The sequence below is a fragment of the Diadema setosum genome, chromosome 4 (genome assembly GCF_964275005.1).
Source record: "Diadema setosum chromosome 4, eeDiaSeto1, whole genome shotgun sequence".
Lineage (NCBI taxonomy): Eukaryota > Metazoa > Echinodermata > Echinoidea > Diadematoida > Diadematidae > Diadema > Diadema setosum.
Genome location: NC_092688.1, coordinates 22,954,412 through 23,098,590, shown reverse-complemented (window position 1 = coordinate 23,098,590; position 144,179 = coordinate 22,954,412). Strand labels below are relative to the sequence as shown.

At 38.7% G+C, this 144,179-nt stretch overlaps 5 protein-coding genes across 6 annotated transcripts; 3 read left to right on the top strand and 2 right to left on the bottom strand.

Moving 5' to 3' along the window:
• Positions 1-28,915: 28,915 nt before the first annotated feature.
• Positions 28,916-30,274, bottom strand: LOC140227029 (virulence protein STM3117-like). The gene has a single exon (XM_072307461.1). It carries the CDS (start codon positions 30,024-30,026, stop codon positions 29,496-29,498), a length of 531 nt encoding a protein of 176 aa, XP_072163562.1. The 5' UTR covers positions 30,027-30,274; the 3' UTR covers positions 28,916-29,495.
• An 11,097-nt stretch (positions 30,275-41,371) lies between these two features.
• Positions 41,372-54,690, top strand: LOC140227959 (glutathione S-transferase theta-1-like). 2 transcript variants are annotated; one of them, XM_072308341.1, is made up of 5 exons: positions 41,372-41,519; positions 44,795-44,882; positions 45,876-46,026; positions 48,414-48,581; positions 51,680-54,690. In XM_072308341.1, the coding sequence occupies exons 1-5, from the start codon at positions 41,408-41,410 to the stop codon at positions 51,836-51,838; spliced, it is 678 nt and encodes a 225-aa protein (XP_072164442.1). In that variant the 5' UTR covers positions 41,372-41,407; the 3' UTR covers positions 51,839-54,690. The 2 variants fall into 2 exon arrangements, with proteins under 2 accessions (XP_072164442.1, XP_072164443.1); XM_072308342.1 differs by lacking the exon at positions 45,876-46,026 and adding an exon at positions 45,437-45,587.
• Positions 54,691-64,105: 9,415 nt separating this feature from the next.
• Positions 64,106-66,067, top strand: LOC140227716 (tigger transposable element-derived protein 6-like). The gene is given in 2 exon segments (XM_072308126.1): positions 64,106-64,786; positions 65,897-66,067. Coding segments are annotated over 2 exon segments (852 nt in total).
• An 8,992-nt stretch (positions 66,068-75,059) lies between these two features.
• Positions 75,060-94,227, bottom strand: LOC140227028 (serine/threonine-protein kinase Chk2-like). The gene is made up of 14 exons (XM_072307460.1): positions 94,199-94,227; positions 93,899-94,083; positions 92,058-92,188; positions 86,653-86,731; positions 85,985-86,050; positions 85,487-85,577; positions 84,744-84,852; positions 84,174-84,227; positions 83,032-83,096; positions 81,800-81,899; positions 80,437-80,475; positions 79,574-79,901; positions 78,393-78,556; positions 75,060-75,415 (listed from the first exon to the last, which is right to left on the bottom strand). Exons 1-14 carry the CDS (start codon positions 94,225-94,227, stop codon positions 75,233-75,235), a joined length of 1,623 nt encoding a protein of 540 aa, XP_072163561.1. The 3' UTR covers positions 75,060-75,232.
• Positions 94,228-110,214: 15,987 nt separating this feature from the next.
• Positions 110,215-119,661, top strand: LOC140227027 (protein GUCD1-like). Its single transcript, XM_072307459.1, has 9 exons — positions 110,215-110,328; positions 111,055-111,132; positions 111,851-111,950; positions 114,110-114,210; positions 114,636-114,741; positions 116,826-116,870; positions 117,681-117,756; positions 118,726-118,800; positions 119,257-119,661. The coding sequence occupies exons 1-9, from the start codon at positions 110,216-110,218 to the stop codon at positions 119,346-119,348; spliced, it is 786 nt and encodes a 261-aa protein (XP_072163560.1). The 5' UTR covers position 110,215; the 3' UTR covers positions 119,349-119,661.
• The last annotated feature ends 24,518 nt before the right edge of the window (positions 119,662-144,179 follow it).

Below are 144,179 nucleotides of genomic sequence, written 5' to 3'. Positions count from 1 at the left end.
CTTTGCCGATGATCACACAAGGAGGAAAACAGTTATCATGCATGGACAACCAATTGATTGGTACGGACAGTGTCATGCTGGTAACAACAGATGGAGACAAACCTTATCAGCATATCCATAATATTATTGTAGAACCAGAAATATTCGAAACATGAAACTTTCCCAAATTTGAGCTGAGTGCTTTTTTTTTTTTGGCAGCATGAAGACTTTTATAGGCAAAAGGTTTAACATGCATTTTACTTTTGCAAATCTTGCTCCAAGTACAATTGGTCAAAGTTTCATGCATGCAAGAATTTCTGGTTTTGAAGTATCCTACCACAGAACAGATCATTTACATCATGTGACTTGTAAACTGTCCCAAAAATACAGCGGTGACAGCTAGGAATTTCGAAATGTTTTCACCTGGCCATGACGGAGACTGCATCCTCTTCATTAAGAACCTATGGTGATGATCTACTTATTTCATTTTCTGCCCTTGCTGCAAATGTACAGCAATGCGGTACGATCATCCCCATTAGGAGAGGTGACGATTTACACCGGTCCGGGTGGAGGGGTGTCAAGTTATCGCCAGGGTCGGGTCGTGTGCCATCCCACCAGGGAGTTGGTCCTGGGCACAACTTCTTCACCTGACGGACCCAATTACGGGTCTCTCTTCAGATTTGGTGTCATCAGATTGGAGCGGAACATCCATCATTTGGCTGCCATAATTATCGGCATTAAAGACTCCAACATCCACTCTGTTTTTCTTTTTCCCTTTCCTTTACCTTCAATCCCTAGGAAATGAATAGAAGTTATTGAAGTTGAGTAAATTGGCACGCTAATTACAATGTCAGATGGGATTGACAGTGTATTCTGAGATTGGTGTTGAGAGTTGGTCATAGGAAGGCAAATGCCATTAGCAACCAAATTGGGTAACACACAAAGAAAAAGAAGAAGATACACACCGACTGGAGTTCTATGACTCAGAGTCAAACTCATTATTTCATGTTATTTCATCAAAATGACTCAATATAACCAGCTTTTTCTTAATCTGTACTGATTGTTTATTATATATGAATGAATGATGAAAATTGTGTAATTCCCATACAAACCTTTGACAAATACCCTGCATGTTTGTTTTGTTTTGTATTGTATTATATTGTAATATATTGTATTAGTTCAGTCGTTGTTTTGTTTCCTGTTTCCTGTTTCCATCATAATATATTGTTGATTCTGTAACGGTCTCTAATCTAAGTTCTATTTTGATATATATATATATATGTTTCATTCAAAACTGTGATTTTAAACTATATTGTAAAGGGAATCTCCATTTCCAAGCCCTGGGCTTTTGCGTGATTTCCTCCTTTGACTCACACATTTATGTAAATATTTTATATGTGATTTTATGAAATGAATAAATTGAATGGAATTGAATTGAAAATTGAATTGAAAAATGGGTGCAGTAAATATGCTGTACTCCTGAATTTCTTTATGTCTTTATAATCCAATCGGACGGAATTTTAATATAAGCAAAGACCAACAGAGATAGAAAGTATATAAATCTTAAAGGTTAAGTTTCTATCACTGACAATAAATAGATAAATACATACATGTATATACATAAATACATTTAAATAAATATATAAACGGTGAATTGCAAGTTTGTTTATTTGCTTCTTGTATTAACTATTAATTTATGTTTCAACCACAAATTTGAAGAGAGAGAAAGAGACTTTCCAAAAAAAAATTTGGTGGGGGGAGGGGGTGCAAAAACAAAACAAAAGTAAAACCAATGTTTTGTGGTAACAATATGAAGTTGAAAGGTAACAAAGTGGGATATAATGGTTATTTCAGCTGTCTCCACTGGTTAGCACTGTTTAAAGTCTGTGGAGCCCCACTAGAAACTTGAAAGTATTATAGCCAGTGCAATCATTCAGTTTGGATGATATCCGACCCTCCGTACACAAACTGACAGCTAGAGTCGTGGTGGACATTAGTGTGCGGTCATGCGTAAAACAGCATTTTGAGCTATTCTATTATCGCCTCGCAGTGTGCAAGCTGACCATCGAGAGATAGAGCTGTGGCACGTCAAAGGATCGGATTGGCATGCAGTCTCTCTGCCATCACATGCGCATGTATCAATTATGCAGCCAACCCCATTAGGTGCCATGTGCGCCCCACATTCACCACCAACAATCATTATATACATGCAATTGGGCAAGAGATATACATTCCCCATCAAAACGCTTTTGTCAACTGAAGAAAGAGAGAAGAATCGCTACAGGGGGAGAGAGTGAGTGAGGGAGAGGGAGAGAGGAGGAGGAGGAAGGGACATCAATGCACCCACCACCGATCCCATACCCCCTCGATTCTCTCTCAGCCAAAAGGCCACCGGCTGCGACGCACCATGCCGCACAATTTAATATGATATGCATTAAACATGCAGTCACTGGTCCATAGCTTTGCCATATGTCAGAGCTACGTGCCTGCAACTCTCAGCTAGGGATGCAAACACATCCCTGATACAACAAAAAAAAAAAATGCTACGGATGAGCACAAGTCTCAAAGCAAGTTTAAAAAAAAAAAAAAAAAAAACGGACGAAATTTTCATTGTCAAATCAATCATCATCACCTAACTATATATCAGTTATATTGATATGATAATTAGATTATCATGGAACAATGTGATATAGAATAACGTAAAATGAAACCAAAGTGCAAACAAAAATATGTGACCGTGCACCTCAAAACAAACAAAAAGTCGCACACACTGATTTTGCGTGAGGACTGAAAAGAAGTGAAATGGGTCAACCTAGCCGAACTTGAATTTTTCATATTTTCTGAAAGAGCAGGTCTTCTTTTACATTATGCTAAAATTTGGTATCATAAAACGGGCAGGAAAGTGTGTTTTTTAGCAGTTTATCTCGAACATTTTTGATAGAATAGTGTGATTAGGTGTGTCTTCAGAATCCTTTTTTCATTTCTGAAAAAACCTTGTCCACACTCTTCACTTTCAACTCTAATAATTTTTGAAAGGATAGAGCTACTGCTTTGAAAGTTGGCATGAATTATGAATAGAATGTGTTAATGAGGAATGCTTAATTTCAGTTTAATCTGATAATCCCTTCATTGTTGTTACTCCGGTGGTTTACTTCCTGTTTTTTGTCCCATTCATCGCACAACCAGCACGGTTTGGTAAAGATTAAGCGCTTGAATAGACACTGTACTTCAGAGCCTCTTTTCTCAGTTCACACTTTTCCTGAGGTTGTGCTTTCTTTCCAATATTTAGATAGGTTAGGAGAGTCCATTTGATTTGAATTATACATCATTTTAAAGCTTAGAGTCTGCTCTTTCAGAATATGGTCTTAACTAAAAATTCATGTCTGGCGACTTTTTGTTTGTTTTGAGGTGCACTGTCACATATAAGTTTTTCAGTTATGTGAACAAGAAAGTACCTTCAGTCGTACTTTTTATCTTGACAACTGTCTGAAAATGAGACAGTTTTTGTAAAAGATTTTTGCTTTGATATTTTACTAGTAAAGTGATTAGAAATCACCTGCTTCAGAGAAATGCAAAACATATGGAAGGAATATTTCATGAGCATTTAATCTTTCTGCTATGATTAGATCAGAATGTTTTCTACCTGTTCATGGAAAAGGGAGACAGCCCCGCCCTGGTCTGTTCACTCTCCATTCTGTCTTTTGTAGGAATACACACACATCCACTTGAAATATAGCAGAGTAAATACACCTTGGGTAAAATTGTATGTATCCAATTATATTTTTTTTTTCTCGAGCTCATATAAGTCTTCATGGTGCTTCATCAATCACACCAATCTATGGGAGCTAAATTTCATCCAAAAGTTCTTGAACAACACAAATAATGCATCTCCTATTTAATCAAATGTTAACAGTATGATCCATACCGGTACGCCTACTCCCAGACAGCTGAAATTATATTTAAAACTTGATGTTAAAGGGATGGTACAGTACTGGTGGAGATGAGAATTTGACTTTTAACTTTTTGCGAGATACAAAGAATACACAAGTGATGTGGTACAGAACATACCACTTTAAGAGGAATTCAAAATTCATTTGATGAAAATCGGGTTTGGAATGACTGAAACATCCAAAAACAAAGTAAAACAAAGCGATCGTGATAAAGTGTGGGTCCCACACTTTATAACAATTGCTCTGTTTTGGATATCCCAGCCATTTCAAAACCAATTTTCAGCAAATAAATGTTGAATTCCTCATAGAATAACATGCTCTTTCATATTTCATAAGAGGTTTCTCATTATCTCACCAAAAAAATTTTAGAAACTTGAAATTAGGTCTCAACCAAAACTGTACGGTCCCTTTAACCTATGAACATTGGACTGAGTGAAATAAATCTCTTCATTAACCCGCTGAGGACAGTTTGATTTTGCTACAACACGCATTTCCTATAGACACCTGCCCGAGTATACTCAGGACTCGTCCTCAACGGGTCAATTCCTGGGACTTACATCAGTCCCTCAGGCCATGGGTCACAAAATGCACTCTGCTTCTACCATCCTACCTGCCCATGCCCCTGGATGCAGCATCACCGTCACAGCTGTGTATCCTAGCAACAGCCCGCATCCCACCACTCCTCCATCAGGGCATCCTAGCAGGAGCAGTGATCCGGGTGATACCTCATCACACTGACATGCTCAAGACTGACCATAATCCTGGAGAAAACCAAAAAGACAAAATACAGAAACAAAATTTTAAAACCAAAAGATCAAAAACCTTTCTTAGGTGACTTCAGCGGAAAAAAAAAAAGAGACAAACTTTGATACAAATTCATTAAACTGTTATACTGATAATTGACCACATTTGCTTGCATGTTACAAATATATGCCATCTTTTCCATGAACATGTCTCTCTTGGCACTCCAACAGTTTTCCTTGCTAGCATTTTACTTATATTCACATCCTTCTTAAAAATCAGACTTCATTTCAAATGCTTCAAATCACTTCCAATGGATGTATTCATGTCATACCCACTTGACTAGATTCTACTGACATATTTGCATGGTCTATTCCAGTAGGTGGTATTTCGATGGACTGAGAAGTTTACTGTCAGATACTGCCAACAGTGAATGTCCATGGATGGAAGCAAGTACAGCAACACAAGGTCACATCTCATTCAGCTTTCACTTCTCAGCAGAAAAAAGTTTCTAGCTTTCAACAGGAAACTAATCACTTGCTCCAAAGGAATGACTGTCCCATGCTTCATCAGTCATAATTACATGTTATGTGATCATCTATGACACATAAACTTCAGTCACAGTCTGCACTATACACATAACATTAATTTGGGCATAAATTGACTTACTTTTACAAGAAGAGACACATGGACATTTAATTTTCATATTCTAAAATTGATTCTGAGATCATGTAATTTGTATCTTGATTGATATAATTAGAAATCAAAGTAATCATATGATATGAGGAACATTGCATGATAATTGGAATGATAATGAAGAAAAAAGAGAATACCATGGATGATTTCAAATTATCAAAGATGGCATACAAAACAAATTATAAATGTAAAATGATTAATATCTGATTTAAAGAGACGACCTAGGTTATCAAAGTGGATAGTATAGCCCTACATTATGCAACGTTGTTTGAATGTAAACCATATCAAACTTCAAAGGATACTTCACAATGTGTAATGAATCTATCAACTCAATTACAGAGCTATCAAGATAATCAGCATCCAGGAAGCCAGTGGGAAATTAGCAGGGAATCAAGACATTTTCTCTTTCCTCAACATAGGATAAGCAGGACATGTTTTCAGTGATGCAACTTTTTTTTTGCCATTAAAACCAATTATGATAATGGCAGTCTCAATGACCCCAATCATATCACCATTGATGTGCATGCCACATCTGTTTCAAAATTTTCCTCACTCTTTCACACAAGGGCTTAACATTCTGGATGCTGCAGTTTGAAGACAAAATAAAGAGCAAGTATGTTCATGTACAGACCTGCTTTAACTACACTCATTCGTATGTGTATCATTTGTCATGACAAGAAAAAAAAAAATGTCGCTAAAAACAGAAATGCATATACCTTACTTAACTTTACAATGAAAAAAAAAAAGAAAGTGATAATATTTTATGATCTCACCAGAAGAGACATAAAATCACAAGGGACCATCTTTTTTATGTACATTCATTCCGCATTTGTTTAGAAAGAAAACCAGCAACACAAAATAACCCACTGGAACTCGGTAAAGCTTAGACATTCATTCCACAATAGAAAGAAAACCAACCACACAAAATTACCCACCAAAACTTAATAAAGCTTAAGAACCTGTGGAAATACCATAGAGCTCATTGTAAATGTGCACAATTCTGTTCTTTCTTGACACAACTTCCTAGTTCAGATGTCAAAACCTAAACAACTTTAACAACAAAGACTTTAGTAAAATTTTTATGGGAGTTTGGAATGACAATGTCTAACTAGGGAGGTGAGAGGAAACCTCCCTGGTCTAACCCATTGACCTAGTGATTACACTTCTGTACTCACCTATAGTGACAACAAATAGAAACAAAAGGCAAAACTACACAAATAGTAGGAAGTTATCAGACACAGGCAAAACAAAAATAAATAAATTACACAGACAAAAATTCTGACTTTAAAGTGACACTATCACATGTGTGACTTCGATGTAAACAAAATCGAAGCCTACTACATTGTGAGAGACAGAAATGAATACATAAAACAAATAATGACCATTTCAGAGAGAGGCAAACAAAAGACATGGAAACAATGAAAAAGAGATAGCACAGACATCACTAAAAAAAAAAAAAAAAAAAAAGCTCTGAATTGGGTTGCTTGCACTTCTAAACCTATAAAGCTCCTTAATCGCCATCATCTGGTGACCTTCCCAGACTAAGTTGGCAAACATGATGCAACGTTGGCGCCGCCTCTGTGGCTTCAGCTTGTGCCGAAGAGAATGGAGCATACGTTTGCGAAAAAGGTCATGAAAAAAGCCTTGCAAATGCTGCCAGTTTTTTAAAAGGGTGTAGTTCAGCTCTCAAATGACATTTATTTGAATTGACTTGAATGAACAGAGCTAAACAAATAATTAAAACCACATATTTTTCTTAGAAATGGACAAAAACAAGAAACTTATGGAAATTTGAGGGATTTTTTTTTAGAGAGACAGAGGTATGTGACACAAGCCAAAGAAAGTAGACAAGGCTATTTACTAATGATATTTTCATCTTTCTTTGGTAGTCACAGAAAATTAATACAAAATCATTTTTATCAATGATTTAGAAACTATAAATTCCATCCACATCCAAACATGGAAAAGAAAGTCAAATTCAATTGAAATAAATTCATATTTTTTAATCTCATTTTCAGACCCATAATCAGATAGGCCCGGACTCCCCCTTTCAACTTCATGAAGATGAAAGAAAAGCCATTGTTCAAATGTTCAAATATTAAAACAATGAATGATGTTGCTCTTCTAAACAGTAATCGGGTAATGATGACACAGTTTAAGGGATGGTAAAGTTCAGGTTGAGATGGGGATTCAGGTTTCAAATTTTTGTGAGATAATTAAAAACCACTTATATGAATCATTAAAGAGCATATGATTCTAAGAGCAATTCGAAGTTTATTTGATGAAAATCCAATCTGAAATGGCCGAGATATCCAAAAACAAATAAAAGGCAAGTCCCACCTTTTATTGGGACAACATAATTTTAATTTGTAGGTTTGGACATCTCAGCCATTTCAAAAGGATTTTCATCAAATAAACTTTAAATTGCTCTTCTTTTTAGAATCATATGCTCTTTAATTCATACAAGTGGTTTCTATAGGAATCTCACAAAAAGTTAAAACCTAAATCCCAGTCTCAACCAGAAATATACCATCCCTTTAACATGTCTGGAGTGATAGAGAAGGGATCACGTTTTCTCTGATCTGAGTTCGGTTTCTCACTTCCAGACAGGACAAAATCAAAAGTAATCTCTTCCTGGGGTGAGCTCAGTGAGATCTCTGGCTGGTAATATCACATCCTCTGCAAGCTCAGAAACTCTTGGCTGCACTGTCAGCTTTTGTCTTGATGTGGATTAGCCATTTTTTGCTCGTCATTGCATCCCCCGGGGTCAAAGTTCACGTTGACGGATTTGACCTACTTCCTACTCCAGTAATCGACTGTTTGCTCAAAAACAAAACAAAACAGAGAAATATAATTTGTTTTAATTGCATTATTTACTATTTTTATAATTTGCTTTAATAGTCCTGATTTTGAGAAGTTGATTGCCTCAGTAAGAGTTCCTAATCATTCAAAGGGAATATACACATTTCCATATTTTTGTGTATTTCACAGAGACTGTTTTAAATCTTGTGCATATTTAGCCAGGTTTTGCATGCACCACTCGAGATGGACACATTTGCAGATCATGTTAAATCCCTCTTTTTCTCCTTTTTCTTCTCTTCTCTTCTCTCTTTCACCACATCTCTGAAAAACTCTAAGCATCATTGTCTTTTCAGGTAGATAGTCGATTATTCTATGAGAAAAACAAAAAAAAACAGTGTTATATTTACATCGGGATCCTTCAACTCTAGATGGCACTTGTAATCATTCATCTCAAATTGTCCGCAGGGTAAGTTGCATAGGGTACAAAAGTATTTTTGACCTTTCTTTCTTTGTTTTCTTTGCTCAGCATTCTTCATAATTTTGCAATCACCATGTAAGCATGATGTAATGACCACACAACTTACGCAAGAGTCATTTTTGTGATGCAGTGTGCCCCTTTATACATGAGAACACCTCCACCCCCTCCTGGCATGTCACATATGCCTTACACATGGAGCTACACTTTGAAATGCCGGAAGTTCAAATATAAGTAAAATACACAAGTTACTCAAGGGAAAGCTATGTACAGAATATCATCAATCTATTTAACCATGATGGAACTGTTCTTCTATTTGTCATTTCTAATAAAATTTTCTGACACTATGCCGAACGATTTTCTAGAGCAATGCCATATACGAGAACTAGACAGATTAAACTGCCCAGGACTACACAGCAGAAGCTATAGCAACCGCGTGGGATGAGTATGGGGATCAGTACATGACTTGGCCGATCCAGGCAGGAGGCGACCAATCAGAAGGAAGAAGAGACGCAGCAGAGAGAGGGATTAAAGCGATTGCAGATATTATATGGATATTGGGTCAGGGACAAGACTTAAATGGATTTGCTGGATACAGAGGGATGAAGATGATTGTGGGGGAAGGGTTCAAACAGTAGCTGCATTTCTCAACAATTTCAGTTGGCAATAGTCTGACAAGCAGATCTGTAGAAAAATGCAGGGTATACAGTTATCAGCCAAGCAACCCTACAGTGAACATACTGCTGTGAAAATCCTGGTGCAGCATGCTGTTAGAGGAAGGACTCATTCACAAATATTTTTTATGCCTCCGCCACGAAGTGGTGCCGGAGGCATTATGTTTTCGGGTTGTCCGTCCGTCCGTACGTACGTCCGTACGTACGTCCGTACGTCTGTACGTCCGTACGTCCGTACGTCCGTCCGCTTTCGTTTACGCGATAACTTGAGTAATATTTACTGGAATTTTACCAAACTTGGTCCAAGTATGAAGTATGATGGGGCAACGATTTGATAAGATTTTGGGTGAAATCGGCTAAAGGTCAAAGGTCAAAGGTCAAGGTCAAATCATGAAATTGTATCCCTTTACGCGATAACTCAAGACTGTATGGAGCAAATTTCACCAAACTTTGTTGGAGGATGATGTATGATGGGACAATTACTTAATTAGTTTTTCAGTGAAATCGGACAGAGGTCAAAGGTCAAAGATCAAGGTCAAATCCTAAAATTTATCTGTTTATGTGATAACTCAAAACTGGATGAAGCAGCTTTCACCAAACTTGGTCCAAGGATGATGTATGATGGGACAATTAGTTGAGTAGATTCTAGTGACATTGACAAGAGGTCAAAGGTCAAAAGGTCAAGGTCAAATGCTAAAAATGTTGCTATTTCCCCCATATCTATGCAATGCCCGCAGTTAATTTCTTGAAACTTAGTGTAGACATGTACTACTGCGTAAGGATTCTCAGAGAGAGTTTCATGTCATAAGGTCAAAGGTCAAAAGGTCAAAGGTTAGGTGAAAATGTTGCAATATCACTTTTCTCGCAAATGGTTCAATGTATCTTCATGGAACATGGTACATATGCATGTACTGACTGGCAGGGATTATCTAGGGAATTTAGGGGTCATGGGTCAATAGTCAGGGGTTCAAAGGTCAAGGTCAACTCCTCAAAATGTTACTACTGTATTTCCCTCATACATGTATACTAGTATATGCAATGATTGCATTATTAGTTTTAAAAGTGTTTAATATATGTACATGTATTACTTGATGGAGATTCTCTTGGAAATTTCCAGCTAGAAGGTCAAAGGTCAAAGGTTAAGGGTCAAAGGTCAGGTTTGAATGAAAAAAAATATATTTTGTACTGTAATTACACTCTTTCTTCATACCTTGAAAATTATACTCAATGCATAAACTTATAATAAGGTCGGTCAGAAGTCAAGTAAAAATTTTCAATTCCCTAAATATGTGTACCTGCACTCTTTAATAGACAATTATAGCAAACCCAGTTCGTGGAAAGTGAACATTCAAGATATTTCTGACAAACCTGTTATTTCGATATTTTGCCAGTTATGTGAAACTGTCATCACACATTGTCAAGACATTGTACTATACACCTATTGGGAGAATCATGCTTATGGCGGAGGCATCAGTCGCCGTAGCGACATTTCTAGTTTTTTTTTTTTTTTTGCTCAAAATGAATAAATACTTGACGTTGTTGTTGTTGTTGTTGTTGTTGTTGTTGTTGTTATGGAAAGTTTTCTCCACAAGAAAATATAGCAACTTGTATTATAATCATAGTTATCTTGGATCATTGCTGAAAAACATCTTAAATAAAACACTAAACATATTATATGATCATACCATGGAGCTACTAACAGAGCTCCATGATCATACTAACATTATAAGTCATTGTAACATTAGAGGATATCTCTTTGTGAATGTCTTTCAAAATCTCAAAATAAAAATCTGGCCAATGTTATTGTAATGGATATTGATTTTTAAACCATCAGTACCCACAGTTGTGTGATGTGATGGCATTTTCTGAGTTTTGTTTCATTTCCTTGATTGCTAAAATCTTTCTGTAATGCCCCCCCCCCCCCATTGCCATACCAAACAACATAGTCAAGAGATAGATAGATGCTGAAGTGTATAGAAGGTGATGAATAGGTACAAAAACTAACAAGTTAATGAAAATACATCATGTTAAATTGAATATTACGCATGATCACATATAAAGAGCTTTACTGCAAGTGTCATCATCTGAAGAGGTTCAGTCAGTATCTGTTTGACACTCCAAACAGTGCTGTGTAATGGAGGGCCTCCACAGGAGGTATCACAACACAGAGGATGACAGGGTTTAATTGAGGAAGCAGATCGACCTACACTCTGGATGCTTGAGGCTCCAACCGAGAAGGAAGTGGCCTCTCTTTAACAGCATGATGAGCACACACCACTTAGTAGCCCCACCCGCTTTTATCTCAACCATTGCAACTTGCATTAATTAAGAGCAATGGTGGATGAGCTTGAGCATGTCGCATAATACTGTAGTTTGTACTTAAACCATTGACAAATTGTTTGTGTAATAAATTGTCAAGATGCAGCTTTTCGATATAGGTGCATAATTCCAAATCTCACAAGATCACATTAATGCACAGAAAAAGAAAAACAAGAACACACACACACATTACAGAGTATTAACAACAATACGAGAAATCAGCTGGGATATCAGTAATTATTTTGCAACTGAATGAGCTGCAAGATTTTTAATAATGTACATTTATTTTATGTAGCAACATTTCCTGGGACATCTTCCTAGACAAACTTTGCTTATGAAGATGATCCCTTGCTTCTAATTATTGTCTTAAAACTGTACTGTGTTTCCTCTAGCTCTCAGGTTTCAATCAATATGGAATTGCTTCACATCTTGATTTTATTTTCTAGTAAATATATAATATATAGTGTGTATTGATTTTGCATTTTATACAATTATATCGACACTTTCATGAATTTGTTACATTGTATTGATGATAGACTGCAGAAATAAACTTAACAGAATGTGGCGACATCAAGAAGTAAACATTCATTTATCTATTTTCCTTTAATTCTATTATCACATACAGCTATATTCACTATTCACTGCACCTTTAAAATTCCTTTGCAGCCTGCGGAGTTCAAACAAACTTTGTTGTAACTTACCAATTGCACTAATATGTCCTCGCTCATGTGAAACGATCACACTAAATTGAACACAAAAGAAGCTAATTGCCCATAAAAAGCAAACCAGACATGGCAGCAGCAGCAACCGTTACACTGTCCCGTTGTTAACTGCAAAAAAGTATCAGTACAGCGATTTAATAGCAAACTATTACAGTCCACCAGAACTAAATTAAAAGCCTTGATGTCCGTGGTCCGGTGGTGCTGCATTTTAAGTGATGTGGTATCATCTCTAATTACAGCGGTCTGGGCTGCATTACACAGACATGATTGAAGCCAAAGATGCTCCGATGATCACTACTACATGATTGAGATAATAAAGGTCACAGTTAATGAGTCTCAAATAAAGTGACTTTTACATTACACCTTGTCCTTTAATTAGAATGTCTTTCAAAAAGGAATCTGATGAAATGAAGGGGAAGGCTTTTCAAATTTTAAGGTTGTTCCATCTCTGCATAACTTGGGAACAACAAAAAAAGTTGTTTTATGTGTTGACAAGGAACATAATCTCCGCCATTAAAAGTACACCACATCAATTTGTTAAACGAGAAGTCCTTCATCAAAAATGCGTCACATATAGGACATACATCTAAACACTAATCAAAGACACTACCACATACAACCACTGAAAAATCCCTCCTAGAGAAAAGCCATGTTAGAGACCCTCTCCATAGCAGCCACCTGTCAATAGCGGCAATGTTTTCATCTCCCTTGGGTGGGTGCTATAGACATCAGGTTTGACAGTATTTACAACCTGAACTGCGTCATTCTTGCAACAAACCATGTCTTCCACGCAGTCACAGTACCGCTCGGACCAACTGAAGGCGTACTGTTGACGCCAGCACACCATCCGGCTCTATGCTACCAATCCTCTCCGTCACACTTGCAGGAGGCTAATTACAGACAAACTCATTCCACTGGGGCAGAGAAAATTTCACCCCTTCCTCGATCTTTTCACCACCTTCCTTGATTACCACAGTCCTGGGTCTACAACCATAGATGCTTGACTATGGCTCCTCAACGAGCAAGGGAGACAACACAAACACCCTACTTCAATACCTCCATGTAAATCTGATTTGAGCAAAAGTCAAATTTTTACCCCAGCACACACACCTTTATGACCTTGTTAAGCTGCTTAAAAGTACTTTTTACACTGAATATCTCTGTAATGGACACATAAATTAGGCAACTTGGAATGAAATTATAACTTGGTTGATACACAATAAATCATAGTCATAGATTGTAGCTCTGACTCCATGTGTCAAGTAGGCTTTGATCTCAAAGAGAAATGGGTTGCATTGGCTTTTAAAAAGATGACCATGGTACTCCCTTTTATACCACACGCAAAGTTTTGGGCAGTTAGGCTATTATAGTGACAAAGTTTGACGCATTTAGAAGCATGTTTTCAGAAATGTGATTACAAGAGTTTTTAGGCAAAGAGTAAAATTCCAACATTTCTGCTTCAAAACTATCAGTCCAAAAATCTTTTGTAAAGTTAGACAAGTATATGTACAACATATGAACAACATGTGAACGTCATTTTTAAAACACTTACGATGCAACATAACAATAAGTGTACAGCCCTGCTCCATCCAATTATTGTTATTAATATCTTAGCCAGCATGCAAACAAAAACCATGATCTATGCAGCAGTTTCCGCTCATCTCTTTCTCTGCAATATCTCAATTTTTGAATTACTGATCCTGGCCGAAGTCGAGACCGCAGGACCTGACAGCAGAACAATGGTCACGTTAACCTCAAAATTTTTACCACTGAGAGGGGGGAGGAAGGGACAAAGAGCTTTGAGTTGTAACCAGCTACTGGATGAGCAGGTGTGTTGACAAACCATCAATGATCCCTAACCAAAATGTTTTCTTGTTTGTAGAAAAAGGTCATCTCCGGATCCCTACCATGCATGTCAATGACACAAGGAGAAATTTGGATGGCTTACCGGTAGATTACCTGGTTAGAAATGCATTCTGGTTAATTCAAATTTGGGCATTTCTAATCACACTTTTTCAGTAGAATATCAGATAGGTTAATACGTCTGCAATTGGAATTCCCTTCTCATTTTTAAGAATCTTGCTACATAACATATTCACACTCGAACTAAAATTCCTGAACAGCCACTTTTGATCTGCTATTTCTCTAACAGACACACCTACACTTTGAAACATCTCTATTTCTAGTTATGAGGATACTATATAACTTTGGCATGTTCAGATTATGGAAAGACTGAACATTGGAACATATTTGATGTGAAAATTGTCTTGATAACAGCGCATGAAGACTGGTACAAATTACATAACGGCCATACAAGAAACTGGATGGTTTATAACACCTTACGACTTGCTTCAATCTGAAGCGATTTTTCTTGGCGAAACCAGAGCGCAGAAAGACCAGCAGGTATTCCAGCCCATGTTTGAATAGCTGCAACATGTGAACGTCATTTCAAAACACACTTAAGATGTATGCAAAACATTTTTACTATGTTCAATAAATGTACTCATTACAATAATGGTAAATCCTATAAAACAGCTAACTTTGAGATAAATGTATGGTTCAATGTACTGTCATCACTATGTTCTATTATTCAAAACAGCAGTGAAGGTTATGAAACAATACAAATTCTTTTTTTTTAAAGAAAAACGTACAAAAACATTGAAAAAATAAAGTGAGATGAATACAGTGATACACTGTATGTGAGGGGACGAGAGGACTGAAAACATCTTGCACGATTCATCATAATATGGCAATCTTGAAACAGTGAACCAAGAGAGGATAGAGACAGAACGAGAAAAAAAAAAGAGAGAGAATCTCAGTGGAAGAGATGATCAATCAATTCTCATTAGCAGCACAAGATGGCCATTGGAGGTAGCCAAGCACGAAATGGACTGAGAATGGGTGTATAGAAAAAGGACTGTGCCATCATTGAATTTCTGCCTCTTTGGACCAACAGGTGCACCAATACCTCCGTAAAAGCACGCGACCAATCTCAATCAAAGTGTCGGAATGCGCCCTTCTACTTGCGAGAGGGAAACCAAAAAAAAAAAAGAAAGAAAAGAAACCGATGGCTACCAGAATAAAAGGATGGCGGGAAATCCAGAGAGGACAAAAGGAGGCCTAGATACAAGATTTGAGCGGTATAGAAATAGTGGAGAGTTTTTAAGGCTTTGAACTCGTGTGAGCTGCACTGTGTATTAATATGGCAACAATGGGCACGTGTCTGGGGCTAAATCAAATGTTTGTTATTGATTACGTTGTACGCTTGCACAGGATTCTGGAACCGAGTTCCAGTTGGCACAAATTTATCAAAACTGCATTGAAATACACTTTTATGTGTGTGTAAATCTTTGAAAATGTGAATAAGGGCATTTTTTCAAAGAGAGATTTAGAAATCTGGGTATCTTCTACTGGGAATCTTTATCATATAATTTCACCCCAGTATATTACTGGCGCCTGGACAAGGTTGTTCAAAAGCATTTTCCTTGCTTCCAAGCACTATTCAACATGCATGAATCGCAACAATCACATGGGACACCATCATCTATTTGGCACTTTTCTGTTCCAAATTGAAAGAAACAGATCAGTCTATCTCACAATCCAAATTCAGTCAAATCATTCCCACTTACAGTGCAATCATTCAAATGATTCTGAGTAGGAACCAAAGTTCACCATTTGTGCAAACTACCACTTTACAACCACCAGTAGTGTGTGCGAGTGTGCACCCAGCCACCCACCTGCACTCTTGTGATTTTTCACTCCAATAATTCAATGAGAACTAGATTCAGCCCTTTCAGTGTCTTTGGCATTGACCGCGCCATCACGGATTGATTGAATAATAATGGAAACAAAACATGAGGAGAAGTGTGGTGGAGTTGAAAGCACATGTTTTGCTGCGTTCTTTTCTTTTTGTCTGGTGTTGTTTTCTCAAAATAATGCACATTGCTAAAAGAGTCAATAGACTGCATACAACACTCATTTCACCATCATCCATATACTCAATATCACACAGCATTATCATGACATCATTTGTTCCAAGTGGACTGAAAGAACGTTAGGACAATGTTCTGCTGTTGACAGCTTTCATACCATCACACTATATTTGATTGCAACCATGTAGTTGACAGTATGATGACACAGCCCCTACTGCACCCGGGTGCTGTTCGTTATTTCGAAGGTTCGTTAATCCGAAACACGCAAATTCCCTATACCTAGAGGTTCGTTGATCCGGAAATGAAAAAGGGTTCGTTAATCCGAACATTTGTGGCGTTATTCCGAAGATTTGTTCATCCGAAAATGAAATTCGGAAAAACGAACCTTCGGAATAAGGAATCTTCGGACTGAAGAGCCTTCGGAATAACGAACCTTTGGAATAACGAGCTGTAACCACTGCACCCTACTACAGTTTTTCATTCTTACTACCATCGTAACCAAAGTCATAATGTTGTGACACTAAAAAAAAAAAAATACGTAAATATATATCAATATCATAAATACTTACTCAAACCTGTGCAGAAAAAAAAAAAACAATATAAAAGGTTGATCAATTTTTCTATTTAATTTGAGATATTCGAGACTAAATCCGCTGGATTTTAAAAACAAAATAATAAAAATATATGTGATAATTTTAGAAATACATTTATTGCTACATGATGAGTGCAGTATTATCATTGAAAATGTTTTCTCTATTCGAAGATAACCTTACTGTAAAAGAAAATAACTTGCTTGTGTATGTCAGTTTTTGCACTCAAACTCTTCGTATTCAGATATCTAGTTTGTGATGTGTAGTCTCAATTCATATTATCAGAAAACAGGGTTATAAAGAAAAAAAAATCAATAGCTGGAACAATTTTTCCAAAATAAATCATGTTTAGAGTCAAAACTAGAATGGTTGAAGAACCGTCAAAGTTCTGGCAACCCTTTCCATTTTCACTGAGTGTGTATATCATTGCTGCTCATTCTGGCATTCAAACTGATGTGCATCACACAACAAACCCATCTTCAGACACTCAATATCACAAGCTGCCTCTGTGATAATTCATTCACTCCCCATCTTACACTGTGGGTGTCAGGTTCAGCTACTTTTATGTTTCCCCACAATAACAATTTTGACTCACCTACCCAAGAGGCTTATAACTCAATCAAAACACTCAAACCATGTTCTACTATCTCCCCCTTGACAAGCATCAGATGAGAAAGGGAGGGGAAAAAAAGAGCCCAAATTCTGCTATCTCAGAGGGCACGACAATTACATCAGTTTACAGAGAGGTGATTGTCACTGTGTCTTAATGTGATAGGACATTGAATACTCTTCAATTTCAGCATTTACCAAGCAAAGTTTGAAAAAGACTTTCACCCGACAGCATCTTTCACGCCGAAAAGCGTTATATAAAAGCACCAGTTTACAAACTATCCCCTCAAGGAACGGAGTATGGAAATTGGCAAACAAACGATCGATGCAGTCCTAGAAGTGGCCAAGTTTTCGTTGGCCAACAGCTGTCACTATACATGAGCAATGGTCATTGTTGGCTTGCCTGTCTAATGACTTGTGTCCACTCCAAGACTTAGTTCTCTTCACAGACTGTGCATTTAACCCAAACAATATCAGTCTTCCATATACCTAGGACCAAGAATTAAAGACTGATTATGATTATGAGATTCACACCACTTAATCTTTAGTCACAAGATTTCAAATTACCCATTCCAATGAAAATATCAAATGTCTCTGGTGACATATGAACATATTAATAAGCAATGACTGGCCACTTTTATCAAACCATCAAGACAAATTAAGTCTGGCTTATCCCTTGAATATCAGCTACATTGACTTCATCACATGAAAATGCACACTAAAAATAACAATCATCACAAAAGTTTCTAAACATTATCAGGGGGTTACAGTTTGCTGATCTGAAGATTTTTTTTTCCAACTGACTATCACTGACAGTAACGTACATCACAGATCACACAGAAAAAAGAAAGCTGTTGCAACAACTAGTGCAATCACACATTTTTTTCTACATTTCTGTTTGTCTTTTACTTTTGGTTTTTTTTTTTTTACTTTTAACTTTTAATATCAATTCCTAGACATCTTTAAATTCACTACATCACAATGACATATTCTGCCATGCCAATACATTACTTTTGAGTAAAATCACCTAAATCATAGTCATCTTCATCTTTCTCCTCCTCCTCCTCATCATCATCACCATCACCATCTCAATTATCAGTATTATCATCACAATCACCATCATCATAACAATATCAGTTATCATTACTGTCATCATCACTAACATCATCTCAGTCACTACCTCTGTCATTGTCATCATCATAATCATCAACCATACCTGTCGCCATCATCACCATCATCATCATCATCATCATCATCAATACATGACATCATCTCCATCTATTATCACCATCACCACCAGTATGATCATCATCATCATCATCATCACAAACACAAGCACTATCATAGTTATCGTCCCATTCTTCTTTACATTTACAACACATCATCAACCGCAAAGTATGATTATCAAAACATTGGTTCAACTTCATAAAGATAAACTTCTACTCACATACACTTGGGATTCTCTCTACATGTACGTGCCATTGTGTTTGCTATATTTTATCATGATGGTAGAATTAGCTTAATTGTATATATCCAAACAACATATAAATGTCAAAACCTTATCTTTAAATGCAATAAAAAGGCACAAAGCACCTGCTTAATTGGCCTACCCTTGATGATAGTGCTGTGTTATCACCAGTCAGAATATTGCACCTGCTAATTGTAAACAAGTTAATAGTATCTTGTTGTGGCCTGGGAAATCGGGCATAGTTATTTCAGTTTATGTCCAGGTACCATGTACTAACCAAACTGTCTCCTTTAAAATCTATGGAAAAAAAAAACACTACAAGACTTTGTTCAGGCACATAAAACTTGACTTTAAATGCTTTTTAATACCTGCAGCATACTAAATCACTAAACATTTGTTACAGAATCAGTCTTACAACAAGTCAATTGTTGAATACAATATATTGTGGATCAAGATAAATCTGAAAACAGGCAATAACACTCTTTCCCCAATCACAGCTTCCTCGATTTCCTTCAAAGTGTAATAGACAGGAAAAATTAAAAATTCTGCAGCATCCATTGAAGACATATCTCAGATTTCTCAGGTTTTAATTGGTACAGAATGGCTCAGTCGACTAAATCACTGGGGTCTGTGACAAAGGCTACGACCACGGTCATTGTGTTACCAGGTAAGTAAATTTGCTCTCTTCCACCAGCTGCCCTAAACAAGCCACTTGAGTGTCATGGAAGCCGCTGACTGATTAATAAGTTATATTTACTGTTAAGATGAAATAATCTAATAAAGCCTGCCACAAAGGCTACAGCAAACACAAGGAGAAAAACAGCTTTTGGTCTGATACCACATTGAGGCAGTTTCCAATCGGATAGAACAATGGGTTGATAAGAAGATCGGTGTTTCTTCTCACGATTCTGAAATTAGCCACACCATCTATTGCACCATATTTTATTTCTCTCAGTGCTAGAGAGAATGTCAAGGCATGATGATTTTGTTTTGTGAATGAATGATGTGTGTATTTATGTGAAAGTGCATGTTTGTGTGTGTGAATGCAAGATCTGTTCTGATGTTAGTTTTACTGACACAAGAATCATAGGGAGTATAAAATAATCATCATTAAATTCTCATTGACAAGAACTTTTTTTTCTCCATACCTGCAGAGCTTTTTATTTTTCTTTTAAAGATGATTTCAGTATTTCATTCCATTTTTGCAATACGTTCTTCCTCTTTCTATTCCTTTTCTATCTTGTTGCATAAGATTGACTATATCCTGTTAAACTGCAGTACGGTAACTTGTCTTCACACATAAATCTCTTCATTATCTCCAGCCCTAAGGTTGGAAAGACAGAAGGATGCCCTCTATAGTTCAAAACTCACACAGTTAGTAGTACGGCCCAATAATAATGGTCATACTGCTGTGGTTGCAATTCTGTACCACCTTAGCACCACCATATTAAGGTGTTCAAAATTGCTATGCAATACTACATCACCTCTCTCAATGGAACCAAATCAGTTTCAGTGCAGTCACATCAATATCTGGGGAGCACTCTCAACTACATGTATACACCCTTTTTCTTGCATTCACAAATTAAATGGAAAAGTTCACCCAAACATGAGTGAATTGAGTGAAAGCAGTCCAATATTAGAACACATCAGTGAAAGTTTGACGAAAATTGGACAATCTGTTCAAAAGTTATCAATCTTTAAAGTTTCAGTGCCACCATCGCTGGATGAGAAGATTACAAGTTTGTGACATCACTGTGCACATGACAATGATATAATGATAATGTAACAAGAATATCACAAGATTTAATTTTCTATGAAAAGTTCAAGTTCCCTTGACGTATTACTGTAGGGCCTGAATGTTAAGAGTAATATCGTTGCCCCTGCCTTCTGACAGAGTTAAGTGCTCTTTCATTTTGCTAGAAATATGAAGATATGTTGAATTCTGCTTGTATTTCTTTAGATTATTGTCCTGCAGTGACATCACAGACTGCTGTGGTCTTTTCATCCAGCAATGGCAGCCCTGAAAATTTATAACTTTTTAATGCATTGTCAAATCTTCTTCAAAATTTCACTGATGTTTTCTAATATATTGCTGCTTTCACTCTTAAATCCACACATACATTTGGGTGAACATTTAAAGGACAAGTTCATCTTCATTAACATAAGGATTGAGAGAATGTAGCAATATTAGTAGAACACATCATTGAAAGTTTGAGGAAAATCGGACAATCCATTCAAAAGTTATGAATTTTGAAGTTTTTGTGCAGTCACTGCTGGATGAGAAGACTACTGCAGTGTATGATGTCACATGTGTACAACAATATAAGGAAAATATAAAGAGAATTTCACAAAATTTCATCTTTTGAAAAAAGTACACATTCCCTTGACTCGTTATTCACATATGTTACGGGTGTAATATTATTCTCATTGCCTTTAGAAAGAGGCAAGTCAAGTGCTCTTTTATTATGCGAAAAAAGTGAAAATATGTTGAATTTTCTTTACATTTTCTTTATACTGTTGTACTTACATGACATCATGAGCCTTAGTAGTCTCCTCATCCAGCGGTTCCAACACAAATTTTTTTTAAAAATTCATAACTTTTGCATCGATTGTCCAATTTTCCTCAAACTTTCACAGATGTGTTCTACTAATATTGCTGCATTCTCTCAATCCGTATGTTTATGAAGGTGAACTTGTCCTTTAAATCCAACCATAATGACAGTCTACTTCCATCAGCCACCTTGTTACACACCTGATTAGAGATGATATTTGTGGATAGAATGTCGTATACAGAGGCATATGGGCCATGCTTGGTCAGCAAATAATTTTCTAGTGTTTTCCCAGTTTATTAATTTGAGTATGCAATCATACTATAATGGGGATAATGCTGACAAACTTCATGCTTAGGCCCATGCTTAGGCCCATGCTATAACTGCGAATACGGTACAAACTTTATTAAGCAAAGCAAACTATATTTTAAAACTTTTGGCTAAAATTTGCCACCTTCTCTTTTTGATTTACAGATTAAAAACAGCATAAGCAATTTGAATAATTAAAAAAAAAAAATCTTCTTTGATCTGTTCACCACCAACATTTTGGGTGTAATACAAAATGTCACATATTTGAATGCATCAACTTTTGCACGAAGTTGATTGAGAAAATGCTAAGTAATTTAAAGTTCTGAAATTTGTCAAGTATTGAATTTAATTAATTCTAGACCTACTGTGCATTAACAAATTACATGTTAAAAGCTGAGACAAAATTGAGAAATATCATCTGTAATTTATTTATTTTTCATCAAAATGTATCCCACACATACATAACATTGATACAACCGGGTGTTTATCAAGGTCTCTTCTACTAAATCTATCAGCAGTATGAACTACATGTATAATGAAACAGACACATTGCTGAGAATGTTTTATCTGTCACATTTACTCTTTTTAAAGACACAATAATTGTTTGATTGAAATGAGGCTTGACTTTCTAATTATGGAAATACGCAAAAAACGACTTATAGTTGGGGGCCTAAGGGCTCAAAATGGGTTGTTTGGTTCAGATTCTTCCAAAAGCATTAAATTTGGCTCATAGGTCCCTTGTACCATACTCTTTCGATTTTTGATGGGCGCCAAGACTGAAAACCCTTGGGGCCGCCATATTGGTGGAATCCAATATGGCCGCCATCCGGGTTAAAGGTCAACTGCAGTTACAAATTGAAAAATTTGATTAATGTTATGAATCCCATGTGGAAGATTTCACGGGGTTAGACAATGTGATTCTAAATATCATTTCTGCAATTCAAGGTCACTATCACCTCTCAAGGTCACTTTCAAGGTCAAATAAGGTTCAAATCAGGCATTTTGTGCATTTTTCGAAATGGCGTCTGTGAGCATTCAACTGCAATTCACTGGTACCCCTATTTTGTCCCATTTGTTATCTCTTCCATACTCCTTCAATGGTCAATTAGGGCCAAGAGCGGTTCCACCCTCCTACATACCAATAATGATTATGACAAATAAATGAAAAAATTATATTTAAGATATATATATACATATATATATGTTAATATATATACATATATATATATATATATACATATACATATATATATACATATATATATACATATATATATATATACATATATAGATATATAGATATATATATATATTGAAATTTTGAGCACAGAAAATGGGTTTCCATCGGTTTCGTTTTCTTTTCTCATTTTCTTTGCTCAAAATTTTCACTATTTATCAATTGTTTCTGATCAGTTTTTCCTTTCTTTGCTTATACATGTAGGCCTACATATATATATATATATATATATATAATATATATATATATATATATATATATATGTATATATATACATATATATAATATATATATATATATATATATATATATACATATATATAATATATATATATACATATATATAATATATATATATATATATATATATATATATATATATATATAATAGTATTATTATCCGCGTGTTGGAATAAGAGCATGAAGACGATGAAGACAAACAAGTTGACATAATGCATTAGAATCCAACTTCATTTATTTGTAAACCAAATTTTCGACCCTTGCACGGATCTTCCTCAGGGTAACAGTGATATTTGTATTTGAAGCTCAGCACAGAAAAATAATAATAATAACAAAGAAACGCGCCTGGTTGTCAGCTTAGAGTTTGAGCTAGGTTAGCAACCAACACGCACGGTTGTTAGCTTAAAATTTGCGCTATCTTCATGAGTGCAAAATCCTTAAACTCAATTATGACGTAACAATGCATCATAAAATGCATAAGAAGTAAGACATAGACATTTTCAAATCAAACTGACCGTGCGTGTTGGTATGTATTTTGCGCGGCTGGTAAACGATCAGTTTGATTTGAAAATGTCTATGTCTTACTTCTTATGCATTTTATGATACATTGTTACGTCATAATTGAGTTTAAGGATTTTGCACTCATGAAGATAGCGCAAATTATGAGCTAACAACCGTGCGTGTTGGTATGTATTTTGCGCGGCTGGTAAACGATCAGTTTGATTTGAAAATGTCTATGTCTTACTTCTTATGCATTTTATGATACATTGTTACGTCATAATTGAGTTTAAGGATTTTGCACTCATGAAGATAGCGCAAATTATGAGCTAACAACCGTGCGTGTTGGTATGTATTTTGCGCGGCTGGTAAACGATCAGTTTGATTTGAAAATGTCTATGTCTTACTTCTTATGCATTTTATGATGCATTGTTACGTCATAATTGAGTTTAAGGATTTTGCACTCGTGAAGATAGCGCAAATTTTAAGCTAACAACCGTGCGTGTTGGTTGCTAACCTAGCTCAAACTCTAAGCTGACAACCAGGCGCGTTTCTTTGTTATTATTATTATTTTTCTGTGCTGAGCTTCAAATACAAATATCACTGTTACCCTGAGGAAGATCCGTGCAAGGGTCGAAAATTTGGTTTACAAATAAATGAAGTTGGATTCTAATGCATTATGTCAACTTGTTTGTCTTCATCGTCTATATATATAATATATATATATATACATGCTTAAATACGGCCGCCATCCTATTCCAAGGAGCCGAATCAGGGTGCAATGGCAAAGAGGGTAATAAACACGCCTAATCTTATTTTGTCTTTGTTTTTCCCTCTGACGAGATAGCTGGATAGCCCGTATGCGACTAGCTGGTAGTTGTATGTACAAATACTTGGGGTGGACCACTTTACCGGTTTATGCACCATGAGTTTTCCGATAACGGAATGCCGATTCGGGATCTTTTCATGTGTCTGGGTTTGTGATTCTTTCACACAAGGGACTTCCACTTTTTATATCCAAGTGATGAGGTGCAAAGTGTTGTGCCTCTACTAGAGGGGACGGTATGACAACACACACCATTGCTCAGCTAGACTTGAGATAAGTGGGATTCGAACCCGCGCCGGAACACAAGTCTTTAGACCGCAAGCCATACGCTACCGACTGAGCCACCTCGTCACCTTTCATGGTCAATTATATATCTTTCCAGCTGGCAAGCGATATGATTCTCCTCCTGCTGAAATTGTTGTATGCCTGCTCTCCCTTGCTTCCGGGGAATTGAGCTCCTCAATCCAGGTCAGACCAGTATTCTAGGGGCAGTTAACTAAATTCGATCATTAAAGTCCTTTAATGGCAGTATCGTATCAGAGTAGGTGAAGACAATTCAGCTGGAGGTTTTTTTCTTATCTTTTTTTATTCTCTTTTTATCAAACGAAACCGTTTCTTTACTGAAAGCACAAATGACTAAGGAAACTGAACACCTATTGATGTTGTATGGGATACTGATCCTGAAGAAAATAATCTTAACATAGCAACACTGTGCAGTCCTCTGACAAGAGATGGTGATGGCACCACTCAAATCTCAAATTATGATTGGAAGAGCGTAGCGGCTTCCTGAAAATTAAGATTGAAAAATAAAGAACTGCCCTCATTTATCAGCGCACAATTTATCCGAGAATAAATGGGACGGACAACTCATTCTGAGCACCTGATTCGAGACGGAAATATCCAACAGGAATTGTGATCTCACAACCCTTCAGCTTTCCAACAACTTAGATGCGATCTATGCAAAGATATCCTTACAAAGGATGACATAATGTTTTCTGAAAGCATATTCTGAAAACAGTATACAATCGCACGGATGAGCATAGCATCACAGTTTCGGTAGTGTGCTTTTTTTAATCCCTTTGATCTGAGGGAGTTACGGGTGGGTCATGGTGTTGAAAAGATAAATGCCTTTTCAGCTCTTTCCTGTACAGCATACCTCTCTTCCAGAGCCCAACATCAGGTACTGACAGGGTGCGACATTACTTCAGACTTGCTTTTATGTGGCATGCAAAATGCCTAAGTAGTATGGGTCAGCAAACCAGAGCTCACTGACACATTAACTACTTTAATAATCGTGCTCATGTCCAGTAAGGACTGATGAGCAACAAGGTTTATGGGGCAGCCTGCGTCAACGAGGGTAGACATCATCTCGTCATAACGTGGGAGCAGATCATCAGAAACCACCCTATCTGATGTGATCCCTGACTTCAGGGAGTGGAGTTGGAGGAAAGATGGCACAGGTACATGACAATTACTAGTACTATCAGCCACTCTCCGCAATGCTTCAGTACCAAATTTCATTCTTCTGCACCACAGCTGTTTCAAGGCATGCATTGGGAGGTGGAAAACATGGAAATTAAAAAAAAAATGAATGAAACGAATGAATGAATGAATGAAGGTGAAAATGCACAATGTAGAGAAGGTGTCAGACGAGCCATGGTCAGTAGTTTGATATTGCTGCAAGCTTAAAGTGGAGGGGGGGGGAGGGGATTGAGGGCCTATCTGACGGGAGGAGACATTGTCACAATGCCAGCGTCTCACTGTCACAACTAACGCGATTTCCAGGGCGACGTCCAAGACGTCTTCAAACAAAGGGACAACTTATTTGCTTGGAAGTCACGGGGATGTTGGCACGGCTTTTCCAGTCGCAGGAACTTATCAGAGACGTCTTTTCTCAGCAAATTCTCCCTTTCGTCGTCATTATTATTACGGTCTCCACAAGATGCGGGGACATCTCGAAGATGTTGCTGACAAATTTAGTCCCCACGACATGGCCACAGTGATGGAGACTTCGCAAAGACGTCTCGGAGACAAGCTGGAAGACGGAAATAGTCTCTGCAAAAATCGGAAATGTTCGATTCTCCTGCGAATCCTGGAGATCGGCGGGCTCGTCTCCAGGAGACGTGCGTCGTAGAGATGTTGCCGGGAGTAGAGTTGCAACCTATAGTCTTCAGACCAACGAGATACCAACTTATAAAGTCTTGTGATATCATACCAATTTGCGTCCAAGCACTTTGGATAGAATCTTAATAGACCCTAGAAGGTGTCATGAAAGTTGTACTATAGCATATCTAATCTGTACCCTGTTAATGGTGTCACTGTGGCACCTGTGAAATATGCTTGTTCCTTACATGGCGTCACCAGGACCGTCATGTTCTCTGAACGGCATATTTAGCTGTGGAGGCACATAAATTTCCTATAAGGACTTTAGAATCGAACTTTCTTACACAAGTTCGAAAATAGCAAATTGATGCCAACCTGATGTACTGAAAACTCTCTTAAACATGACAGATTTTTTTTTTTTTTCATCCAGATTATGAGTGATCTTCATAATTATTATTCCATTGAATTTAAATCTGAATTATGAATATCTATTGTGATTGAGGATCCCTGAACTGCAACAGAGAAATAAAAACACTTCTCTTTTTAGTGGCAACGTCAAGGACGCTGGTATAGAGAGTAGCCCCCCCCCCCCCCCCCCCCCCCGTATTGCTAAACAATTAATATATTAGGTAGCAATATGATTCTATTTCTCATATATGTATGTTTTTATTGCATTCCTTGCAGATAAAGATGAAAATAATAATCCAATAATCAAATCTTGAAAACTCTTTTTAAGGGCATTACCCATAATTCTAACTTAACTAGCTCTTTTGGCTGTCATTAAAGCAAATGCAAATATATTGAATTCCGCAGATATGACCAGTCGGTGAGGACATTTCCTCTTAGCGCCTGTAATGTAAAAATAATTAGTGGAATGATTGTGACATGAACTATGATATTCCATAGCTTTGGACAGAACCTCACTTAAAAGCTTGTGTAGCCATGTTATAACAGGCCATAATTAATAAAATGACGCAGAAAAAAATTACCGTAAGTAATCATTAAAAATAAAATTGAAGGGTTACCAAGTCTTCAAATTTGATTGTGAAATAAGGATCTGAGTAAGATCCCTTAAACCTAATTACTCTTAGAAAGGGGTTCTTATTATAATTCATGAGTGTATACCTAGTGTTTGAAATCTTAACACGAAAGCAGATACCCGGTATATTGATGTTACTCGTGAGAAAGCCCACCTCTCCCTCTCCCACAGCCCTCAACAACTGCAATTCTATTAGCAGGGCTGGCATTCCTCCTATATTGACTATAGGCAAGCCATTTTCTAAATTACCTATTGTGAATAAAATGGTTTGACCCCAAATGACCTTTAGGGAGACCTTATACGGAAAAGTTGACATCAGACCATAAAAACAACTTCAGAATCGAATTCCTTGACCCATAAAACCTCTAAAGCTGACTTTTCAAATTATTGTAACACTTTAGAGGTTTTTTGTTATGGACTGGCCTTTAAACGTAGGTGGCAGCCATATTGGATTTTGCAAATATGCCGCCCCGGAGGGCGCCCTTCACAAGAAATATGCCTTTTTTCAGCCGTCGACAACTGCAATTCTGTTACTAAGGCTGGCATTCCTGGAATATTGACCATGGGCAAGCCATTTTTTTCAATAAACTGGTATGAATACAATGGCTTGACCCCTAAATGACCTTAAGGTGACCTTATAAGGAAAAAATGACTTCAGACCACAAAAACAACTTCAGATTCGAATTCCTTGACCCAGAAAACCTCTTAACCTGACTTTTTAAATGATTGTAACCCTTTTATGTTTTCAAATGCAAGTGACCTTTAAACCTATGTGGCGGCCATATTGGATTTTACCAATATGGCCGCCCCAGAAGGCGCCCTTCTTGGCGCCCATCAAAAATCGAAATAGTATGGTTGGGCTACATGTGTGCCAAATTTTGGTGCTTTTGGAAAAATTTGAACCAAAAATCCCTTGCGCCCCCCACTATTACAGCATATATCAGCTGCCATCCAATTTTGTTCTGCTTAATGAGAGAGAGGTAAAATTCGATCAACCCTATTGTTATACTGCATGATTTCAAGCAATGATAAATTACCTTTACTTTGAATTATAAAAACAATCACATTTGAAGTTACATTTGCAAAACATTACCTTGGATCATACTATTAGGAATTATATCTAACCACTAAATCTTGCATAATCAAAATGACATCCATACCAATTCTCATCTTGAAATGCATATGTGACAAAACAATTTGATAGTGAACAATTTTTCATTTTAACTTGTTTATTTAATCTACGACATTTCAGTTGAGTTGGCATCAGAAAAAGAATATATCTACAATAAATCTTATTCTATGTAAAGATACTGTAAAAGCAGAAACATTTGCAGTACATTTGCAAATTTTGCACTACTTTTGGTTAGTATGAATTCTATAACCCTAAAAAATAACTTTCATGATATTTCTTGAAACGACTTGAATTGTATGCTTCGAAATCAAATTCTGTCTTTTCTGTGATTTGGATGAAAACATACGAGTAAGCATTTGTGCAGTGCAAATTCAAGAACCTGCAAATATATGTTTGAGCCACTCAATGCAAGGAAAAAAAATAATAATGATAATAATTTTGAAAATATCAACATTTAAAGTATGTGCATAATACTATACTTTTAGATTTTCTGTCAGTAACTTTTTCCGGGACTATCAATACGGAATGTTTTATTCTTGCATCATTTTTTTTTTTTTTTTCTCGTTGTGAGTACTGGAATGAGTCTTTGGAGTGTGTTTTGACAATTAAACATAGTTTGAGATTTCAATTAAATTTTGATCTGGGTCTCTGAAGTATACAGATTTGATAGGGCCAACAGCTCCAGTTCGCATCACAGGGCCTTCCTCTACGCTGACCCCACAATCCTCTAGCCGGGCTATCACATCTGTGATAGGTGTGTCAGATATAAAGCAGAGGTCAGCCGACCCTGGGGTGGGGCATGCCGCCTTGGGTTCAAACTCCTTGCCTGCCTGGTGGAGGTTGATCTTTTGGTTGCCAAAGCGGAGAGCCTTGCGCGTCTCTTTGAATGTGATCTCCTCCATGCCGAGAACACTGGTGTAGAAGCGAACGGTGGCGGCCGCATCTCTGACCGTTAAAACCAAGTGGTCAAGGTGGTCAATACGGATAGCTCCAGTGGAGGACATGTCTCTGGTAAATTTCTGAAGCAATGCCTTTGGACACTGTGGTGTACGAGGAGCAACTTTAGACTTGTGGATTTCCAGAAATGGGCACCTCTTCAGCATGTAACTGACATTAGAGTTTATCCTTCTTAGCATTCTGGAAAACAGCAAACCCAGGGAACACTTTTCAATGGACCAACTTTATTTTTCATGTGTAGTAAGCCAAGGCATTAAAAGGATATCACATAAGTCCCACAAAACAGCTCATCCAGTGCACTTTTGGCTGCAAATTTGGACAGCCTGCCAACAACAGTGAGACATACAGGACAGAAACTCACTTTTCAGATCAACACGATTCCATGTGCTGCTCCACACATATCACAGCAGTTCCAGTTTTTGTCTTGCAGATGTTGCTATAACCATAGCACTCATATCATCATGGAGAGCTTTCAGGTTATTTTAGAAGAAGTCTGTCATGTAGTCTGAAATGTAGAAAATTTATAAGAGGTATACATTATACACAGATGCAGAATGTTTTGCTATCTAAAATCTGTCAATGTTGAAGTAGTGTATCTCACAACACAATTTAGTAAACAAAATATGAAGTAAATCATGTGGTATGACAACAAAGTACCATCTACTTATTCTCACAAAAACAAAACTGCAAACTAGGCAAGGTCTGATTTACTAGAATAATTTATATTCATATCACATTAGCCTCTCATACATGGATTCCTCATTATTAAGAAAGAATGGGTTATGATGAGAACATAACAGAAAGGCATGAAACTGTCAAAAAAGTGCAAATTATGAATATTATACAAAACAACAAAAGCTTTCTAAAAAGTTGCTGCAAACTGTCAGGTCTTTATGTACCATGAATAAATTTTGTTGTTCCAAAGTTGAACTTTCAAATACAATTATGCTCTGTTGACATGATTGAGGGTGAGAAATGTGAATCTAACCAATAGAATTCTACAAATACTCAAATAAATCCTTATCAATCCTATTCCTAGCAAGGATTCATTTTGAGTTGGGTTTTAGGATCAGATGAAGAATCACCAGTCTATTTTCACACAAATCAATCATGCATGGACCTGTTCAACTGCACCAAATAAGGGCCAAGGCGCTAGGCTTTGCACTGAATGTCACAACAAACATTTTCAAACCATTTCCATAGCCCAATCAATCAGGAAGTAAATGAAGTGTCTTAATTCATTCTTATCCATGCACTCAATAGAAACTTGTGTTTACGCTACACTACTTCAGTAACATGTGCAACTTTACATGTCAGTGGATCATGACCATCTTACACTACATCAATAATGCAATGCAAGCACTGCCTCTCTCTGCTCCAAAGGTGGCAAAGAGAACTTTATGCAGCAATTATATTTCAAAAGACATTATGATAAGGCTTCTACATCTTTCTTTCTTTCTCTCTTTTTTTTGTCTCAGAACAGTACAAAAGGTATTTACTGATACTGAATAGCTAGGGCCTCTCAGCCCTCAGGACAGGACAGAATTCCATCTCATCACATAATTTGGACCTTTAAATGGGTTCCTGGTCTCAAGGATTCTCATCTTAGGTAGCATTCATCATTCAGCACTAGATGGCGCTCTCGCGCATGTACATCGCTTTCTACACACGCAGTGTGCTCAATTTCTGAGCCCATTCGCGACGATCGCTAGCTGTAGCAGTTATGACAGGGGTGCAATGATATCATTCTTTTCAAAAGTAATACGGCCGTACTGCAAACAACATGTTCGAATCAAAAACCTGATCTACTTTTGCCATCCTGTACGTGGGTTTGCGTCTGCTACCTACCACTAGTAGCCCGAGGAGGACGATCTGTTCGGCATGCCAAGTCGAAATTTCGCACTTATTTGTCGTGACCTTTGGTGTATTTTGTACTCAATCCACATTGCGCAAAATATGGCAGTATCGAAACTTCAAAATTGAAATGTTTTCTGATTTTCTGAAAGGAAAATTTATCGAGCGCAAGTTAGCGCATGTGGCAAGAACGGTACACGAAATGGACCTTGCAATACCTGTTTTCAGTGAAATTGGCTGCCCGATCGGAGCCCGTGAAGAGCTTCGCGCTTGCTGCCGCGGGAGGCGCTATGGGTGTTGTGTGATTTACGACTGCCTGCTGACGCGGCGCGCTGGCTCAGCTCTCTACTTACAATGATCGGCGAATCGAAGCCGCTAGGGCACTCGCTACTGCAATGTGAAAATCGCCAATGCGAAAAGTTATTAAAATGCAAGATTTTAACCAAAAAAAAATTGGCTGATTTCAACACTTTTCATGTCTATATTCAATAGGTATCAATTTATGGATAATTGATCTCATTTCATGGCTTGGTGTACATCTGATTTTTATATGAAAAACGCTATCTTAGGGGCTGCAACTCTTGTAAGACCTTTAATAATGTCCATGAATGGCCTTGGCATATCACAGCATTCATAAATTCTATTTTTATTTTCGTTTTTATGCGACTGTCCATCACAAAAAGACACAATGTCTTATTCTTCTTCATTGCTTGATTTCCCCCAGGCCCCAGTATGGAAAACTGCCAAGGTTGCAGGGTTATCTGCTAACACTTTTTTTTTCTCCTTCCAGTCTGAGAGGGTGATACAAGAAGACCAGGCTGTCCAGAGTTACACTTACAGCAGAGTCTAAAGTCTATTCCAAGTAGATCTAGTTATTAAAGAGTGCAGTGAGCATGGTTCATGAAGCATCCAGCTGTTGTGGTTGTGACTTGTGGGAAGATGTCTTTCCCATCGGCATAGCTTTGACCACTTGGTAAGGTAACTGTCTCAGAGGGCATTGTAGATTAAACATTCATGATGATCCACCCAACAAGTGGATATGGATCATACAATGTTTCAGCAGTACCAGTGGCAGCAGCCTAGTAGGCGTAAAGTTTACAGTACACGGCCTACGTCCGATTACAACCTGGACACTATACGCAAATATCGGTTTATGGGACTATACAAACACGCTGCTTCAAAAGCTCGTAAATTACAATTCGATGCTTAATCGACAGGAAATCAAGAATCATAATGCCTCACCATGTTTTATATGTATTGACATGTTGGAAACTGTAAATTCACACTGGCAATAAAAATAGTAGTGAAGTTGATATCTACCCCATCTAAATTCTTGCATTTTGGCACGAGTCCTGTCCAAGCACACGACAGATCATGTGACGTTCACGACTACTAGTAGTTTGTACTGTAGAGCGCGCTGTAAACATTGTCACGAAGTGGAGTGGAGTAGCAAAGAGCTCTTTGTGGAGTAGTACCTAGTGTCTCGAGAAACTGCTCCAACATGGGTTCTTGAATCTTGGTTCTTGAATCTTGGGTTGCACCTTACTCTAATTATGATTATTCAATTGCTCGGATATTTGCCCGAGATGTTTGTGCGTTTGTAAATTTTAATCCAATTTTGCTGTAAAATCCTACTGACCATAATTTCTCATTCATCTATACCACCGTCTATACATCTTTTATTGAAATTGCGTGTTAGTGATAAGCCAAAACTGTGGCGCGGATCCAGGAATTCCGTATGGGAGGCCGGGGCAACAAGAAATAATAATAATGAAATAATAATAATGATAATAATAATAATGATAATAATAATAACAATAAGAAGAAGAAGAAGAAGAAGAAGAAGAAGAAGAAGAAGGAGAAGAAGAAGAAGGAGAAGAAGAAGAAGAAGAAGAAGAAGAAGAAGAATTAATAAATCAAACAAATGTATACATTTAAGCTCATTTAAAAAAAATAAATGAATGAAAATGAAAATGAAAATGAAAAATATTACCCTATATTACTGGTCCGACCACCGCACTTCCGGGTTTAATCAGCTGACAAGCAAAATAAAATTTAACAAAATAAGATAAAATAAAAAAAGCCCTTAGGGCAATTAAATTTTGGTGCGATCATGTCCTGGATAATAATAATAATAATAATAATGATAATAATAATAATAATAATAATAATAATAATAATAATAATAATAATAATAATAATAATAATAATAATAATAATAATAATAATAATAATAATAATAATAATAATAATAATAATAATAATAATAATAATAATAATAATAATATAATAATGATAATAATATGGTCTTATTTACCCAGGGTAGCCTCTTCAGTGTTGCCACTGCTCTACCAGAGGGCCCTGCTATTATTATTACCCTAGCGTTGCCAGGTACCCATTTATACACCTGGGTCGAGAGGGACACAGTGGGTAAAAACATCTTGTCCAAGGACGCAAGCACTGGGCGGGATTCGAACTCGAGTCCTCCGATCGGGAGTCGGGGGTCTTATCCACTATGCCAAAGCGACCATGACTGTATTTTATGCATGACATGGTCGACGCATCCGGGGCCGCGGGCCAGTGAATTCAAATCACAGTGCCAGTGAACTCAAATCAAAGCATTAAAGTTGAAACTTTTTTGCCCTGATATGGTAACTTTTGTGTTTAAAGAGGGGAATGTTGAATGTTCACTCAGAGCTGTATACAAATTTACAGGGACGTCTATCACTTTACGCACGTTATAGGATAGCGAGGAGTATGCATTCCCAAAATCGGCTGACAAGCCCCCCCCCCCCTCCAAAAAAGAGAGAGAGAGAGAGAGAGAAAAAAAACTAATAAACAAACAAACAAAGGGCCTAACGTTTCCTGATGTCATTTCTGGGAGTAACCGGCTAACAAGAAAAAAAAAAAAAAAAAAAAGAGGAAGACGAAAGTCTTCTGTTTTGGGTGCAACTTCCGGGTTCACAGTTTTGATGCCACTCAGCTGCTGACAAGCAAAGATAAACAACGAAAAGTCAAACTCTATATCTTTGCAACAACAAAAAAAGTGGGGGAGGGGCAAAAATCAGTTGTAAGACCCTTGTATATGCAAAAAATAAAAAATAAAAAAATAAAAAAAATAGTGGACCCCTCCTGCCCCCGCAGCCCCGGATGCGTCGACCATGTCATGCATGAAATACAGTCATGGTCGCTTTTTATCTTATTTCATTGCATTCCTTTTTCATACAAGACATAACAGAAAACTATGGTATTGAACAACATTATTGAGTAATCGTGGTAATTTGAACAATGAATTACACGGAGGTGGTTATGATAAATGAACAACAATGTTTTGGTTCGTAGTAACACAAAGTGATTGGCAGGTGTATAAAACAAAATTTTAAGTATATGCTGTTCAAAAGACTATAATGATTAAACGAATCCGACAAATCAGTTTTTTATTCTTTTTCTTTCTTTTTTTTTAACTTGCTATGGAGGCTTGGGGATGGGGGGTAATTCTACATGTAGGCCCCCTAACAAAAATTTTCATCAGTGCCGTTACATGGCACTGATGAAAACTTTTGTTACTTAGAATAACCCCACCCCTAAGCATTGTTCCGACTTTTAAAAGAGACCATGTCATTACTACTTCTTGAATGTGCTATTATGATACAAGCCTCACTGTTTGTTGGATTTAAGTTGATTCAGACTTGTTATGGAGGTTGTACTGGTGGTCTACAATGTATAGGACACAACAGTTTGTGGTGATGTCGCCCACAGTGCTCCGACCTTGCTGTCATGTCACTTTTTTTATGCGCTTTATTATCAATAAGAAGAGACAAGTGCAATGTTTTATGTAGTGGATGTGTTTGTGTTTTTGTTTTTGTTTTTTGGTGTAAAGATTTCTGTGTTATTTTATAATGAATTAATGTTATATGTATTGTTCTTATGTAAGTTTTGTGTTTCATTTTGGAATGTGTGCTCTACTTATGTGTAATCGTATAAAATGCCATGCACTTGTTTCATGAAGATTGTCCATTTTATAGACAACAAAATAAAATAAAATAAATGAAATGAAATGAAAGAAATGCATTACACCATTATTGTAAGCTGCACCGCGTGCTTGACAATGACGATTGCCTCACATTTATAAATACGCATAATGATGATACAATCAAAGATAATCCTGTCTCCGCTCAATCGAACATATTTCCAGTGAGGATAATGCGGAATAATGGTGCATTTGGTAAGCACTACTGGCAGGGGGTGTCAAGTAAGGCAACAATCTGACATAATGATAGTTGAAAATATATTAATAAACACGTGAAGTTTTTTTTTTAAACCAATTACTATATAGAGGATTAAGTTTTTTATCCAAAAGAATATAACATGCACTGGAGCTTCATCTGTATGAGCAAAGTTATGGATTCCTCAATGACAGAAATTGCAATATTTTCTTCGGGGCTGTGCCCCTCAGAATATAGTGTTATTCTTATAACCTTGGAATCCATATTATGGTATAATTCATGGTATATCAGTTTTCTATACCATGTAGTCATCCAGGAGGCTGCAGGCTTAGGGAAGATGTCTTCTTCAGAGGAGGTCCGCCTGGACAGTTAGTTGAATACAAAATTGTTACAAGGTTATGTTCAGAGGCCGTTATCCAAGTCAAGCGTTTTACTTATTGATAAAATGTCTCCTCCACCTGTACACTTAAAGATCTGAAATGATATTCATGTATTATTTCACATGATTATATATTTGTAAAGCGACATTTTTTTTATATCTTTATGACTTGTGAATTATATGTTCGATATTGTTATACTTATCTTCTGTTTTGTACAAGTGGAGAAATAAAACTTACCGAAACTGAAACTGAAAACAGTATAGGTCTGTCCTATACTTGGTCCAGAATGATCCTCCCTGGTGCCAGGCCCAAAACCACTATTTCGGCACAATTGGACAATCGCAAAACGCGAAAATTAAAGTTTTTAGAATAGGTTTCATTTTTATACCAATCCATGACACAAATATTCAAGTTTGTAGTTGAAAAATATGAACACACAATCTTGCTTTATTTTTGTGGTGTGATGATTTCTTTCATAGGGCGTAGATTTCATCATGTAACATACGTTACCAATGTCATTCTATTTCAAATGCTTTAAGATTGGTGACTACAGTCTATGATTGAGATAATTATGCGTCAGATGTGAAGTATACCATCGGCTGCCATGTTTGTAAATGCTGCCTGCAGATGGGAAGGATGGCAAATGACCTGTATGCTATACTAAACACAGCATGTCCTATTGTGTTAAATCTTATTTCATGTAATGTTCATTTGTTTTCTCGATAATTTGATGTCTGACTTTCTTCAGAAAATATTTTCAACATTTATCAGTCCCAAATTGCCAGCCAATTCTTGAGTATCATCGATGAAACATGTGAATCTATGTGCGCAAAAATATATTCGTCAGATTCCACGTAACGTATGTTTCACGTTAATGTAACGTAAGTTACAAAGATAATGCTACTACATGTGCAACTGATTTTGGTACTTTTTCTTTTTGGTTTTGGTATATATTCTTACATTAATTTCTCGTCAACTCTAAGTGAACGTATATTATAACAAGATGTCGCAATATCATGGTGATACAATTCTCAAAAATTACAATTGAAATAGTTGTAAAACTGCAAGACTTTATAACATGTCCGCGTATAAACTCTGTAGTAGAACATTAATCCGTTACTGTTGATATTTTGAAGACAAATTGGCTTCATACTTATGAATTTATGGCATTGAAATCATAAGAGTTGGGAACATGCTTTCACGTGCCTTCACGGACGAAAATATAAAACGAGTGGTGGGTAACGTAGGTTTCACTACAATTTTATCATAATGGAAGTTTTCGTATGCTTGACGTCTTGTAACGTGTTATCTTCATATTGATGTCTTGTAACTTGTTATCTTCAGCTGTCACTTCATGCCGTTGAAAGATATGTTTCGAATCCATAACTTTACAGACTCCATAACTTTGCTGTCGCAACAGTTATTCTATGCAGGAACAGTTTGAAAATAGCAGTTGCAATACAATAGTATTCACAAAATTTTTAACACCTGTATGAAACAAGAAACGGTATAATAGAAACGAGATGGTTACTCTATTAAAGTGCTTCATAATGAACAATAACGCCGTATTGCTTGTATTTGAAATTTCTGAACTCGGTAAACAAGAGATAGGGACAGAAGGAACCAAGAAATGTTCTTTGTTAAATAAATAAATGACCACTTTACTAAGTTGACTATGGCAAATGAGGTCGATGAAATAACGTCAAATTACATAGTTCCTTTAGCACAATACTGGGTAGGATGAATGAAATTGTCATTAGTGAAATGATGTACTCGATTGTCCTTGTTATGTATGCATACGACAGTATAATCCACAAGGATAACAAGGATAACAAGAATAACAAGTCTTGCATTAATAATTCTTGCCGTATCTGGAAATTGTCTCCTGCATGGAAAAATGTTTTTGAATCTTTCAAAAGAAAAGTGAAAGGACACGTTGCTATACATGCACAACAAAGGTACTGATAATGATTACAGGCAGGCCCGTATAAGTAGGATTTTCATGGGGTGGGGGATGGGGTCAGAGTTAGAAAAAGTCGACTACTTCCAGTTTTAATCACCTGACAGGGAGAAAAATAAAAGCTCTTGTGCCATTTTTTTTTTTTGTTTCATTTGTTTTACCGGGTTTCATCGACTGACAAGCAAGAAAAAAAAAAGAAAGAAAAGAAAATTGAAGAAATATAAAGAAAGGCTTCAGCTTAATTCTATGCTGCCAGTACAAGCCCAATTTCATGTTTTTTTTTTTATTTGTTTATTTCAAACTGGGGAGGAGGATTCTGCGATTCATTTTTTCTTTTTATTTCCTTTTGTTTATATTTTGACAGCTGGCAAAGGGGCGGGGGACCTCGAACCCCCTCCCCTATAGTTACCCTGGTAGGGTAAATAATAATAAAAAAAAAAAAGATGCATGACTTTGCTTCTTTTTTTGTCAACTACGCGACGGGTACATGTTTTTTTTTTTCTTGAATCTTTGCTTAGAGATATGATTTTTCACCAATCTGATTGCAGCTTATACGTTCCCTATATATGGGGTTTTAATCTCAGCACTGCTCTTCCCCATTGCAACTGCATTAACTTCAACGAGAAGGAAGAACAAAAAATGTTGATGTCTTAAACATATATCTTACTGAAACATACATCACTATAATTATTATTAACATTATTATTATCATGTAGGCCTGATCTATGATGGTATACTCAGTAATAGTTAAATTACATTTCTTTAATGCACATGTATTTTTGTTACCTTTTCTTCATTCAAAATGTGTTTTTCTTCACTTTGAGATCATCAACGATATAACGACACAAATTTGAGTTAATTTTCTCCGTTAAAAATAGTCAGGTAGTAGTAAGTCACCATATTGATTTATGATAACCGAAGATAAATATAATTGAAAAGACTTATTTCCCTATGGAATTCCTTCAACTATAGTTCTAGAACAATTAAATGTTATTTCTATCCACGCACATTCTCTAAAATATCCTTTTTCAATGACATGAATTGATGAAACTTACGTTACCAAAACTAGAAACTTACGTTACTATATTAATGCAGTGACCTGATCCAATAGTTTTGAAGTAGAGATCTGCGTAATCCCTTAGTTTATTAGCTATTCATTGAATTTTCTTAAAACAATGTTAAATTCATTGTTTATACCTGGAATATGACGTCATTAAAGCCAAGTTGAACATCAACGCCCACCAAAAGATTTTTTTCAAAGATACTATCTGATTATGTCCCCTTTTATTGCATCCTCCTAACAAACAAGAACATACAGCTGTAAATGAATTTGATATGTTTTGACGGAGAAACTCATCAACATCATAACTGCAACAATTAAATTGTCTCAAATTAAATGGGCTTTTCTGTGGATTGTCTGTTATCAACATGACAACATCTTGAAACTTACGTTACCAAAATTTGAAACATACGTTACGTAATAAATTGAGTGATTTATTTCAAAAGAATAAACCTGTACAGCAAAGCAATAACTGGATTTTTACGGTGGAATCTACTGACTTAATAAAGACACAATAAACAGAAGTAAAGCATGATTCTATAAAAACCAACAACACATTTCCAACAATCAAATACTTACTCAGTTTTTCAACACATCATGTAAAGGTATTTTGCGCGCTGCCAATGCTCAAGATGCCATTGAAAGAAGTTGCTGAGCTATCCCATGACCTCAAATCGACGGCACAGATTCGAGAAATGTACATCTAGGTGGTAATTAATGGTGTAATTAAGCTTTCTGTCATTTGGTGGTAACGTAAGTTACATCACGTATGTTACACTTGTGGATTAAATCGTATAAGTTAGCAACATAATAATGAATCTTTTGCAACCCATGGGTATGACGACAATCTACTCCATTAGTCTCAACTCTAGAACAATCATTCAGAGCCATGCACCTTCATACCTTTTACAAAGATGGTAACGTATGTTACTTCTCTTAAATCTACCTTTTTAAAATCTATATTTGCGAGATTAGCAGTCGCATGTCGTTTGAAGCTGAGTGATGAAATATCTTTTAGCATAAACTTACACCCCTTTTGGTCAGAAAAACAATACAATTGTGTAGTACTCACTGTAATAGCATAACCAGGTTGGCAGTACAAAGATGGTAACGTATGTTTCAGCGGATCTGGCGACACATTTCCATCAGTTATTTTGTTGATAAAGAATGGTTAGTTTAAAAAGTTGTGTTAGGTTTTCGTAGAACCTTAAGCCACTTTTCTGAAACCGTGAGTAAGCATCCTCTTTATGCTCATATTTTCCCACAAAGTTAAGAAAACATAAAAAATCATCGTTGGCGACATGCACTTTTAAGCCTGTTGGCCGAACTTAACCCTCCACCTACCAATGGCTTATTGGTATAATTTCGCCTTCAAAATGATTTCAGTTTTTGTTTATATGTCCCTTGGCATCACATAAAATCACAGGGGCATTTTGAAAGAGCTTTTTATCTCTCCTAGGTGAGTAGGAACATAAGCGACACGATTTTTGACCAATTGCGCCGAAATAGTGGTTTTGGGCCCCCAATCCTGTCATAGCTCTACTCTCACTCCTCTGCTCCTCCTCTCATTTAACACTTTACATAATTATATTACAATATTTCCCACTCATCACCAACAATCCAATACCCAATGAATTCTAGTAGGGCCTACTTGACCCCTCTTTCTCGACCTATTCCCGATTTTCACAAAACTTCTGCAGAGGGTAAAAAGTAACCAAAACAAAAGAACACTTGGGGAGACTGTTCCCGTCCTTATTTTTGTCTTTATGGTATTTCATTCCCTGCTCCTCTTTTCATACATTCACAATACACAAAATAATGATGCAGATACATTCACATTACACAAAATGCTTACATTGTATAAAACAAAACAAGATCATCGATGCGGAGTATATAATCTTCAAAAACACTTTCATGTTTTACTGCGTTCAATGTTTGACCACAGAACTGTGTAACCTGTAAGAGTTCTGTGTGTTTGACTCATGTTCTCCAATTTGTTTTACGTGCTGCCCTCTACGTTCCCGCTGTCATAAACGATCTTGATCTTGAGCGAAACTGACGACGGAAACTCTTCTTCAACATGTCTGTAAAGATATTTTACGACTTGATGTCGCAGCCCGCAAGGACTTTGGTGATGTTTGTGAGAGCAAACAAGATTCCACACACACCATGTCCAATTGCAATGCGAAAATGTGAGTAATTATCGTTCTAATTTCTGTTGAACGAGGGTTAATTGTTTGATGTGGTACGGTAGGCCTACATACAGTAGGCCTACATGCGTAAAATACTGTGGTCCATCCAGATTCTCTGCTCTCGTAGATTGATAAGCGCCCGCTGCGAGCCGGCTGCATTCATGCGATCTATGCATGTGATGCGGGTTCCCCGTTCCATGCGAGGCGCGTACCTGGGACTGGTACACACCGACCTCTACGGCCTACATCGACTCTATTACTCTTATCAGTGCTAACGTTAGGGCTGAGACTGAGTGTGACATGACAATAGATATTATCTTTTGTATGCTTTGTTTATAAGAGTTGTTAAATATTCAGATACTTGATGTGTCAATGAACTTCACTTCATGATTACTTGTATATTGTATGATTGCATTTTTTTTTCTTTTTTTTTTTTAAATAAAACAGTAGGCAATAGGTGCCTATGGGCCTTGACTTAACTAACAAGTTACACGCAACCGCTGTCGCTTCGCGACAGCGGCTCCACCTCTACTCCTTCGCAGACGTTGTTATTTTCAGCGGTGGGTGTACGTTTCCTTCATGAATGTCTTTATTAATCGTGGAAAACTAAAATATAAGGAATACCCGTAAACTAGTATGATAATCATTCAATAATCGGAATGCGTATTTTTTTTTTATTACGTCAAAAACCCACCAAAATCCGTCCTTAAAATCAGGTCTGTAAGCGTCCATATTGCTTCACTCCTCATCTTCTGCGTGTTATTGAATAGCAATCACTCTCCTATACTACAACGTAGCTAGTCGGAGCGGAAGTGGATGAGCTAGTCGGAGCGGAAGTGACGTCAAATCATGAGAGCAGCACGCGCGGAAATACATGTACATAGAAGACGACAAGAAACGCACGGGCGTACGTAAAATGCTACCACGGTACCTCGGGTTGAGCGTTCGTGGTAGTTCGTTGATTTTGTGAATCATTGCACAATCTACTCCGAAAAATTCAACAATAAGGTTTGGATACCAACAAAACACCAAATTCAACTCAACCATCAGCAAAATATGATATAGGTGGGTGGTATTACTGTTAAAATCAAACAAAACAAAAGACATTTTTGTGGTCTTGCCGTCAAAAGCGACGGTCGTTTACAACGTTTAAACACTAGTACATGTCAGACCGCTGTTTGCACAGCGGTCTGGTCAGGCTAGGGCCTGACTAAGATTTGAAGGGTGTGTTAGTACGTTAAAGTGGAAGTCTGGTCGAGGTGAGGATTTAGCTTTTAACGTTTTGCGAGATATTCAGAAACCACTCTATGAGATGTCAAAGAGTATGCAATTCTAAGACCATTCTAAGGTGTATCAAAAGTTTATTGGATGAAAATCGGTTTTGAAATGGCCGAGATAGATGTAGTTCTAGATCTCTATCCAAAAACAATGTGAAGCAAAGAGATCCTAATAAAAGGTGTGGCCTGTCGCCTCACGCCTTTTATTACCTCCGCCAAGGGAGGAGGTTTATGTTTTCATTACCGTTGGTTTGTTAGCAGGGGCGGATCCAGGAATTCCGTAAAGAGGGGGCGTGTTTACAAAATTAAAGGGGGGGCGCACGCACCCCTCCCCCCATTTTTTCTTTTTATTTCTTTTGTTTCAACAAAAAATAAAGGGGGGCGTGCGCCGGTTGCGGTCCTCCCTGGATCCGCCCCTGGTTAGTTTGTCCGTGGATGTGCAAAATAACTCAAAAAGTAGTTAACGGATTTGGATTAAACTTGCAGGAAAGGTTTGAGAATGATACAAGTAACACATGATTAAATTTTGGTAGTGATCCGAGAATTGTGGGGAATTTATGGAGGATTTTTTAATATTTTCGCAGGTAGGGTCAATGAACTTGGGAGTTCAGGCTACGCCGTATTTGAGGTTTGCATGCGCGCACTAAAGTGCGTGCTCTAGTTTCTGCCCAGGTGAGGCGCGCCGCGCAGCTGGAAGTTTATGACGTAACAAAAGGTTTCTATATTGCCAATTAGGAAATAGGGTGACTTCAGCACACAATGCTGTAAGTATGTATGGGTGTAACTGCGACCAGCCCCAACACGCAGTGTTGGGGCTGCGCATTGTAGCAGATATGATCATGACAGGCGAAGTGTAGCGTCTAAATATCAATATAGAATCGCAAAAATTCTGTAATATGAAGACTTACAGGTGAAGTTATAATGTTGAAGACTGACTGTGTTCAACTTTTGGTCCTGCCAATATTCCATTTCTGCTCGAATTGATGAGTTAAATACGACTTGGTCGAAAGGAACTTGGGAGAACGACATCTTATACAGTCAATGGATTTGAAACTTGTGCGCATGCGCTGGCCGTCAATTCATCTGTACAGCTGTAGCTTTATGGCAAGGCCGTATCATACTGTTGTGGCAAACCCTCTCGCTGTATATTGCGTTGCTTTCTGGGTGGGTACGCGCGCGCAGGCCTTGTCAGAAGGCTAAAAGCATTGCGACTCCGCCCAGCACATGAATATTTACGTGCGCAGTGTACTGCATACTGATTTCGAAAATGGTGAATGGGATGGGGAGCTAGGAGATGGACCTGTAAAAAAAAACGTTTTTTCAAGATCATTGGACCAGTGTGAACAAGAACATATGGTAGGAATTAGATAAGAATCTTATGTATACTATAAAAGTAAGTTTTTTTCTAGTGAAATTCGAAACTTACGGAGGCGCGAAAATCTGTGACAGACTGTGTATGTTTTTCAAGCTTACCGATATAGCACTCTATTGACTCAGGACGCTCCCACAGTGTGTAACTGTGTACACGGAGCGTCCCGGGGTTAGTATGGGTGCAAATCACTGATCTAGAGCTATGGAAAAACAAGATCAGTGGTGGAAATGAGCTGCATGCTTGGTAGAGGTCTGTGCTCTCAGAGTGCTTGTCTAGTTATTATCCCTTTTTTGGATATATCTCAGCCATTTGAAAACCAATTTTCATCGAATAACTGTTGAATCCTTCTTAAAATTACATGCTCTTTCATATTTCATTAGAGGTTTCTCATTATCTCACTTAGGAATATGTTTAAAACACGAATCCCCACCTCAACCAGTGCTGTACAGTCCCTTTAATTGTGAATACTTATCCTACCCTAACAATATACACTGTATATACAATGTTGTACCGGTATGCGTCATTGTCATGCCATCATGTACCGGTATATGTCGTGTAAATTATGTGTGTGTTAATTTTTTTATTATTATTCATATATTATTATTTCTTCTTCTTTTTTTTTTTAGTGGAGCACCAGTCTGAAGAATATGCGAAGATCAATCCTTTCAAGAAAATACCTGCCATGCAAGATGGAGACTTCAACCTCACAGAGAGGTACAATTGTAGATCCTCTATATAATATTTGTATTTCATTTCATTTGTAGGAGCAACATCATATCAATTATGCATGTCAGTCAAAGTTGATTTTAGTTCCTATAGCAAACTTTCCAAAGCTTCTTGCATGCCATTGCCATAGCTTGACAGGAAAGACAATTTTGAAAAACCAGAAATAAATTTTGGAATAGAGTTCAGAGTCAAATAGAGATTAACAACAGAAGATGAATGTCTGTCCCAATATTTACATCATGTCTTAAAAATGTTTACAGGTCATCAGTCAATTGTATTAGGAAGTTTCTTTCAACTACCATAGCTATGTGATGGATTAAGCCAGGTCTGACCTTTTACTATTTTTGTTAATGACAAGATAGTTTGAAAATTGTATAAATCAGTCCCTGTGATTATTGAAATATTGCAGAAAATCTATAGATTAACATTCTACTTTTGTGGCATGTTGATTTGATATGACCCATTTATCAACTGTACATTGTATTATGTAAATGAAAAGAATGTCTTTATAATTCTTGATATTTTTTTTCTTTTGTATTTAGTATTGCAATAGTAAAATATCTGCACACAAAGTTCAACTGCCCTGATCACTGGTACCCCTCGGACCCCAAAGTTCGGGCAAGGGTTGATGAATATCTGGCATGGCAGCACATGAACACTCGAGTTAACGTAGCTAAAGTCTTTTTGAAGAAGGTTAGTGTTACTAAGATTCGATCTGGCTGTTATCTTTCTTTTTATTTACCTGGTACTTCTAGTCATTATGTATATATATATAACACCATGCAGTCATCTCCCATCATATGACATAGTTTCCCCCCTTAGATGAAGGTGTTTGGATGTGTACACTTACCTGTTTTATTAATTTATTCTTTTTTTAATTTGTTTATTACATTCAATATTTCACCGGGCTAGATTCTCAATTTTGATAATGGTATCTCTTGTATTGCTTTCTACACAATGTGGACACATTCATCGCTAAAGTGCGTCCATCATAAGATACCTCCATGAAAAATTTGACTGCGCAGATCACTGGTATCCCAGAAGCCTTCAGCAAAGGGCAAGGGTCAATGAGTATGTGGACTGGCAGCACACCAGTATCAGACCACACATGACCAAGCTTTTCCTTCGTGATGTGAGTGTTACTGTTGATGTGGCTGTTCAAAAACATCTTTCTTTGCGGCAAGTGCTTTGCATGGTGGTGAAATTATTCAGAACCTAATTTTTTTTTTCTTGCATGACAAGAATTCAATGTACTGTACTTTCAATTGTTCAGAACTTGAGAATAATACTTTCTGACAGCAGATTGACAGTACTTACACTGTATATCATTTGAGCCAGTAGCAGTTGAGCATAATAAAAAGCTTCCTAAAGAGTCCATTGTATAGTCGATACAAACATAGATACTAGGACAGATCCACAGAATTAAAGTGTTTGAGATCTTGTCTTTTTTTTTTTTTTTTTAAGGGGGGGGGGTGGGGGGAGATGGGGAGATAAAGAACAGCATGAATGGGGAGTTTTTTGTTTTGTTTTGTTTTTTTCATTTAGTGTGTTTTTGTTTATGAAGGATGTGGTACCTGGATAGGCTAGATTGTTAAAGGAGACCTCCGGATGAATTTCAAATTTTTACATTTGAACATATATAAATTAGTTATACTGGGTACAGACTTTGAGGATTTATAATGATTGGGATGAAAAATAAGAATATTTTCGAAGTTTATAACAAATTGCAATGAACAAGGATGATGACATGGCAGCCTCACCATAAGAATGCATGAGATGTGGCTCAAGGAAGCAGGACAAAAGAAGAAGGCATGCATAGATTACACACAGGTGAGCTTGCAAGCATGCGGTATTGTAATGGAATGACACTGCTACATTTCTGAGATATTTGAGGCTCCCATGTCATCATCTTTGTTCAGTGTAATTTGTTTAAGGTTTTTGAAAGTACTGTTTCTCTGCTCAAGAACCACAATAAATTCTACAAATCTATACATGAAGCTGTTGATTTATGTACTACATGATGTGAAATTATGAAAATCGTCTGGAATGCCCCTTTAAGTACTTGTTTATGTTGTTTTTGTATAATTATCCTGTCCAAAGCAGTAGGGTCCTACATGTGCATCACAAAAGCACACACATATTAATGACATAGTAATGACTTTTCTGCAGCATCATTTGTGTGTCATTCTGCTTTTCACTTCATGTATTTTACAATTTCAGACAGCAGGGTATGATAGACTACACATTTTTTGTTCAGGCATGGTCTTCTCATTCATTCTTCTTTCATTAATTCTGTCATTACAATCTATCACATTCTTCATGCAAGTCCATGCAAGTGTTTGAACCTTGTTACATAAATGTATCTTACTAGAGGCCACCATAAGTGGAACATGCATTCTTTATTATTTTTTTATCTTTTTAATTTTTTTAGTTTATTAATTTTTTCATAACATAACCGTTGTTATCTTCTATTCTTGCAAGCAAAAACAGCCCACTTTTAAAATTTACAGAGCCACATGACACAACTGGTTGAATATCAACATTTCTTGAGCTGTCTGCAGAATTCTCCAGATTAAGTAAATGTGCAAGTTCCTCATTTTTCACTCGGGGTGCCAATTGCTCTAAACTGTATTGAATGAAGTGGCTAGTTGATGTAAAGTAACAGTAATTTGTATTATGATGTATAAAGCTTATCTTATCTTCGTTTCTCTTGTCTGTTTTGTTTTTCTTTTGAAGTTGAAAAGTCTGTGGCTGCCACAGCAGTAAGCCCTGTTCAAAAATAAACAAGTCATTCTACCTCAGGCATAACACTTTTGACCATTTGAAGATTTTGGGAAAGGAGGGGAAAGGGGTTAGAAATCGTAAAAGCTGGAATAGTCATTGCTTTTCAAAAGTGATAATGATGGCTGCTGATCCCCTGATATTTTGTTATATGTCAGAATAGGCAGTGAAATGTCTGACAACTTATGTAACCTGACTGTTTATACACAAATTCAAATACCATTGCTGCTGTATTGAGTTTTGATAGTGGCAATCAACCCTGTTAAACTGCCTAGAACAGAGCAGTTATGTGGGATAGTGTTCAGATTGTTTACATCCAATGTTGATGGGTAGATGAGCCTCTGAGGAACCAGGAACAAGAGTGATCTTTATCCTGGGGATCCATAGTTGGGGAACCATGTATCTTGAACATGGTGTATTGAAAAGCATTGCTGTCAGCTTTCGATGTGTTCAGTGTACATCATGTACATGTATACGGATGAATAATGGATGTGACACAATTTACGTATAAAAGGATCTCTCCTGCCTGTGGGTTCCATACAAACAGACAAACAAATATGAAATGCTCTTCAGGGAGATGTACGTGTAGAATTCATTTCAATATCTGGAGCAGCATTTTATCCAATACACCATCTTCGACCAGTTTCATCGACCGTAGAATTATGACCATTGCAAATGTCAAATTTCATGTCATTCTTGATTGGTTGAGTGATTCTTGCTGTGGTTTGATGCTGGCAGGTGATTTTCCCCAGGATGACGGGCACACCCGCTGATCCCGCCGATCTGGCTCCAGATGTAGAAAAGATGGAGCACACCCTGGACCAGTTTGAGAGCTACTTCCTGCAAGACAAGCCATTCGTTTGCGGGGACGAAATCTCCATCGCTGACCTGTTTGCTGTCAATGAGGTATGACGTGCAAGAGTGAAAAGATACTAACAAGGAATGATCGTGTGCATTTTAATTTCGCTAATTTTGCCAGTACCAAGATTCCGAAATTAAAATGCATGGAAAAGTTCTTGTCTACACCATATAATGCATTGAATGCCAGTGGCAATTCACGAAAAAGGCCGTTGGCTCCAATTCCCAAAAATATTGTGCCGTGAATATATCATGTTTTACAGTACTCTGATCATGCTCCTCGTTGAAACTCTTCATGAGAACAGTTAAAGGTCCAGTTTACCTTTGGGAACAGTGATTTTAAAAAATTTTAAGATATGACATTTAATGCATATGTGTAAGTCTGTTGTACCACAAAACATCCTATCATATAAAATTTTTGCGATAAAGCCTGGAATATCAGGAGATATCTGTATTTTTCTCAATAAACCGTAACTGTAGACGGTTTAATCTGGAAGCATTTTTATCATAACTATTGTTCACATTTTGTATATTTAACAAATACTAAACATCGATTTTACCTATTCAAATGTGTACAGTGGTTGTTTCTATCCCTAACTCACATTTTAGAACTATTTTAAAGCACTAATGCTGGGTTTTTGTTTCATCTGCAAATGGTAAATTATGCCTTTAATAGTACATGTGTACCGAGCATTTAAGTTCGTGATGCCTATGCTTTCAAGATCTGCAGTTAATGTTAGAATACAAGGAGAAATAGGGTATGATGGAGGAAACGTCCAACAAATTTGGTGAAAAGGTGAAAACATATTTGACTTATTCAAAGTTTCATCTGCAACAACGTGGTCTGCTGTCATTGTGTGTACATTATAACCAAAGTTGAGCAACATGCCTTTAGATCTCTGCCTCTCCCTCTCTCTTTTCTCGGCAAGGTGACAGTTATGATATTAAGTTAGCTGGAGCATGAAATTAATTTACCAAGTCACTGGTAACAGAATAGAATTGACCACATACCGTAGTACCCTCCCCATGAGTTGCTCTATCCCATATATTCGAATACACACCACAGTAATGGCACATTGAGACTTTTTACATTCAGTTCATGCCTTGTAGATGATGCATGCAGATCATATAGTGAATAGATTTCCTCATGAAGATTATTTCAGCATGGAGCAATGAACACAGGTATTGCACATCCAGGGTGGTTGTATTTGCTGCAAAATGCATGTTGCCCCTGTTTGATTTATACAAGTACAGTATTCATTGCATAATCGGGACAGGTTGGGAGTAGCAAACACGGCCCCTTTAAGCGGGGTGCCCGATTTCGCGATGAGCACTCACCATACACTAACTGCATACGACATGTACATGTAGTGCACACACACACACACACACACACACACATGCATACTGACGTACTGTACATGTACATGAATACACAACCACGCTACCCCTCGGCGCGACCCTCTAGCTCTCCCTGCATTCTCGCAATGATGTAATCGCAACCGGGTTCTTCTTCTGTCACCTCTCTCCGAACACAAAATATGTGGATTAAAAGCTAGCACTTTCTTAAACATTCGTAGAATTCTTGAACACGTAGGGCGTTCCGTATAAATACATATCCACAACCATGGGAAATGATTACCCAGAACTGATGTGGGAATGTCAATGAAAAGTCCTTCAATCATTCAATCATCATGGCTTGATTGTTTACTTGCCGCGATCACTGCACTGTACAAAGTACATGTGTTGTCAATATGTAGCAATCTAGCTCGCCATACACAATCATGTACAGAAAAGTGAAGGCGGGCAGCGAGCTGAAATGTACGTGTACTGGATGGACGGAGGTCAAAACACACCAGTCCGAAGCTTGCTTTGTAAGTTCGATGTAAACGACAACTGATAGGGAATCTCTGAAATATTGTTGTGGTATTTTGGTAGATTTTTTGTGTAAAATATCAACAAAATCAAAGATCGCTTGAAGAAAAATTGTCCCGTTTATCAGAGGTCCCCGCCCGATTATCCAGTGAAAATAACGTGCATTGGAAATGTTTCTGGAAAGCGTATGTCATTTAAGCGAGGTTCGCGATTATCAGATGCCCGATTATGTGATGAATACTGTACCAATACTTCATTGTCTGTTGGATGAATACAGAAATTCGGCCTCCACTGTCATAACAAACATTAAAAAAAAACTTCGCCATAACTATAGGGCCTTGATGAAGATATCAATGTTAAAACTAGTGTACACTATTTGATCGTCAAACCCTTGCACAGTATACAAATAATGACTGCTTATGAGGGCACAGTTGAAATTATGGGCCCGAGGTGATGTGAAAACCGTAACTATGCCCGAAGCGAAGCTGAGGGCATGGTTATGGTTTTCACATCACCGAGGGCCAACATAATTTTAACTGTGCCCCGAATATCAAGCAGTCATTATTTGTTTTATATACCGACATATATTCAGACATATAAATACCGAGAATATAGATTCTAGTCTCTTTTACAGCACTTGTAAGTTGTAATCAATGCTGATCGACAGCGCGGCGGTCGTACGTATCATTGGTGCGTGTGATCATCTATGTGTACACACGTACACGGGGTTGGGAGTTGCGACTGTCTCTAAACCAGTCCGCTAGTCTCTTTTACAGCCCGCTGATCGAATGCGCGGCGGTCGTATCATTGGTGCGTACATATGAGCAATCTATGTGTACGGGGTCGCGACTGTCTCTAAAACCTATTTACTAACTGTGCCCGGGCCCCGGTCACAGTAACTCAAAAATAGGGCACAGCTATTTTCATGACTCCCCTTTTAACCAATCAGATGAGAGGATTCTAGAAGTGAGGTATATAATACTATATATCTAGCGTGATACAGTGGAACCTCATCATGGAGAGGTTGGATGTAACAAGTCCCACTTATAAAAGGTGATTTGCAGGTCTAAACCTCTTTAATATTTCTGTGTTATGGTACTCTGATATAATAAGAAACCTGATATAACCAGGTGATTGTCATTGTTTGTAGGTCCTTGTAACAAGGTTCCCCTTCTAGTGCATATTGCTCACAAAAGCACAGTGATGTGGTAAACACAGTGTGTAGTCTGATGAGTTACCTTTCTTGTGGCATTTACTCTGAATGTCTGCAGGTGATCCAAGTGGAACCGACAGGCTATGACACCCTTGAGAAGCGACCCCGGATCAAGAACTGGGTCGGCAGGGTGCGAGAGACGCTGACCCCAGAGCTCTACGACGACGTGACCAAAATGATCATCAAGCTCAAAGAGTTGAAGAAATCCAAGCTATGATATGGCTGTATGCCTCTTGTACATGGCACGACACTTTGAGAGCAATTTGTTTTTTTCAGAGTGCAGTTATGGATGTGGCAGGTTGGAAAGGGAGATTATAGAAATGATTTACAAGGTTTGATGTTATGGTCAACCTTGAAGTGAAGTATATGTGCTAACTTTTGTCGAACAGTTTGTAAGCTTACTTTTGTATATCTTTTAAAGTACAGAGAGATCTGTGAATTTTGTGGAGCTTCCACCAGAATACATTGTCGATTTGCACAAAAACAGCAGAGGGCAGTTTGACTGCCCCTAATATGAAAGCCTGAATGTAACTACATACTCACGGACAAAGCAGATGTGAAAAAAAAAAAATTTAAAAAATCATTATCATTAGGCAGATTGATTTCAAATGTAAAGAATGATACATAAATGCTGCCTTTGCAAAACTTGAACATTTCATTAATTCTAATTGCTATTCTTTTACTTCCGCAATCTTGTCTTTAGTATTCTACTATTCAAAACCCCTTTTCTAAAATAATCAGATGCCAGAAAAGTGTAAATTTATGTTGGTTCAATTGAATAATCATGGAGCAAATATGCCTGTATGTTTGACTTTGAGTGTATCAGTGGGTGTGTTTGAGTGCTCTCGAGCATACTGTACTGTGACGCACAGGTCTGAGCGTGTCAGTCGGAATTGTATACATAAGGTAACTATGGAATGTTTAACCCATGAGGCGAAGCGGAGTGGGTTTAGGCTAAATTCTATAGTTACGGCATGCACACTTTTCCAACTGACACACGAAAAGACATGTGCATCATCTGTGTTATAGAATGGCTAATTTCCTTGCCAAAAAATTTTCCTATCATGTTACTTGATGGCAAATTTACTGGATGTATTTCCTTTTGGCTTGCCATAGACGAGAGCCCGAAAATCATGCATCCAGTACTTCAAAACCGTGCATCCAGTAATTACTGGAGGTATGGAAAAAAGTACTCGATGCATGATTTTTAGCCAGTAGGCGTCTCGTACCGAGCGCGTAAACGCTTGCTTAGTGCCCGAAGCTTTGCTACAATTCAAGTGCGCGTACTCTTGCTACAAGTGCGCGATAACGTGTTTACCACTGTGGCTCAGCGTGCGGCCAGTAAAAAAAAAATCAACACATAGCTCTCGACCAATGAGATCACAGGATTCTCACTACCCATTCTATAATACGGTTTGGTTTTCCTTTGAGTGCTCAAACACATCAAATGTGATATATATTTTCTTAACTCAGCATGGAAGTTTGATTAGAATGTGAAAGCAGCTGATGTCCAATGTTTGGATGTAAATTGTGGTCATTTAATGACATTACATTTTCCATGCATTTATTCTTTCTCTCTCCCTCTTTCTCTATCCTTCTCTTTCTTTTGCTCTCTTAATCATTTTATGCTTATGCTCAGTTGTAGGTGATTTTTAAGAGAGAATAATGTGCCTATTTCTGGCAATTAACCTGTTAAAAACAAAAGATGCAATGCAAGTTGTCATTTCAAATGATATCATATAAGAATAATCAAAGTTTGGGTTTGCATGTTTTGTTAGGTGCAGGGATTTTTTTTTTTTTTTTTTTTTTTTTTTTTTTTTTGGTAATCAATGTATTCAGCCTGCACTTTTAAGGAAATCACCAATACATGTATCACAGAATATCTTTGTTAGCGTCAATATTATTTGCCAAATTTGTTGTAAAGAGTACACTTTCTCATCAATGCTGGTTCACAGGTTGCTGTGAGCTTCATTGGAGATGATGTTGGTGCCTTGCAGAGGAAGGAATGTTTTTTTGTACCTATGCCACGAAGTGGTGCCGGAGGCATTATTTTCACTATGTTGCCATCCGTACCCATGTAAGAAACGGCAAAACTGCCAATGTATGTAGCTTGTACATATCAAGACAAAGAATTCTATTGCATTATGATTATGGTTAACCCCATTCAAGTCAAGACAAGTGACACAGAAAAAAAAATGGTTTGAGTTAAATGCTGCATTCTACTTGTGTGTGTTAAGAGAATGTACTTTGAAAACATTTAACTCGGACAACTACAAATACATGTGTAGGGTTGACTGATGTATCAGAGTTTGTTCACCTCAACTCTCTAAGTAAGAAGAGTATCGGGCGAATTACTGACCCTGTTGGCAGCAGATAACATCTCACAGGACTGGGATTGCCCTGGATATTATCAGCATTTTGCCTCACAGTACCTGTTTGGCATTACACAGTGAATGAAGAGAGATAAATGAAATGAAAAGCAAGCTGTGTGGGAAGTACTTATGGGTCACTTATCTCTTGGTATCTCTCCTTATCTGCGTATTATAGAGAGGGTTTCCTATCTACAGTAGGCACTGCAATTTGTGTGACTTTTGGGAACTTTGACCTCTCCAGAAGGCTCCACTTTGCCTGAGAAAACGACTTCTGAATATATTACTGTATCTTCTGCTGAAGACTGAATGTGTAATTCCAAATGCCGAAGTTTGCAAAATTATGACACAATGTTCTAGATTGCCAGTATAAAGGCCTAGGATGAAATAACACGATGAGAGTGTCACCATCAGCATGCTTGTCAATCTGAATGAAAGTTGTCTCTTCTGAGGTTAGTACAACTCATGGGGTTGTGAAGTCATTAAAGCCAGTGAACGTAAAACATCACAAAAGCAAACAGTACTGCTCTTGCATGTATTGTACCAACTGGCTTCTACTCAGTGAGATACAATGACAGAAAAAGCCTTTTGCTGTGATGGGTATTGATACGCCTCTATATAGCATTCTGATTATTGAGAGTGATTTCTCTATGATTGAACTGAAATAAATGATGTGGTTGTAAAGGGAAGACCTAACAAACACCAAGACAACTTGTAATGTTTTGTAAATCAGTAGATAATGGTAATGCAGACGTACATAATTACGTACAGTGGAACCTTGTTATAAAAAGGTCGGATAACAAAACCCTCTTTTAGCAAGGTGATGTAGCAAGTCCAAACTCTTGATATTTCTTTATTCTTGCACCCTAAAATAGTGAAAAACCTGACATAGCAAGGTGATTATCATGGTTTTTAGGTCCGTCCTTTAACGAGGTCCCCCTGTACAGAAACCACATTTTGCTTGAGTGTGTGTGTTCATATGTGTGTCTAGTGTATTTGTGTGATGGTTTTGCTTGGTGGGGAAGGAAGTGTTGCAGGGATATGACACTTTTTCACATGGAACAGGTGCACAAAAAAAAAATAATAATAATAATACTGTAATAATAACAAATCAAAGAATAGGAGGAACACACCATTATTTCATTGTCTGATCAGAGGATGCACAGATATAACTTTTTCAGTTTTTAAAAGGTCTCAAAACATATCACACTTGTAGAAGTACAGTGTATTAGGGAGGCTTGATGGTATGTGTAAAGGTCGAATGGATTTCCAAGGGTGTAGGCATATGACTGATAATACACAATCATGAATTTCTGAAGGCATCTTTGTATTTGTTTATTTCTATGAATGAAGATACATACCGGTATGTATGTGATCAAACACTGACCAGCACAAAGGGCAGAGTTTGCCATATTCCATGATAGTTGATACTTGTGGCATTTATGTCCCATATATTTCCTGTAAATATTTAGGTGAATGTTTGCACATATACAATATGTCTGAAAGTATGTGTTCTGGTGTAGGTTCATTTGGGTTTCTCCACCCAAGGAGGTTTTATACATGGGAGTTCCAACTGGCTGTAATTATTCAAACAGTTGTCAGATTTCACTTGTTCCTTTGATGATCGATGTTCGACGCCGCCGTCTTGCTGAGCAATCTGAAGATTCATTTTGAATGTTATCATAATGTTGGCCATATTTTGCTTATTTATCTATTAAATGAAATGAAATTTAATTCAATGATAAAGCATGTAAAACAAAAGTCAATCCCGCCCAGAAATTTGTGCACGAGTGCAAATCAGAGCTGTATCATGTGAAAATGTTTAAAACTGCACCATCCTGGAAAGCTGGTTTGATCACTTTTCCGCTTAATTTCCACAAATGAAACTAATATGGAATATTCTTCAGGTATAATTCTTTATTGATAGATATATCAGATTAGTGCCCGGGTATGTCCAGTCGAGTAATTTTCATCTTTATTTCAGCATTTTTTGCTCAATTTCTATACGCGCATCCTCGTGTCTGTACCACCTACCTTTTATAAGAAGGGATAGCGAAAAGTAATTACCATCACAAAGACATATCTTCCTTTGAAAGTGGCTGGTGATTATGCAATGAGACACGAGTCAATGGTCTTCATATCTGCGCAGCAGATCCTGTTTGGCACATGCTTCAAATATTTTTGAGCGGCGGCTTCGAATATCTAGCAAAGGAAATAGACGGTTGTGACTCCATTCTCTAGAACCTCCTTGCTCAACCATAGATCTGCTCTTTGTACTTTCAAAATGTCTTCTTGTTATACTTGGTGTTGGAAACAGGAATGATTTCGAATGAGCATGACATCAGAAACAGCATGAAGGTCTATTGACATGACTTTGCAGGAAATCATGTGCAAATGAAAGCTTGTACATTCTAAATACTGAGGCTTTCTGTAATTCAGTAAAAAAGAAAATAAATGCTATTAAGCATGTGAAGTAACCATAATTCACACTTCTACACAATCTACAATCTATGTCCTTGTTTTTATAGGAAAAATAGTTGGGCTATAGAGTAAACTATTTCAAATACTGAATTTTGCATACCTTCATGACAAAGGATATTCGGGGGGGGGGGGTGGGGTAACTTGTCAAAGAATTGCCTGACATATCAAGAGGTATTGAAATGCAAAGGGTATGAATGGATGACTGGAATACTGAAGCCTGTCAAAAGGTTCTCAGTGGAAAGATATCCATGCATTTGAATAGATGAGTAAATGGTTTCTTGGAATTATGGTGTGATCGCAGGCAGACAGAGCCTTACCGTCACAGACATCTAACTCGTCAAAATTCATCAAGATCATAAAGGCCGTGTCACACCTTTCCGGGCAAGCTACACGGGTTTGTGGTGAGGAGGTATTTTCCAGCACACAGGAGATTTTCCGCGGGCGAACAAGAATGTCTGCAAGTTTCCAACTTGTTTCTTACCTACTAGACACATGCTACTTAGCTTTTACAGTACTTGCGTGCATTCCGTGTGACCTGCGTGAGAGCTGTGAAACTGATTCGTTTTCTGTTACGAGCGACTTATGGGTGCTGAGAAGTACCTGTGTTGTAGTTGCCTGCGAGGTGATGACGGTAAGGGTCTCCTACTGGTGTTCTGCATGTACCGCAAGTTTTGAGCATGTTCAAGGCCTTGTCATACCGTATCTGGTGAAGTTTTGCGGCTTGACTTGCGGGGAAACAAATTTGCTACCCGGAGCTCTCCACAGTTGGTCCACACCCGACAGTACCTTGCGCGTATCTCGCCTGTAGTTGCCAGGAGGTGCGCACGCAAGTCTGATTTAACCGCAGCCAAGTTTTGAGCATGACCAAAACTTTTGCCGGGCGAGTCGTGGGGATGCTCAGAGAGGTCCACGCAGAACGCCAGTAGGAGGCCCTTAGCGGCAGCACTTCCCAGGCAACTCCCACGCAGGTACTTTGCAGTCCCCGTCACAGCCAAGATAATGACATTCCGTGGGACTTTTGCCATTCCTTCAGAGGAATTCCTTCACTGAGATGTCAGCCCCCATGCAACTGGTACACAAGTCACACAGTATACCCGCATGTAGAATTTAAGTTGAACGCGTCCAGCAAGTATAAACACATGCACTGGCTCGCCCAAATCCTTGTCCGCTCTCAGAAGTTGTCCCGTATGCTGGAAAATCCCTACACGTAACAAGCCCGCGTAGCCTGCCCGGAAAGGTGTGACAGAGCCTAAACATGATTGCGGGTAAAAAGATTTCCAAGCGCACCTCCGGGTGACCACGGGTGAGATACGTGCTAGGTATTGTCATGTGCGGCTCATCTACGGGGACCTCTGGGTAGTAAAAATTGTTCTTTGCAAGTCACACGCAAGGCTTGCCCGGAAAGGTGTGACACGGCTTTAAGTTTGTTCACAGATGATATTTTATAATGGCAACAAACAAGGAAGAAATACCAGCTCATATAGGACACATATCAACCAAACTTCTCACCAATTATGTTCATTTTTGTAAGAAAACCAATATTTTATTCTCATATCAGACATCATCATCATACACAACATCAGTATCACTTTCTCTTTAGCAAGATCTTGGGAGATTGTGTAGGCTTATTCTATAATATCCCCAAAAGAGTTAAAATCTATCATTTGGCAACGTACATATAAAATATTTACATCATCATTGGAACAAATAAAAATATACATTATGCTGTAACTACATGTATAAGCCTGGGGTATACAGGAGGGTGCTGAGCGGTGAATACAACATGCCGAGAACATGGCATTACAGGGGAGTCCTGTTATAGTAAGGTCGGATACAACAATCTTCTTTTAACGAGGTAAAGATTTGGGTCACAAGGAACCTATACATATAAGACTTACGAAGGTTGTTTGTTTTTTTTGTGAGATAAATTTTTGGCCAAAGAAGAACGAAAAATGAAGAATTTGTAGGGATGTAACGATAAGTTTGGTCGTGTCCAAACCAGCAAACTACTGCTGAATAACCAGTCTTTACTTGTCTGCATTATCGCTGCATGTTTGCAGTGACTAACCCCAGTGACTAGCACCATGGCTTAGTGGATAAGATTGTAACAAAAGGCAGGTTTCATCTGCGACATAATTTTTGTCAGATCTCAAACATTTGGCAACGCGCGTCGTCACGTCATACTATGTATATCTATCATGGCGGAACACAGTCACACAGTGTACGTTCATGGGTGTATTCAAAGTGTACAGGCACAATGAGAGTCCTATAGTGATATTACAATTACAATAACAATCAAATTACCAATAAATAAATCAGACAAGACGACCTTGATATAACTGGAATCCCCTGCGTGAGGCCACAAAAATGAAAAATGTCTAAAATAGCTTCTATGCAAGACTACTGTAAAAGTGGATATTTTCGTGCAAGTAATTTTTCACGCTCGTGTGGGAGAGATGAATTTCACGTGTTTTTAATTGCACGGAATTAAGACACTCGTTAGTGTAACATACAACGTCCAAAAATATTTTGTCGTTGGGACAACAAGACCTCGTATCTACAAAATGTCAAATGTTCAGGAGAGCCAAAAAACATGGCGGCCAAAGCACTGTACCAAATGGGATTATCTTTCCTTTGACATGTCGTCGTGGCTTCATTTTGGGGTAATATACTTAGGATTCAGACAGGACATCACTTAACCGATTATCTGACCACTAATCTAAAAACATCATTTTCACCCAAATTTGAGATACAAGGTTTTGTCACCCCAGCGACGATTTGTGTCTTTATTTTCGCGCTGGTATCTGTTTGCGCGAAAATTTCCACTTCTTCAGTATGCTGCAGGAAAAATGCAAAATGAAACAAATGCCAATGTTAAAGTGCTTAGCACAGATGCAAAATATACACCAGTAGCTGTACAACTGACAAATCCGTCTACAAAATGCAGCAAAGCCATCAATTAGCCAGTACATTATGAAACTATGTCATGGTTACAGTATCATGAATGTTCATCAGAAAGTGCTGTGACAGACACATTTACTTCTCACTGTCTTGAAGAAAATGAGAACAATTTCTACTGTCATCTACCATATGATTAGTTCCAAGACATGATTCACACAACTGAACAGAAGCCATATGAGAACTTCACAATTAACATTATTTATTAATAAAACACAATAATACTTTGCAGGAAACAGATTTTGTAAATCTAGTGCATTTCTATTCAAACAATACGCAGATCATCAGAGTAAAAAGTAATGTGAAGAGAGCCTCTAAGCACCTAGACTTTGAAGGAATTTAGGATTTTTAAGACAACACTTTATACATCCATATGACCAGCTGTTTTGAGAGACTCATGATAAATTGAAAAAAATCTAGGTATCAAAATTTAATCAGCATTCATGCAGACTCAAATGTCATTGGAGTGTTATGTGTCGTTAATACTTTTGCAAATAGATACACATTATGTACAAGGTAGTCATACAAGTGGAGAAGTTATTCATAAAATATTATACAAAGAGAACAGGCTGGAACACTTGGACAAAAAAAAAAAACATATCACAAGCAGGTGACAATAACACATTTTTTTTCTCTCTCTCTCCTTTCAAAAAAAAACAAACAAACAAATAACATGCAAGACCTTCAAGGATCTGTGACATGCAGACAAAGATTTACACTAGCACAAGGGTTGGTTTGCACATTATGCACCATTCCTATTATTGGTGCTTGCATGTGTTTGCACTGGAAAAAAAACAAAAACAAAAACAAAAACAAAAAAAAACCCCTCAAATTCAATCTGCATACAAAACACTTGTGCTGATACTAGAAAGCCAGGAATTTTTGTGTGCATATTGAGCTCTTGCAAATTTCACGAGAAGCCAAGATTCCCCAAATTAAAATGCACACAAAAGATTTTTGTCTCCACAATGCACTGAGCGCCAGTGACAACTCAAGAAAGTTTCAGGCTGCAAATGTTCTTGGTTTTACAGCAAAGATGTGCTACAAATCTAAACCATACAAACCTTTAAAAAAAACCTAATAAATAAATACAAAAAAATACAGTGCCCTATCTACATTACATTCGTACACAAGAGGATGAAATCTTGTCTTTACAAACCAGCATTGCTGGGGGGGGGGGGGGGGAATTACTATCAGCATTTGCATTTTGCAAGTAGGAAATAATGATGTCGTTAACTAGCAAGTTGCCCCTTTTGTCATCTCTTACAAATGGCGAGTAAAACGAATGCTTTCCAGAAAATCTCAATGAGTCTGCTACAAAGACCTAATATATCCATGTTTTCCTAGTGGAAAAACAAACAACAACAACAAGAAAACACAAATACCATGTTAAAAAAAAAAAAAAAAAATCAATACTAAATATGCCAAGTGCAGGCTAGAAAGTTCTTATTTCCCTATTTCTTAATGCTGCCATTTTGAACATTTGTGTGAGTCTCTCAACATATCTCACATCTAATTCTGATTATTCTTGGATATTTGCTCCTATGTGTATACTCTGCTATATCTTTCCATCCCAAGTTTAACACCAGACGACAACATTCTTTCAAAGAATGCACTACACACACATTCACACACACATAAACACTAACACAAAAACATAATCATTTTCATCCACACCTTATGTTCACAAGGCACTGATGACATCAGGAATTCACAACTGATTAGCAAAGAACCCTGAAGAATGTCTCATTAGAAGGAGTGTATGTATACATCGTGCCTGAGGTCCTGTAATTCTACAATCCTGCACTACATGGAAACACCATTGTAACAAATTCACGCGGTGAATTTTGCAGTCCCGGTCTTCCACTACTGCACTATTGTATTCAGCTGGTGTCTTTTATAGTACCTTAATAATGACATACCAGTTATGAATTAAAAATAGGGAGATTTAGATTTGTGACGTGAATATTAAGAGAGAAATACAGAAGACCCTAATCTGCACACGATCAAGACTGCTTATCAAAATCGATCTTGCGTCATGTGCATTTTCACAACTGTTCTTAGCAATTTTAGTGCCGCTCAAATTCATGACAAAGACAATTACTTGATGCCATAATGACGAAAGACACATGGGGACGATATTCTACTTTGCAACGGCTGCGCCTTCACAAAAAAATAAAGCTACTTTGTGACATTATGTAGGGAGAGAGGAGAACTGTAAACGCAACCATAGTCTTAACGATGGTGTCACAAATCTAAAGCTCCCTACTGGCAGTCCCAGTGACATCAATACAACAGGGTTTCCCTGCATGAACAATTCTACATGAGCCAAATCTATACGTATGACTGGACAATAAGCTTCAACTGAAGCAATATCTGACTTACATGATGTAATTGGCACACAGTCCCGACAGTTTGGTCTGAGCATTTTACTGCTACTGTGTCAGAAATAAATCTTGTGCAACTTTTACTTGTGCAGAGTTGACTAAACTACAAATATTTGAAGAGTTATACTTCATATCTTAGTACTATAGTAAACTGTATACTAACTCAGAATTTATATGTACATGTCACGAAACATTCTCACGATCAGAGAATTTTTGCCCTGACATGTATATATGTTTATATGCCTCTGCCACGAAGTGTCGCCCGAGGCATTATGTTCTTGGCTTGTCCGTCCCTCCGTCCCTCCGTCCTTCCGTCCATAATCAACATTGTGGACAGCAAAACTAATAAACTGTTTGAGGTATCCTAATGAAACTTGGCACGTATATATGAGTGGGCGAAGTTGTGCCTATCAACTTTTGGGCACAAATGCTCAAGGTCAAAGGTCAAGGTCAAATGCACAAAATTTCACTATTTCCCCCATATCTATGGAATGCCAGAAGGTATTTTCTTGAAACTTAGTGTACACATGAACTACTGTACCAAATAAAGATTCTCAAGAGTTTTGGGTTGTGAGGTCAAAGGTCAAAGATCAAGTGAAAATGTGGATATTTCACTTTTTTTCTCCATTTCTCACCAATGGTCTAAGGTACAATGTACCTTAATGGAACTTAGTACATATGCATGCACTGATTGGCAGTGATTATCTAAGGAATTTGCTTGAAGCAATTGCTTACAAGCAACTGCTAGTTTTATGCATTCGGCCCAAGGAAAGTGAACATTTGTGACAAACCTGTTATTTTAATATTTTGCTAATTATGCGAAAGTGTCATCACACATTGTCATGTACTACAGGGGAGAGATCGTTGGTTCCGGCCAATTTTTCTCGTTATATCCAGATTCTTGTTGAATCAAAAAAATTGATAGACATCCTTAAATGTTCACTGTATGAACATGGTGTACTACCATAGGGTTACATACATAGTACGGCGCATAATTGATAAACAGAAAAACGGGAAAAACGACAGGATAGTGATTAGTATTCTCGGAAAAAAAAAGAAAACACACAAAAGAAATATGTTTTCGACGCATGTAAAACGTAGGCCCCCTACTAATCTTTTTTTTTTTTTTCAGTTTCACATGTTGATCAATTTTACGCTGTCCACGGATCGTCTTTACATTGTATAAATTGCATTGAAAAACAGTTATGTAGCCGCAAAGTAGTGACGAAATATTAATCGCCGATTAGCGAACAGAAGCAGAGTAAACGGACGCTTAAAAAGAAATAATGGGACCCTCTCTAGAAGAAAGACCTGCGAGTGTAATGACTTTACAAGTGCACAGCACGTGACATTGTACTGTAGTGTCGGTGATCAGTCTATAAACAACACTGTCTCATGATTGCCCAGACAACACCTTGATGTTTCCTTTTCTCACACTATAGGATGATAACATCGGGTTAAGAAACAAACAAACGAGATTAAGGTGATAGTGCGCTATTTAAAGCTCAAGACAAATGCGGGGACGAACACACAAGGAGATACTGAGGAGCTACATGTACTGTATGTCAATCAAGAGATTAGAGAGTTGGAGAACCACAGCACGATGAAGCAAATTGGATTGGGTAAAAGTCTATTCTGATTGGTTTCTGTCGTTGACGCTTTCCCTAGAAACAAGGCTCTAATTGGACGAAAACAATTACTAGTTAGGGTGTTCCATTTTTTTTAAGGGGATGTTGACAGATGTTTTTTTTTAACTGAATTTTCAATACTTTAATTGTATAAAGTCATGATAATGTTCGTTGCAACTTGTGAGATGGAAGTTAAAATGCTCTGAGATAGGATTGACTTTGCTTTAATATTTCGCTTTTTATCTGTGAGAAACATCAGCAATATCCCTGCTGATAAATTAATGGTGGTTGAGTCTGATTTGCATAAAAATTAGTCAGCTTGGCAATCAGGAGTCAAGCGTCGTGTTTTCCTCCTTCACTCAATGCAATCCTCTCCGAAATGGCCACTACTCGAAAGCGACAAGCTCTATCTATTGACAAGAAAATAGCCGTTCTCCGGGCTGTAGAGAACAGAGAAAAGAATTCTGATACAGCTCGAGAATAAAACCTGGCGACTAGCACCCTGTGGACAATTATCAGGAATAAAGCCTGCATAGAAGCACAGGATAACAAGTCCCGAATCCATCCATCTTGTAAACGTCGGTTCCGTGATGTTCGCGCCAAAAATCTGCCTGTGAGTGGACCACTGCTGAAGGAGAAAGAGGAAAACTTTGCCCGTCGAATGGGCCACGATGGCTTCAATGCTTCAACTGGCTGGCTATATCGTTTCAAAGAGAGAAACGGTATTTGTAAACAACGGGTATGTGGGGAGAGTGCTGGAGTCGATGTGGAGACTGTCGATACGCGGCGAACCGAGACATTGCCTGTAATCATGAAAGATTACGAACCGGAGAACATTTTCAACACTGACGAGACTGGTCTTTTCTATCGAATGACTCCAGATAAGACTCTGGCTTTTTATGGGAAGGAGTGCCACGGCGTGAAGCAGACAAAAGATCGACTCACAGTGATGTTGTGTTCGAACATGACAGGGACGGAGAAAATCAGGCCACTTGTCATTGGTAAAACGAAAATCCCAAGATCGCTGAAAAATGTGCATGCTCTTCCAGTAGATTACTTCGCCAACAAGAAGGCATGGATGATATCAGATAAATTTGTAGCATGGGTTAGGCAGCTGGACAGGAAGTTCTTGGCCCAGAAAAGGCGAGTTCTCCTGTTCATCGACAACTGCTCCGCTCACCCCGACATCAACGGCCTGCAGTCCATCACTCTTCAATACCTCCTTCCACACACGACGTCACACCTGCAGCCGATGGACCAGGGGGTCATCCAGAGCTTGAAGACCCATTATTGACAACTGGTCAAAAGCCTGCTAGACAAATATGAAGCAGCTACATGTAGGGTAACATCCCCAGTATTCGGTCACTTAAGCTTTTTTGCAATATTTTTCAAACTAAAATAATACATACATACATCATATCTACAGCAATGTATGTGAAATATATCAAATTTCTTTAATCTCAACTTTCATTTCGTTAAATATCTCACAGAATTGCACAAAATAGCGAAATATTTCACCTTGAAAATTCCCCAGTATACGGTCATCGGCTCCAGTATTCGGTCACGCGATGTGCGCGTTCAAAGTCAATGCGTGTTCAAGGCAGCTGAAAAACGCGCGCGCGCGCTACTTTGTTGGTGCAAAATTGCATCGGGGAAGTTGCGGCGACCGTTGGTGACCGAATACTGGGGCCTCGGCACTTGCATTCAACCCATGTACATTGGGACACTGTATCGGCACGTACGGACATTTTGTTTTTCTTTTGCGTTTTTGAGGATACCATTACACTCCAAGCTTGCGATAAGCGAAAAATCCCGCGAGAGAACGGCGTATTTCTCGATTTTTAGCGCTTTTTCGGCGACCCGTACTCTTAAAACTGGGCCTTATCCGCGCGCGCTTTTGGAAAGTAGCGCCGATTCTGCACTTTTGACGGTAAAATTTTGGATTTGGGATGGATTTTTGGAGGGGGCTAAGGGAGTTTCCTGTTGTGAATGAGTGTACAAGTATGTGAATTAGGGTGATTTGCATGTGTTGTGACAGTTGAACTTACTGGCTGGTGACTAGTGATAAGTGACCGAATACCGGTGCCTGACCGAATACTGGTGCCCTTACCCTACAGTGTGTCTCTAAAAAAAGTAAACCCAACTTCAACAGCAAATTTTCAGAAAACTATAAAATACAGTTGTATTTGCACATTATGGTTAGTCCAATAAGTCCTCTATCCAATGATACCACGTAGGTTATGTAACTCTCATGCATGACTGAGCATGATTCAACTTAGTGAATGGGTGTGAAATCATCACTGTGGCAAGTTATTTCTTGCTATTGTCATGCATTCAGGGCATATTTGAAGTTAAATTTTTGTCACATGTTAGGCCTATGATTACATAACAACTTCAGCAAAGGTTGTTCCTGACACAGGCACACTTCACATGCTTTCCAAACATGGTACAGTTGACAATTGAGCAGAGAGTATTCCTGGTAACTCGATACCAGGAAACAAGAAGTTTCATGGAAGTTCAAGAGGCTTTTCGGGTGCAGTTCCCCGACAGGCAGCCTCCAACAAAAAGAGCCATCTGGTACAATGTGAGAAAGTATGCTGGCCTGCACGTTCACCAGATCTGACACCATGCGATTTCCTTCTTTGGGGGTATCTTAAAGGAAAAGTATTCCAAACCCCACCGGCCACGATTCAGGAGCTGAGGCAACGGATAACAGATGAAGTGAACCGATTACGACAAGATCAAGGAATGATCAGGCGTGCTGTCAGGGACATGAGGAGGCATTCCAAGCTTTGCATCGAAAGGAATGGCGGTCATGTCGAGGGTACACATCCCTAAGGTATGTTCGTACGGAATCAGACATTTCCTAAGTCATTTGATTGATGAACTTCCCATCAAAGTGCAATTCTAACTTGCCACAATGATGATTTCACACCCATTCACTAAGTTGAATCATGCTCAGTCATGCATGAGAGTTACATAACCCACGTGGTATCATTGGGCAGAGGACTTATTGGACTATCTAACCATGAAAAAATAATGTGTAAATATTTTATAGTTTTCTAAAAATTTGCCGTTGAAGTTGGGTTTACTTTTTTTATAAACACACTGTATACAAGATATGTAGGTGTGAGGTTCTGTCGATAGATTATAATCTAGGGGGACAAAAGTTGGACGCAAGGGTCAGGTCCATGTCTAGTGGAGTTCCCATCAGTTTTCCTACAACTTCACGAATATAAATTATCAAATGCTGCATGCCGCAGCTGCATGCATTCTGTGATTTTTTACTAATTGATATGATAAGATGATTGATTGGAGAAAAATCATTTCCTTTTATTTTTTGCCTGCTCTCATTAATTTCAGACCCAAGATGGTGTGCCTGAAAAGCATGTGTCTCTTCTGAAGCAAACGAGTGTGCGGCAAAGCCAACCTCAAACAGAGTCTCAACTTACCAGCATACAAAGGTCTTCTGCAAGAGACTGTTGGTATATGCATTGACGATGATGCAGATGGATACATGGGAGGAAAGTCTGTAACAATTGCTGCCACAATTTGTTGAGAAGGAAAGAAGACCCAAGCCATCACGTCGAACTACTTACATCCAAACCGCATGACATAGACTGACAATTGTGTTCTAAGAAGAACAAAAAAAAAAGGTAGACCAAAGAAGAGTACTGCAGAAGACAGTTCTGGATTAGAATGACATAAGACTGACATCCCTTTACCTACAGCTGCTCAGGTCAGAGACCTAACTGCAGTGCAGAATTTTCATCAGATCTGTCTCAACCTTCTGTTATTGATTCACCTACTACAAGCAGCACAGCACCACCAGAAGTTGAAGAGCAAGCTTTTCCAGCTGAAAAATACCCACCACAGAGATATGTTCATAATCACTTGGCAGACATTCTATTGTGAGTGATTTGTAATTGTGTTACAGAAGGCCCATTTACTGGACAGTGTGAACATATCTATTGTAGAGATTGTTACAACCAGTGGTTTTCAAATAGTAGTGTCTGTGCTAAATGTAAGTCTACTGTAGTACTGTAGCAGGTGAATTTTCAGGAAAGTCAGGGTTGGTTTAATGATGTTATCTCTTCTTTGAAAGTACAGTGTAGCCATCATGCGAATGGTTGTTCTTATACATGTAAGTTGGCCAAGTTAAAACAGCATGAAGTAGCTTGTAGTAGAAAGTCAGAACCACCTGTCAAAAAAGCATGTCGTAAAAGTGTGCCTCAATCAGGTTAGAAGTCCAAAACCCGTCCAATTGACGCAAGGAAAGATTACGTAAAGACTAAGAGGTTAGCCCCTGTTTTATCTCAGATAGATTGTTTTTGTAGTAAAAGATTAGAAGACAAGACCGATGTCCTGTTTTTTTGTTTTCTTTTAATTGATCATCTAAAGTGCAAGAAAGATACTAGGTGGAAGCAAGTAGAAAACGTATGGCAGAATAGGTTAGGTTCACTTATATCCAAGTGCTTTAGCAAAAACTCTGAAGGAATTAGATCCTCAAATTCAGGACAGTTTAAGGAAAGAGGGGATGGATCCTCATGACGAAAATACAGAGTTCATAGTCCTAATAAAAGATGGTTCAGATGGGATGGGAGATGTCTCGGTGTACAAGGAAAAAAGCGACACTTTTCTCCTGGACAAGGCGTTTCGCTCGAGTTTTGCTATTCTTCGCATCAAAGCTATCCGCCAAGTAGGAGGCAACGTGATTGTATTTGAAGATGAAAAGCCTAACTCTGTTAGATGCAAAAGGCCATTGCTGGAAGGAATCGGTGATGAGAATTATATTTTGACAGCTAGTCTGTTGCAGATTCCTCTTGAGGATGAGAGGGAGTTTCTCAAGGAAAAGGTTATGAAAGTGTGGTTCACTGATCTGTGGAGACATTTCCACTGTAGATTTTTCAATTCTATGATTGACGAGTAGCTTGATCGAGCTGAAGGCGGGCTTGCTGTCAGTGGTTCCAGGTACCTGTGCACTTTGTGCACTGCTACTCAGGAAAGTAGTAAGTCCAAACTGGGTTCTTTTTCATTTAACCACTTGACTGCGGACCACGTACATGTACGTGGTAGCGATATTGCACGACTGTGCGTACCACGTACATGTACATGGTGAACTCATTTTATTTTCAAGATTGCCGCATCACGATCCTCCTACCCCCACTTTGTAATTAGCACTGTGATGATGTTATAGAGGTTTTGAACTATAGATGGCGCCATTCAAAAAAAAATCTGACTTTTTTGAGAACTCTGTGTAGCTGTATTGCACAGCTTACCGAGTGAACAAACTTTCAAGATGGCGACCCGCAGTTCACGACGGAGGTCTCGTCGGATGGCTAAAATAATGGAGGAATCGTTTGATGGCAAAAGTGAAAGTGATTTTAGTGATCGTTCGGGTATTTCAGAAGGTGAAGAAGAGGAATTTATAGATCTGGGGAGTGATTTTGACGATGAAAATGAAAGCTCATATGAGGAAAGTGATGATCTAGTCCCACTAATAAATATTGGTGAAAGTCCAACTCAAAGCAGGCATTCTTCCCCCATCACTCCCAGAAAGCGTTATTTTCGTACTTCAGGAGATAATTTCCATAGGACATCCAGGATGACATGACTGGGTGAGTAGAATTTGTATTTTTATACCTCTATAAATTATATTCAATAATTTCTTCCACAAAATAAAAATTATGATGAAAAAAATGAAAAATGAAGGTAAAAAACAGATTCATAACCAATATACTCATACATGTCATATTCCCCGAAAATTGCTCAGCACCAGGGGGTATGGGTGTGAATTAAGCCAACAGCAGTCAAGTGGTTAATCGAACCTATATCGCATGACTTCAGCGATCGCTGATTACATTCAAGTAAATCCAGATAAGCTGTCGGAAGCTAAATTGGATAGTCTCTCACTTGGTGGGAAACAGCGTCCTTTATACAGTTGTAGTTCGATGTCGAGGCAAAACTTCTAGATGCTACTCATGCTGACATTAATCTTGGCATTTTCTTCAAGAAAATCATTATGAGAAAAATTGCAGGAGCACAAAAATGGGAGGTGACAGAAGACATCAAAGGACTTGTGGAGCATGCTGAACATAAATTTGATGCTCACATAAGAAAGCATGTTGGATCAGCTCCCAAGCTTGTGATACCTGGGAACTACTCCAGACAGTTGTGTTCTGAGAAGAATCCACAATCATCTTCTCACTTATTCCCAATGAGGAAAGGCAGAAGCGTTTGGATGCTGTTATGGAGAAGTTTTGTTTCCTTCGTTCAGTGTACTATGCACATACGACACGTGTTATACATGCCAATGAACTCCGCCAGTTCGAGGACGTTGCTGCGGAAATGGGCAGAGAATTGATCTCTCACTTCAATTATGTCCCATGGCAATATTACCTCCATAAGGTCACAGAGCACCCTCAGGAAATAATTGAGAATGAGGATGGACTTGGTTCAGTTGGAGCCATTAGCAGAGAGGGCAATGAAGCCAGTAACAAACTCTTTTATACAACACCTAAAAAGAATGTATGATTGCCCATCATGTGACATTTAAGTTCCATGGCACGCTGTGGGTGTCAGCCATGCAATTTCGTTTGAGCAAAAATGGATAGCGCATGGTTGACGTCATCCATTTCTACTGACTCACGATGTTAAATTCATGATTCAAGTGATTCAAGGAAAATGGTTGCCATTTCTGTGCTAAATTCAAGAATCTGTGTGGACCACATCTGTTGACGTTTGAGGTGTTGTATAGAACAAATAGTGTATGGTCTTTACTCGTATTAGCATATTAGCCTGGCCTTTGACCTTTGACCCTAAAATTTCCAAGAGAATTACTGTCAGGTAGAACATGCATAAATATGTACCAAGTTTCATGATACTTGAATCACTTTCAAGATATGGAGGTAAAAAGTGAAATATAGCACTTTCACTTGAGCTTTGACCTTTTGGCAGGAAGTTTCCCAGAGAATCTCCATTAGGTAATACATGTATATGGATCCAGAAAACTTTGGAGTTGCGAATGAAGGACATAGATACTCAAAATTGGTACAGTGATGTCGATGCAAATGGTCAATGTACTAATTATAGGATATCTAAAAACCATATGCGTTTGGAGCCCTATCTGTTTCGACTTGATTATGTAAAATGGAGGAATCTCTGTAAATATCGTTGTGGAAATAGCCGCCTCCCTTGTGTTAAAGGCCGTTAAACGAAGGTATTCCAAGAGCAGATAGGCTGTGCTCTCTCTGCAACTTGGACCTAGTTGGAGATGAATTTCATTATTTGTTTCAATGTACATATTTTGACTTGGAAAGGGAAGCTTATATTCCCTCTAAGTATCGAATCCGTCCAAACACTTTAAAAATGCTCAATACAAAAAAGGTAAAATTATTGTCCAATCTTGCCAAGTTCGTTAAAATTATCCTGCTCAAGTTAGGTAACTAAGTCTAATTGGAACATGCTCATTTTTGTACAGGGGTTGTGGTACTTCTCCTATCTCTATGGCATGTCTTTACATTGTAACTATTTTGGAATGGTACATTAACTATTCAATTCCTCACTTTTGGTATTCATCTGAAAATTCATGATCTCATTTTCCACTTACCATATACTGTATATATGCCCAAATACTTTATCCATGTATTTTGAAAATGGAATGATATCTCTTTCTAGCTGTCAAATGATTAGCTGAATTTTGAAAGCTGCCTCTGTAGTAACAGATCTATAGCCTAATTACTACAACCCTAGAACTCATCACCTTTTCTTTTTACACGACTGTTTAAAAATATGGTACACTACAGAACTACAGTGGTAGCTTGTTACAGCGAGGTCTTCTGGACCTGGAAATTGTGTTGTATGTGTGTACATGCATAATTATATGAATACCAGTATATGTTTTACGTATGCTAAAGTATATACACACATATGGGTGTACATGGGCACCCTGATGTCCTTTTTGTGTCAGGCATCCCTTTGCATCGTGTTTTCAATGTACTTTATGATGATTATATTTGTTCATACATGTATGTATATATGTTAACATCATGTTTGTTGTATTTTACTGTTACAAAGACATTGTAAATTTCTCATACTCCGAAAGGGGTCGCGAGAAATTGTTCAAATAAACTTCAACTTCAAACTATCAAACTATATATTAAGTTTCAAGAAAAATCCTGCAAGAACTGCAAAAAATATGAGGTAAATAGTGAAATTTTGAGGAGTTGACCTAGACCTTTGACCCCCTGACCTTTGACCCATGACCTCTAATTCCGTAGATAATCCCTGCCAGTCCATGTTCCATGAAGATACCTTGAACCATTTGCAAGATATGGAAAAAAGGGAAATTTTAACATTTTCCTGACCTTTGACCTTCGACCTCATGACTTGAAACTCTCTCTGGAGAATCTTCATTCAGTAGTGCATGTCTACACTAAGTTCCAAGAAAATACCTTGAGGAATTGCACAGATATGGGGGAAATAGCAAAATTTTTAGCATTTGACCTTGACCTTTGACCTCTTGCCAATTTCACTCAAACACTACTTACTTAATTGCTCCATCATACGTCATCCTTGGACCAAGTTTGGTGAAATTTGCTTGATCTGGTCTTGAGTTATCACATAAACGGATACATTTCATGATTTGACCTTGACCTTTGACCTTTGGCCTCTGGCCGATTTCACCCAAAATCTAATCAAGTAATTGCCCCATCATACCTTATACCTGGCCCAAGTTTGGTAAAATTCCAGGGAATATTACTCAAGTTATCGCGTAAACAAATGGGGACGGATGTACGGACGTACCAAGAGACGTATGGACGGATGGACGGACGGACGGACAACCTGAAAACAGAATGCTTCCGGCACCCTTCGGGCAGAGGCATAAAGACCCTAGAGCAATTTCCCACCTTGGATGCGCTATGCAACACATTTGTGCTACAGGGAGCAATACTTTTGCCCGTTTTTAACTTCAACAATATTGTTTGACTCCCTTGAAATTGCAAGAAGAAAATTACTGCTCAATGTACAGAATATACAGTATATCTTTATCAGCATACATGATTGACATGTAGTAGCCAGTGGAGTACATTCTGAGCAAGAGTGGTTGAAAAGACATTGGTCCTCATGGTTCATGTCAACAAAATAATTCCACTGAGCTTGACACTGTTGACAATAACACTTATCAGTATGATAGCATTCACATGAGAGAAAAAAGTCCCCAAAATCACCACGGTGGTCAAAAGAATGAATCACTCTATACAAAATCAAGAAACTTTTGACCACAAAATTGGCCACAAAATACTTCTGCCCTCATTGCCCTGTCAGAGGGGGCAGTCACAAGATAAATATTGCTATGACCCCATCAATGTTGTTTACAAATTCAGATGAAGTTTTCAATTGGCCTCACTTGTTTAAACACATATATCGTATTTACATCACACATCTTCAAGTTGTGCATCAAGAATGGCATTGAATGTGTGTGGCAATTAAATGGTGACAAGTCCCAGGAACTAGTACATCTTTTAACAGCTCTATGAAGGAAAGTAATTCATTTCATGCAACATAATATTTACAGCAGCCATTATTTCATTTACTTAAGCATTTATGCTAAGCTGTGCAAATTTAACACTGGTACCTATTATGCTACTTTTACTACCTTACTTTCACCACTACAGGTACTCAGTGCTAGATCTTTTTGCTTTTGAATGTCCAATATGTTTGGGTGGCAATGTGCATCCTTCCTTGAAATTAATTTTTCCTTTATTCATAAATTTTGACATCCACAATTCATCTCCACCTCTCATTTGCTCAGCTCTCTCAACAATGCTTGGCAGAAAACACAAGAGGCAGAGAGAGAAAATGTTTAATTTAAAATGTACTTGTACCAGGAGCAATTAAAATGAATGAAACCCACATATATCATGCACAGCCAGCACATTTAGCAGACCTTGTCAATAGTGTTAAGGTCTTTCAACTCTCTGCATGACGCTCCAGCACTGAATCTGTTGAAACAAAACTTTCATTATTTTCCCAGCCAGTCAACGGCACTACAGAACTATTTCTCAAACTTGCCCAAACATTTGCCACATTTGGGCCAGTAAGCCATACATTCGGATTGTGACTGGATTGGACTAAGATAGTATTTAAGTGCTTCGAATATAGATGAGCAAACCTATCATTGCAATAATGACGGATGGTTTCACCAAAGGGCCATTCTGACTGACCAGCTAGTACCCATAGATTTTGCTTGCCCAACAGTGAATTTCTTTTGCCTCGGGCAAGTGGAGAAGTGGGCACATGGGCAAAGTGAGCAAAGAGAGCAAATTAGTAGCACTCTAGTTGCCCTGTCTGCACACCAATGTGCCAGCATGATGAAATCGCTGTGAATAACTCTCGATGAGGTAGCCCAAATAGGCCAGTGACACACATGTACCACAAGGGAGTCTTTAGTCTCATACACAATTCACATAAAGCCAACTTCACACACAAATGCACCCATGAAGTAGAAAATAAAGTGACAATTGTTACACACGGCAGTTGAGTTTAATACTCCACTGGTTGTTCTATGTGAAAGTGGTGACAAGCAGCACTTCTGTAAATATTGCATAAAATCAGAGGATGGTTAGAACCATTTGAATGTAACTTTGTCAACTAGTTTGCTTCTTCAAAGGGTACTGTATAGGCCGAATATTTCGCAAGGTTTTTATTTTCGCGAATTTTGCAAGTCAGCTGCTATTCGCGAAATTAAAAACACGAGAAAATATTGACTCTAATACCGATATGAATGTGACGTACATTCATAAACTAACATTTCTCCATTCAGTACATACTCCGCGATCGCGAATTTAACCACTCGCAAAATTGTCGGGAAGTCTTGATTCGCGAAAATTTAAACTCGTGAAATATATGGCGTATACAGTATCTCAAGAAAGCTAACATGAACATGCAGTGAGCTGCTTGTGTAAATTCATGTTTGCATTCTGCACAAAGTGTTGAGTAACTTCACTTTCCCTTGAAGGAAATATTTTGAAAACAATGGCTCAAAAAAATATTTCTAGGGTACTCAGGCTCCTGCACATCATATAAGTGAGCAGTCACCAACAACTTCAGGAATACCTGGAATACATATAAGTATCTTTGGTTATGGTGTTGCTGTTGTGCATAAGACAAACATATTTATCAAGCAAGAGAGATTCAATGAGCGTGACTGCTCCTTTTTGTGTGCTCCCTTGGATGTCCAACTGTATGAAATAATAATGAAATTTTACTTTTGATCCAATTCAACTAATCTAAAGGTAAAAGCTGTTATTTTTGGGCACGAGGAGGTTACAGCCATTTTCGCAAAATGTCATTTTCGCGATTGGATGCCGAGGCTATTGTATGTGTACTAACACCCTACCGTGTGGTGATATTTGCATGTGTTGCGTCCAAATTTGCGACCAAACAGTGATTTGCAATTTTCACAAAGATTAAACCCTTGCAAAAATAACAGCTTTCACAGCACTTCTTTGGGCAAAGATACTCTCTCAGGAATTTCCTTTCTTTTCAATTACAGCTTGCTCCTTGCTCCAAATAACGTACGTGTAGTGGTCATATGTGGACAAGAATCAGGATTAAACTGGACCAGCTACCTTCTTGCACTGTGGCCACAGCAGACAAAGCCAGCGCCTGATGTCCTTGCTACGACAGAGGCACTGGGGAATCTCATGAGATGTGTACTGACTCCAGAGATGAAAGAATTTGGTGCAATCAGCTACCAAAATTTGTAGTCTTTTTCTCCGTCCTATCAGAGGATTTTTCCAAGCTCCGTAGTCTTTCCACTTGGCTCCTCCATCTCGCCGCTCCCACCCTCGCCACTGTCGTCGCTCCGTGACATTTTCCGCATGCTCTCGCCACCGGGGCCGACAGGGTGGTCGCTTCCCTCCTCAGCACCGGCTCCTGTCTCACGAGGGCGCTTCTTGGATCCAGGCTGCAGAGGCAAAAAGAGAGTACCCAATGGAAGGGAGCATATTAAGCCTAACCCATTGAAGACAGACTGATTTTCCAATATCACGCATTTCCAATTCACCCTAGCCCAAAAATATTCGAGACTAGTCTTCAACAGGTTAAAAAACAAACTTTGCCAATGGAGTCAAAGAATGCAATTTTCTGTTGTGGAAGAACCTTGTATAGGATGCAAAGGTGGCTCAAAAGTGTGTGCCAAATTTGATTAAATTAAAAAGCTACATTTGTATTTTTCTGGCAATTCATTCTGAGCTAAAATGAATACACATATACATATATATATATATACACACACACTTGGTGATTCTATCCTACTATGAAGAGTGCTTGATATCCTCAAAGGAAGAGCTTTAGACAGAAGTATCGAAACAAGTTCACGTGGTTGACTGCAGGTTCATCTGTATTTATTGCAATAAATACGGATGAACCTGCAGTCAACCACATGAACTTGTTTCAATACTTATATATGTGACCTGCTACAACAAAAGGATCCTAAAGTCGCTGACGGGTGAGCCGAGAAAATCGAGTTTGAAGTCAGATCACCAAATCTGTCAAAATGTTCGGATTTCTGTTTTTACATAATTTTGTCGTCTAATGTATCTTCTATCATCTGCCGAAATTTTGAAGCTAAATGATCAAAGGAAAGGCCTGAAAATAGCATTTTTCTGGGCCATGCTTAGCTCGCCCGTCAGCGACTTTAGGATCCTTTTGTTGTAGCGGGTCACATATTTATATATATATATATACAGAACCACAGATTGTTTCTCTGGTATTTATTATTTATATATATATATATATATATATATATATATACAAAACACACAATGCTTATATAGCGCATATCGCTACCGTGGTGTCTCTATGCGCTTTAAGGGAGAGGGATGAAAGTAGAAAGAGGAAATGTTGTGTACGATGTATGAACCATAAATGCAAAACCAAACTCATTCATAATACTTTTTGAACAGAAATGTCTTGAGAGCAGTTTTAAACTTTAACACTGTGGGAGCTTCTTTTATATAACACGGAACAGCGTTCCACAGTATGGGAGCAGCATGAGCAAAAGATCGCTCACCATAAAACTTTGTTGTGATAGCAGGACATTGGAGAAGATTTTTCTGAGTTGATCTTAAATTACGAGAGGGAGCGTACCTTACCAAAAACTTACTGAGATATTCTGGTGCCATTGAATGCCTGCACTGATAAGTCAGTAAAAGTATCTTAAAAACTATTACCAACTGTTGGCATTAGAATACATTGCACATTCACAACAACATGTTTTTCATGCCAAGATTATTTGGCAGTGTGCCTGTTGTCCTGTTTGGATTTGTACAGAAAGAGATTCTGAGTAAGATGAAATACCTAAACACGGGTCTGCAATGGCATTCCTAGTGGGCATGTAAAGGATGTAGTTTCTTCATATCGACAAGACACCACATCGTAAGTGCGGATATACATGTAAGTTTTCCTTTTAAAAACTGTTCCTATGGATTTCAGCCATAGCTACATGTATGCAACATCCTACAACAGAAGCATCCTCCTCAGGCGATTGATCACAGGGATTTTGTATAACACTTGTAGTAATAATAATGAAAAAAAAAAAATCATCCAGGGACACAGGATACCAGTCAAGGATTTGTGAAAACTCAGCCTCAATTGTATCCAGAGCCATCAAAACCGGATCCTACATGACCGCTTGAAATTGGAGAGTACCACTTGTGGCAGCATCTCTTAACCCTTTGGAACCTACAGCATTCTTGCAACATCAGCCTAACTCACAAAAGGGAACAGTTATTTTGCACCACTGTACATTACTTCAAACAGAGTAACTGTGTTTTCATAGAGATTTAATAGCAGAGGAAGTTAGAAGAAGAATGACACACGTGTATGAGAAAGACAGACACACATTTACACATTTTCACACATCACACCTACACATACACTCTCACACACAAGAGTGGCCACATATAAATGCAGTTAAGTGGTTTTACGATGGGCAGCTATGAACAGTTCTGGGGCGCAGGTGAAGAAATAACTTAATTGTTTCATTTTCAAATAAAATGTCCTGCTGTACTTGTCAGAAAATAGCAGTCACTATTACATGTACAGTTAACAACAAAATTATTCATACCCCTGAGAAATTATTAGTTTTGAGCAGATTTCATACAAGTGAAGGATGGAGTGATGATGATTGGGTGTTAACTATTTACTCTTATTTGTCCTCTATAAATTGACATTAATTCCAGTTTCACCTCATTTGCATAACAATACAAATATTGAGATATAACACCCAATCACCATCACTCCATCCTTCACTTGTAAGAAATCTGCTCAAAACCAAAAATTTCCCAGAGTATGAATAATTTTGTTGTTAACTGTATGTGCATTTATCAGTGGCACTCATCGACAGAATGCTAAACCCTTACTAGGCCGTGGGGGGTCCCTACTCAACATTCCGGACTACACGTCACCATCACAAAAAGCTATCAGTGCGATATTTCATGACTTTTTTCCCTCAAGTCTCCTGCAACCTTTGAAACCAAATTTGCGATGCCCAGGTGCGTGGTTTTGAAGTTATGCATGAATATATGCATGCATGTTGGACCAAACATGGCTCAAAAGTGTGAATTCATGAACAATTTCAAGGCCAACTGCGCTTTCAAGTCAATTTTCTGCCAATTAACTGGATTGGTGTTTAGTGATTTCTAGCAAAAAGTCGACTTCATGCAGACATTATGCATGACATAAAATATATTTTCCTTTTTGAAAAATCATCTTGACAGTTTTGTAGATTACTTCGCAGGCAATGTGTGTGCCGATTTTTGTCGTGATCACGAGAGAGCCCCTCAGCTCTATCATCTACCTAAAATAGCTCGGCCTAGTTAGGGTTAAAGCTCAAATCAAAACACATGCCTCAGTCTGGCACGGGCCCAAGTCATACTCACGGGAGCAGCTGGTGGAGGCATGGAGCCGTTTCTACCGGGGTACATCAGGAGCTCCGCCCTGGCAATCACCTCCTGGTCTTCGAGCCAAGGGTGAGCAAGGGCCTGCTGGGTGGTCAGCCGTCGCTTGGGGTCCACAGTCAGGAGTTTCTTGACCATGTCAATAGCTGAGATATAATGGCCACATTAACTAGTAAATTACAAATGTAATTATGTATTACGAGGAGAAGAGAAGACAGTCTATAGTGAATGGCAGGGAAACAGCAAACAAATACAAGAACAAATCGAAAGAACTGTTCCTCAGAAGTCACTCACAGACTATTTCTTTGCAGAATAAATCTTTTTTTCCGACAAGTTCGTTAAATTACATGTCAGCAGTTGCGATCTTACAAATTTCATTTGTAGAGGGAGACCAATTGAAGAAAATTCACACCTTTTCTAAAACCTTCCCCTCTCTGCTTAATATTCTCTTGCTTTCAATAAGTCTCTTGTTTGTTTGCATTTTCTCTAGCACTGGGGCAAATATATGAAGAGTTTGTTTGCAAAAACCGATAAGTCCATTTTTTAAGATTTTGAAGTACGGCCCCGTCATAAAGTACAAAATAATACCTTTTAAATGATATATCGGTCACTACATATAAAGATACATTGTTTAAGTTATGGTCAAAAGAAGCAAAAATTTTCTTATTATTCTCTTTATTTTTCTTGACCTTTAATCGCAAATATCTCCATTTGGCAAATAAGGACTTATCGGTTTTTGCAAACAAACTCTTCATATCTTTCTTGGTATAGCATGACATGTTTTGATACAATAAATGGAATTTATAGGAAAATTCTGCATAAAATCTGATGTAACCTATGCTTCGGTGCACATGCCACAATGCCAACCATGCAATTTTATAAAGCCCGCCTCACAATGCGCGATTTTGACTTGTGATAGCTTGTGCTGCATTTCCAAGCACCACTGAGCGATATATTGCGCACTGTGGCTCTTTCCATTGCAAGATGTTACAAAAATTGCCGGTTAATGCATCACAAGACCTCGTCACACTGTGTGCCATCATGCAATCTTATGCGATGCGACATCTTATTGCAAGAAATGTGAGGCAGGCTTAACAATGAAGCAAAGTCTACCACACGGAAGCAAGAGAGGAAAGTCCAGGCCTAGTCTTGATGTTACTCACCGTTCTCAGAGACAGAGCCCCAGTACTTTTTGGGGAAACTGTAGTAGCCCCTCTTGATCTGATCCTGCAGCGGCATGGTCTTGATCTCATCGGAGAAAGGCGGGTAGCCGGCCAGGCAGATGTATAGGATGACTCCCAGGCTCCAGCAGTCCACAGCCTTGGTGTAGCCCCCCATCCCCATGCTGGTGAGAATCTCGGGGGCCAGGTAGGTGGGTGTACCACACAGCGTCTTCATCAGGGACTGCTCCCCGACAAACTTGGATAGGCCAAAGTCGGTTACCTTGACGACCGTCTCCTTGCTGTCGTTCATGAGGAGGAGGTTCTCCGGCTGTCGGGCAGGGTGCAAGGGGGGTAATCAACCAATCAGAGGCTGACGGAGAGCAGATATCATCTTTTACACTGCTTCCAAAAGGAGTTAAAGCAACATTGTCTGGAGTAGCTTTTGCACAAAATACATTTGACTTATATCATAACAATCGGGGGGGGGGGGGGGGGGGGGCAATGTATAGCAACGCAATATATGATACTCCATTAACTTGGAATGAATGCACCTAAGTTTTGGCAGCCATTGATATCACACCCTGCGAGAGCCAAGATTTGTGAAATTACAATGCATGCCACAGTCCTTGTCTACACTATATGCGCTGAATATCAGTGATGTTCCCAAAAAATTTGTTGTGACAAAAAAGGCAACCAGCTCCAATTCACAAAAATTTTTATGCCACAAATATTTCTTGCTTGACAGTACCTCTTAGCAATATGACATGCAGTGTATTCACATATGTCATTTATATCCCATATGTCATAATTACAAGAAATAAACATTCATGAAGAATTAATGGTTTTAAGACTTGTATTCTTACCTTCAAATCTCTGTGTGTTATACCATTGTCGTGGAGGTACTGTAGAAGAGAGAAAACAATTAGTTTGACAAAGCCATGATTTTCTTTTTTGCTTCATTTCTCTCAACAAAAAAACAAAAAAACAAAAAAAATCATTTCAGAATACTATACATCTGCAAATTCTCATTATCATACGGTCTGTGAATAATGAATCTAAAAGATGATACTTCCAAGACAATGCAACATAAAATGCCACAAGCCCAGGTGATTTTCTTCACAAAGAACATCTAGAATAAGCCATCTGTGTACCATTACTTGTGAGGTCAGCCAAAAAAAAAAAAAAAATGCCTCACACTTTCTTCATATCAAACGCTCAATATTTGCTGTGATTCTCCTTTGACTGCACCTCTACACGTATATCCAGCAAATATCACAATTTGAACTCTATTTCTGACAAAGTGAAGGTCTACTTTCTGTGACATCAATGTGACATTCACCTATAGAAACTTAAATGAATCGCCATGAACATTTCCAAGTAAGATCAAGGAGGTGCTAGGCTCCTTGGCAAGATCAAATCTGCAGCCTCTCATTCAATTCAATTTCAGTTGTTGTTGTTTTTTTTTCCTTCAATTTTCAACTTGTACAAATGAAACATGATTATAACAAATCAACAACATTCTCACCAAACTATAAATAGGAGCACTTACAGAGTACCTAGGTGGAATAGAGTTAGTTATGTGTATAAAAGAACATATATCCTGTATCTGAAGGTACAAGTGGAGGAGATCATCATCAATTAGCATTTTACTTGACTGAGATAATGCCCCAGGGAGATATGTTGTAGTTTCTTCCTTTCTTTTTTTTTTTAACTAACTGAACAAAAGACACATTCGTTTAAAAAAAAAGAAGTTTCGACAGAAAACCTACTACTGATGTGCTTTTGACAAGCAGGAGTACCTAAAGCCAGTATATATCCTTGTTTTTGCAGCATAACCATACTTGCCTCAAGCACACATACACAAACACACAGAGAAAAATACAATACACTAAAAATGATGAGAAATTTAAAGCAATCAAAAGAAAATTGTACAATTAGTGCATGCTATTAATCGCTTTATAACTGTTTAAATCATATGATGCTTTTGTATGTTATTGCATGTACAGCAAATCCAAAATGTCCAGATTTTGCATGCTTTCTGGGCAAGAAATATCAAGGGCAAATTTTACATGCCTAAGAAAGGGGAAATTATTTTTTTAAAAAGCAACAACAACAAATATGAATATTCCCATTCACTGTAACAGTGAACAAGGAGAGATTTATGAGCCAAAAGCAGTAATAGTCGTTTAGCTTTGACAATGACAGCACAGGTGAAGCCATGCATACCTTACATGCTGTCACCATCTGGTAGAAGTAGAGCTTGGCCAGTGGTTCTTCAAACTTCCCCACACTGACCACCCTGTCAAACAGCTCACCACCCTCAACTCTGATGGATTGAATATGATATACATAACAAGTGAGAACTGACAGCTTAAAGAGAATATTCCTGGCATGCTGAGAGAAATGTCTCAAGGGATGTAAGACATGGGTGATAGTTTTGTGCATGGCATCAAAGAATTTCGCAAGTCAGATGCTATTTGCGAATTTAAAAACAGGTGAAAATATCAACGCTGATCCCGACATGAATGTGAGGTGCACACGTACCCTTCTTTATTCAGCACTGTCCTCCACAATTGCGAATTTAACTTCTCACAACGTAGTTGGGAAATTCCGATCCCTGAAAAATTAGACTCACTAAATATATGGCGTATACAGTACGCTGTCGAGGATAAACAGATCAGTAACCCAAGGGTTTTGATATGCCCCAAAAATACCATCATTAGATTGTTCGATGAGAATTGTGGACACATATTTTTGTAGGCCATTATCCTTGTTGAAGCATCTGGTTACGATAATGGTCGCCTACATGTCTATTACGTTCAAATTTGCTAGATGGGTCACTAGAACAGCAGATACATGAAATTTAAAAAGTTTCAATAAATATAATACAATGCATACGACACATGTACCTGTTTTCATGATGTATTACCAAGAAAAACAATGCTGTACATTTACACACGAAGATTGATCATTTAGCCGTTTCCAAGTACTTCCTCTGTTAAATTCAAATATTACTCAATAACTTATGCTGTTTAAATGACTTTGTGTTATAATCTTGCATGAAAGAGGAATGCAGAAATGAAACAAAATCGAATCCCATAATTTAGAGCAAATGCATTTCTTTGCAGAAAGAATTCCTAAGATGTTACATATAATAATGTTCCTTCCATTTAATAGTAGTAACTTAATATTCCCAGAGTATTACTCTGAAACATACTGGTAAATTGCTTCTTATTTCGTGAAGGATCTTTAGTTAAGACATCACTTGAGTCAAATATATATGCAGCCACAAGCACAATAAGCATAGACACGTAGACTTACAGTGTGAAAATTCTCTACCAACAAGGCTTTTTTAAGACAGCTGTACTATGGTAAATCTGGCCTAAAGCTAACACCTCAGCCCCCTCCCCCCCCCCTTTTTTTTTGGCACAGAAAAAAAAAAATATATAAATACTTACAACTCTAGTACTATGTACAGGACATCAGGAGTATCAAAGACGTCTTCTATACCTATAATACAAGGCTGGATAAGAGACACAAAAGAGCAGTCAGCTTTTCTTCAAGTCATAGAATTTTCTATTTCTGTTTTTACTTTTTATTATCTTTTTAAGCATGAACAGTACAACACTATGGAGTTTTTCAGGCCAAAAGCCTTTTTGTTTGGTATGAATCTATTAAAATAAAATTTGTTTTGCAATCACTTTTCATTCTCCGGTGTCTCTAAAGCAAAACAAAACAGGATATGTACCAACATTTTTTTTTTTTTAAACTTTGTTACAATTTATTTCTTTTTTTTTTTTTTTTTTTCCTATGATGCATCCCAAGAATGAAACAAAATCTGACTTGGCACAGAACACCTATTGCTCTTCCTGGTAACTGTATCTACCGATGTAACATCACTTAATTATTTTCCAATACATTTTGCATACATAACAAAGAATAACTCTTACAAGTTTCAGTTTCACAGCGATGTTTTTTTTTTTCTTCTTCTTCTTTTCTGTCATGTACATCACACACCAGACAAGCTGAAGGTAACTTCGTAAGGTACTCATACAGCAGAGAACCCACACAACAAAGATCCTGCTCCAGTCTTCAATACTGTAAAACCAGAAATGTCTGTGTGCTTGAAACTTTCGCAAATTTTGTGAGTAGCCAAGATTTGCGAAAGTAAAAAGCTCCAATTCACAAAAGTTTCATACTGCAAATGGTTCTGGTTTTACAGTATGAACCCAGTGTGCATGCCTTCAATCCCAGCACTTATTTAATGCCGGATCCAATACAACAAAAAGTAAGAAGAAAATACAGTCAACCTAGCCTAAATCATTCTTGCAAGAGTCAAAAAAAAAAAAGGGCTAAGTCAGAAAAGAACAATTATCCGGATGGATAAACATATGTTAATTCTACTATTTAAGTAAAAAAAAACTCTTCGAATTTTTCTGGTCACATTGGATTTGACAAAGGCAAGGTGGATTCATCTAATTCTGGGCAGTGACTATGGAAGATGACCAGTCTATTCCAACAACACTTCTGACACCATGCTATCCCATAGAAGTGCAAAGATTCACTGTGACAATCTGAAATATTCATATCATCAACTTACATGGTGAAGTCTCTTCAGTATCCTCACTTCTTCCATCACAGTCTTCTCCATATTCTGCATTGACATAAAAAAACAACAAAAAAATGCTTCAAATCACTATGGCAACAGGCATAGAGCAGCAGAATTTATGATATTTTCTGTCATCAAATCAGGTTGATAGGATTGGCAAAAATATCATTGTGCGTCTAAAAGGTGCACTATTCAAAAAGAAGGCAGCCATGATATGCCAGATCAATTGGGTTCCTACAAAATGTCAAACAATACTACATGTAATAACTATTTCTGAGAGCAGTTTGATTATTGGACCTCTCTGACCAGTTTAAATTATAAGATGACAGAGATAAAAGACAATGACATTGGCTTTTGAAAGTGAACCTAACGATCGCATTAGAATAAAGGGAAATATTTTACTGAGAAAGTGAAGGCATTCTTTTTATTTTCTGCTGTTAGAATGAGATCATTAATATGGTCTCTTCCATTGATGTTTATTATAATGCAGATCAATCACACAATCTTATTCCAGGAAAGTAACAGTAAAATGAAAAATAAAAATAAAACTGGCAATCTTACCCGCACCATGGTGCCCCCCATGGAGAATGTCTTCTTCTCTATGATCTTGACGGCCACTTTCCGGCAATTTCCCTTTTCAAAGGCCAGTTTCACCTGTCCACATGCTCCCCTGAAATGCACCAGAGTACAAGAATATAAGAAATGTTAATACAGGGTCAAACTCCATCAAATATGAAATCAAGAAAATCAACGAAAACACCAACGTTATTTCTTTTCTGTTGTTGTTATTGTCAATGACCCTGTCACTGAGACAGAATACACTTTGTAAAGATCCATTTCATCATTTGCTGAAGTCTCAACTGCAGAATGCAAGAACAAAATCATCCATTATGCAAGGCTTGCACACCGGCACTGGTCCAACAGTACAGGACCAGTAAAAATCACTGTTGGACCAGTAACTTTTTCAGGAATGGACAAGTAAAAAAAAAATAGAAAAAAAAAAATGGGTGCCTACTGGTCCAACAGACTGGTTGGACCAGTAGAGAAAATGGGTTTCTGTAGAAGTGGATATTTTCACGTGATTAATTTTTCGCGCTCGGCCAGGTAAGTGAAGTTTCGCGTGTGTTTAATTCAGCGGAATCAAGACATCAACATCTGGAACATAATGGCAAGCAAAAATATTCGGCTGCTTTTATTTTCGTGCTAGTTCCTGGTCGCGTAAAATGCGCGAAAAATTTCAACACCGCGAAAATTTCCACATTTACAGAACTGTGCAGCTCTGCAGCATGTGACTGGACACTGACCTTCCTAGAAGCTTGGACATGATGTACTTCTCCCTCAGTGCTTCTGGAAGACTGCTTTGGTCCGAGTCTGATGTATCCATGAAGACATATGCTGCATTTGGAAGAAGAAAGTACACAGAGGTTGCTTCTAACAACAATGTCTAAAGTGTGGGCTTGTGGTGACAATGTATGTTGTCTGCACAAGGTAAAACTGATTTCGAAGTTTTGTTTCAAGGTAGGAAGATTGAACTTGAACTGTACAAGATAGCAGAGGTCCAAAATTGGAGAGTAACTGAGGTCTAAAAGTGCAGATAGTCACAATGGCAAAGCAGATCGCATACAGCTTGGGCCATAACATACACCTCATGTACGACTTTATTCCCCACCAAGTTCACAAAGGTTTGTTGGAAAACTTGTTGCCAGTAGCAATAGCACTTCCACTGATTTTGCAAAGTTTAGAATAATAAATAAATCACATTTGTCAACCATATACAGCTAGCATAAATCAAAGACTCTCACCTTTGTTCTTGGGCATAGACAAGGCAATTTCATCATTATTGTTTAGGACTTGCTTCCGTCCTTTACCTGTGAACAAGAGAAAGAAAAAAAAACAAAAACAAGTGAATGAGATTACATGGAGGATGAGGAAAGAAGGTAAGTTGCATTGATATTACACTCCACAGAGCAATGAAAGTATACTATGATGGCAAAACAAATACTTAAAGAATAAATTCCACTATACCTATAGAATTAAGAAAGCAGAAAAATAAAAGCAGCAGCAAATCAAGGAACACTAAAGAAATTGCAGAGTTATGATCACATAAATGTTGGAGAATCAAAGTTTCACAGGTCGTTTACTTTCACGTTAAATCTGTCATTCTATGTGAATAGATTTGATTTAACCTTGTTTTCGCGCAGAACATTGTCATTTGTGTTGTCAATTGTGTTGAATTTACTGACATGTGTAGAACTGATCACAAAAGTGACAATGAAGAAAACATCAAAGATTTGAAGTACTTTTCCATTGCCATTCTAATACCAGCCAGTATAGTAAACACATACGGAGGTACGTTTTGGGTTTTGTTTTGTTTTTTTCTTCTTTTTCCCCTTTTTGGATGGGGATAGAAAAAGAGAGTGACATCTGAAGATAATCTGGCATATACAATGTACTGCAACTTTCTTATTACCAAGTTTCTCTCCATTGACAAATGTCCCATTTGAGCTCTTATCTTCGATAAAGTAGAAGCTGCAGTGGTCTTTAGTCTCCTGAAAAAGAAAAAAAGAAAAGCAAAGCAAGAAAACAGAAGCAAAGTATCAGAGGATGTAAAGCTGTTTCAAAGTCACATTGAAAATCAACTGAGAACACCAAATCATATCGTCAAAGTTGGATTGCAGCTGGCCACGGTGCTCAGGTAGTTATACATTTTGATCTTGACATTCAACTAGAAATGTCGCTATGGCGCCTGGTGTGCCTCCGCCATGATGCATGGTTTTCCCAGGAAGTCTATAGTACAAGCCATGTACGTCTTGATAATGTATGCTGACAGTTTCAAGTACAGTAAATGGCAAAATATCGAAATGACATGTTTGTCACAAATGTATTGAATGTTCACTTTCCTTGAACTTGGTTTAGAATGAATGGCAATATTGTCTAAGAGAGCAGGTATTTGGGGATTTGAGAATTTTTACTTGACTTTTGACCCTTTTAACCCTAAAGGGGCCGGGCTTTTTTTGGCTATGCTCAGACCAGGGGGGGGGGTGGATTCCGCCCCCCCCCCCCCCCCCCCCCCCCCGAGATCTCGGCCATCGGTGGTGCGATCGCGATGAAATTTGGCATGCGTGAGACCCGCGTCATAATCTACAATATTGTGTCATAAGATTTTTTGAAACAAGCAATTTCTAATTTTAATTATGCAAATTAAGCTCAAGATCATATTTTAGCCTAATTAAAAGCATCGAGAGTCTAATTTTTGATCTGTAAATCTGTTTTGGCATATTCAACAATTGTACATCACAAAAACTTTCAAAACTCATTTCAATTCTTATGTATTTTATTGTTTTCAGAATTTCTCATGTATTTCTTTGTTTTTCAACTTTTGTTTTTTATTGGAAATTGTCACTGACCACTTTTCTACCATAATTAGCACAAAACTAATCAATGAAAGTGATTAATTGTAAAAACAATCAGGTTTTTATGACTTTCATGACAGAGCACTGTTTTCCATAGGAAATGCACACAAAATCACAAAATTGTGCCCAATTTGGGGCGACATTCCATTACAAAAATGGGCGTGGCTTCGCAAAAGTATGCGCGGACGTCGCAAATTTGGTCTCAAAAGTTGCGCAAGACTTGAACAAACAAAGTCAAGAAGCCTCGCGACGAGGCCTTCTCGCGTTACAGAATTATAGCGCGAAACGTCGAGGGGGGCGGATTCCGCCCCCTGGCCCTTTTAGGGTTAAGTTTGTGCATCATAGAGTAATTTGCAAGGTATTGAGAAAAGGTGTAATTTTAATAACAAAATTAATAGTAAAATTTTGGCATTTTAAAGGGACTGTACAGTACTGGTTGAGGTGGGGATTCATGTTTTGAACATTCCTAAGTGAGATAATGAAAAACCTCTTATGAAGTATGAAAGAGCATGTAATTTTAAGAAGGATTCAACGTTTATTTGATGAAAATTGGTTTTCAAATGGCTGAGATATCCAAAAAAGTGCTAATAATAAAAGGCGACATGCCACAACTTTATTAGGATCTCTTTGTTTCACCTTGTTTTTGGATATCTCAGCCATTTCAAAACCGATTTTCATCGAATAAACATTTGATACCCCTTAGAACTGCATGCTCTTTGATATCTCATAGAGTGATTTCTGAATATCTCGCAAAACGTTAAAAGCTAAATCCTCACCTCGACCAGAACTGTACACACCCTTTAACCTGGCTTTTGACCTTTTGGCAAAAAAAAAAAAAAAAAAAAAAAAAAAATTCAGAAGGAATCTCTATTGGGTAGATATACATGGGCAAGTCCAAGCTACACTGTATTTGATCACACAAGACTGAAAATTCAAAATGGGTCAATCTACATAAACTTGGTATCATTTTAAAGCTAAGAAGGTTAAAATACATGAATTTCAAAAAGAAAAAGTAAAAATCCTTCCGCATAACCAGCAATAAATAAATAAATCTGCATAAATTAAAATTTAGAGTAACGCGTGGGACATTCAAAAATTCTGCATTTTAAAATATATATAATAATTTTTACAAGTTTTTATGAAAATATTATGGTGACCTTAAAGATAATAAAAAGTTTTGGTACCTCTAAAGTTTCCCTGAATTTCCGTGTTTTAGGTTAAAGTACCTTTCATATAACTAACACTGTGAGACTTACTCGCCCCAAAGTGCTCTCATTTCTTAGTAATCATGCAATTAACTGCGACCAGCAGCCCCATACGCATAGCGTAATGGGGCTTCGCATTGTAGCATTCAGGATCATGACAGATTTAGTATCGCGGGTAAATATCAACTTAAAATCTAAAAAATTCTTCAATTTGAAGACTTACCAATTAAGTTGAAGTCTTGAAAACAGGCTTTGGGCAACGTTTGGTTCTGCCAATAGTCCCTTTCTGTTTGAATTGATGACTGAATGTGACTCTGTCGAGAGGACCTTGGGAGAGCTACATATATTGTACACTGATTACTACGGTCAGCGCATACGCACACATCACATGCGGACAAATTTCAAATCCATGAACGGATAAGATGTTTGTGTGCGCATGCACTGGCCGTCAATTCAGTGTAGCTCTCCCAAGGTCCTCTCGACCGAGTCACATTCAGTCATCAATTCAAACAGAAAGGGACTATTGGCAAAACCAAACGTTGCCCGAAGCTTGTTTTAAAATATACTTAAACTTAACTGGTAAGTCTTCAAATTGAAGAAATTTTTGGATTTTAAGTTGATATTTACCCGCAATTCTAAATCTGTCATGATCCTGTAAGCTACAATGCGAAGCCCCATTTAGCTATGCGTATAGGGCTGCTGGTCACAGTTAGCTACTCAGTATGCGTATGGGGCTGCACGCTGCTGGTCGCAGTTATCATGCATTAATGGTTTCGTACAATACGTGTACTACCTTGCCGCTGTACGGCGGCGGCTCTGGTACGAAACCATTATTGCATGATTACTAAGACATGAGAGCACTTTGGGGCGAGTAAGTCTCACAGTGTTAGTTATATGAAAGGTACTTTAACCTGAAACACAAACTATAAGACAAGGAAATTCAGGGAAACTTTTGAGGTAATACCAAAACTTTTATCTTTAAGTCTGAATAACAAGTTATCATGACTGTGATTTTCAGTTTCTCAACTGATTGAATATGCAAATGAGGGACAGGCCAAAATTAGCATGTCCCACGCGTTACTTTTTTAGGTCATTATTTCTCATTTGCATAAAAGTTAATGATTTAATTGACTTGAAACTTTCAAAAGACCAAATTCACAATGGACCTAATCATATCCAAGAGATAAAAAGTTAGTCTGATAAATCTCATACTTGCAATTTTTACATATGTACAGTAATTAGGTTTAGTAACGCGTGGGACATTTCAGTAACGCGTGGGACGATTTGTGTACAAGTCAGTGGAAGTGTACTAAATCTTAGTCTTCTATGGGAAATGTGTACATTATTGAGGGATTTTTTGTAATTTTCTGAATTCTGACTTGAAATTTGGTGAAAAGTTTTACTTTGGATGAATAATTCACAAAAGATCATTGCATGCTATTTTCAAGGTCACATTCAAAGTCAAATGTCAAAAAATGAAGGATAACAAAGGCATTTCATATTTTTTATTATATCTATTGTTCTGGTGGGTCTAAATCATTGAAATTTGCAAGAATTTAATAGAAATACATCTATTTAGATAAATAGTACCACATATTAGAGTTTCTTTTCAGTAAAAGTGCAATTCACATCACAATATTCATAGTGACAAAAATTTCCCACGCGTTACTTGTCCCACGCATTACTATACCTATCTTTCTATAAATGACCTTGAGAGAAAACAGTTTCATGATTTTTTCTGAAATATTTTGTTTCAGGTACAGTTATTGTTGTAGAAAAAGATGTTTGTAATGATTTTGTAGTCACAATAATTGAGATAAAAAGTAAAAGAAGAAAAAAAGGACAATCTTTCTGGTCCCACGCGTTACTGGAGAATAAATTTGCATAAATTAAATACTGAACGCATGATTCTCATTATTTCTAAATTGTTTTGAACGAAGATACCTACTAGCTACCAAAAGCAGCCCAACATATGAAGTTTCAATCTTAACAGTGCAATATAGGGCTAAATCTTCTTGTGATGTCCCACGCGTTACTGGTGCAAAATAGCTTGGACTTGCCCACATATTATGCACTAAGTTTTAAGAAAAATCCCACAGGCATTGCATCTACTGTATACGTCACATACAAGTATATTTAGCGAGTCATACACACACTAGGTTTGTTTGTTTATCATACTTGTGCTTATTATGCCCTGCCTGCTTATCTACATACATGTATACAATTTTCTCTCCCCTAGTTTTTCACATGTGCTTTATTTCCTTTCTTTTATCAATATATATATTCTATTTTTTTTATTACTGTTATTTCATTGTCATTTTTGCCATTACTGTGTGTGTATATACTTTGATATGTTTGATTACTTCCTTTTGTTGCCTCCTCCTGGTACATCTTAAGGGCTCTCTGTTTGCTCAGCAACCCCCCCCCCCCCCTTTCCTTGCTGTTGCTTTTTTCACTCTTTCCCTTTCTTTATCCTTCTGGTGTTCCTTATCTTCTTTGATGTTGCCTCCCTATTCATCCTTTCCTTCAATGTTATGCATGTTCTTTTATAGTGGACTACTACAGAAATACACAAGTGCCTCACTGATATGAACAAACCGCACTTCCTCCTCCTTCTCAAGCATCTATCCATTATCATATTGTAGAATATGTCTCAGGAGGATTATCTCTTAGCCTTGATTTTTGGTCAGACGGATATCAAGTGGGTGACAAAACCTCTGGTCTGGGGTCGGTTTGCATCAAAATTTAATTTACGTGACATCATAACATTCACACTGTGAAACTAGCAACGAGATGAGCTCAAACTATGTGGACGAGTGAAATGGTCGGCAACCATTTGGCACAAGAAAATGGAAATGGCATATTCAATACATGCATGAAATTGAAAAGCACATATTCATTAAAAACTGACATTTCCCCTTCATCCTCTTAAATGGTCATTGCCACAATACAAAAACTCATGGAGGGAGGTGTAGTAATACAGACTTACCATCTGTTACTATTACACTCAAACAGTCTCCTGTCCGAGTGTCAAATATCAAACTTTTATGAAACATCCAGTAAAGCACAACTTGTTTACCAACAGTTTGGCTACTCTCCATCTCTAAAATATCGTCATGCAGAGTGATATGCTAGTGAATATTGGTGGAGAGAAAGAGATTCCTGAATTTATAACGAGGCTCATGGTTGCATGCCTCTTCCGTCAATAAAACTCATTTGTCTCAATGGGTACATGATATATATGTATTCAAACTCGCCTTGAATATTCTGAAGTGGGTCTTGGAGAGGGTCTGATAGCAGGGATTCTTGCTGATTTCTGGCCCATTGTAGCAGATGTCACACTGGGGGTCCCTCCCAAAAAGGTATTCGTCCTTTGGCTCCACAAAATCTGGCATGAAAACAAGATGTCAAAAGAAGGCATTTGAGCAATGTATTATAATCATTACACTTTATCTGTACTTCTTGTAATGCCCCTGTACTGTAGCATGAAGCTCACTTCCACAGGCACTTCATGAGGAGGTAAGTACCATACCATTCAAGTTCCAGTCCTGTATCTATCATGATAATGATGATATCAAATCATGATGTATGTTCATCATACAATGAAAGGATTAGAAGAGTCTTCAGGGTAAAGCTGTAGATCTGCATCTATGGAAGATTGATACAACCTGTGTGTATCAAGACATTGTAGAAGATATTTTCTCACATGTCTAAAAAGGGCTCCATTCAACAGGAAAATGTCCATTTGTATCACTTGCCCTACAAAGAGTTTGGGTTGCCAGGGCAAACAGGCAAATGTGTTTGTAGCACCCTGTACATGATGACAGGACTTTGTGTATTGTGACAGCACACAGATATACAGCTGTACATTGTACACATACCCACACACACACACACACACACACAAACACCACCAAAAAAAAAATAATACGAATACTCAATGAATGCTAGATCAGAGCCAATGCAAATACCAATAGCATTTTGAAGTGTTCATTAAAATGCTGTCAGAGTTCTACAGCTGTGTGACTTGTGATAATCATCCTGACTCATTGTGAGTCAGGATGGCTGGTTTATGTTAGCTGGCAATGACCTTCAGTGATATACTTCAGGATTGGCAGAAAAGCCGCTTTTTGAAATCTGTAGCATTCATACTGCAGCCAAGGCTCTTCAAGGTTGCTACAGGAGGCTAAGGAACCACCCATTGTACTATACAGGTAGGTACGTACTTGAATGCAAGTGCAGAGTCCCCAAAATTCAGACACGAACGGGCGCCGCAATGTTCCCGATGCAACCTTGTGCCAACAAGGTATGGCGCGCGCGGATTTTTCAGCGGCCTTGTATGCGTATTGACATTGCGCGCGTGTCCGAATTTTGGAGAGGCTGGCCGAATTTTGGGGAATTGACAAGGTGATAATATTTGGGGATTCTGTGAAATTTTATGATCTATTAAACAAAATCAATATTGGGGAAAAAGTAGGTTGATATATCTAACATACATTATTATATTTTGTAGAGGATTATCTGAGTTGAACAAATATTGCAAAAAAGCTTAAGTGTCCGAAAATTGGGGCTTTTACTCTAGGATGTACTCTTAAATGAATCCCACAAGGATTGGTACAATCATCCCCAGCATTCCCACTTTGGGGCACTTATTCCCACTGATCAGTTTACTAGCCATCCTGCATCCCCTGGCCAAATCGTGATATCGGTCCCCTCTCGTTCTGCGTGTGCATCTCCACTATGTGCAAAGTCTAGATTCTATGCCCTATGGAGGTTGAAGGAAGTCCCTGTCCTGGCTACGACGAAATGGATGGCGGTGAATGGAGTGGGGACTCGTGATAATGCCCATCCCCTTTAAACTTTACACTGAGTTCATACAGCCAGGTACACTACTTTTACACTAGCTATCAGTACAGTGACTGACTACACTACAGCTCGTAGTAAATTTAGCTCTTTATCATCCATGACCATGTCACAATATGGATCATTCATTGTATTGACTATTGTAATTGCCATTGGCCATGCCATCTTGAACTTGAACTTCATGATATAATTTGTGAAAAATTTTGATTCCCACTCTGCCTACTCTAGTACTCACCTACACTCTTAAAACATTTCCCAACTGGATACAGACGGGCCCAAACTGTGTTTTTCTCCTCTGTAAAGTCATAATCCGTTTCAGCAACATCCTGGGTTGGAATGGTTTCCATGCTTGAAATCGTGCCTGCGGACGATAGACTGCTCGAACTGTTGACGACAGCGGACTGACTCATGCATTCAACACTCATGCTACAACTGTGTACGTAGGAGAGCCACGGGATGCACGGTACAAAATGATACACCGCGAGTGCGCTGCCTTTTTCTCGATGTCACTTTTTCTCGCCAAGTCCCTCGCCGCCTGGAGCTGGCTGACCCGGTTGCAGACATGTGGTCGCGGCCGCTGCCGCTGCTCGCTGTAGTAGTCCCAGAGTAGCTGTTGGGCCTACACTTGACGCCCACTTTGCACACCGCAATCTTTGATCAGCGCGCGAGATTTGTACACTTTCGGAAGTTCTGAATTCAGTCAACAGCAGTTTATCCGGCCGAATATAGATCCTGAAAAGTAAACAATCAATTAAAAAGACACATCTAAATACAAGAAAGAACGAGGAACCTGAATAGAGAAGAAATCGTGATAATTCAATTTCGCGAAAGACTCTGAGAAGTTTCCTAATCGAACAAGTCCCATAAAGTTGTCTAACACAAACACACCACACAACACAAAACAATTTTACTGGCAGAATCAGAATTTCAGAACGGGCATCACATTTTACGAATTTGAAGCTATATCAGGGATAAAACGTGTATAAAATCTTTTAAAATTCGCTGAGACTTCAAACTTACCAGACCTGCTCATATGATCACACGAACCAGCACAACTTGAAGCAGTAGAATTAGCCCTAAACCCCGTGCTGTAACGTTAGCTGTTTTGGCACTGTACATTCACGATCGATCACCAACCAAAAGATTGTATGCAAACCAACCGGCCGCGTACCACCACGTGCACACGTACACGTGTACGTACTACGCGCGTCCGTCTCATGGCCACTGGATCGATCGGATCGCGGGATGGAAAGTCCCTCAACAATATTTGATTTCATTATCTAATAATTACTGCTGGGTAAGACGAGTATACGGACGCAGTCAATGGATATATTTTGTAATGTGTATTGTACATTATTTATTGGTATTGCTGACCCATTAGGCATTATCAAAAATTGATCTTATAATTATTGCGGGGATGACTATATTTGTGAAGCAGTTACTGTGTATTGTAGAGTAGAATAATCAGAAATTGACACAATGACAGTCCTAAGAATCCCACCCCTGGCCTCGAGGGAGATACCAGAAAATATTACCCAAAATGAAAGAATATTGCCCGAGTCGAAGACGAGGGAATTTTCTTTCAGTGCGGGCAGTATTTATCTGGTATCTCCCTCAAGGCCAGTCAATATCATGATTATTACCTCTCCCCTAGGTAAATTAGGAAATTATGTGAATACGGCTATACACAATGATATAGATCAAGCCACATTTGACCACCTGTAGATCACCACCAACATATCGAATAATTGAAAAATTGTTCATCAATGTATATCATTCAACTCCAACTTGAAAAATACATATGTAGTGGATAGCAGGCGAACTTCAAACATCTGAACGCTTGTCGATCGGAATGTTTACATGTAAAGCAGGGAGGTGGGAAGAGAGATTCCACTCCTTCTCTTAATTCCCACCTCCCTGTGTAAAGTGAATGGAGAAACCCGGAAGAAGCAAAATACCAACGAATATTGACTGCTGACCTTTTGACCCTGCAAAATACGCACTGAAAGAATATTTATCTGGTATCTCCCTCAAGGCCAGTCAATGTCATAATCATTAAATCTATCCCCTAGGTAAATTAAGAAAATATGTGAATACGGCTATACACTATGATATAGATCAAGCCACATTTGACTACCTGTAGATCATCAACATGTCGAATAATTGAAAAATTGTTCATCAATGTATATCATTCAACTACATGTGTAGTTGTAACAGGCGAACTTGAATAACATCTGAACGCTTTTACACTTTATTTTTTTACTTCTGTTTAAATTTGGAGAGTTGTAAAACTGATGGTCACTCTGCAATTATTGAGCACAAATGGACTATAGTCATAGTTTGACGCGTAGTGCTGCTGCAAGTGGTCGACCTTGTATGAGTTGATTTATCAGCGTTCTTCTGCGGTGCGTGTAACCGACACCCAGTGACGTCCTGGAATGTTTTCTTTTCGTGGTCAATCGGAATGTTTACATTTAAAGCAGGGAGGTGGGGTTTCTCTTCCCACCTCCCTGTGTAAAGTGAATGGCGAAAACCGGAAAATTGCACTGTTTGCTCACATTGTTTTGTGTACGGTAAGGTGTGTGTAACCGACACGCAGCGACGTGGCGAAAACCGGCAAAGGCGAACGAATATTGCCTGCTGACCTTTAACCCTGCAAAATAACAACTGCTGACCTTTAACCCTGCAAAATATCAACTGCAATTGCCTCGCGAAACTACCTCGTATAGGTAATAATTTGTAATATTTTGATATACGTTTGAAATGTCACGCAGCAAGCAACACAACTAAATGTTGAATTGTAATCAAGGATGGATGTTGGAATCGAAATAAAATATTGTTTGAAAAAAAAAGAAAAAGAAAGTTGATCCATTCCAACAGACATTAAAAGTCATGTGTATTACCGAGTGTACGTGTTGGGGCGGTCTTTATTTTTCTTAACTTTTAAATCATCAATCCATCCTGAAATTTAAACTCAGGTAGAATGAATGTGAGTATAAGGTTTTGTTATAAATACAGATAATATAGTTTCTGTAATAAAGAATGAATATCCCCATTAAAAGTGATTGTTTGTCAGCAAAAAACAAACAAACAAACAAACAAACAAACAAACAAAAAAAGCAGCAATAACGTTAAAAAGATAATGTGAAATTCGGATTGTGTCTTACTGGCTATGTTTTGTGAAATAACCCCATCAGAGTGCCCGGATTAAGAAATTGGTGTAAAATATCATATATTTTTGTTTTGTACAAATTGATTCCATTGATGGAGAATAAAACAGTCTTTAAAACAAACAAAAAATGTACTTATGCATCGGATTTGGAAAGGTAGATGATAATGTTTCTCTCCCACGACCTCAGCCGGACCCTCTTATCTTTTCTTTTCTTTTCTTTTTTTTCCTCCAGCTTTGATGTAAAAGAGGAAACTGGGCTATGACACACCACAAGCTGGTAGGATGATTATTGGGTGCAGTCAGAAACTTTAATTAGCTAATTAAAGTTTCTGACTGCACCCATCGCTATATAGAATTAAAGTTTCTGACTGCATTCCATTGATATATTATAAAGAATCAAAATCGTCTTCAGTGTGTTGGGAGGGACCTACGTAACGTATACCTTGCAGGGAGGTGAGATTCAGCAAGATGTTTCTCTTTTGTTTTGTCACGTTACCTTATACGTATGGCAGCATGTAACAGGTGTCGGGATTATGCGATTTACCGCCGCAGCGGCTCGTTTCTGGGGGTCTTGAATAACAAAAGCTGATCAATGACTTGCATGCTGATGAATAAGCAAGGTGTTTAGTTAATTGTTATTGGTAAATCACGATGGAATCCGTCACGATGCATGCTTGCGGACATGATTACCGTGATCTATGGCTGAATTTTTGTTTCAGAGCGTGAGGGCCGTACAACACCGTTGTGTGGCAGTAATGGTTGGTGTTGGGAGTATAGCTTTGCACTTGAAATTAACCTGAATGGTGTTAGAATACCCATGGCTGAATAATGATACCAAGTTTCTTGAGGTTAATTGTGTAGACTAAAGATTAAGTTTGAAGTATCACATGAGGGAATAGTTGAGAAAAATGTATAAAAAAATACATGCATTCAGGACCTAGGCCTAATTTGTAGACTCCGGCATCATTTTGTGTAAAAATGTCTTGCCAATGTTGTGTTCTATAAACTCATAGATCCTCTCCTATTTCTCTTACTGCAATATGGGCAAACACACCCGATGCCAGTTGCGTCTCACGGCAAAAACAAAAACAAAAACAACAACAACAAAACAAACAAACAGACAAACAATTTGTTTTCAAAATCTAAAATTGTTCGATTAATTGGTAGGCCTACATCCCCTATAGAAGTAATGCTGAACAATATTATCATGAAATGAGGCGTATGGCAATCCATGATATAAAGAGTTTTATTGCAAAATGAGCTAAGAGCCATTTTTAAATATTTCAAAGTATGTCCATCATCAGATATAGAGCAAAGACTCCAGCAGTAATACCTCACTTGTGACATAACAAGGACTATTCTAGAAGTTATGACTAAAATATCTTGTTTTCTTTGTTTTTAGCAGCTTTAATCTCAAATATTTCAACTTATATACAACAAGAATGATTTAGCTCGTTTTGCGATGGTTAACTCTTTATTCATGTATACTACTTTTTCAACAAGGTGTTTTGTGTACATAACTATTAACAAAACCATTACAATTATACTATCATGTTAGTGAGAGACCGTTTTCCAGTCTATAAGAGCTTTCATTTAGCACATCATAGACTTGTCTACACCTTGTCATAGTGTATCTTTTGACAGGACCAAAACTGTGGAACTCACTTCTGCCCCTAATTATACCACCGTCTCATCTATCGATTTATGAAAAGGAGATTTAGCGATTATCAATGCACTATTATAGAAAGTATATTGGATTCGCCGGAATTGTTGATCCAGGGTTGATAAACGAGTATATACTATACGTGTATTTTTTTTCTTTCGTTCGTTCGTTGTAATGTCTGTGAATCTTTACCTCGCATTCGTATTATGATATATATATTGTGTATTTGCGTGTTTTTGCACATAATTTTTGTATGAATTGTATAACCGTCAATCTGTTGATAGTCAGGACATCCCGACTCAAATTATATCTTTTAGAATAACTTCTCGTTGACGGGACATGTCCTCATCAACTCTCTGTATCTATCGTGTGTTATGTATCCTTTCGATTGATATGATCTGAAGGGAATGAATGTAGGCCTATTTGAAATCTTAAAATAATAGGCATAATTTTATGACATGAGAATGTAGGTCTACTTCTCTTTTATGTTTTAGTTATATGAAACACGGTACATACATGTACTAAAACTTCGTAATCATTTTTTCTTCTTCTTTTTCTTTTTCTCTTCATTTGGAACGAGACCGAGTCATTGTTTTGAATGAGCTTTGAATATAAAGGAGAGAAAAAAACCCAGTTTGATTCACTCGTGAGTAAAATTCGCATGTTTCGTATGTTTGGAAAGGCGTGACCTGCCCCAATCGGTTGACTGTATACACGGTCAATGACCCCTAACGAGTGGATTATGATCGGTAACACCCTAACGAGTGGATTATGATCCCCTAACGAGTGGATTATGATCGTCATTGTCCAAGGTCTTAGAAAAACTCATTTATAAGAGAATGATTAATTTTTTGAAGGCACATGAGGTTATTACGAATTATCAGTTTGGTTTTCGCGAGAAACATAGTACTACGCATGCTCTTTTGCATTTTGTTGATAGAGTTGTTCATGCAATTGATAACCATTCTCATTTAGTTAGTATTTTCTTGGACTTCTCCAAGGCCTTCGACACTATCAATCATGATATTTTACTTTATCGCATTATGGAATACGTGGTAAGGCCTTGGAGTGGTTCAGGAGTCCTAGAAAACAATTTGTAACAATTAAAAACTTATATGATTCAGTTGTCAGAGAAGTCAAATGCGGCGTCCCACAGGGAAGTCTTTTAGGGCCGTTATTGTTCATTATTTTTATCAATGATTTTTGTCGCGTATCCGACAACCTCTCGTTTATTCATTTTGCAGATGACACAAATGTATTTTTCGCCCATAATGATATTGATTTTCTTGTTCATAAAATCAACATTGAGTTGAAGATAGTGACAAATTGGGTCAGGGCCAATAGGCTATCACTCAATGCTCAAAAAACGAAACATATGCTTTTATTAACACTGTTGATAGTTTAAGTATAATGAATATAGTATTAGATGACTCTCATCTACAAAGAGTCTCACATACCAAATTTTTGGGTGTCATTGTGGATGACAAACTTTCCTGGAAATCACATGTTGATAATGTTTGTAATATAGTATCACGCAATATAGGTATAATAAATAGATTGAAATTTTATATTTCACAAAAATCATTACTTATGTTATATTCGTCGTTAATATTGCCTCATCTTAATTATGGAGTATTAGTTTGGGGCAACACCCATCAGAATTTATTAGACAAAGTGTTCCTTTTACAAAAGAAAGCTCTTCGTGTTATCTGTAATTCCTCTGTATGTTCTCATACAAATATGTTGTTTGCCTATTTGTTTTTGTTTAATTTAGGGCAATTTATGTACAAGTATTGTAATAACTTGCTTCCTTGATTCTATGTTCCTCAAAAATCAATCATTTCATAAATATCCCACTAGGCGATCTGGTGAATTTCATTTACCTCTTTTAAGAACGATTTTTGCTAAAAACTCACTTATTTATGTAGGCCCAAATTATTGGAATTCTTTGAATCATGACTTAAAAGATGCTCCATCCATATACTCTTTCAAGAGGAGACTGAAGTCTTTTTTATTGCAATCGTATGACTCTACAATACTGAATTAACCTTTTGGCTTTTTTTTTTTATACTAACCTGTTTACTTTGTCCCCTATTCGAAGAATTAACGGTATTTTTCCCCCTGGAGGTTTGCAATGTTGTCATCTATGCCATTTTTTACCCATAGAGTCTAGTAGCTGACTCTCCGTGTGCTACTTCGGTTCATTTATATCCCTCTATTTTCTATTTTCTTGTCTTTCTTCAAGGCGTCAAAATTTCGCTTTCCCCAGCAACTATCTTCTGTTTCTCTCGGCATGCTTCTGCCGAAGATCGCTGTTTATGTTTGTTTGTTTCTGTTGTTCTGTTACTGTTTCTCTCTCTTGTTTGCGTTCTTGTCTGCTATTTTGTCTTCAGTTCGTCAGCTTGTCCATCCCGTTTTGTCCTTTACAACCTTTTCTTTAGTAGTTGTCCTTCTGTCTAGTCCTGTTTTATGTTAGTTCGCGTCTATGTAAATGTATTTATTTGTTAATCTAATTTCTAGTGGGCTTCCAGACTTCTTCCACTTTGTTATCTGTTTGTATATACGACGGTTCAATTTAGGATCTTTTCGTTCATGTTCTTCTCCAGAGGGACCCACATACTACAAGCTCTGTCTTTTTAGTGGGTCCCTCCATTTTTCGCATTTAAAACAACGGTATACATGTATTTCGCTTTGATCATTTTATATGTTTCTTTCTTGCAATACAACGTATGATTACTTTAGGTCCTCAATTGTTATAATCTTTTTATTTCACTATGTTCTACTTACCTTATTTTCTGTTACAAAATGAAGTGAAACATATGTTTTTTTGTTGAAGAATGAAATAAACTTTGAACTTTGAACTTTGAACACTTGCCTTGAACTTGTACCAGTATTAAAGGTCTTTCAGTGTTTACCTTTCGGGTTTACCTTTGGGAGCAGTGATTTTAAAAATGTTCAAGATATCACCTTTGATGCATTTTTATGTGTAGTCCTGTTGTATCACAAAACATCCTACCATATCTCATTAAAGCCTAAAGTATAAGGAGATATCAGTATTTTTCTCAATAAACCATAACTGTAGACGGTTTAGTCTGGAAGCATTCTTATCATAACTATTGTTCACATTTGTGTATTTAACAACGTATCCGGGCAATTACCCCCGGAGGGCAATTACCCCCCGGCCAAATACTGGTTAGTGGACGTAGGTAAGACAGGTTTTAAGAGTAAAGATTAGGGTTAGTGTTAGGTTCAGGATTAGGATTAGGATTAGGATTAGGGCCAGGGGAAGGGTGCGGGGTAATTGCCCAGGGGGTAATTGCCCTAGACCCATTTAACAATACTTAACACTGATTATACGGATTCAAATTTTACAGTGGTTGTTTCTATCCCTAACTCACATTTTAGAGTAAAGCACTGATGCTGAGTTTTTGTTTCATCTGCAATATATGCCGTTAAATTTGTCGCCATCTAGGGCCGACAACGCGTCTAGTTACACTTGCAAAAGAGCCAAAGTATGAAAGGCCATGATTGCCATCAACGCGTACTACTTGACGTATGCTCCAGAAAACATACGTCAACTATTTTTTTAGTATACTGTTACGACCACAAAATCACACTGCAAGATTCAAGAATGATCGCACAAAAGAACCAATAAACTAATATTTAGGCTGTTTATTAACAGTGATATCTTTGGTACAGACGCTGATCAACAGATACAATTATAAATCGGTACAATGTTAATAAGGCACTTACATGGGTGAATAGTCGAAGAATGGAACCTGAGTTTAGCCCAGCCGTGGATTGAGATAGTTAAGCCGTGAAGCTTGTTTATTCGATCTGTGAATAGATCAAAACCGTAAACAAACAAATATTAGCGCCTTGTTGCTAATACACATGTAATAAATTGGACATGTGAATCACGCATGTAATACTCATGCATGCCTTGTACACTGTATGTGATTAAATCTTTGCATTGCCTGACATGCATATACACTATAGACTCAAAGACTTCTCTTGTAGTCAGTCTCTCTTGTTACCTTCATAGTATATTGTATATTGTATTATACACAACACCTGGATTTATATCTCTGTCACATATTGAAAAGCGACTAATAAATCGTCATGTTCAATTGATGCTCTCTGTGTAATGGAAACATGACGATTTATTAGTCGCTTTTCAGTATATGTGACAGAGATATAAATCCAGGTGTTGTGTATAATACAATATACAATATACTATGAAGGTAACAAGAGAGACTGACAACAAGAGAAGTCTTTGAGTCTATAGTGTATGTGCATGTCAGGCAATGCAAAGATTTAATCATATATCAGTGTACAAGGCATGCATGAGTATTACATGTGATTCACATGTCCAAGTTATTACATGTGTATTAGCAACAAGGCGCTAATATTTGTTTGTTTACGGTTTTGATCTATTCACAGATCGAATAAACAAGCTTCACGGCTTAACTATCTCAATCCACGGATGGGCTAAACTCAGGTTCCATTCTTCGACTATTCAATGGGTAGCGGCGCCATGCACACCAGCCTGTTAAAAAATGCTTTCCAAAAGTCAGCGACGTAAGTGTATAACAATGCGTCTGCACGTTTTTGCATTCTGTGTCTAGCGCAATTAATACTGTTTAAATTCACGTCCACATTTTGCCCATGTGGTCGGCATTGGTTTCATTTACATACAGTGGGAGCAAGCATTGGCTCAGCTGTTTGTGTTTGGATCCCTTTTATGTTACATCGGATCCCTCGGGCCGTTTTGGTCCATGTTTTAGTTTTGAATTTTTGTTGGATTGAAGTTTGGCCCGCCTACTTTATGTTTCAGCTCAATTTCACACGTTTATTCAGTCGCCTTTTAAATGTCATGGGAAACGGATGTGTTTGCCGTGGTTCTCCCATGGTGGCCGGTTTAGATCTGTTTTCCGAATAAATCTAATTTCTGCCTCGATAAAATAGCTAGCCTTTTATAAAATTAATTTTGACCACTTTTCCGACGAGTGTGCACCACCTTGTTTCCAAGTTTTCTTGGGTATTGGACTCTCTAATACGAGACCAGGTCAGAGTCAAAGTTCGGTCTTCATCACTGAACTTTTAACACCTATGATTACGAGCACGAGGTATACGGTCCCGTCGCTTTTGGACTTAACAACTGCATCGACCACGATTATTCGGCTTGGCTTCATCCGATGAGACGTTTGCCTGCCACCATAGCAGACACTGTTTGAGCGTTAGAAGTTCGCATCAGCTTTTGTCGCTAGCCTCGTCGATACAACCAGAGCTTGATTTTGATCTTTCGTCATTGTATTACTGCTGCTCATGCTACTTATTTCACTGGTGCTGGCGATCGATCGCCAACTGAGTGTCACTCAGCTGTCTCGACTTTGATTTTGGACATCCTTTCCATGTTGAACCGTACATGTATGTCGTGTCTCTGACTTCCGGAATCGCGGGCCCCATACGACACCACACTCCATATTCGGGGTAACGACATCGGCAGCGTACGTCACCGTGTCACGTCAATGCCTTTCGTCGTGAAGGATTTTTCCGATCTCCCGATTCTGATTATATAACTTCGATTACCGAACTCACCTCGTGAAGATCTTCAACGGTTAATTGGATTTTGTGATCGACCTTAGCCTACTTGGAATAACTTTGGACTCACTTAGGATAATATCATTTTGGATTTTATCTTTTGAACAGGAAGCACACTGGTTAGTTGTGATTAGATTTTAAATTCAATCCGGTAATTAATCGGTGATTAGTAAACTTTGCTATTTAGTTGGCTGAGATTTAGAAATTCCAGACATTTATTGCGATCTGTCTTGAACACCCGTCTACGCAGATGCATGCCTGCATTTTTTACCTTGTAGATTGTCTATACGAGTATTGTGATTACGCTTTAAGCCTTTGGTTCGGAACGAATCCCCTTTAAGTAAAACAAAGGAAATAAAGGAAAGGACTGTGCAATTTGTTAATCTTTTCTGGGGTTCTATTTAGCCTAATTCGTATAAATGGCAAGTTCAGAGACTCCAACCCAAAGCACCTTCTGATCTGGAGATTCTCCCGCCTGAAACCCCTAGCAAACGGGAGACTCCAACTTGATGTGTGCGAAGCGCGAAGTTCCTAGGGTTCTAGATGCTCTCTGGTGCTATCTAAGGCTTATTTTTTTCAACATACGATAGAAATAAGTAAGAAATCCTTTCCAACGGGAGACAAAGAGCCAGGGCGGGAGAAATTAAATCTCAAGCGGGAGAACGGGAGATTTTGCAAAAATGGGTTTTCGGCGGGAGATCTCCCGTCGAAAACGGGAGAGTTGGAGTCTCTGCAAGTTTAACCCTGAGCAGATTTACGTAAACACATACAGCTTCTCTCCGGAACAATCAAAGGGCCTAGTGGAAAACCCTACCTCTACACTCTCAATCACACTACATCATTTTCCTTTCATTTAACATCATTATACTAGTATTTTCCTAAACATGCATTACAGTCAGATGTGAAATCACAAAGTCCATGTACAGTGTAATCCCCTGGAAATGTCAACAGATGACGTTCGATGCACAGTAGATGAATGATCCTCTAATGCATCGATGAAATGATCCTTCAAACGTAAATCAATGGGCATATGTTACTGTAAGATAAGGTGTAAATGCAAAGTATAAATCCACGGCGACACGTGTAGAATCCAGACGGTATGACAACCGCATCCAGTCGACGCGGGAAAGATCATCTAGCAAATAATATCCAGCTAGGAATCCCGCCGTCACACCTTCAATGTAGCAATGTCCATAGACATGAAAATGGAGTCGGGCACCAAGGTATAACGTATAGGCAAATCAGTTCTCTGCTGGCAATATTATATCTCCCTACCCAGGTCTTATCTCCACAATTATAGCAGGTCAGCAGGTAACACAGGACTGACTTTAGACAAGCAGCTTCAGAGCCAGAAGTGACGTAACTCTCAACAGAGCAGAGCTTTTGGGTATACTCTGCCTATACTTCAGAATTTATGTGGCTTATACAGGTCCATTCACCCCTTCTTGAATGTTCTGTAATTCTCTCCAACCTGGGCTACATGTGCATTCAAGAGCCTTTCAGAGCCATCAAGAAACCCTAGCTGACTCATTGTCTAGTTATAGTACATTACATCCTACCTAAAAATAACTACCAATCACACTGGGCTACAAAGGACAGTGTATATATTTCACATACATACTTATGGACACGAAATTAATGTGGCACGCATATAGGGTTACAATAACTGGCCAGTCAGAGCTCTCGGTTAGTGTGTGCAAGCGCAATATATGCTATTAGCATACATCACCTTTACAGCATACGCTTGCTTCTACAAAGTTGCATGATTATGTAGGCCTACGCACAGTTATTAGTTGACCTATGTAAAATTGTTCAATCAGAAATCCTGTTACAATACAATCTCAAAACCCCGTAAGTCAATGGTGCGTGCGGTTGGTTTGTGATGTTCTGGTCAACTTGAAACCAAAACAGCGGGCCCCCATGGTTACTACATTGTATAGAGACAACTCGTGCTTACATCCGAGGTAACTCGTCTCACCGGGTATCAGATCGTCTTCTTGGTTTTGTTTTGTTTTTCTTTTCTGATCTTTCACTGGAGTTTTTATATTTCTTAGGCTATTGATATCAAATATTCAAAATGTACATTAATTCTTAAAAGAAGAAGTAATTATTCGTCATCTCGGAATCATTTCGAAAACATGTTACTTAAATGTTTTTAAAAAAAGTATTCTTCCTACCATACATACCTGTCACATTACGATAACGGTGACCAAAAGCCGACTTCGAGACGATGAAAGACGCCATGTGATTGGTCAAGCAACAAGAACAATTTTCAGACAGTACTGAACAAATTTCATAAGAGTGCCTAACTAGCAAAATAGCATTAGCATGCATGCATAACTGAGCATAAGTATGCATAACTGAGGGCTCTGATTGGTCAATTAGTTGGCATAAGTAAAAAAAAAATAAATAAATAAAAAATACATGCTTTCTGGAGCATAGATAGTCAAGTAGTTCACGTTAATGGCAACTATGGCCTTCCATATCAAAAATCATTCGCATGTTGTACAAGGGCCACTCAAGTGTACGTGTACTGCATCGCGACTGACGACGGCGGGCGGGCAACATGCACAGAATCCAGGGCGGTTTGAATCGTCCGATCCGAAAAGAAGTGACTCGCGATCGCTTCCCCTTGCCAAGGGCCTTGGGTTGCCCTGCAAAGAAGGCCTCGTTTACCTGATAAACTATTTGAAGAGCTGAATGGAACGCTCGCTAGCCCACCTAGCCCACGGAATTTGTCACAAATTGTCATCCTGAAGTTTCTAGCTGATACTAGGGTCTCGTTTTGTGCGCCACGCAATTTTCATCTTGGTTGGACGCTCCTGCTCCCGCCAGGCAACGGGGACGGCTTGAGACTAGAGGCTGTGGCCTGTGCTCTTGTTGCTACAGTGTAGATCGCACAACAGGCACAGGCTGGACTCGGCTACTCTAGAAAATACTACTGCGTATTGACGGTGAGAGCACGTGATCTCTTGATTTGGGCAAAGAAGTTATGTTTTTGTCAGTATTTGTTTGTTCGCAAAGTAACTTCAAAAGTTTGAATGGATTTGGATGAAACATATTCTAGTGAGTTGACGCTAGGGTACTACTACTAGAACTCTAGTATACTTTCGCACCTGTTTGTCAAATGATCTCCAAAAAGCACAAACTCACCCTTGTTGTTTTAATTTTTAGACAGAAAGATCCGTCTGTCCGGATGAGTCTTTTATTTTTTTGACGTAATCGCTCTCCTCATAGAGGGGATCCGGATCCGTGAAGCCAGATGCAGTCTCCACGGATCCCCGATGACCAGATACAGACCGATCTTTTAAATTTTGGTCCACCTAACACGTTACAAGTAGATCTAGGCCTAGATCTATGTGAAATGAATTAATTAGAGTTCTATTTTTCTACTCTCATCTTAGTCGACTAGACGTGACGTTCACACTTTAACATTAAATATAATTTACAGATGTTTAAATCATTGGAAAATCTCGATCGCTTGAAATGCTTCTCTGTACACTGATGAGTTGGTCTGAATCATGTAGCGACATCGTGGCTTTTTCTGTGGTCTATGGACATGGTGTCGTCAAAAAGCTAAAATTTTGTTTTTCTCTTCCTCGGTCAAGAGTCAAGTCTTGCATTAGCAGTTGTAGCTTCAAAGTGGTGGAGCCTGTGTACGAGTGTGTGCTGCCACTTATCTTTCTCTTTCTTTTCTATCTTTTCTCCTTTCATTTTCAGGTAGAATTATTCTAAATACCCTAAATTTCCCTTTCCTTCCTATCATTTCTTTGTAGTTTTCATTCTTGTGTAACTTTCTCAATTTCCTTTTTACTGTACTTTCTGTACTGTAATGAAAGTGAACAATGGGCACTGGGGCACTGCAGACAATGACAATGTATGAGCGCACTTTGGTAATGACATGGCTCCATGAATATCACGGGACCAATTTTGACCAATTACAGACTTAAAAACTTCAAAAACTTCAAAACTTCAAAACCAAATTGGCCAGACTCTCTTTAGATATGGTACTGGGTTTGACAGCATGTGTTCCGGTACTGTGTGTGCATGTGTGTGGCATCTTGTATTGGGATGCAATGTGATTTGTGTACCGTGGTGTATGTCAATGTGTACACGTGTGTACTTGCATATTTATGAGAGCACAAGGTTACGGTGCACCACGAGAAAGTACGTCACACGGGGTTAAGATAATTTACTGGCAGCTACTACATGCACACACACACACACACACCCACACATACCCACACATACAGTCACAGACAGACACAAGCCTGTCCTGCACGGGTGGTTTTGCGTGAATCGTGGATAGCAGCAGATGGATGAAGGAGACATAGAAATATTAAAGGGATCGTATAGTTTCGGTTGAGACCTAATTTCAGGTTTCTAACATTATTTGGTGAGATAATGAGAAACATCTTATGAGATATGAAAGAGCATGTGATTCCATGAGGAATTCAACGTTTATTTGACGAAAATTGGTTTTGAAATGGCTGAGATATCCAAAACAGAGCGATTCAAATAAGGCGCGTTATGTGCTATTTGCGCAAGTGTAAACGGCGGAACCAAAATATCGCGATTTTAAAAATCGCACTGTTAGTACATTGTAGGTGTAAATGCGGCTTGTGTAAGTGTGGGATCGACACTTAATAACAATCTCTTTGTTTTACTTTGTTTTTGGATGTTTCAGTCATTCCAAACCCGATTTTCATCAAATAAACTTTGAATTCCTCTTAAAATGGTATGCTCTGTACTGTTTCATAAGTGTTTTCTTGGTACCGGTACCTTGCAATAAGTTAAAAGCCCAATTCTCATCTCCACCAATACTGTACCATCCCTTTAATTTGTAATTGTAGTGGCTAGCTAGGATGTTCAAAAATGGAAGCTATTTGTGTAGCAGACTTCCCCACACTTTGCACCATGATCATGGCAATTTTCTGCCACGGACTGAGATGAAACTTGCAGAAAAGATTTAGAATGACACAAGTAGCAAACGATTAACTTTTGGCCCTGGACCCCGACCGCAAGGAACTTCACTCTTCGCGCACATCAAATTGGAGTCTCCCGTTTGCTAGGGGTACCAGGCGGGAGAATCTCCCGATCAGAAGGTGCTTGGGGTTGGAGTCTCTGGCACTAAAGTGCGTGCTCTAGTTTCTGCTAGGGCGAGGCGCGCGGTGCAGCTGAGGGTTTATGACATAACAAAGGCTTCTATATTGGGAAAGCGGGCGGCTTTCAGCACACAATGCAGTACGTATGGGTGGAAATCACTGATCTCTGTGAAAGAACAAGATCAGTGTGGGTGGAAATGGGCTGCATGCTTGGCGGAGGTCTGCACTCTCAGAGTGCTTAAATCTAGTTTTTCAAATGTTGCAAAGCAGACTGACTGGCCCTGTGCTCTTTGTGCATCCACTTCTTTAGAACTATAAAATTAGGTCTGTATAGAACTGTCTGATGTAACCTTTATCCTTTTTGCAATTTCCTGTAGATGTGTTAATTTTGTACATAAAACTCTCTGTTAACGCTCAAACATTGTATTAATTTGCATGTTTGTTTTATAGTGGTTTTTATGCCTTAGCCACTAAGTGTTGCCAGAGGCATTATTGAATGTACCGGTACATAAACGTCGTCATTGTACATTGATTGTGTGGGGGATATTTAATTTGGGTTACTGAGGTAGCCTCACCTTCATCAAAATCTTGTTTTTCTGAGGTTTTCCCTGCAATTTTTTTTTTTTTTTCTGCCTTGTGCCTTCTGTTAAAATCCCAAATGAGTAGATATACATGTACTATAATGATGATAATTAGAAATCTAGGATGAAATCCATCCATTATATCAAGGTAACAGCCTGTCAGCTTTCAAGATTTGTGCTTTGTGCTTTCATGATTCCAAAGTGCTTTCCACAGATCTTGCTGGATTTGTTTTTTGTTTTTTTAGAATGCTTTGTTATTATCATGATAATAAAATTTAAGAAATATTTCTTTTTGTTATAAAATCTATTGTTATCGTAGCCAGAGGATGCAGTTGTTGAATGTCCTGCAAATTACTGTCTATTCCAGATTCTTCATTGTACAGTCTACAGGTATTCAATATTGTCAATACCTCTTTATAGGGAGAACATGGATGGCGCTGTGGAGGAGTACAGTGAGACAGCTGCTGTCATCGATGTGCCTCACATCCTGCAGAACAAGGAGTGGGACTGTGGCCTGGCTTGCACCAGGATGATTCTCAGGTTAGTAACAGGAAGGGGGTGAGCGTCTTCTGTACAAACTGTCAGTATACAATAGCTACAGGTGCAACTGTGGAGGGGAATTTTAAAAAGCAAGAGGTGAACAGACAAAAGGCAGAGGTGGCCCAGTGATGATCCCAAGGATCATAAGGAGCAACCTGGGAAGGATGAAGATGACTAGGGAGGTGACAGCAAACACACCAAATGAACAAGGAGCAGTGCAGTTCCCTGTTGTGAGTTAACCAAGGCCTGGTCCCAAACACCATTTCTTTGATCATCATGTATCACACAGCTTATTAGCTATCTCTGTTCTGAGATTTTGTCTTGGGTTTGATTCCATCTTAGTTCATTTCTTGAAGCACAATGATTTTGGCTTGCAGATCTGAACATGCTCAGTGTGATCTTTTAGTCAGCAAACGGTAGCAACCAGGCACACTGTGCCATCTGCTTGAATGAATTCTAGATCATTTTATTTCTAATGTAAACAACTTTCTTGAAGACTCACTCCCTTGAAGATTGATGTTTGCTTGTTTGTTTGCATGTTTGTTTTGTTGTACTACTGTTCCAAGAGTGACAGTGCAGGAAAGATTTCAATCAACAAGCTGAAATGATACCTGGTGCTCCACTTTGTAGAAGAAACAAAAGCAAAATTGTCACTGTTTTTTATATTGCTTGTTGAGTAAATCTATTTATGTGTCTTGTTTATTTTTGACAAAACTCCCTGCTTAGGTACTGTGACATCCTCTCCGGAGATGACGATGAAGAAAAGTTGGAGCTTGCCTGCAAGACAGTTGGAATCCATCAGAGGTTTGTTCTCCACTTGGTTTGCAAATGATATATTGGCTCACATAGAAAAAGAAGTATTAACCCGTTGAGGACGGGCTGATTTTGCTACAACATGCATTTCCCATATAGACATTTGCCTGAGTATACTCGGGACTTGTCTTCAACGGGTTATTCATGGTTGTTGCTCAGGCTCAGCACTCATCCATGTTTGCACATCACAGAATGAATGTGGACATGGAGAAGGGTTTTAGGAACTTCCCCTGTTCAAATTTGAACTGCATTCTGAGTGCTGAGATCAACACTTTCTACTTCACTGTTAACATTAAGTGGAATTGCCTGGAAGGTGCCTGTAACAATCAATGATGTTGATACTCACATTCTGGGTTGAATTGCGCAGCATTAAATTTCAGTTTCACTTGACTGATTTTATTATCAGCCATTCAACAATTTTCAGAAAGGAAGTGGAAAAAAATATGACATAAACTCATTATACAGTGTACTGTATTACTGCTACAGCGTTCTATAATCTCAAGCATGGTATTTTAAATGTCTTTTTGTTTGAGACCATAGTGACTGATACTTTGCAAATGAGAAATCAACCCTATAGTTATGCAACTTCATTTCTTTTTTTCCAGCCATTTACAAGTCATGAGACAGACAATGTTTATACATTGTATCATACAATGTACAAAATTGTATGTACCATTAGCCACCATCAATTGTTACATTTGATCTTCAGTGTTTGGACAATAGATATTGCCCACCTCATGGCCCATTTTGGAATTAAACACCAGTTCTTCACAATAACACTGGGAGTGGATCCAACATACAGCTCAGTGGTAAGTCTGTGTTTGGATATTTTCAGAGTTTTGTGTTACAGACAAAGAAGTTCAAATAATCGCTCAGTGTTTATGCCTACCTTGATGAGTTGAATAATCCAACAAAAGGTACTACACATGAATCAGGACAGAATGCAATATATTTAGAGTAGCATGGTTGGAATGGTAGAAATTTTCATGACGAACAAAACATCTACACTGTACATATGTAGTCTCATAGCTTCCCATATTGATATAAAGATTCTAAAATGGGTGTAAATATGATATGTTCTGAAGAGACAGGAGAGTTTTAGGGTTTACTTTTAATCATGTTAACCCTTTGAGGACTAGCTGATTTTGCAACAACATGCATTTCCCATGTAGACACATGCCGTGCCTCAGTATACTTGGGACTTCCGTGGTAGTCTTCAATGGGTGAAGTGTGCAGTTCGATCTATTTGCGTTCTTGCATATATGTGTAGACACATTTATTCATGCCATGTACAAACCATTGCACCAGCATGCACCACACAGTCTACCGAAGCTGCACACACGTTGTAATGTATAGAGACACACTATAATCACTACACATGGTCCAGTTAGCTCTCTAGGAAAACGAGTTTGATGTTATGTCTGTGTGTAAATGTTTTTGGGTTTTTTTTTTTCAGTGGGACAGTTCTTTGTGGGTCTACAAAAATTCACCAACACATAACAACTACGTTGTATGTAGTGACAAGTGCATTTTTTATGATTTGCTGGACAAAAGTTATTGTCGTGTGACTTGTCAAAAGTACATTTTACATTTATCAGTGGCGAGTCAATGCTCATAGAATGCAAGTAGGGCCTGTGCATGTATTATAAAACTATCCTTTGTAGTTGGTCATTAACAGGGTACACTATTTAGATTGTAAAAGCATAGGTCCTACATGACAAATGTTTGGTTTATATAAAGTCAATTTCCTTCAAAGCATGTTGAGAGCAATTTGGGTTTTACGAAGGCTGTTGTGCAACTCAGCTAATAGTGACCTACCATGCTGTGTATGCAATACAGAAAGGTGCCTGATTAGTGTTTGGCTGCTGTGATATGAATGAAATGTACTCTCAGATTTATGATAGTCAGGTACACTGCTTAAATAAATCGAGTCAGAAATGTTCTGGGCCAATACTGCCTGTTTCTGTAGAAACTACTGTACCACATTTTTGTATGCCTGATGATTCAAAGCAACTATAGTATATCATAGCACAAAATCAAGAAGACCAAATCCAAAGACTTGACTTCAAATCATTTTTTTTTTTTTGGGGGGGGGGGGGGGAGGGAGGGGGGAGTGGGTAGCTATGTGTTAAGGGCAAACTGGGCTTTTTGACCCTAGGAACATATTTGCCAGAGGCCACATGACAAAGAATGATTCAGGTAAAGGGTGATAAAATGGTAAGCACACACTTTTTATGGAGTACAGACCTGTTGGAAACAAAACAAAAGGCAGGGAGCCAATTAAGAAGGGGAGGGGATTAATGTGTAGTGGAGTGTGCAAGCAAGAGGTATAGTATAATGCACTGTCTGTAGAGGGGTTTTGATGCTGAACAATGAAAACAAAAGGGGTACAGCTTGGGTGTCAAAAGCAGGGAGCCTACTAAGAAGAAGGGGGGGGGGGATTAAAACAGTGGAGTGAGCAAGCAAAAAGGAGAGGTAGGTCCAGTGATGATCCCAAAGCTTGTGAGTCAGTCTGTGCAGAATGAGGATGAATGGGGAGGCAACATCAAACAAGATGGATCCCCATCAAGATTTAGTGATAGGAACAACATTGTGTTATGATGGGTAAGAGGGTGAATTAACAGGATGAGTAGAAGGGGGGGGGGGGGGGGGGTTTCACACAAAAAAGCCCATAATCTGGTGTGCACAAGTATAGCAAAACAAAAGTTTAACAGCCAAGGAACAAGCTAAATGCACTATACATAACAGTCTTTGAAAATAGCTAATGAGAATAGATATAATGTATGTTCAATGAGGAATGGATGTCATGGGTATAGTTAGGCACATCTGAGAAGACTGTCTTCATAATATGCATGCTACAGCTTTATTTTACATACATTGTACTTGAACACCTTTGTTCATCAGACAGTGAAATGTAATTGCATTTTCACATTTATGTTATTTTCACTCCCAATTTTCAATTTTCCAGGGATTTTACAATAGCGACTATTGTAACTTTTCTGAGGAGGAGATACGAATCAATCATCTATTCAGGAATGCAGCAGAGGAGGGCATAAGTGTCCAGAAGAAGTAAGAACACTAAAGGAATATTCACTCTGACATCTGGAAAGATAACCATGTGCCACCCCTGGTAGTGTGGATGTGTCATTAATTTGTAAATCAAAATGGTGAAAAGAGTTAAAAGCTGTGGTTCTCACCTAAATGCAGTCTTGTGTACATAATGCATATTTCTATTATACTGCACATGGAATGGCACTTTCAAAATTTTACGTGAAAAGAAAAATATTTTATTTTTAATATTTACTTTTTGTATACCTAGGTATACTTTTTTGTATACCTAGGGAAGTTATGTTCTTGAACAGCTTGAAACTGTTTCTGTCATTCCTGTATATGATTGTATATCATGCTGGCCAACACTTCTAGACAGATAATTCCACATAGTTGGTCTGTACAATGTAGGGATTATTGACCCCTGGTTACCTTTCTATTTTCAGGTCTTTGGAAAGAGAAGAAATTCTCTCTGAGTTGGACGATGGTCATCCTGCAATAGTTTTAGTAGATGCCAACATTCTACACTGTGATGGCTGCCATAGATACCAGGTAGGCTGATTTATACTGTATTATTACCCGTATCAGGCATCTGAGCTGTGGTTCTTCGAAACTGTATTCCCCTCGTCTTACGCGCGAGGTTACGCGCCAGCAGGGAGTTGAGGAGCAAATTGTCCATATTCCCCGCTTTGACAAACGCCTATGGGATTTGCGTGTTAAAAACGAGGGGAATATAGCATCTGGTCACTTGAGCTCCCAGTGAGGAAAACTTGCTGTTGATGACAGTCTCTCGCGGAGTAGTTTCGCGACAAAGGGCAAATTCCCATAGGTTAACACGTAAAACTAAACGACGATCGCTACTACTGTGTGAGCCCTACTGTTTCTAGACGCGCCGCATACCCGAGTTTCGCGCCAGAGGGCAAATTCCCATAGGTTAACACGTAAAAATAGGGGACGATCCCTGCGCCTGTGTGAGTTAGCTAATACGTGCGCCGCGTACCTGAGCTGTGTATAGGCCTATAGGGATGCAGCGCGTAGTGTAGTGTAGAGCTCGAGCTGGCGTCGAGTGGAAAATTGTTAAAGTTTACATTGTAATGATTTATTTTGCTGCTCAAGATGCCTGAAATGGGTAATAATAATGATATGGACTGTCTACTGTCGGGGGATACGACATTGATTGCCCTCACTAGAATTAATTGCCCTCACTAGAATTGTATTGCCCTAGTCTTCGACTCGGGCAATACAATTCTAGTTCAGGCAATAAATGTCGTATCCCCCTTAAAGGTACTAGCCCACATTTGCAAACCCACGAAAATCAAAACTGCATAAAACAGGTCCAATATGACTTCAAGTACAAGTTATAACAGTAACATACCTCACCTGTTGCTCTTTGTCTATACCATTCGATAAAAGAGAGAAAATCATCGTTTTAAAATCAATTTTCAAACCGGGTCAACCCGACCCAAAATCGAATTACGAACGCGGGCTAGCTACGTACATTAACTTACACACGTATCGCATGCATGAAGTACGTGCGTGGACCGGAGCTAGCGAGCGTTTTTATGCATGCATACGGTGCATTTTCATTTATTTTTATGGAAGTAATGGACTAATTGGAACGAAATTTTGCACAGGTGTTACTGCAATCATACCCAAACTCCATGCTAACTATGAGACCAATTGCTGCAGGTTTGCAAATGTGGGCTAATACCTTTAAGGCCAGTCCATATTATATTATTATCAAGATTTCTATGATCCAAACAAGATGTCCATGTAACTAGCGGCCTAAATCTACTTGGCCTGGTTCAGCTATGTTGAGGACATTTTGTCAACTCTTGTGAAGGGTCAACATCTGTCAATGGCGTAGAGAAACCATGACAATACGAGAAACCATGACAATACAAAAAACAAAACAAAACAAAAGCAAAAAAACCTTGAACTATTTCACATTCTGTCATTTATAAGTGTGTAATTTCGTAAGGGCAGAATACACCTTAGCTCTACAGCACTGTTTGCAGTACAGTGCTCAGTCAAGTTGAATGGCATCAACACCAGTGGTAGATGTACATTCCTTATTACATTATATGCAACTTTGAATAAATGAAGAATAGACTTGCAGTGGCCTGAAGGAGGGGCCTGGGAGGCCTTCCTTGGCTCTATCATCTACCGAAGTAGCACAGCCTAGTTAGGGTTAAAGAACACATAGAGATGTTTTCATTTGAAACAAGTACAATAAAAGTGGATATTTTCGCGCTAAGCCGGTTAAGAAGAGTTTCACTTTTTTTCTAATTCTGCAGAATCAAGACATTAACTACTGGAACATTATGGCAAGCAAATATTTTTACATGCTTTTATTTTCATGCTAGCTTCTGGGCCCCGTTTCATAAAAGATGTTAGGATGGCAACTCTTGCTGGAATGGCAACTTCCAATAGCAACAGCCAATCAGGAAGCTGGATTCACCTCATTACCATGACAATTGCCATTCCAGCAAGAGTTGTCATCGTATCAACCTTTTATGAAATGGGGCCCTGGTTGTGCACAAATTTCAGCATTTCCACTTTTACAATACCATGGTAATTGCAGGTGATACAATGCACCTCATTTTATGTACTTTTTCTCCTCCACCCCCATACAGTTCAGTTCACAGGACTCTGAGGTGGAAGATGAATCCAGCAATGTGGTAAGCTATCAATTCCAAGAATATATCCATCAGGAGAGTTTAAGCATTGGATTCATTCGTATGTATTTGTTTTTGTTTTTTTCTTTTGCCAGGTAATTGGTGAACAGCAACTATATCTAAAGATAACACAATTTGCGGAAAAACATGATTATAGATGTATTCGTGGGATGGCCAATGATGTACAATTGTATGTGGCTCATAAAAGATAACAAGACTGACAACCCAACTAGAATTCTGTCTGTTACCCAAAATGTTTATACATATAAATGACACTCCCTGTGATGCAGAAAAGATAAGGAACTATATAACAACTCTGCTTCTTGGCATTTGAGTGAGTAGTGGTGTCTTGTTTCTGGCAATTGTCATCTGTTTGTCACAAATAAATAATTATATCAGAATGGCAATGATGATAATGACAGTAATGTCCATGATACTGATGGTGATGATGATTGAAATAATGATGATGATAATGATAATAATAGATAATAATAATAATAATGATAGTAATAATAATAATAATGATAATAATAATAATAATGATAATAATAATAATAATAATAATAATAATAATAATAATAATAATAATAATAATAATAATAATAATAAAAATAATAATAATAATAATAATAATAATAATAATAATAATAATAATAATGATAATGATGATGATAATAATAATAATAATAATGATAATAATAATAATAATAATAATAATAATGATAATAATAATAATAATGATAATAATGATGATGACTGGTATCCCAGTTTACACTCTGTCACAAAATTCTGTCTTCACTTCTTTGTCCACAGATATCAGATTGTCTTTCAAATTGTTTCCAACACGAGGGCGGAGACACAGAGGGAGAGGAGGAGAAGGGATATGCTGGTAATAAAAATATTTCAGAATGTTTTCATACTATTTTCTTTTCTTTTGCATTTTCAAAGTGATGACGAACTTATGATTTATCTTGCATAGATTTGCCTTTCCTGCAACGTGATTTCAGAAAATGCAGTGTTTCACACAATATTTGTCAAACTTCCTGAAACATTGTACGACCTTTTTAAAGGAACAGTTTGTATGATCCATGGGTGTCACTACTTTTGTTGTTTTATTTTTTAATGATATACACCTGTCAACTTTTGTAACTACTCCAATTAAACAGGAATCAAGCAGGAGTTGCATCTTTGTGCTGCTTGGTTTTGATTTTGATTTAATTGCACTCTGACTGAACCCTAATCAGGCTGGGCGTTTTTCGCTATGCTAAAACCGATTGCATCTTAAAATTTTTTGAAATCAACAATTTTTTTAAATTCTAATTAAGTAACTATGCAAATTAAGCCCAAGATTTTATTGTAGCCTAATTCAAAGCATTTAAGAGTCTACTTTTTTTTTTGTTTATATATCTGTTTTAACATATTCAACAATTGTACATCATGAAAACTTCTAAAAGTCATTTCAATTCTTATGTATTTTATTGTTTTCTGAATTTCTTATGTTTTTCTTTGTTTTCCAACTTTTGTTTTCTCTTCTTTTTTATTGGAAATTGTCACTGACCACTTTTCTATCATAATTAGCATAGAATTAATCAAAGTGATTAATAGTAAAAAAAAAAAAAAAAAATAGGTTTTTATAAGTTTTGTGACAGAACACTTTTTCTCCATAGGAAATGTAATTTTTATATTCAATTTGCATACATGTACATAGTTTGATACTTGAGTGTCGTTTAAATTTCAGTTATCAATGAAATTAGTTTTAATTTTGTTGTTTGCTTATGCGTTGCCATATTACTACACTTTATTTTCTTCCAAACAGTGACTGTACACTTTTAAGACATTCTACTCTCTACTAATGCAGGTCATTTTGTGGTGATATGTGGCCTCGATCAAGAGAAGAAGCATATATTTCACAAGAATCCAGCCAGATCTTGTGGTGAGTTTCTAGCTATGTGCTTGAACTGTTTCCTACAGCTTCCTTAACTTTTTTTCACCCCTTCCGATTAGTATCATATGACTCTGGATGATATTTTTTGTCATTTTCTATTCTTGCAACAACTGTAATCTTGTATGTAATTTCTAGTATATCATACAATGTCAGAGACATATCAGCAGCAGTGAAGGTTCATGCACTGTTTAATTTTTATTTTTTTTTTTGTAACAGCAGGCAGAGTATATGAGTTTGATATGAAAGCCACAGTGGGTATCGCTGTTTCAAAACAATTCAATTGATAATGAAGTAATTTGCTCAAAATACCTAGTATAGTGGTTACATATCAATTTTTGTCATGATGTTGATTTGTTCTGTATGTACAGTATACAAGTTGTATATGAAGTAAATTGGTCAAATTGTCTTTTAACATACATCTGTCTTCTGATGCCTTTGGTTTAGATACATGCTGTTGCTCATTCGACAACTTCGACCTAGCCAGGCGGTCACATGGTACAGATGAGGACATCTTGTTCATCCATAGAGGGCGGTAGAGGAGTTCACGCAGTGACCAGAGGATTTACGTTCCTGTGACCTGCAGAAGTTTTCCTCTCGTGGCGATCTGCTGGATGCTGCGACACTTCTCCGGCAGCAAAAATCTTGGGACTCCATCTGCCTGGGGACAAGACATGAATCCGTGAACACGCGGTTTGAGTAGTTATTGTAATTAACTGCTACGCTCCAGTGCAATACCTCAGCAGTGCAATCCCATAGCCACAGCATCTTTGTACCCAGCATCCAACACTGGTGGAACTGGGAAGGAATCAGTGTGATGCCTGTTCATTCACTCACAAGTGCAACGGCTTTACTCACTTCCAGCACAAATCAGTCTCCTACTCGCACAATGTGTGCCGACAAGTTTGTATCTCTAGAATCCCTGGTGGCTTGAATGCATTTCCCATTTTGTCTCTTTCTAGTCCTATGATAAGTAACACCATATTTCATTACTTTATGTTAAGTGATTTTAAATTGAACATGAATGTAGCTTTACATGTATATGTATGACTTGACATTCAGGGTTTCCTTATACATTCATATATTAGTCCTTTACTTCCTTACAGTCTCTCAAGCTGGATCAACTTGTACCTTTTTAGAATTACAACATTGCATAACTGGTGCAAATCTTTCTATATTTCTTTTCAAACAAATGTGAGGCTTCCTTCAGAAGTTTGTCCAAAAAGCCCTACTATTGTCAAACATCCCCTCTTTCCTCTTTTTCCCACATTTCAAGAGGGGGAAAGAGAGAAATTTCTCTCTTTCAAACAGAGAAAGGGAAAAGAAGCTTCTCTATATAAAACGTCTAACAGAAGAAAAAAAAAAGTCCAGTTCACCCTATTATGCCTAGTGGTTTTACAAAGGGCAAAGTCTTGACCCTGTCAACTTGCAGCATATTTCCTTGTACTATATCCTGAGCAGTTGGGGGATAATGATAATAAGAATATGTTATTATCATTACTATGATTATCATTATCATGATTATCATCACTATTATTATTATTATTATTATTATTATTATTATTATTATTATTATTATTATTATTATTATTATTATTATCATCGTTATTACTATTATTATTATTATTATTATTATTATTATTATCGTTATTATTATTATCATTGTTATTAATATTATTATATTCACAGGCCTCGAATTAACCGACGGCCACCGACGGCCATGCCTCGTTGGCCGCAATGCCTTTTGTTTTTTTATCAAAGTTACGGCCAAAAAAAATGTGCCCTTTTTCTTGGGGCCGTGGTGCCCTTTTAGAATGAAAGTTAATATTTATGACGTATGATATGCCCTTTCTCAAAGTCTCTTTAACAAGCTTGAACAACTTTCCTGATCTCAAATATCATACCTTCAGTTCACTTGCGTCCCGATATCTGATTCAAACTCAAAGTATCTTTCCGAGATACGAGACGACGTGTACGTACATGTACGCCCGACCGGCTTTTACCGTCCCGACAGCCACTAGCTCGGATGTCCCAAGTGCACCGCAGTGGATATGTATCCTCTGATAACGGTTCACAGATGAGCGTACTGCCTCCCGACAAATCCTGGAGGGTTCATCAGCATCTGGGGTGTCCTTACGACCCCGAATGTGGAGCACTAGCACCCTTCCCGTCGCACCGATCTTGAGGCAGGCTTTCAACGAAGAAAGTTGCTTCCTCCAATTTTGGGGAGGGGAGGTGTAATCCAACCCTATCTCTCCGAAAGCCCGGATATTAGGGTTGCAGATGAGCTTACTCAGCTCGTCTACCTCCTTCTCACACGCTGAACTAGCGTATTTGGGGTGACTTCCCACCGACACTGGCCAGCTGATATAACGATATTTGGAGACAATTACAGACATCCAGTTTGTCGCCTTGCTTAAGTATTAGAATTAATGTAGCCAATTTTATTATGTCAGAAACATTATCATTTAATACATATTATTCTGTTGGCATCAGGTACTTTGAAAAGGAAAAGAATGGTTTCATTAATATTTTGATGTGGAAATACTTATCTTTTTGCAATGAAGGAAAATAGCATATTCACAATCAAAAAATGAAAAGTTTGATGAAAATAAAGCTTAAAATATTTTAAAATAACCTAAAAGCATATGGAATGTATAACTTGCAAAGTAACACGTACCAAAGTACTCCTCAGGAACGTCGCGTCAACATTTAAGTGTTTTTAATGTGTATCTTGCATCTTCTGTTGGAATCTTTACCCCCGATCCAATGATATGCTGCAGTCCAGCATGCTTCAACTCGTCTTGTTGCTGTACCTCTATCCCCTCTTGTTCCGAAATGCCCCTTCTAAGTTTGTTGATGACTTCTGTTCTCTTTCGGATAGTTCTCTTCAAATATGTCTGACTCAGTGCAGAAGCAGATGGGATTCTTGTGGTGTTGATGGGATATATTGGATACGCCTAATGTAGCGGAGATGCCATCTCTGGGATTTGTCAAGTTGTTTCTGAAGATGTTCTGTCTCTATCTCCTGCCTTTGTCTGGGGCATATGGCTGTTACTGGGTCCAGCGATTTGTGGCAGGTATGGTCATGCTGATGGCATGTGTGATGAGATGATGAATTCATGAGTGACACTATGTGCACTGTAGATGTAAGTTGTCCAATAATGTGAAAATGTGTGTGGCTGGCTTGCATGTTCGAGTACAGTGAACACTGAGATCACGGAGAGAACAATAAGCAGACACTTTGGAAAAACGTCAATGACAGACAGTTGACACAAAAGAGATGGTGGCAGAGTGTTTCTGCTGGAGACGACAGTCACACATCAAGTGTATCTCAGAAAGTTCAGTAAACGTAAATAGCGTGCGTATACCTATGTACTACACAAAAATAATCGTCTGTCTGAAAGATATCTTTATATATGATTTTTCATTTTACACCAATTTCAGCTCTCCATATAAAGAAAAGATTCTCAAAAGAGAAACAAATTCTTCACGCAGCATATCTCCAATGAGTAAATTGATTACTAGTAAATTTTTAAAAAACACACAATTTTGAAAGTATGTCTCTGTATTTACAGCCACACACAAAATAAACCCACACTCCGCATCTCCGTAATTAGAAACAATAACCTCAATTATATTTAAACGTTCTCACATCAAAAATGTTTCCCGTCTTTTATTTTCAAGTAACTAATTACTTTGAAGTCTGGCCTTCTTTCATAAAATTTTCCCTGAACTCGTCTCCGCCTACCTCCCTCAAAATATAAACTCTCTCGAAAGTCCTCTCCTTCCTAAGAGAGTTCCTCCTATATTCTTTAATCCAGTTTTTTTTTTTTTTTTATGATTATTACACACTTATCTTCAGTTATGGTCATTATACTGATCGGGCTCCTTTGGCTCCCAGTCCTAATTCCTCCTGTCCCGTGGAGAAGACATTTCTGGTGGGGCCTCGCCAGCAGCTTCAGCCTTCAGCGTTGAAAGTTCAGCCCCTGGGCTGAACGTTTGATCTTTCATCTCTTAGCAGTGTCACTCCCCCGTCCTTCCATTTTGCTCGGATAAAATTCGCTTTCAGAAATGAGGAGAGTAATGATTTGTTTGTTGGTTTTATCCCCCGCAGCTACAAAATGAAACGATAAAGTAACTGAGTTCGGTGACTCCTCCCACTCCGCTCTCATGTTTGCATAGTGCCGATGTAATTAGACCAGTGTCCGCATTAGGTAGGCAAGGCGATTCATTTGAATAGTTAATTTAACCTTGTATGTCCCCTTTTTCTTTTGTCTCCTTTTTCTTGTGTCTCGGCAAAAATTGTATCAGTGAATTTTGCTTTCATAGTTTATGCTTAAACTGATTTCAAAGGAATTCTCTAAAATCTTACTTTTGAATAAATGCAGGATCAGACTTAGGATATCAAATGCATCAGAGTGTTATATCTCTTAAACAACTGAGGCAAGGACATAAACTTTCCTGAATCCATGAGGCAAGGGCAAAAAGCTTTCCTTGCCCAACTGACATGGGCAGCAAGTGCCTCTCCCTCGTGACACTGTGGTGGTCACCGGTCCGCCACATGTAGAACATCGACCAGCTGCTCTCGATGCCAGTTCTTTCAGTCTTTTTGTAGATATTAGGATGAATTCTGCATCAACAGCATCCTGTGCTGTTGCCTTCACATGCAGCCCAGATATGCTCAGTGATGGACCTTCCTTCCTAGCCACAACTTCTTCCTTCCCCTCCACGCCTTTGTCCTGCTCCACACCATCCTCCTCCTCCTGGTCCTCTCCAATTAGTTCCTCCTCCTCCCCGACAGGCTGAGTGCCTTCCAGTTCTGGGCTAATTTGAAGAAATGAAAGCAAATTGACGAGTGGGTCAGTAGGAAAAACTTCAAGGTAACATTTGTATGTTTGGAAAGTTAGAGGGGGTACACCAAATTATTGACAACATCGCTAATGAAAAAAGTGACATCTACAATGAAGGCAGGTGAGACAAAAATGGATCCACATTTTCATGCATTTCAAAATTTCACAAGTTTTAGAAAATACATCTTCTCACATCTTGTGATGTAAGCTTGAGGGCAAATAAACAGTTATACGGCATGGAATAATATCCACAACCAGATCTATGCATTAAGTATTCTGCTAACTATAATTGTATACAGTGTATGCATGAAACAGTGCAGCTAAGTAGCAAAATTGTAACAAATGCAGATGAGTGGACAATGTCAGCTTTATCAACTTGCATAGTAGTCTCTGCTGACATAACACCATGTATATTGTCAATCCTGTGCAATTGGCAAGACTATTTCTGTGTAAGAAAGCATATAATTTATAAAATAATTTGGCTTTGAAGAAGACTGATGCAAACATTGGCTTTCAAGAAAAACTTGCAATACAGAGACTGTGAATGTACACAAAGACTTACTGATCGGAGGTGAGTGCTATTTCAGGCTCGCTGAAATTGCTGTCGTCGTCATTAACACTCTCCTTCTCTTTAGGGTAGATAAAATCCCCTTTTTGATGAAACTGACAATGATGCTGGAAAGACAGTTGTGGTTGTGCATTGATTTAAGATCACATTATCACTGAGAAAGCACCTCAATCCTACAACACAATGTACCAACATGGAGGAAGCATTGTCGATTCCCTCATTGTCGATTCCCTCTTGCTGGAAACCAATTTTCAACAAGGGCATTTACCATACTAGCTCTGTTGAGTTCTGATTACTTTATTTTGCTTCATGTGCTGCCTTTACCATACCTGTTCTTATCTCCCAGAAACATTGTTCTCCAAAGGGGGTTACACATGTAATAATTGGTCTACAAGGATTTTGGTAAGCCCTAGTGTGTATTTTTCATGCTCCTCTCGGACACTTTTTTTTTACTTCTGATGCCAAGGGGATGATTCTCTGATTGACTTGGAATTAATTATATCACCTGATGTCTCATTGTCAGTGCTCTTTTCTCCAGTAATGTTAGTCTTTTATACATGTTCCTTCCATACTCTTCTGCTAATGACTACTATGATGTCATTTCTCTTTTATATAGATTATGCATATCTAAAATGGTCTACAAGGATTTTGGTAAGTCCTGGTGTGTAATTCTCAAGCTCCTACCAGACACTAAACATTGGCTCTCTGATCGACGATATCTGTTCCCCCCTTCATGAAGTCTTATAGTTTGTATAGGGCAGGCTTCTTTTTCCCATCATTATGTGTAACTCCGAGAACTGGCCTCATTGTGGACAGCATGGCAATACTCCATGGCCCTGTGCTTTTTGTCTTTACAATAATAATAATGTACATATGATTGGATGCTAATGTCTTGTCGTCAGTATTCCACAGCACTTTGTATGAGGATTCCTCCCTCCCTTCAGCTGTCATGCATGGGGGTGACACCCCTTTTCTGTTGCCCATCATTCTGTCAATGATTGTTACTCCCTTTTCATTACTACTGTAACACCTTTTGTTTTTAGTGGTGATATCTCATGGCGTGATGTCGGTGTTACGTTGATGAAGTTAAATTCTCAACGGCGGAACAGACGAGACCAAGATGCCAGTTCATACAGTATCCAATTCCGGGCTCTTTATCTAATCAAAGGAATGTTCGCTCCAGTATCACATATGAATATGACTCACACTGGGGGTATCATATGGAGGTGGGGGTGGAGAATGAAGTCTGGTGGAGGTTGGTTGGGGTGATCGAGGAGGGGAGGAATCATCCCGAGAATATGATGTGTCAAAAAATGAAGGGTACGAGGGCGATGGGAATGCTCACGATCTTGGGGATATGCATGAGACTGAGAGCCAGTGGTTTGAGATGAAACCCCAGGAGAGAGGTTATGGGGGCCATATCGATAATGACTTGAATCACCATAACGATGATCGTAACCATACCGACTGGTTGAAGAGATGGAGTGGTTAGAGTAACGATCAGGGGAAGGAGAACGCGAGTGATAGCAATGATGTCGGGAATAGGAAGAACTATGGCCAGGAGAAGGAGAACGAGGACTATAGTGTGAACGAGAATGGGAGAAGGATGAATGGCGCTCCGGGGAGGGAGAACGGTAGTGATAGCGGGAGCGATAAGAATGATAAGAGGGTGAATGGGGTCGAAAACTGTGAGATCGATCACGAGAGTAAATATGATCCTGGGAAGAATACATTGTGTTGGAAAAAAAAAAAGTTTGGGGAAAAGAAGGAATATCAATGTACAAAATCAGTCAACAAAAGATGAAAACGCCAACTACAATTAAGATGACAAAAAATAGCTAAATATTATTTACAAAATGGTAAAAAAAATGTCAATCAGGCCACGTTACCTTACGGAATTCAAGAAAAAACAAATTTACAATTATTAAGTGTATCTACCAAAAAATGTGTTGTCTAAATAAATTGATTCAGATCAACATATCATGGTTCAAGAAAAATTCCTGTGTAATTTGAATGCAAACGAGGGGGTGGGAATGATAGTGATCAGAGTCCAAAGTTTAAAAGAAAATTAAATCAATCAGTGAACTTAGTTGCAACCATCAAGAACTGGAATTATTATGCAGGGATGTGGAGAATCTGGAGGACACGTGTAGAAGGAACCAGCATGGATGCCGTCTGATAAAAGATATGGAGGTAGTGGAGATCCCGACCAGGTAGATCCGCCAATGAGCTGAAGACAGGCCGTCAGCGAGACAGTAGAAGATGAAATAGGGTATAATGACATCAGATAGGATGAGGCAGCACACACCAGCACAGGATACGATGACAAAGCAGATATGACTGGGCAGGCCACCTGCGATGGACGTTCCAAGAAAAAGAAGAGGGCAGAGGTAGTGCAGGTATGAAGAATGTCAGAGGAACTGGTAAAGGAAGCGTGCAGGCAACCACAAAGCGCGTGCAGGCATCCACAAAGCAATATAGAAACTTGTATCCAGTCTAAGGACAGCAGGAACACACTAAGGATTCAGTTGTAGAGTCTTCCATGCAGAAACATACACATTGGCTAAACAAAGCACAGGTCAGGAAGATGAAGACATCTCAGGACGAGGCGACATCGAGTCAGCATGTAGTGACGCTGCAAGCCAAGGCAGCCAGGAACAGATTATCAGCGAAGTGAAATTGTAAGTCCGAGTGGTTGCGATGGCCACCAGTTTAAACCGCTGCTACCACTGTAAGAGTGCTGGTTTTATGTGTCGGTAGCATGGTGTGCACTCTTAACTATACGATGCCAAGCCACAGTCGAACATTCATCCAGTCAGAAGATAAGATGGTAGTTCAAGATATACAATCGTTTATTAAATATAATGATCAGGAACAGTTATTATAAGATGAACATCATGACAATACACATACTAGTGCGCAACATTTCATTTACACCGACATGAAACACATGGTGTGTGCAAACGTACACACATACATGTACGTGTAAGGATACAATGATGATACGTGTACATGTAAGCAGTGCACACAAAGTTGGATTACCTGTCTATAGCGGCCACCTGTCTATAACGGCCACCTTTTCCGTTTTCCTTGGGTGGCCGCTATAGACAGGTTTGACTGTATTACATTACTTCCATCTTTCAAAATGAAACATCCTTGTTTCAAGGAGGTTTATTACAGCGGGACAGGTGACCTTAAAAAAAAAAAATGAATTGAGAATATTCTCTAACGGGAAAAAATGAGAGAGGAAACTGGATACAAAATGTGACTTCTGTTTACCAAATAATGAAACATACAAAGATGGGTCAATGAAATGGAATTGAATGCCTTTTTCATCTCGTTTAGTGACACGATATGGGCCCTTCCACTGTGGGGCCAGCTTATCACGTGACACAGTAGGATCAGTTATCCAAACTACATCATTGATGTTGTATGGGACAAAGCGTTAATGGCAATCATAGTGGTGTTTTGGGGTATCATGAGCATGATTGGCCTTCGTAGCCGTCTGAGTGAGAGCAAAGTCAATGTGACTGAGATAATTAGCAGCATAATCACCAGCAGAGGAGGATGGGAGGGTGGGGTTAGAGGCAGTAAGGAGGGAGAGGGGAAGGCGGGCTTTGCAACCGTGTACGAGGAAAAATGGAGTGTATATGGAGTAGAGGAATGCGGTGTTGTGTGTTGTAGGACAACTCGACCAGGCCGAGTATCTGGTCCCATTCACAACCAGCAATTCTAGCTCTCATTTGAGGGTGCGATTGAATCATTCCACCGTACCATTCGATGAGGGATGGTATGGGGTCATTCTTGTCTTGGTAATACACATCTCCAGACACAATGTTTGAACCAGTTGGGCCTCAAATTGGCATCCCTGGTCTGTATGGATTGATTCCGGGATACCGTGTTGACGCATTTATACTTGTCAAAAAGACATGTGGCGACAGTGGTAGCTTTCTGATCAGGCAGAGGGAAGAGATTGACATATTTGGTGAAATAATCCCTGACAACAAGAACATAATGGTTCCCTCGATCGTCAAGTTGTCATACCACACTCTCTTGTTCCTAATAAAAGACATCTAAGTATTTCTTACATTTTGATGCTAAGATGATCAGTTGGACTTTGGTCGATCATTGAAACCAACGCTTGCTTTAATTTTTCAATTTTAAAGCATTTGATGGCTGACTTAAGTTTCTCCTGGAGGTAAGTATTAAGGTCAGTTCTTATCCCGGCTGGCCTCCAGTCCTTTGTCCAGACGCTGTCCATAGTCCCATCGTAGATCAATTGCATCGTTTGGTCTCTACGACCTCAAGAACATGAGAAGGAGATGGAAAAAAAAAAAGCAACAAATAGACTTTTACTGCCACATAAGGTAGCATGTGGATTCACAGAGTGATAGGGCTGGCCCGATTTCAATACATTCGAAAATCCCCACCCTGGCAAATGTTGCCATTTGCAACTAGATGGGGTTTGCAACAGCTCTTTACTCTCTTTGCTAATGAACACAGGACAATGAAGCAGGGGATGATACAGAAATTGTTTGTCTTTTGACATAGATCCTATGGTGGTGTAATACTAGGTTTGAACTGTTGACCTTTGAATACCTTCACCCACTGATGATCTTCTTTCTACTTCCATGTCTTTTTTTACTCACATCTCATTTGTGACAAATATCCCCAGCTCAAGTCATACTCATCCTCACCAATCTTTTTACCTTTGGTCATTTCTGAATTGTGACAAAAATTACTTCGAACATCCACCAAACATGCAAATGGCAATCACTTTAAGTCGTGTATACCTTCTTGTTTCCAACTGTATGGTGTTGTCATTCTGTTGTACTTTAAAGCAACATGGATTTACAGTGGTATGACATCCATTGTGTTTCAGTTTAACTTTGTGCATTTCATGCAGCCTCTTGAACTTTGCAAATAACCATTTTCCATCATTGCAGAGTTACTTGATTTCAAGGAGGAGCTTGCACATGGCTTTGTCATGCTGGTGGATGACATCATGAAGTTGTAAGTATGATTAGACAAGACGAGATATAATTCGCATCATGTTATCAATTGTTCAAGTGTTCTGCAGGAAGTAATGTTTCCCATGGTACCTCACTTGCCCACCCTGAGATCAAAAGAAGTATTCTGATTTCTTCCTTGACATCTTTCTTGTGGGGCAGCCGTGCCTCACGACCCTGAACGAGAAAGAAAGGGGTGAAGCCAGTAGATGAGTGGTGTGTTGTGTTGTATGTAATCTGGTGTTGACCGAGGACAATGTCCCAGTCGGTGAGGGCCGAGGAGAGGTTGTGATGTATGCAGATTAGATACAGTTAGTGTATGCAGATTAGATGCAGTAAGGTTACAGCGTCGGATCAATAGGTCAATTATAGTGATAACGGAAGCCCTCCGTGTTTACCAGCGTGTTTACCCTTCACGTTCGCCCCCTTTGAAACATGGTGCACAGATTTTTCATCATTTCTGGACATGTCTTTTGCATTTTGGACTGCCGCTTCTTCAGCTAGGGCTACTTCGATAGCTTGGGCAAACGTATAGTTGTTAGAAAGCAACTTTTTCTGAATGTTAGCTGATGCTAGGCCACAAATAAAACAATCTCTCAAGGCTTCTTTCAACTGATCATTTGAGAATGCACAATGTGATGCCATTTGTTTGTCAAGAGATACAATACATATTGTGAAATGGTTTGGCTTGGAGCTTGCTTAGCATTATGGAACTTGAACTGTGCTGTGACTGTCAATCGCCTAGGGCAATAGTGTTCTTTCAGCAAAGCACACAGATCCCCAAAATTCTTTGCTGAAGGTTTGTCGGGAAAGGTCAGATCACGTAGTGTTTTGTATGGCTCTTCTCCCACACTACTGAGCAAAATAGCACGTCTTTTAGGCCCATTTGCTTCTGTGTCATTGATATCTGTTGCAAGAAGGTATTGTTCTAACCTATCTAGGTAAGATTCCATATCTCCTTCATGACGATCAAGTTGCTCAAATATCCTAGCCGTTGCCATTGCTCTTACATTCGCGTTCACGTGTATACCATCAAAAATAATCACCTCAAAATGTATGTATGGGACTGTACAAGAGTAAACGTAGTTCACAGCGTTCCGAAATCGGTCATTGTGATGTAGCAAAATCGGCGTGAACTTACTCTTATCGGCTCCAAATCCCACTTCCTCCTTCAAAATTCCTTGCAGTAAGATCCCATCCTCCTCGTCGCCAGTGTTACGTTTAAGGACACATAATAACTCATGTACACAATCAGTCCATAGATATACGGTTCTTGGGATACTTTACTGCCATTCTTGCGTGGTTTTTTTTACATGTGACGGAGGGCTTCCGTTATCACTATAACTGACCTATTGACCTGACGCTGTAACCTTACTGCATCTAATCTGCATACATTAACTGTATCTTATCTGCATACATCACAGAGGTGTTTTCCGATTTCAAGTTTCAGGGTACCGTTGTGTCACTCCACCATGCCGTCAGACTGAGGGTAGTATCGGGTGGTGCGAGTCTTAGAAATGTCAGGCTTCTGACATAATGCACTCATAACGTGAGACTCAAATTGACGACCTTGATCAGAGTGGATTGATTCGGGGATGCCATGCTGACAAATTAATTTGTCAAATAGGCAGCTTGCCAGTGCATCAGCTGCCGAATGGGGTAGTGGTTAGAGGTCGATATACTTGGTAAAGTAGTCTTCGACTACAAGCACATATCTGTTCCTTTGAGGCGTGAGAGGCATTTCAGTAATATCCACATAGGTGCATTGAAGAGGTCAAAAGGAGGTGATCAGTTCAAGGGGAGCGCAAAGCGCTGGGACAGGGGCACGACACTCCTGGCATGGGAGGCAGCGCTTGCCAAAATCTGTGATATCAGCCTGCATTCCTGGCCAAAAGCACACTTGAGTGACTCTCTGTATAATCTTGTCAGCCCCACAATGACCAGGAAGAGGGGAGTCATGGAGGATGAAGAGAACTTCAGGGATGAGGGAATGGGGAATGACAACTTGGTCCTCTGTAGCACCAGAGGGGAGACGGTTTTGTCGCGTATCCGGGCAATTACCCCCGGAGGGCAATTACCCCCCGGCCAAATACTGGTCAGTGGTAAGGTAAGAGTAAAGATTAGGGTTAGGGTTAGGTTTAGGGTTAGGAGTTTGGGTGAGGGTTAGGGTTAGGTTCAGGATTAGGATTAGGATTAGGGCCAGGGGAAGGGTGCGGGGTAATTGCCCAGGGGGTAATTGCCCTAGACCCGTTTTGTCGATACAAAAGACCATCACGAATCCGCAATCTGTGGCATTCTACATAGAATTCGTGTAGAGAGACCTCAGACTTAGAGATGGCTGATCTGGGCGAAAACGGGCCAGACCGGACCCACGATACCACCTCACTCAAGATGGGGTCAGAATGTTGAGCCTGGTGTAATAGACCTCTAGTGGTTCGCCAGGTTGATTAAGGCGGGCATTGATCATGTGCTGAAAGGATGTTATTTCATTTTTGCTTTGAGAAGATTTTGCTCGGTCCCTGTTTTGCCTTATCGTCATAATTCCTAACATCTGCGGGCAAAGCATACCACACAATAAAGGCAGAGTCAGTCAAACGAGCTACGTCTGTCTGTCTCTATTTAACCGTCCAAGTAAACTTCTGTGCGCGAGGCTGGTGCATGTTGACCAGTGGAGCATGTTGTCAGATTTCCAGCATCTTGATATTCAGCAAGCTTCGCAGGATTGACAATCATGCATGGTTAACGGATGACGTCTTCTTGATTTTTACAAATATCTATATTTGCCACTGAATTACTTATGAACACATCCTGCAGACTAAATGAGCCCTTTCATTCCTATCATTTTGATGCCCAGATGATTAACTTCACTTTGGTTGATCATTGAAAGTAACGTTTGCTTTAATTTTTCAATCTTAAATCATTTGATAGTTGACTGTAGTTTCTCCTGGAGGTAAGTATGAAGGTCCGTTCTTATCCCAGCTGGCCTCCAGTCCTTTGTCCAAACGCTGTCCATAGTCCCATCTTAAATCAATTACATCGTTGGTTGCAACAACTTGCAAGGCCATGAGAAGGCTAAGAAAAAAAAAGCTACAAATAGACTTTGACTATCACACAAGGCAAGGTGCGGATTCACAGAGTGATACGGCTGGCCTGGTTTTGATACATTTGAAAATCCCCATCCTGGCAAGTGTTGCCATTTGCAACTAGATGGGGTTTACAACAGCTCTTTACCCTCTTTGCTAATGAACACAGGACAATGAAGCAGGTGACGATACAGAAATTGTTCGTCTTTTGGCATAAATCCAATGGTGGTGTAATACTGGGTCTGAACTCTTGACCTTTCAGTGCCTTCACCCACCCATGATCTTCTATCTCCTTTTATATTTCTATTCTTACTCTCACCTCCTTTGTCCAAATATCCCCAGCTCAAGTTATACTCATCCTCACCAATCTCTTTCACCATCGGTCATTTCTGAATTGTGAAAAAAAAAATAGTACTTTGAACATCCACCAAGCTTGCATTATGGCAGTCACTTTTTCCCTTGAATCTCGTTATGGACCATCTGGTGTTGTCATCCTATTGTACTTGAAAACAACATGGAATTACTTTGGTTTGGAGTCCAACGTGCTTAAATTTAACTTTATGCATTTCATGCAGCCACTTGAACTTTGCTAACATCACAATGTAAGGGGGTAGGATTGTAGGCTGTGTTAACAGGCCTTTTGCAATGGCATCCCTCACCCCTCCCCAATATAAACTTGGTTTCTTTCTTTTTCTTATCAAATATAGGCCTACTGTATGACAATTCATTTATTCTTACTCAGATATGTGCATTTTTTATTGCATATCAAAAGTTATGGATGGGGAAAAAGAGGTATAGATCGTTTGGGTTTTTACATACGTTTGGTAACAATTCTCCTTTTTGAGCTCTCCTGTAAAGGGATGAATTTGCAAGAACATGGGCATCATGGCAATGGCCTGGCCAGCCAACTATTACACTGTGAATAGGTACTTGCAGTCACAGACTGCTTGTAGGATTATTGAGTGCCACCCTTTTCGGTTGTAATAATCTGCTGGATACTCTGAAGTACTAATGATTGGGATGTGGGCGCCATCCACAGCACCCGCAACTTGGGAAAAACCAAATCGATCTTCAAAGCCTTGCACAGTTTCTTCCAGTTGATTGCCAGACGGGAAGGAAATGGATTAGTAAGACAACAGAATAAGTATGACTTATACTCTTCTTTACTCGTCTTGCCCTGACCCGCATTTGCTTTGTTGGTAAAGTGTACACCAGAACAATAAATCAACACATCATTCAAGTACTAGACTGATGCATAAACTGACCTCCTTTAGAGGTTGCAGTGTCAAACCTACTTATCTCTCTCTCTGAAAAATCTGCTTTCTGCAGACTTCTGCACTACCCTTCTTCTACAAGAGAGAGAGCTCGTTTGCAGTCTGACGAAACAGGGGAAAAAATTGTTATGAGGGCCTATCTACGGGTTCTATATCAATGTGTATCATACCAAGATCATTCTTATTGGTTTATGTTTGCATCCCATCTCCCCATGTATCCATACTGCTGCCTGTACTGGTGATATGCCATTTTGAAGACCCATCGATTCAGGCAGACAGGGTTGAAACCAGGGTGTGCTGTGATGCAGTCCAGTGGCTCTGTTTCTTCACCCTCCAGTTCGTCAGTTAGGTCGTCCATTGTTTCTACAACATGTGGCACCTCTTTACAGCATATGCTCTCCAAGAGGGTCGGCATTGCCTGTCACTGCCCACTGCATGAACACCTGTAAAATGTACAAGAAGCACATGAAAACCTAGTACCATGTCATGCAGAAGTGTGTTCTTCAAGAATATACACATTAGCCTCCTCTAGCTGTCATGTAATCTACTGCTCACTAGTCAGTCTTACGTACTTGACATCCAGTGTAGGCTACACAGGGTTTGTTTTTGTTTTTGTTTTTGTTTTTTTGTTTTTTTTTTTGGGGGGGGGTTGTAGGTGATAGGCTATCAGCTGTCATTGGAAGCAAGCTAGAGCGAGAGTGCCTTCCTTTAGTGACGTAAATTACGTCATGTTGATTGACAGCTCAGTTCCAGAGATGAGGGGCATTTTGAAGGGGGCATTACATATCAAGTTCATTGTCCAGCGGCAGCCGTAAATTGAAAGTGTTTGACGAGAAATAATCACTAGATTCGTGCTCTACTGGGGAAATTAACCTAATATCAAAATTTTCACAGCTTTAAGTCTCTAGGCTATCCCAAGAATGAAACTCACCCCTATGTAATCACATAAGCTGATTCAGCAAGATTTAAAGAGATCGTACTCAATGAATATATTTGTTACAAAAGGGTTACAAAGAAATTCAATGAGAGTGTCAGCCCCCTTCAGTAGAATTCGCCATCTACCTCTCAGTCCTAATGCGTTCTCTGCTGCCTTCCTTGCCCTGCTCTACGTGGGTATGAATTCACGCCACTCTCATGAAAGCTGGCTATTATCAGGAAAGGACTTCATCAGCCATGGTAGGAATGGATAGGCACTAGCACCAAGAATCACTGGCTATGCATCCACACTATCTACTTCCCTCTTGATGTAAGGACAGAGTTCACTGTCATTCCAGTTGGAGCACAGTTTAAGTTAGTGTAACACCTTGTATATTTGATATCTTTCCATGGCGTATATTGTCGGTGTCACATGGATGATATCTACTCGACAGCTCGACAAAAGAGGGAGATATTCCGATTCATATATCCGGTTCAGCGTACTTTATTTATTCCAATGGAATATTTGCATAAGGTCAGGCGTGTCATCGCCAGAAAAACGAGGAGGGAATTAGACAGGGATGGAAGCTCCCACAGTGGGAGAAGATGAGGAGCCGACATCAGTAGCAGGCATGATGTTATAGTGAAATCAGTGAAGGAAGAAATAAGAGGAGGAGCAATGAAAAAAGAGTGGTGGTGATGTGGCACAAACAAAGTGTCAAAATGAAAGTAAGAGACAGTAGTGAAGCACCAAATAGAAGACTTGATGAGAAAGTGGCAAGGCAAAATTAAAGTGCAAGCGTCCTATACCACTATGAAATAAGCAATTATGAATTATAAACCAAAATACAAATCATGCAAAACAGAAAAATGAAGAGTCACAGAACTCAAAATATATATCTAGTGACATGCACAGAGACTGTGTAATCCGAGGATTTAAAAAAAAAAGTTCAGGCCATATTCAAAGAACAAAAATGCATACTGTATAATATTTCACAGTACAAGTAAGAGGAAAGTTGGCTAAAACCAGAGCTAGAAGAACAATAAGGAGAAAATGACCAAAATCACAATGATACTGAGCCCCAATATTAAATTATCATACATTCAGAACACAAGTCTTTCTGGCAAAGTTGTACATGTGCATTTTGTGCATGGATTAAAGGAAGCCTTCATGTGTAAAGGTATATCCACAAGTACAGTGGTATGACTATGATATTGACATGTTACAGAAAAAAAAAAAATCTTATGAGGGCCTATTGAAGGGTACTATATGTTTTTGATAGCGATATCAATGTGTATCATGCCAAGATCACACTTACTGGTTTATGCTTGCGTCCAACCTCCCCATGTCTCCATACTGCTGCCTGTACTGGTGATATGCTGTTTTAAGGACCCATCGATTCAGTCAGACAGGGTTGAAACCAGGGTGTGCTGTGATGCAGTCCAGTAGCTCCTCTGTGGCTTCTTCCATTTCATTGGGAAAGTCATCCATTGTTTGGACAACACGTGGCACCTCTTTGCAGCGTGTGCTTATCAAGGGGTACTGTATTTTTTATACTGATATCGATGTGTGTCATATCAAGATCACACTTACTGTTTTATGCTGGCATCCAATCTCTCCTGGTCTCCATATGGCTGCCTGCACTGGTGATATGCTGTTTTGAGGACCCATCGATTCAGGCAGACAGGGTTGAACCCAGGGTGTGCTGTGATGCAGTCCAGTGGTTCTGTGTCTTCACCGTCCAGTTCATTAGTTAGGTCGTCCATTGTTTCTACAACACATGGCACCTCTTTACAGCATATGCTCTCCAAGAGGGTCGGCATTGCCTGGCACTGCCCCACTGCATGAACACCTGGGGGTGTTTCACAAAGCCGTTCTTAAAGTTAAGAAGGATTTAAGTGCGACTGGTAATCAGTTCTTATGTGCTATACCTATTAGAATCTCAATAATTCAGCACAAGAACTGATCACCAGTAGCACTTAAGTCCTTCTTAACTTTAAGAACAGCTTTGTGAAACACCCCCCTGTAAAATGTACAAGAAGCACATGAAAACCTTGTGCCATGTCATGCAGAAGTGTGTTCTTCAAGAATGTACACATTAGCCTCCTCTAGCTGTCATTTAATCTACTGCTCACTAGTCAATCTTACATACAATCTATCAGTCTTACGTGACAGTGTCCATGATCCAGCTACTCACCTCTAAATCAGCAGGGATATTACTCCCTGGTTGCTGGAAATGCCACTTTCTCGGCCGACGGCCCATAGCTGTTGAACTGTTTCTCACGAAACAGATATGGCTGTTGTCCAAGACCTATATCGTTTCTGTCTTTGTTTTAATTTTCTTTTTTGTTCGGAAGAGGAGACACGGGTCTCTTGTTTGTTCCTTTGCCGTCAATGCTTGGTGAAATAAACATCGAAGGAAAAATCTGTGCTGCTTGTACAATGTATGTTCTACCACAGTCGACGCGATCAAAACATCCGGTGAAACCATGACGCAGATCGGTCAACAGCTGCGCCGCTCAGTGGAACCACAGCAGTACTTATGTACCATAGTATGTACGTACTGGGATGACCGTTCGAGGAGCGATAACTCTCACTCATCACGAGATCAATGGTAATGTTCATGGGGATCGTGGAGTAGGAACTCACACCGGCTGATCTCTCTCGCATCTCGCCGAACATAGCCCACTGCGCAACAAAGGCTGATGGATGTAGACATGCGGCTGACGCCTAACCCGTATACCGCTACGCTATATCCAGACCAACCAGAAATATCGTGATTATTTCAAATTTTGAGTTTTAAGGCACAATTTTGTATGATAGTGTGTTTTGTGATACAATGAAACCATACATACACATCAAATGTCGTAATTCAAACTCCGATTGAATCATCACCCCCAAACGTAAACTGGTACTTTAATGTACATAAATGTGTGTCAAACTAGCTGTACATGGTTCAAACCCATTTTCCATCTTGCACTGATATACAAAAACTAGGAGGAAAGAGATAGGGGTGAATATATGAGCAGAGTGTATGAGATACACTTGAGATTCTTTCAAGTTCTTTCTCGAGTGTAGGATGGCACTGAAAAAAGCCTTTTTGGTGTCACGATTGACAAATCATTCGAAGTCACAGTCATCTGACAGATTGATGAATTACTGTTTACCATAGGGGTACTGAGAAACGAGCGTGACTGGTGCAGCTGGTTGCATGGGTCTGAACTCGTCCAGGCAGCACCTCCTCCTACTTGTGCAAAGTCGTGGCCTCTTGACATGCTTGTGCCACTGTTCACTGCCAGATGTGCCAGCTTTTGAAGTTGAAGATGCAACTGGATTTGGCGGCAGTGTTGGTATCACTGTTGATGGCGATGTGGATGGATAAGGCATGTTCCCCTTGTCTTCTGCATCACAAGTGTATTCTGTGTCACTCAACCTCATCAGAGAAGTGTCAGCATTCGACACTGACCATCTGTCAAAGTAGGGGGAGTTCGTCTCCAGATCAGGGGGGCGTGGTTAGACGGTAGCAGCTCCTCGGCAGTTGGAAGAAAGCTGCGAAAAACATTCCTGCCACTGTTGTGGTTGCGCTAGATGACTTTGGCATGATTGTCTTCAAAGTTAGCAGTCGTTGTCCTGTTGATTTGCCGAAAGTGTTCTTTAGCATGCTTCCATGACCCTCATTGCGATTGGTACACACCTCTGTCTCTTCTTCGGTGACGGTGTGCACAAAAGTCATCTTGAATGCCTCCTTATGCACAACGGAGAAGTGATGGAAACCTTGGCTATTGAGAGCTGCATACCCTGCCCAACCATCCGCGTAGACAGTGGAGCTGATTTCGACATGGTGCTCAATGATGTGAAGGAGCGTGTCTTCTGATTGATTGTCAACATGGTACACGATGACCTTGTCTGACGATTGCTCTACAAACCCCACTATCCTCATCTTCACTCCTACGTTCGGGTTTCCACGATGATGTTTGCATCTTCTTTTGAACAGCAACTCATCCACCTCCACTTCGCCAGTGCATTTCATCAGATCTTCTTGATTGTATACTTTGTCAACGTAGTTCTTAAAGATGTCTCTCATGAAGTTTGCACGATCCACAGCTGTGCACTTGTAGTCAAGGCCAGCCTGAAGGGATGAGGATCGGAGGGAACTCTGAGGAAGCATGTTATGGACAAATTCTAAAAATGTCCTGTATTGTGAATTGGCTGTTTTGAAAGAACGCGCGTGTCATGATCGAGAACTCGTGATCAAGTGATGATCAACGCTTTTCTGCCATTAGTGCCATACGTAGGTACGTGATATTTGCCCTTCTATTCTGTGAGCGTATAAGGATGACCACAGACATTATACTCCTGGTGATCAATGATGAGTCTCTCCTTCTGAAGCCACCTCAGCTCCTCGATGGGTGGTACACGAGGAAGAGGTTGTAGAATGACCAGGGATTGTAGAAGTCGGGCACAGTGTACATGTGCAGGTTCACACACTTACAGAAATAGCAAGCCATGTAGACGAAATGATGAGAGAAATACCTTTTAGCTTACAAGTTATCCTCTGCTATTTATGTCTGTTCTCTTAGGATCCTTTGTCATGCTTAGCTTCGAAGGAATTGAAAGTCAGACACCTCCAAGGCCAACTTTTACTCAAAAGCAAATTCTGCTTCCTGTATGCAAATGTTGTGATGCTCTTGGAACTGGATATGTTTTTCTGGCAGTCTGATTGGTGGGAGTTTCCTAAAAAAAAAATAAAAAAAAAAATGCATTGCTATTGTACACTCCTCCTAAGCCATTGTTAATTTGCAATTAGCACAAAAATCTAACTTCAGATGTCATGCCAGTCTTGACGCTCTGAGTCTACAGAAGTAATATTTTTCAAGAAACTGACAGGAACTGGGTCTTGTTGTGTGTAAACAAGAGGGAGAACTTCCCTGAAGACTTTGTATGCTTGTTATCTATGTAGTATATGAGTTCAGACCATATAATGGTTCAACAGACATGACCAATTTTTCCAGCAAAAAGTCACTATGCTTCAGTTCTTGATAAATAACTTTCTTGATTGTAGATGAAATCCTAGCCACACCAGCATTACCCAGTGGGTCATATACCTCTCTTCCAAAAGACCATGCACTATGATGGGCTACAATTACAAAAAGATACGCCTCTCGAATGCTTTCCAGAAGCGAATGTCTTTGAGTGACCATGGCATCCTGGTAATTTCTTTCACTACTTTTGCCTTTGATATCCGCTCATTGATTATTGCTTTCATACGATGAATGTAAAAGACACTGCTTGTAGTAGCTGGATCAAGCCGTAGGTTGATGAACACTTTCACTGTTACCAGGCACAGTGAAGTGCATATAGGCCCTACTGAGGGGCAAAGCCAGCAATGATGGTGAAGTTCATCAGAAAGCAAAGTATACTTACTCCCTTTTCTGCTTCAATGATCCAGATTCTGCTGCTTCAATGCTCTTTTTTTTTTTTTTGCGTCTCTTCAGCTGTATGACTGTGGGCAGCGAATGGATGGGACCACCTATATCCCCACACTATAGGGTCTTAAAAGAAGAAAACATTAAACTGCTTAGATACCAAAGGTGACGTCGGACTGTACTGTATGACACTCCAAGGATGCTTGCCATGTCTTCTATACGAAATCCACACCCGCACAAGAACTTGAGTTGCTGTCGTGAGATTTGGTATCTTGAGGCTCCCATCCGCTGTTGAACTCTCGAAGCAGCGTATGCATTGTTTGCTGTTAATAAAGTCAAAGGAATTTTGAAGCTCTATTTAGGGTTAAGTCTATATTTACCTTGAATGATTTGACATCAGTCTGGAGTGTATGTTGTTGCAAAATACAACTTTCCTAAATTTAGTCATACAGTTCACCTGGAGTTCATAATGGTTTCAAACTCCTATCTAAAATTCTTGCGTACAGTGTATCTCATAGTGGATCAGACATTCCGGTGTAGAATGGCATACAGGTGTAAGATCACTTTTATTCCTGTCTTTTGATATCTCCGGCATTTCAAAGCCAATTTTCATCAATGTATGCTTTTTCATAATTTCACATTATCTCACAGAAAAAAAAAATGTGAAAACCCATATCAACCAAAATCAAAATCATGTCGGCATTCGACACTGACAATGTGTCAAAGAAGGGGGGAGTGCGTCTCCAGATAAGGGGGGCGTGGTTAGAGGGTAGCAGCTCCTCAGCAGTTGGAAGAAAGCTTCAAAAAACATTCCTGCCACTGTTTTGATTGCGCTAGATAACTTCGGCAAGATGGGCTACAAAGTTAGTGATCGTGTCCTGTTGATTTGCCGAAAAGTGATTTTTGGCATGCTTCCACACCCCTTAATGCTATTGGTACACAGCACTGTCTCTTCTCCAGTGACAATGTGCACATAGGTCGCCTTGAATGCCTCCTTATGCACAATGGAGAAGTGATGGAAACCTTGGCTATTGAGAGCTGCATACCCTGCCCAGCCATCCTGTAGACAGTAGAGCTGATCTCGACATGGTGCTCAATGATGTGAAGGAGCGTGTCTTCTGATTGATTGTCAACATGGTACACGATGACCTTGTCTGATGATTGCTCTACAAACCCCACTATCCTCATCTTCACTCCTACATTCGGGTTTCTACGATGATGTTTGCATCTTCTTTTGTACAGCAACTCATCCACCTCCACTTCGCCAGTGAGTTTCATGAGATCTTCTCGATTGTATACTTTGTCAACATACTTCTTAAAGATGTCTCTCATGAAGTTTGCACGATCCACAGCTGTGCACTTGTAGTCAAGGCCAGCCTGAAGGGATGAAGATCGGAGGGAACTCTGAGGAAGCATGTTATGGACAAATTCTAAAAATGTCCTGTATTGTGAATTGGCTGTTTTGAAAGAACGCGCGTGTCGTGATCGAGAACTCACGATCGTGTGGATGATCAACACCTTTCTGCCATTAGTGTCATAGGTACGTGATTTTTGCCCTTCCATTCTGTGAGCGTACAAGGATGACCACAGACATTATACTCCTGGTGATCAATGATGAGTCTCTCCTTCTGAAGCCACTTCAGCTCCTCGATGGGTGGTAGCATGAGGAAGAGGTTGTAGAATGACCAGGGATTGTAGAAGTCGGACACAGTGCACATGTGCAGGTTCACACACTTACAGAAATAGCAAGCCATGTAGATGAAATGATGACAGAAATACCTTTGAGCTTACAAGTTATCCTCTGCTATTTATGTCTGTTCTCTTAGGATCCTTTGTCATGCTTAGCTTCGAAGGAATTGAAAGTCAGACACCTCCAAGTCCAACTTTTACTTAAAGGCAAATTCTGCTTCCTGTATGCAAATGTTGTGATGCTCTTGGAACTGGATATGTTTTTCTGGCAGTCTGATTGGTGGGAGTTTCCAAAAAAAAAAAAAAAAAAAAAAATGCATTGCTATTGTACACTCCTCCTAAGCCATTGTTAATTTGCAATTAGCACAAAAATCTAACTTTAGATGTCATGCCAGTCTTGACGCTCTGAGTCTACAGAAGTAATATTTTTCAAGAAACTGACAGGAACTGGGTCTTGTTGTGTGTAAACAAGAGGGAGAACTTCCCTGAAGACTTTGTATGCTTGTTATCTATGTAGTATATGAGTTCAGACCATATAATGGTTCAACAGACATGACCAATTTTTCCAGCAAAAAGTCACTATGCTTCAGTTCTTGATAAATAACTTTCTTGATTGTAGATGAAATCCTAGGCACACCAGCATTACCCAGTGGGTCATATACCTCTCTTCCAAAAGACCATGCACTATGATGGACTACAATTACAAAAAGATACGCCTCTCGAATGCTTTCCAGAAGCGAATGTCTTTGAGTGACCATGGCATCCTGGTAATTTCTTTCACTACTTTTGCCTTTGATATCCGCTCATTGATTATTGCTTTCATACGATGAATGTAAAAGACACTGCTTGTAGTAGCTGGATCAAGCCGTAGGTTGATGAACACTTTCACTGTTACCAGGCACAGTGAAGTGCATATAGGCCCTACTGAGGGGCAAAGCCAGCAATGATGGTGAAGTTCATCAGAAAGCAAAGTATACTTACTCCCTTTTCTGCTTCAATGATCCAGATTCTGCTGCTTCAATGCTCTTTTTCTTGCGTGTGTCTCTTCAGCTGTATGACTGTGGGCAGCGAATGGATGGGACCACCTATAAATCCCCACACTATAGGGTCTTAAAAGAAGAAAACATTAAACTGCTTAGATACCAAAGGTGACGTCGGACTGTACTGTATGACACTCCAAGGATGCTTGCCATGTCTTCTATACGAAATCCACACCCGCACAAGAACTTGAGTTGCTGTCATGAGATTTGGTATCTTGAGGCTCCCATCCGCTGTTGAACTCTCGAAGCAGCATATGCATTGTTTGCTGTTAATATAGTCAAAGGAATTTTGAAGCTCTATTTAGGGTTAAGTCTATATTTACCTTGAATGATTTGACATCAGTCTGGAGTGTATGTTGTTGCAAAATACAACTTTCCTAAATTTAGTCATACAGTTCACCTGGAGTTCATAATGGTTTCAAACTCCTATCTAAAATTCTTGCATACAGTGTATCTCATAGTGGATCAGACATTCCGGTGTAGAATGGCATACAGGTGTAAGATCACTTTTATTCCTGTCTTTGGATATCTCCGCCATTTCAAAGCCAATTTTCAACAATGTATGCTTTTTCATAATTTCACATTATCTCACAGAAAAAAAAAAATGTGAAGACCCATATCGACCAAAATCAAAATCATGTCAGCATTCGACACTGACAATGTGTCAAAGAAGGGGGGAGTGCGTCTCCAGATCAGGTGGCGTGGTTAGAGGGTAGCAGCTCCTCAGCAGTTGGAAGAAAGCTGCGAAAAACATTCCTGCCACTGTTTTGATTGCGCTAGATAACTTCGGCAAGATGGGCTTCAAAGTTAGTGATCGTGTCCTGTTGATTTGCCTTAAAGTGATATTTGGCATGCTTCCACACCCCTTAATGCTATTGGTACACAGCACTGTCTCTTCTCCAGTGACAATGTGCACATAGGTCGCCTTGAATGCCTCCTTATGCACAACGGAGAAGTAACAGAAACTTTGGCTGTTGAGAGCTGCTTACCCCACCCAGCCATCCGCGTAGACAGTGGAGCTGATCTCGACATGGTGCTCAATGATGTGAAGGAGCGTGTCTTCTGATTGATTGTCAACATGGTACACGATGACCTTGTCTGACGATTGCTCTACAAACCCCACTATCCTCATCTTCACTTCTACGTTCGGGTTTCCACGATGATGTTTGCATCTTCTTCCGAACAGCAACTCATCCACCTCCACTTCGCCAGTGAGTTTCATCAGATCTTCTCGATTGTATACTTTGTCAACATACTTCTTAAAGATGTCTCTCATGAAGTTTGCATGATCCACAGCTGTGCACTTGTAGTCAAGGCCAGCCTGAAGGGATGAAGATCGGAGGGAACTCTGAGGAAGCATGTTACGGACAAATTCTAAAAATGTCCTGTATTGTGAATTGGCTGTTTCGAAAGAACGCGCTTGTCATGATCGAGAACTCATGATCAAGTGATGATCAACGCTTTTCTGCCATTAGTGCCATAGGTACGTGATATTTGCCCTTCCATTCTGTG

What these genes read in the sequence shown, in the direction of transcription:
- LOC140227028 (XM_072307460.1), bottom strand. Translation starts at nt 94,227, where the DNA reads ATGTCTGCAACCGGGTCAGCCAGCTCCAG. An exon ending in TGTCAATGGAGAGAAACTTG is followed by an intron (nt 86,051 to 86,652) that starts GTAATAAGAAAG and finishes TCTTGTTCACAG; the next exon opens with GTAAAGGACGGAAGCAAGTC. An exon ending in GTCTATGCCCAAGAACAAAG is followed by an intron (nt 85,578 to 85,984) that starts GTGAGAGTCTTT and finishes TTCCAAATGCAG; the next exon opens with CATATGTCTTCATGGATACA.
- LOC140227029 (XM_072307461.1), bottom strand. Translation starts at nt 30,026, where the DNA reads ATGCTAAGAAGGATAAACTCTAATGTCAGTTACATGCTGAAGAGGTGC.
- LOC140227959 (XM_072308341.1), top strand. Translation starts at nt 41,408, where the DNA reads ATGTCTGTAAAGATATTTTACGACTTGATGTCGCAGCCCGCAAGGACT. An exon ending in TCCAATTGCAATGCGAAAAT is followed by an intron (nt 41,520 to 44,794) that starts GTGAGTAATTAT and finishes TTTTTTTTTTAG; the next exon opens with TGGAGCACCAGTCTGAAGAA. An exon ending in ACCTGTTTGCTGTCAATGAG is followed by an intron (nt 48,582 to 51,679) that starts GTATGACGTGCA and finishes GAATGTCTGCAG; the next exon opens with GTGATCCAAGTGGAACCGAC.
- LOC140227027 (XM_072307459.1), top strand. Translation starts at nt 110,216, where the DNA reads ATGGATGGCGCTGTGGAGGAGTACAGTGAGACAGCTGCTGTCATCGAT. An exon ending in ACAGTTGGAATCCATCAGAG is followed by an intron (nt 111,133 to 111,850) that starts GTTTGTTCTCCA and finishes TTTGATCTTCAG; the next exon opens with TGTTTGGACAATAGATATTG. An exon ending in AAGATGAATCCAGCAATGTG is followed by an intron (nt 116,871 to 117,680) that starts GTAAGCTATCAA and finishes CTTTGTCCACAG; the next exon opens with ATATCAGATTGTCTTTCAAA.